This window comes from Labeo rohita, chromosome 14 (assembly GCF_022985175.1).
Source record: "Labeo rohita strain BAU-BD-2019 chromosome 14, IGBB_LRoh.1.0, whole genome shotgun sequence".
In the NCBI taxonomy this organism is placed as follows: Eukaryota; Metazoa; Chordata; class Actinopteri; order Cypriniformes; family Cyprinidae; genus Labeo; species Labeo rohita.
This window is the reverse complement of record NC_066882.1, coordinates 27069283-27213461: the sequence shown is the minus strand read 5'-3', so window position 1 is coordinate 27213461 and position 144179 is coordinate 27069283. Positions and strand designations below refer to the sequence as shown.

General features: G+C 36.1%; 5 protein-coding genes across 11 annotated transcripts in view; all 5 read right to left on the bottom strand.

Moving 5' to 3' along the window:
* The window catches only part of spon2a (spondin 2a, extracellular matrix protein), a 31881-nt gene extending 15286 nt beyond the window's left edge, over window positions 1–16595 (bottom strand). Inside the window, exons 1-3 of the mRNA XM_051128347.1 lie at window positions 16280–16595; window positions 7444–7672; window positions 475–695 (exon numbers count right to left, since the gene is read on the bottom strand). Coding sequence (XP_050984304.1) covers window positions 475–695; window positions 7444–7672 — 450 coding nt within the window. The 5' untranslated portion in view covers window positions 16280–16595. The remainder of the gene's footprint in view (window positions 1–474; window positions 696–7443; window positions 7673–16279) is intronic.
* A 13040-nt stretch (window positions 16596–29635) lies between these two features.
* Window positions 29636–51116, bottom strand: LOC127176130 (C-terminal binding protein 1). Of its 3 annotated transcripts, none has more exons than XM_051127616.1 (11): window positions 50960–51116; window positions 49912–49969; window positions 48345–48504; window positions 41296–41450; window positions 41076–41220; window positions 40789–40995; window positions 38742–38956; window positions 38060–38190; window positions 33173–33300; window positions 32928–33048; window positions 29636–32839 (listed from the first exon to the last, which is right to left on the bottom strand). In XM_051127616.1, the coding sequence occupies exons 3-11, from the start codon at window positions 48400–48402 to the stop codon at window positions 32650–32652; spliced, it is 1350 nt and encodes a 449-aa protein (XP_050983573.1). In that variant the 5' UTR covers window positions 48403–48504; window positions 49912–49969; window positions 50960–51116; the 3' UTR covers window positions 29636–32649. The 3 variants fall into 3 exon arrangements, with proteins under 3 accessions (XP_050983573.1, XP_050983574.1, XP_050983572.1); XM_051127617.1 differs by having other exon boundaries at window positions 50951–51093; XM_051127615.1 differs by lacking the exons at window positions 48345–48504; window positions 49912–49969; window positions 50960–51116 and adding an exon at window positions 45591–45732.
* A 3526-nt stretch (window positions 51117–54642) lies between these two features.
* Window positions 54643–83162, bottom strand: ankrd13d (ankyrin repeat domain 13 family, member D). 2 transcript variants are annotated; one of them, XM_051127360.1, is made up of 17 exons: window positions 77487–83162; window positions 77255–77390; window positions 72769–72893; window positions 72586–72631; window positions 72168–72311; window positions 71906–72095; window positions 70000–70066; window positions 69824–69905; window positions 69649–69710; window positions 67096–67226; window positions 66849–67006; window positions 66627–66740; window positions 66378–66550; window positions 63884–63963; window positions 63560–63784; window positions 55391–55471; window positions 54643–55284 (listed from the first exon to the last, which is right to left on the bottom strand). In XM_051127360.1, exons 1-16 carry the CDS (start codon window positions 77568–77570, stop codon window positions 55408–55410), a joined length of 1881 nt encoding a protein of 626 aa, XP_050983317.1. In that variant the 5' UTR covers window positions 77571–83162; the 3' UTR covers window positions 54643–55284; window positions 55391–55407. The 2 variants fall into 2 exon arrangements, with proteins under 2 accessions (XP_050983317.1, XP_050983316.1); XM_051127359.1 differs by having other exon boundaries at window positions 54646–55471.
* A 123-nt stretch (window positions 83163–83285) lies between these two features.
* On the bottom strand, window positions 83286–102137 carry kdm2ab (lysine (K)-specific demethylase 2Ab). Its single transcript, XM_051127357.1, has 23 exons — window positions 101952–102137; window positions 101075–101113; window positions 99122–99260; window positions 98839–98917; window positions 98707–98753; window positions 98426–98604; window positions 96879–96985; window positions 96681–96774; window positions 94615–94768; window positions 94404–94519; window positions 94198–94324; window positions 93831–94108; window positions 93162–93239; window positions 92821–93084; window positions 91937–92068; window positions 91443–91523; window positions 91029–91292; window positions 89367–89399; window positions 88305–89227; window positions 86183–86346; window positions 85956–86102; window positions 84303–84515; window positions 83286–84206 (listed from the first exon to the last, which is right to left on the bottom strand). The coding sequence occupies exons 2-23, from the start codon at window positions 101108–101110 to the stop codon at window positions 84025–84027; spliced, it is 3837 nt and encodes a 1278-aa protein (XP_050983314.1). The 5' UTR covers window positions 101111–101113; window positions 101952–102137; the 3' UTR covers window positions 83286–84024.
* An 844-nt stretch (window positions 102138–102981) lies between these two features.
* On the bottom strand, window positions 102982–141795 carry stx3b (syntaxin 3b). Of its 4 annotated transcripts, none has more exons than XM_051127644.1 (11): window positions 141419–141795; window positions 129720–129794; window positions 129521–129620; window positions 126574–126648; window positions 126017–126087; window positions 125829–125937; window positions 125578–125651; window positions 122670–122804; window positions 114807–114917; window positions 107537–107616; window positions 102982–103122 (listed from the first exon to the last, which is right to left on the bottom strand). In XM_051127644.1, the coding sequence occupies exons 1-10, from the start codon at window positions 141446–141448 to the stop codon at window positions 107539–107541; spliced, it is 858 nt and encodes a 285-aa protein (XP_050983601.1). In that variant the 5' UTR covers window positions 141449–141795; the 3' UTR covers window positions 102982–103122; window positions 107537–107538. The 4 variants fall into 4 exon arrangements, 3 of the variants coding, with proteins under 3 accessions (XP_050983601.1, XP_050983599.1, XP_050983600.1); XM_051127642.1 differs by lacking the exons at window positions 102982–103122; window positions 107537–107616; window positions 114807–114917 and adding exons at window positions 110772–111123; window positions 111432–111528; window positions 115062–115172; XM_051127643.1 differs by lacking the exons at window positions 102982–103122; window positions 107537–107616; window positions 114807–114917 and adding exons at window positions 110772–111123; window positions 115062–115172.
* Between the last annotated feature and the right edge of the window lie 2384 nt (window positions 141796–144179).

Sequence of the window (144179 nt, the reverse complement as noted above, 5' to 3'; positions counted from 1 at the left end):
GACATGAATTTGCTTTTGATTTTTTTTTTTTAAAGAAAAAACTTTTGATGACTTTGCCTCATTTCAGAACACCAACACACACGCTGGATTAAACATCTGTTTTTCGTCATTTTCACAGCCTCGATGTGTTTATAATGATGAAAACTATTCTAATTCAAACTTTCAGGGAAAATGTTTTTAAGTAAAGACTAAATGATCTGTTGAAGCTTAGTGGTACTGACAATGAAGTCTTGTGACTGTGGTGTTAGGCTTCAAAACTCATAAACGTTGCGCTCATTTGTGAAAATGATGTTGTGAACAAAATGTGTAAAAAACTTTAAAAAAACTTTACTCCAAAATCCAATAGAAAAATCCTATTGGGTTTTTGTTGAGAGAACATGATGCTGACTTCTGAATTGGCCAACAAAAATACGTCATCACTGCAGCACTCTATTTAGGAATAAAACAATGACGTAGTGACTTTGTTCATCTTACCAGTGGGGTCCTGGGTGTCAGAAGCAGCTCTGTGGAGCTGTGGCCGATGCCTGAGGGGATCCCAGCTGTACGGTACATGGACCCCACCACTCGCCTCTTCCTCGCCTCCTTCGCATCCTTCACCAGTTCCACTGTGAGTCCCTGCTCTGCAAAGCTCTTCAAGCCTTCGCTTGCAGACGCCCCCTCCCGCCACAGCTGGTACTGTTCATTATGCGTCACAGCTGCACAGAAGTAAAAGCAGCCAATGAGTAAAGGGTAAATTCAGAGGAAACAAATTTAAACCGCTCATGTTTTCAAGCCTCGTGATTCCTCGGGCAGGTTCTGTAGTGGTCTGTTGAACATTACTACCACTCCATGAATTTTTATTGCTCATCAGATTTCACAAAACACAAATACAGCTCTGCCACCTTCTGTGTGCTCTACACACCTCAAACTGTGCTGTAAAGCCATAAAGAAAGCCAAGTGTATAAACACCTAAAAACAAATCCTTCAGTGAGAAAAACCAGACCTAATAGTGTGCACCTAAAGTTCAGGGGTGACCGAAACCGTTATGTAATATATTAAAGTAGATTTTCATGCCCTGAGGGCAACAACAGTGCTTGCAAGGCCTTGCAACAGAATTAATGTTTTATTGTCATGACATTAAGCGTGCATCACAGATATACAAAGACAGTTCACTCCTAATTACTTATGAGCAGGAGAAACTGCAACACGCAATAGCGGAATAGTAACGCCTTCTGAATGAAAGAGTCACTGCAGACCAATTTGGAGAAGACGTCACAGTTACGTCACTTGCAGCTGCGTGCATAGTGGTGGCAGAAAAACACTGGTAACAAGCGGAGGGAAATGGGTAAAATCCATGGAATAAAAGAAAGAAACAATTATTGTGCCTTTTGATGCCAGAATCGGAATGCAAATAATTTTTATAGAATACTGTCATCAAAGACGCCATTTGAAGTTAAATACATACGTTTCAACAGACAGGCTACAAATGAAAACTGCTATGATTACTCTACTTTTAAAGCATACATTTGATTTAAACAATATGTCTACATAATATTCACATATGCTGTTTGTAGTGGATGCATTGTATTAGCCCTAACGTTACAGTTACAGCATGACATAATATTTAAACCTATTATTATTAACATTTTACATAACATTTATTTATTTTAGCTCACAATTCTGACTTTTTGTCTTGCAAATGCAAGTTTATATCTCCTAGTTCTGAATTTATAAGTTGATTTAACTCAACAATAGTGAGTTGGTCAATTCTCGGGGGAAAAAAACCAGAGCAGAGGGGGGAAAAAGAGAATGATGAGTTGGTTTTACTTATCAGATTATTTAATCTTTGAGAGAAATTGAGAGAATTAAGTCAGAGTTTTGAAATATAAACTCAAGTTTACCTTTTTTTAAATTATTTTATTCCATTGCTCCATAGACCGCTACTTGAAAACTGTCATTTTCTGCAACCAAATAAACCTCGCCCACAAAAAACATCATCACTGTTTGCAAACATTGAATTGGTCTAACCCATAGACTGTAAAAAAAATATGAATGTAGTGTTTCTGAAGAGCATTTTTGAAGCTCTTAGTGGGCGGGAATCGGCCGTCGCCATCTTGGAATCGCGTCACTGCACACCACTCCCGGATAATTGAAAATGGGCAAAGAGGTGGGACGTGGGTGGAGGTGGTTGCTGAAACCACGCCCGCCTAGCGCGACGGTGGTGACAGCAGCGGCAATCCACCTGTTACTCAAGTGGCCACGCCCTAAATTTTGCAGAATTTTAAGGCTTCATATAATTAAAACAGAGTTCTAAAAAAATTCACCCCCCTCACAGCTGACATGAAGGGCAAAATTAGCTATATAGACCAAAACCACTTTTTGTACCAGGCTGTAAACATATTTTTTTCTGCTGTGAGGTTGGGCATTTTAACATGGGGAGTCTATGGGATTGACTCCCTTTTGCAGCCAGCCTCTAGCAGCCACTCGATGAATTGCAGTTTTAGTCACTTCCGTGTTGGCTTCAAGAGGGAGACCGGGAGGTTGCCGCTTGGTCTAACCAGAGACTCGTGCTTTTGACTCCACATGCGCATTGGCTGGTCTACCCTTACCAAAAATAAGTATACTTCAGTAAAGTTCAGGTATATTTTTAAGTATACTTTATGTAGTAAGTATACAAATATCAGTGTACTAGTGGTATACTTTTAAGTGTACTATTTTGGGACTAAATTGGCCCACTTTCTAGTATATAAAAGTATACTTCTAAGTATACTTTAAGTATAACAGTAGTAAACTAGTAGTAGACAGTAGTTTTCAGTTTGTACTGCAAGTACACTAAAAGTGAACTTATAGGTATACCGATAGTTTACTAATTAAATACTTTTTTATGCATTTTAATACACTTTCAAGTATAGTCTCAGTAAACTACTAGTTTAGTAGTTTTATACTGCAAGTTTACTCATACTCACTTTTTGTGAACTTTAAATCATACTGTGAGTACACTACTATGTCCCTATTTAGGTATTAAATTGTATATATTTTGTTTTATGGATATCTGAACATACAAATCATTATAAATAACTTATTCTAATATGTAGGCAATGTTGTTTTTGTTTATAAAGCATTTTACAAATCTAAGACAGAAAATGGATATAAATGGTTGAAAAGAATCTAGGCCTCAAAACTAGATACACAATCCTCAAGAACGGTGGCAATCAGCAAATATTAAAAAGATGAGATCTTTACGTCACAGTACAGCAAATAACTAACAATAATGACAAAACGACAACAAAAAAGTTTAAATGAAGTCAGCAAGCAGCAAAACAATAATCCTATAACAGTAACTGGATAATTTATTTATGCTGCAATGCATGCTGGGAACTTACAAAGCCTTAAAATTTCAACAGCACAGACAACTGTGTTTGACAAGTTGGGGTAATTTTGTTGGTCTGACAAGGGTTTTTATATAGTTTCAAGAAAATAGCATTTTTTAGTATTTGAGACTGTTTTGTAAAATGGAAAATATGTATTTGCATTTTTACAGTGTGGAAGCATCTGTTTTGGTTTCTTCTTCACGTGTTTTGGAAATTCTGTGCAGAAGATGTGTAATAGCGTCTCTCGTGTATAAAAATGACAACACGGATTCTCAGCACAAGTATAGCTCTGATAGTATATTTGTATAGTATATTTAGTATAAGTATAGTATATTTAGACTTTTTCCTAAGTGTAAGTCAAGTATACTTAAATGTCATTTTAAGTATATTTCTGTTAAGTATATAAAGCACATTTCTGAAAAGTACATAAAAGGTACACTGAAAGTATACTTTCCTGTTTTTAGTTTAAAAGAAGTATACTAATAGCACACTTGAATTAACTTCTTTTCCGTAAGGGTAGGCTGAAAAAATAAGATTTTTAATGCTATTCAAACATAAGGAACAAACATCTATAGGGCAGTTTATTACAGATTTTGTTGCTTATTTAAAATATGTAATTTATTTGCAAATTCAGCAAGCAGTTTTCAAGATTTCAGGATTCCCTCGTTCATTTAGGACTTGGTCTTTGATGGCCATAATATGTGCAAATAAACCCAAATCACTGTTCTTAAATCACGGTCATTTGCCATTTTGCTGAACATTTGTGTCAATCATATGAAGCTTTTCAAACTTATTTCTTAAAGCTGCAGTCCATAACTTTTTTGGTTAAAAATTATCCGCAACCAGCCAGTGTTCAAAACTTTCTCCTTACTTTAGCCCAATTCACAGCGGTAAGTTTGTAATAATGTTTTCTAATTTGAGTGGTACTGGTAAGTTTTCATGGGAAATACAAGCATGCCACTGTTCGTCTTTGCGTTATTACGTCACGCCTGTAAACATAAAAAAGGCGTCCCGGCTAGTAGTCTATTATATTGCATGTGAGAATGCTGTAGGTGGAGGATCAGTTATAGCTATTTCTCACAGCAGCTGGAATAATTAAATGTATCATTTTGCAAATGAAACACATATAAGTGACTGAAATTAGATTATATTCCAGTTTTAAATGTGCATCTGATTACAGAAACGTGGGATTACACAAGATTTGTCTTTCAAAGAGAACCAGTTCTGAGGAACATTAATTTGCTTTTTAAGATCAATAATTTAAATAAATAATTAATAAATTAAATAAACAATGTCTTTATTTGAAAATCAAGAGGTAAGACAATTAGAAATTAGACTGTACAGAATTTTTAATTTGCACGGTTTAATGTGATATGAGCTAAGCGATCATTAGATTTAATCACCAATGGTAGCGCAATTTATTGTAATGCTTTTTGACTGACAGCCACACACACACCTCAAAACATTAGATTTCTTCTACTCTTAACAAAAAAGGTAAAACTGCAATATAGGAATATTTTGAAGTTGAGGGAGAACATACTATGGGAGTTTTTCGACATACCCGGGTCCTTATGAACCGGAAAAAAACAGAATTCAGGTAGAGCAAGACAAAATGAGCATTTGACAACAAAAAGGATATAAATTGTATTAAATTTTATGAAAATAACCAATTGTTTTGCTAGATAAGACCCTTCTTCCTCGACTGGGATTGTTTACAAACACATTTGGGATCGTTTAAAGCCACATTTAAACTTCATTTAAACTGAAATGTTTTCCTCAAATATTGCACAACTCTTTTTCAGGTATCTGTTACTTTGAATGTAGATTTCTGTGATCCATAGCAAAAACTATCATCTCTGTCTAATACTGACCACATATTCAAGCACATTAAAAGTGCATCACATTTACTGTTGCTCAGCGAAATTTCAGGGATGAAATCCAGTAGAAATTTTTAGAAATCAGATCAGATTTCCCCATGCAGATTTCACAGCAGGTCTAATTTTTTCACTCTGACCAACAAAAACCTACTTGGTTTGAAAGTGACTTTTGAGTGAGCTGTGCTTCATGCATCGCTACACTATTGACAATAGACAATGGACCTTTTTAAAAACATTTGCCAATATGATCATACCTTTACGACTAAACTACTTTTCCAAAAGTTACGTGCTATTCTTTAATAGGAATCTGTTCAACAGCTCTCAAAAACCAGAAAGACACGTGCAACCAGAGTAGAGTTACATTTTCTGATTTTTACATTTACATGTGACTTTGATATGAGAGTTTGTAAGTAGCAGTTATCAGGATGTTGTTATGCCATTGCAAAGCTGCTCTGATTTGTTGCTATAATGTTAAAAAATTTGATCTGGCCCAAGTTAAAAGACTCCAACACTAAATCTGACTGTAAGTACAAGCAGTAGCTGACACTTTTTTTTAAAACATCCTGTTTAGAGCTCAACAGATGTGGTCTTTGACAAACTGCTTTTGCAAATCTTTGATGCATTGCTTTTCTTCCCTTTTTTAAGTTGCTTTGGATAAAACTGTCTGCTAAATGCATGAATATAAATGTCACCATAAACTGCCTCTGTATTAGGGGCTATTCACACAAAACGTGTTTTTTTTTTGCATTCAAAAATGCAACATGCAGGTCAGGTAAAAAGAAAAAAAAAAGATCTATAGAGACGACACAAAGATGTGCAATGCAAGCTCAATGGTAAAACACATCCATCCAGTGTCTTTAAATAGAAAACCATAAATACATAGTGCAATGGAAAGGAAAAACCTCTTCTGTGTGAAGTTCACCTAATGAAAAACCTCAAGGTCTAGAAACTTCTTTTAACTTGAGAACTATGCTTTTACAACTCTGTGTGCGGGAGATGCTGCAAAAAGACGCAAGTGTAAAGGTCAAACACGTCAAAAAAAAAAAGTCGAAGAATAGCATGTTTGGAACAACATAAGGATGATTAAATTGTATTTTTTTGGGCAAACTATTCTTCCAAAAGACGTGCCTAGTTTGATAATTCACCTATTAGCTATTGATTTCACAAGAGAGGTTTGAAAGAGGAAGGAGCTAAGATGATGTTTCTGAAATTATTTCTTTAACATCCCACTGTGTTCTTCATAACTACAAACCATTTTGGTCTGGCAGACCCTGAGCTAGAAGAGTGCAGGAGACTGAGAGAAAAAGATACAAGTGAGAATGACAAGAAGGCAGGCAGCACGTTTGGCACGCTGACGTGTCTGGTTTCTCCATGCTACACGTCTGGTCCAAAGTGGACAGAAAAACTGAAGAGACCTGACCTCAATCAGCTAAACCACGAACCGCAACCATCTCCATTGCTTTTATCTCTCTATCTCTGTCTTTCCCCTAATAGTCCCATCCTTCATATGTGGAGTTCATGTGTACGGCACAACCTTTTGATTAGATACAAAAATGCGCGGTTTCTGAACCTAATTGCGATACAACGGTGATAAATGGATAAAGAGAGGGTCGGAAAGCCATCCAGGAGGCAGGAGAAACCGCACAGACATCATCTCAGCGCTCCAAAGCCACAGCCTGAACTTTCAGGATCTCTAGGTTGTAAATGTTTTGGCTGAGGCCGTCCACGTCTGCTGCTGGTCTTGGCTCGTGCGTGGTGGCATGTGACGGCTGATATACCGGTGACACCCAAAGAGCACGTCCTCAGAAAAAGCCAGCACACAGTGATCGCATTAAACTCAACGGCCGGTGCATGCGTTGTATATTTATGGAAGGACTATTAAAGGGCAGGGCGAACCTGCAGGGCAGCCCGTGTCATCTGGCAACAGTTATTACTCCTCTACCTCGCTCTCGCTCTGCTTTCCTCATTAGACTGCCCCACTCCCGTGGTGTGGCGGGTAATGTTTGGAGGGTCGTCAGGGCAAATCTCAGGGTTAACAGGCCAGCTGTGAGTACTTAGCGTCTTGGCATATGGTGAGGTGAGGAAGTTTGGACAGCCTCGTCTCTAACGCACGTGGAGCCATCGCCGGCGGTCAACCTCAGAGAACGAGATGTTCAGCTTCTAGCAATCAACGTCTGGCTCGTCAGCCCCACACTTCATATCACAAGGAGTCTTACCCATGAGTTTGGACCACTGCGCAGGTGGTCGGAATAAGGGATACTGCTTGGGGAAGGTCTGCGGACTCCAGTGGCCGGTGAACACCAGGATGTAAGAGGCGGGTCCTCGAGCGCTGCACTCCGTCCCATTGGTCAGGTTCACCGGGGCCGCGCAGGACAGCGACAACCTGAGCAGCACGACCAGCAGCTGCTGCAGCCAACCAGGAACAAAGACCTCTGATGACATCATCTGCGTCAGGGAAAAAAAGAGCAGGAAAAGTCATTAGCCAATACAGTACATTTGAGGGAAAAATCAGCTTTTTATTCTTACTATTAGTGAAGTGGCTATGCAGAAATTAAATAAATTCCCATTTCAGTTTCTCATCCTACAGTTGCTCTGATCCACTCATGCAGCAAATATGTATTGCTAGGGGAAATTACATAACTTCGGTTCCTGACACCTTAATCCTCTGTCAAGGGAAGAATCTGAGATTTGCAGCTTGTACCGACAAGAGTACATTCATTGGATTCAGTCTTCACTCACCAATGGAGATTACAAAGAAACCCTTATGACTTCATGGGAATATTTGGGAATGAAAACAATTTACCCAAAAATGACAATTTTCTGTTCATTTACTCACTCTCAGGGACATCCAAGATGCAGGTGACGTTTTGCTTAAGTAAAACACTAAAGATGATTTTTAGCTGAGCCCATCTTTGGTGATTCATAAAATGCCATGGCCAACGGCCATTGTAATGTCAACAGTCAAAAATAAGAAAATACAAAAACTTAAAATTAATCCCCGTGGCTCCTGATGATATATTGAGGTGTTATAAAGCAAAACCATCAGTCTGTGTAAGAAACTAAACATTATTTGCAAAGCTATTAACTGTAATCCATAGCCTCAAGCTTCTTTCACACAGACTTTACTGGTTAATTACCGGTGAATTACCGTTAAAGGGTTTCTCCACCTCAAAATGAAAATTAATCACTTAACCTCATGTCGTTCCAAACCTGTAAAAGCTTTGTTTGTCTTCGGAACACAATTTAAGATATTTTGGATGAAGACTGGGAGGCTTGTGACTGTCCCATTTACTACCACTGTCAAGACGCAGAACAGTATGAAAGGCATCGTCAAAATAGGCAAAATATAATCTCCCATCAGTGCTTCAATCTGAATTTTATGAAGCGACGAGAATACTCACGCAAAAAAAAAAAAATTAATTAATTATTGTGTCACTTTGAAGAAAATATCCGCTGAACACAAACTGCATACGCTGTTCTGTGTCAGCCGTACCACACAGATACTTTTTCTATATATATTTACGCTTTGATCTGAACGAAAATAGCGTATCCCGCGGTACGCTGACGCGAAGGAGACGAATTGTTTTTGTTTTTGTTTTTTTTTGTACAAAAAGTATTCTTGACGCTTCATAAAATTCTGATTGAACCACTGATGGCAGATGGACTATTTTTACGCTGTCTTTCATACTTTTCTGGGTCTTGACAGAGGCATTTACCTGGTAGTCAATGGGACAGTCACGAACCTCCTGGTTTTCATCTAAAACATCTTAAATTGTGTTTTGAAGACAAACTAAGCTTTTACAGGTTTGGAATGACATGAGGGTAAGTGATTAATGACAAAATTTTCATTTTGGGGTGGAGTAACCCTTTAAAGATAGACTTCTATGGCTTAATATATAATGTAAATGTCTCTTACTAAAATATGTAGTAGAAAACCCATGAAAGATTGACGTTATTTTAAAAATCCACATCGTTTTATACATATTTTGGATAGGGGGTGGTATTATTTTGATTATGTAGAGCTGCATGATCTGTTGCTATTTTTACCACAACACAACTCAGAATACACAACTTGGAAAATAAAAACACTGATATAATGCCACATTGTGCGGCTTTTGGCTGTAATTTTCAGTTGGAGGGCAACAAGAGAAGCAATGCATTACTTCACTGCTTTCATAGCGATAAGAAGGGGTGGAAAAAATGGTAAGATGCCTGTGAACGATAAAACTTTCTAAAGACCCGCGTCTGTGTTCTCTCCACTTTAGCCCTAATGCCTTTGAGGCTTTTAGTAGACCACAGCTACTGAAAGAGCTCACAATCCTGCTGAAAAAAAAACAGCTAAAACCAGCCTAAGCTGTTTGGCTGGTCTTAGCTAGTCAGGCTGGGAGATCAGCTGAAACAACCAGCTTAAACCAGCCTAGGCTGGTTTTAGCTGTTTTTTCAGCAGGGAAACAATGTAAACATGCCTATGCTTGTCATGACACCGCAGCCCATGAAGGAGTTTATAAGCGCGGATTTCACTTGATATCCGAGCGCGTTTTGTGGGGAAAATCAATGGTATGGCATTTGCTTTAAAGGGGTCATTGGATGCTAAGCTCACTTTTACATGTTGTTTAAACATTAATGTGTGTTAGCAGTGTATGTACAAATCTACCCTATAATGATAAAAATCCATGCAATCTGTAAAAATAATACTCCCTTTTTCAAATCGAGCCATTCTCAGATGCCTGTCGTTGTGGCGTCACACCCACAGAGGCCGCTCCCACGATGATTGATTGTTGATTGACATGAGCGTCTTACCTCAGATCAGCTGTAACGGTCCGCCCTCTTTGTTTCGATGCCGAAGCAGGGATGTAAGTTAGACAAGAATATCTCTGATTGAGTGACTGAGGTGTTGCTGGATGTGATAATGAACATAATGGTCATCATTTACTCCCGACATCTGAGCCGCTGAAGATGCAGTGGATTACATTTGTTTGTGAAGGGAATGCGCCTCCCGATCTACATATATCCATCTATGTTTGCGCAAATCATTCATGATCCAGCTTGACTTACAGCAGAAGTGAGTATAAGGGTTTTTTAATGAATCTTTGCGATCGCTTTTCCTAATAAAGTGCTAGTTAGCAAGTTCAGCGGCTAAACGCGGATAAAGTAAACAGGCTTGTCTCTCCACAGAGAGAAGAGAGGGGCGGGGCGAGCAGAGCTCATTAACATTTAAAGCAGCCTCGACCAGAATGGGATGATTTTTGCAGAGCTGATTTTGGCAAGGTAAAAAGGGTGTTGTTTTACACAACCATTGAGAATTTTTAACCAAAGTAAATATAGACTTTTCATGAAGACCCTAAAGAATTATATCAAATTGTGGAAAATGGGCATCCGATGACCCCTTTAAGCCTGCACTTATATCTATCTATCTATCTATCTATCTGTCTATCTATCACCATCTGTAAGCTCTTTCAGTAGCTGTGGTCATCGTATCAGTATTTTATTTTCCTAGTTGTATATTCAGAGTTTTGTTGCAGGAAAATCGCACAGCTCAGTGCCAGTAGCTCACTGAGTGCAACTGTTCAATGCAATCAAAATAATGGCACCCCCCTATAGTCCAAGATATGTATAAAACGATGTGGATTTTTTAAATAACGTAAACCTTGGGATTTGTACTACATATTTAAGTAAGATAGCTACATCATTCACTTATATTAAGGTATACAAAGCCTAATACCTGGGGTTCTCTCTAAGAGATCAAGTGTGAATAGGACATTTTCAAAAATACTGGTAAACAAGTAAATTCCCGGTAATCTCCTCTGTGGGAACGCAGAATGAGATTACCGGTATGAGCACGTAAAACTTAAGAGAGGTCTGACATAAGACGTCTATTCTGTGTCGATCATAACATTCTGACGCAGATGACGCATTTACTCCTGCTGTGTAGTTTGGTTTGAAGTTGTCTAATACGAAGTCTCTGGGCCAGAAGCAGCTGCATGAATGTGAATGTTTGACACAAAAATGAACATAGCAACAAAAACACCCCTCATTATTTACAAACACAACACTAGAAGGTGCAGCCGTTTAGAGGTCCTTTCTGGTTGATGTCCCAGAATTTACTGGTAATTTGAAACGGATGTGTGAATGGTGCTTTACCGGTAAAAAGATGACCGGGTGTCCTAAACGTTTACAAACACAACACCAGGAAGCGCAGCTGTTTATTTTAACCTTCATTTCTGGTTAATGATATAACAGAATTTACCGGCAATTTAAAACCGATGTGTGACTGTTTCTTTACCGACAAAAAGACGGAACATCGTTGCCTGCGCGAACAGCTTACTGTTGTTTTTAGCGGGAAAGTAGTTCCGGTAATTTTTACAGCAATTCACTGGTAAGGGGCTTCAGGCAAACGTGCGCTCATGACGCATGCGCGGCTGTGAACTGACACTGATGTTTACAACAGAGAAGTGGACGCGAGTGCAGATGGTTTTAGAAGTTTTTGTAGATGGTTTTTGCAGGCTTGGTTTTAGAAAGACATTTTACACATGTATTGTTGTTTACTCTGGATGACTGTACTGATGTTCCTGTTGTAAACAACAAAAGCGTCAGTTCGTAGCACGTGTAAAGACAGTTTGTCCGAGGCTGTTTATTACAGCTAATAATGTTGTAAATAATGTTCAGTTTCTTACACAGTTTTCGTTTTGCTAAATATACCATCAGGTGCCTCAGGTATTAATTTTGTGTTTTTGTGCTTTAGTAGCTGTTGACGTGCGATTTGAATGAACAAGGACCACGGTTTCAGTTATTAATCATCTTTACTGAAAAAGTAAACTACATCTTGAATGGCCTGAGGGTGAGTAAATTTAACAGGAAATTTAAAAATTTTTGGGTGCACGTTTTAAAGGACAGGTAATTGTTTGAAACACTTATGAATACAATTCTTTTGTTCAACAACAAAAAATATGTTTTTGATGAATGTACTAAGCACTTCTTTGCATACAGTTAATGTGAAGTGAGACTGGGCTGGTTTTCCATCTCCAAAGAGGCACAAAACCACCATATGGAGGAGCAAGATGTGCCACACCAGGTTTAAAGGTAATGGTGAACTTTTGACATGCATAAACTGGTTGACACTGGATGTCATTGACATGTCTTGACATGCCATTTTAACAGGCGCCCATTATGCCAAGGACATTCCCCCCCGCTGTGAGGAAAAAAAACATTGTGCTTGAGAAGACTCACTGAAACCCAGTTTTGATAAAGGTTGTTACATTTCTGACATTTTATGGTTCTTTTTTGTGACAGCCCAGATCCCTCTTTTATACTCACTGTGTGAAAAAGAGTAGTGTAAACAATCAAGATATCTAATTTATGTTTCTCAAAAGTCACAACATGAGGGTGAACAACATGAGGGTGAGTGCATTTTTGTGTGAACTATCGCTTCAAAGCCGGACTGGCAAAAAGTCTGCAAATCCAAGTCAGTTTAATAAAACTTTAGACTTCAGATGCTTTAAATAAAACATAATTAACAGCTGTTGAAGGCATGTGTGATGAACTCAACATCACCACGGCACAGATTTACCCAGAACCCCACAGCCCTGTCCCAGCTGACCCCGTCTTTTCACAACAACCCTAGGCTTGCCGTTTATTCCCGACTAAATTAAAATAACATAACAGCAAGGACTGTGTGACTGAGTTATTTTCATCCCACACACCCTGTGATTGAGTGTTGAGCGTATTACGCAATTCCAGCTTAGACCTCGGCAGAAGGTTTACAGCGTGACTGCATGAGATACATGGATCTTCACTGTCTGCCACTGTCTCTTAATAAAGAGGCGAAGCGACAAAGGGCAGAAGTTCATCACCGCAGGCTCAGACTATTGCTGTGGCCCCGTCCACTGGATCCCCATAGTTTATAACGAGCCACGATCATATGACAGAGCAGCAGATCAAAGACACAGACTCACCACGTTCCCACTTCTGGTATTTTTATGCTCGCCTGTTAAAGTTTGGAGTCATTAATGTAGGTTTAGGTTGGACCGGTAGTTCATATATATATATATATATATATACATATACATACATATATATAATATAATATTTTATATATTTGAGAGGGTAACTCTAAGGGTAACTCTAATGTAATTGAGGAAAAGCTGGGTTATAATAGTGCTCATGATGAACAGATATAGTAGGATCCGTGAGGAGAGAGATCTTGAGTCACCAGAAATGACCTCATGTCTAATGGACATAGTTCTGGAGTGAGAAAGCAGTTAAACGCTTCTTGTTTTAAAGCCGGCTGGACCGCAGGTTCAATGGGACATGGATAAAATCTTACGAGCGAGGACTGAACTTGCACTCCTTTAGTGGTTTCCTTTCCTTTTCTTCAAACTCAGAGTCTTTTTTTTTATATTTGACAGATCAGGTTTCCGCATCTTTTGGAAAAACTGAAGTGTCACAGTGCTTTTTTGTGCGTTCATCCTTTTCCAACTGCATTTTTCACTTTCAAGCTGAACAGTGTGACTAGAAATGCCAGCAAATGAGCCTTGGCATTTTGCCAGTGTAACATCGCTGGAAAAGTTCCACATTGATGCTATTTGTGAGCAAAAACCATAACATTAATGGTTTGAGCATTTAAGAGGTTGTGGAGCCAATTACAAATTTGTAGAGGTAGAGATGCAATATGTCTTTATGTTAATTATAGATGGTTTTAGAAACTTTTTTAAAGAAAATTTAAACTTCAAACTAAAACATTTTTTTCCATGCACTGGTTTTACAAGCACTGGTCAATTTTCTTTCAAGAAAACATGCAAAATAAACAGTTTTGGTTACAACACATCTTTAAAAGCTGTTTTTTTTTCTCCTGCACTGTGCCAGAAATATCCACTTCAGAAGCACTTGCATACACCAAATTGTACCATTTTATTCCTATATATATTCTGAATATTACAGAGGGGTTTCTTAATATATCATTTGCCTTTTATTTAAAAATACATGATGAAAATTTTCTTTCTGGCTGTTGGCATTTTTTTTCATATTTATGGAGAGATGAAAAGAGATCCTACGTAAAATCCTTATTTCTAATATATCAACAAAATTAAATGAGAAATTTGAAACTGTTGTTTGAAACAATGTTGTGGTTTATGTTCTGGAAATGTTTGCAAATTTGTCAATATTTAATTAGATAATGAAGCTACAAGAATATGTTTTGTGTGCAAAGAAAATAAAAATAACAACTTTATTCAGCAATTTCTTCTCTTCCATGTCAGTCTTTAAAGGGCATTCATGACTCAGCGTGTCAAAGACCGACACGGAAGAGAAGAAATTGTTTAATAAAGTTATTTTTGTTTTCTTTGCATGCAAAAAGTATTCTCATAGAGTCATAACATTACGGCTGAACCACTTTAAACGTGTCAGTTGTGTTGATGTCTATGCAGGGTCAGAAAGTTCTCCGATTTCATTAAAAATATCTTAATTTGTGTTCTGAAAATTGAACAAAGGTCTTATGGGTTTGGAACGACATGAGGTTAAGTAATTAATAACAAAATTTAAATTTTAGGGTGAACTATCCCTTTAAGGACCCTACAAATGCCATGTGGTGTAACCATCAGGTAAAAAAAACATTTGAGCTAAAAATGTTTTTAATTATTTATTTATTCATAAATATGATTGTGTGTTTTGGGGAGTTGCACCACATGACACTTACAGCCTGAACTAATCTTTTTTTCTTATAAAAAAGGTTAAATAATTAGCTATTTTAAGATCTTGGCTCACTCAAAAGGGTGTGCAGGGGTTGTATCCATGACATCATTTCCTATTTTATGTTTTGTTTTTCATGGTTTTGGTCGCACCACATGAAAATCATTATCTTTTCATATTGAACAAACATTGAAACAAAAGAGCTTTTCTCCATATGGGTAGATGGAGGAAGATCAACAGATCTTGGACCAGTTTGAGATTCTAGATTTGTGGCGTAGCTTAAAAGCCATTTCCACCAAATGGCATGACAAAGTTTTAACAGCACTGATGGCGCTGATGTGTAAACGTGACAGAAAAAAAGGCTGTGAACAGCAGATGTGGCGTTTACCAGAAAGGGTAATCTGGCCGTTTTACTGCAGCTTGTCAGGATTCGTGTTTGAAAGTGACTGTAACGTGCTACAATTGCTCAGTAATGTTTGTCCCCAGTACAAACAGATTTGTTTGTTCGTGGGAGACCCAGCAAATCATTGAAGAAACAATGCTTTGTCTTATCTAGCGGAGTTACTGTTCCCAAACATCATCCGCTGACTAATAAACCTTTTTATAAATATTTTGATCTCTCTTCTGGGCTGACATTTTGCATGCGTGCAAAAGGAACATCCCATGTTTTCCCTATTATATCTATCTTGGATTGTCAAATTAAATCAGACCTTTTACAAAGTTCTGGCAGATGCATTTTGTGCTGCCCCGCACTTGCCAGCGGTTGCAGATGCTGCCTGACACTGACCTAAAGCAAACCTCCCTCTGTTTGCCCTCTCCAGCGCAGTGTCAAAATACACACGTTTCTCAAACATCCAACAGACACAGCAAATCTCCGCTCCCAGCACGAACGAGACACAATAAAACCAGGGGAGACGGAAAAGTGCCAAAGAAAAGAGCTTGCGGCTTTTTTGCCACTTAAGCTTAAACTTGCAGGGAGAGCAATTATGAAGCCGCAGTGAGCTTGTACTGCAGGAAGAGGTCAGGAATCTTGCATTTCAGTCGCATGCAGACGCAAAAACCACGCGGGCAGAGTTTAGAGTAAGAAATGAATGAGAAGAGGGAAAAATAGTTAAATAACTGTTAAGGGCAGCACATATGTTAAAATACTCAAGCACCGCAGCATTGTTCGTCAAAGAGACGTCAAACCTGCAGAAGAGGAGTGTGGGAAGGTTGTGGTGTAGAGGCTCAGCAGGAAAGTGGAGAAGCAGAAAAGCAACCCTTGTCTTAACCTTTGCCACAGCAGCCGGCATGAGCGCAGGACACACACACTCACACACACACAGAAACAGACAGTGGATCACATGCTAGTGAACAGCTCACTCTTACCTTGCTGTGATGGTAGACAGCAGGACGGGGTTTGTGGAGATGTGCACTACAGATCAAGACACCTCTCTTTCATGCTCTCTTTCCCCTCCTCTCTTTTTTCTTTCTCTCTCTCCTCCCATTCTTCACCCCCACCTTTCCATGTATGGGTACACACACGCACACACACATTCAGTCTTGCTCTTTTTCCTGTCCTCTCCTTTTATCTCTTTTCTTCTCCTGTGAGATCACAGACTGTATAACTGGAATTTGATGTGTTCATATATAACTTGATCCAGTAACCATTCATCCAATAGTTTATAGCTGTGGGTTTTCTGTTTGTCCCATATTAACTTTGTAATACAAGTAACCCATTTGCAGGTCGCTTATCCTGGAAAATGTAAATATTTCTCTGCGGCTCTATCAAAACATTGGTCTGTTTGTTTGTGCAGCCAGCCTGACACAGCAACAGTGCAGCCAATGGCGTGAGATTGGGACGGGCTCTCTGTTCTACCAATGGAAAAACGGGGAGTGTTTGGGAAACCTGTTTGAAAATAGTCATTGGCTGCATACTTCTCTACAAGTAGGTGAAAAATGATACCTGAAAAGAGCATGTCCAAATTCACAGTATATGAAAAATGGTGAAAAGTATCTGAATGACCTAATATTTCAAGGGATAGTTCACTCAAAAATGAAAATTACCCCATGATTTACTCACCCTCAAGCCATCGTAAGTGTATGTGACTTTCTTCTTCAAGATGAATACAAACTGAGTTATATTAAAAAATGTCATGGCACTTCCAAGCTTTATAATGGCAGTGAATGGCTGTTGAAATTTTGAAGTCTAATAAAAGTGTATCCATCCATCATAAAAGTACTCCACACAGCTCCAGGGGTTTAATAAAGGCCTTCTGAAGTGAATCTATGTTTGAAAATATCCATATTTAAAACTTTATGAACTTTAATCTCCAGCTTTCGCTAACTTTAGTACGTGTGTTCACAAAAGAGTGGCGTTCCAGTGGATGACGTAGGTGTGGTGTAAGCTTTGGTGAGAACCAAGTTTTGTTTACAGCAAAGGAAAACCAGTCTCCGCTTGGCTCATATTAAAATCCCACATTCTTCTTTACAAATCCTCATTTTGTACTTCAAATTCGCAACCAGAGTTTTGCTTTGCTCTCTTATCTGCACTTCCGTGTTTATCACTTCCGCTTATGTCACCACATTCCTATGTCATCCGCTATCTACTGAGATATAGGGATTTCACAGTTCTGCAATTTAAAAAAATCCTTGTTTCATGGGGTAAATCATGGGGTAATTTTCATTTTTGATTGAACTATCCCTTGAAATATTAGGTCATTCAGATGCTTTTCACCATTTTTTATAAATACTGTGAATTTGGACATGCTCTTTTCAGGTATCATTTTTCACCTACTTGTAGAGAAGTATGCAGCCAATGACTATTTTCAAACAGGTTTCCCAAACACTCCCCGTTTTTCCATTGGTAGAACAAACGGAGAGCTGCATCCCAATCTCACGCCATTGGCTGCACTGTTGCTGTGTCAGGCTGGCTGCACAAACAAACAAACAGACCAATGCTTTGATAGAGCCGCAGAGAAATATTTACATTTTCCAGGATAAGCGACCTACAAATGGGTTACTTGTACTTGTACTCGCCCGTGTCGAGTAACTGGCAAAATCCCGCAAGTGACGCATTCCACAGACGAGAATCCATGAATCCAATTTTAGACTGTTTTCCAAAGCCGCATGATATATTAAACCTATTTAAAAATCATCATAAAGCATAGTGCTAAACACTACGATTCAATTACATTATACGCTTTGATTATTTACATGCATGTAGGTTATGTATGTGTGTGTCAAAACGGCTCCGTTCACAGTAAATGCTGCTCCACACAAACTGTTATCATTTACATGTGTGAAGCATCTCAAACTCCATCTCTGCATATTGCTGTGTTTGAGTTTTTTTTATAATGTTTATCTGGGAACGCAACGTGTGCTATTTCATCAGATTTGTAGGTAAAGGTAAATCATTTATAAACCTACAAAGGAGAGTACACGTACATCAAAATCTTTCTCAATATGCTAAATGTTCATTATGATTTAAAAAAAAAGGTTTTAAACACTCACTCTGAGTTTACATGTTTTGATGTCTACATATTCAAGAAATTACAGTAGCTGTAGCATTTATTTAAAGAAATAGCCCAATGTTAAAGATTAAGTGGACATTTGAATTAAATGTTGCTTAATCAATGTTTTAGTGCCACATTAAAAAATGAAGAAAAAAAAATAATAAAAAATGGACAATTACAAAATTAAGGTAAAATAATATTACGAGAATAAAGTTGAAATTATGAAAATAAAGTAGAAATTACAAGAATAAAGTCAAAATATTTTGGCAATAAAGTCATAAATATGAGAATAAAGTCTAAATGTTTTAAGAATAAAGTCAAAATTATAAGATATTCCAATGTCACAGCTTTCAAAATCTTTTTTTTTATATATAGTTTTATAGTGAAATCCAAACTATATGTCTATTACAATAATGTGTATAATAATGTGACGCCACAGACTTTTTTGTGGAGTAGGTGGTGGAATTTTTACAAAGAAAACAGTATAATTTAATGAAACGAACATCCCATTGTAATTGAAAAGACAGCCACATTAAAGTGCGTGAAAAACATATTATTGCAAGACACATATTGTTTGTGTTTCACTATAAAACTGACAGATTTTGAAAGCTGAGACTTTGTTTCATATTAAAAGTACCAAAAGCACAAAGCTTATTGCTATTACTGGGTGGGCTGGTGCTAGGGATGGGCGATATCTTATGGTTTGCGATATACCGGTAAAAATTTTCCCCACGATAATAACGATAAAGTCTAGCTGTTGACATATTTCTGTGTGCGACAGTGCGGAGTGACATGCTGAAGGCGGACGTGAAACTACTATATCACTAAATGAGGAGCTCCAACCTGGAACTGGTTTGGTCAAAACTGTGCGGTGCATCAAAAATCGGTCTGAACTTTGAATAATGTTAACTGTACTAGTAGCAAGTGTGCGATGCAGCTTTGCATGTGTATGAGCCTGTTTACAAACCTGTTGTCTAACAAAGGCATGCTTTTTCTCCAAATTAACTTCATAACATAGTCAAGTGTTTGAAATAACATTTTGTGATCAGCCGTGGTTTCATATCACAGAATGAGACTGAAATCATACTATTTTATAGTATTATAAAAGCTATGTCGATTAACATTGCATTATAAATATACTTTATCCTTATAAAAATACCCAAGATTGCTTGAATAAACCATATATTGTAGCGATCATATGTTTATTGTCTTCAAGTTTCCTCAGTTAAAATCCCTCTGTGTTTATTATTCTACAGCGATTACTGGATTAGAAATTCCTGAAGTGTCGTCAGTACTCCTACTTTTGCTCCTACTAAGGCACACGTGGAGTTTTTGCGCAAGGGCGCCCTTCCGAATCAGAAAGAGCTTTATTGGCCAGGTGTGTTTCACACACAAGGAATTCGTCTTAATGTTAGGAGCTTCCAGTAGAGAAAGTACAAACAAATTAATTCACATTCCAGTGAATTAAACAGTCATTACATTACGTGTGTACTCAGTAATGCTCACACCATATTTTGGGTAAAAATAGGAAAGATAATACTTTTCCCTAAAAAAACACGATTTCCCTGAAATATCATCATTGATATCGTTATCGCAAGAAGTACCAGAAATTATTGTGAGAATTTTTTAAACCCATATCATTCTTCCCTAGCTGGCGCACTACAAATAGGCCTAATGAATGAATCGAAGACGTGAAATATTATTTCCAAGCATACTGTCCCTGCGAATATGACACACGGTATGATTTCTGTTAATAATCCCACATATGTGACCCTGGACCACAAAACCAGTCTTAAATCGCTGGGGTTTATTTGTAGCAATAGCCAAAAATACATTGTATGGGTCAAAATTATAGATTTTCTTTTATGGCAAAAATCATTAGGAAATTAAGTAAAGATCATGTTCCATGAAGATATTTTGTAAAATTACTACTGTAAATGTATGAAAATTTAATTTTTGATTAGTCATATACATTGTTAAGAATATTATTTGAAGAACTTTACAGGCAATTTTCTCAATATTTTGATTTTTTTGCACCCTGAGATTCCTGAATTTTAAATAGTTGTATCTCTGCCAAATATTGTCCTATCCTAACAAACTATACATCAATGAGAAGCTTATTTATTCAGCTTTCTTGTATACATTTTTTGTATAAATCTCAATTTGGAAAAAAATGACCCTTATGACTGCTTTTGTGATCCAGGGTCACATATATTCAAATAAATTCCAGTGGTCTGGCAACTTCTGCTGATGCTCCCAATCTGGGCCATTTGCATACACAGACTATAATCTCAAAATATTAGTACTTTAATTGCTATGATTTAGTTCTTGTAATTTCGACTTCATTCTCAATACATTTAGACTTTATTCTGTAAATATTACGACTTTAATCACGTAATTTTTTTTTATTTTTTAACGTGTAAACAATGATTAGATGGTGTAGTAAAGTGTAAAAACAATCGTCAGTTGGCGCCCTCTGCAGTCATTCGTTATAATGCATAATGTACATTAGCTCTATTGTTTATACCACATTACGTGTTTTACATTTTGTTCAATAAAACCATGATTACTTGCTTTTGATACCTACTCATTGCTATATTTTAAGTAATTGTTAAGGCTATTGTTCACCTAGGTCTACTTTTATTGCCACAAATGAATTGTAATTATCCGATTACTAGATTACCAAAATAATTGTTAGTGACAGCCCTACTGAGGTAACTTAATCCCATTGATTCTTTAATGTAGCAGTGATGTATTTTTCACCCATGATGTCCCACAATCCTGTGAATTAGATTTAATAGTTGAGCTAAAAAAAAATACAAATGAAAGTTTAGAAAGTTGTAGCTCATAGCTTGTGTGAATGTACTTTTAACTAAATATTTCCACTTTTAACGTCATTTCTAGTAGGAAATTATTGTCGTAATTAAATATTTGCTTAGTTGCCATCAAAGCTTGTCCTATTTTGTTCAGATCATTAAACTATTATGCTCTCAGAAGTCTTCAAAATCAGTTTCAGGAGGCACCTTCATGCACAAACTGTCTGCAAAGTCATTGACAGGCCATTGGTTAAGCAATTATTGCTATGTCAGGCTGCATCAGAGTGTGGAAATTGGCGTACAAATTACTTATAATTGATTCCACATTTTAATGCATTACTTTGACTTGCAGTGAATCAAAATATGAAAGCTGACAAATACAAAATCTTGACCTATTACACACAGAAATGCTAAAGTGGCATGGATATTTCTGGTACCCTGGATTTAGAATTTGGCAGTACAGTCGTTGGACAGACGTACCGTATCTAACACCTTCCACTACTTCAGTTTAGAGGTCAGCCCATCCAGCACCATGCAAAACTTACCAAAACAATGCCAGAGCGTTGCAAAGTGTGTCTTTAGCTTGTTGCTATGTGGTTCCCAAGGGTTCCAAATCTCTTTGGTTTCCGTAAACATCCAGTCGCTTAGAAAACAGTCCAAGTTTCCTCTGTGAGCCACATCATTCATATTATATCAGTAGCAGAAACAGTCTAGGACATGATGTCCAATACTTAAGGTTGGATATTCAAAGAATAACAATAGTGTTATAACTGATCTACAGCAGCTCACACACTTGCACAAGAAGCACTGAAAGAATGGTTTTCATAATAACACTAACCGAAGTGAATGACATCTGGGAATTATCTGCTTAGAAAGCAGTCGGTCACTGTAAGAGCACACGTCAGTCCAACATAAGACGTGTCACTGATTGCCCGTCAAAAGAAATGCAACCAAAGCCAGGAGGTTTTACCAGTCACTATTAATCAAGTTTGCCATTTACAAGAAAAGTCAGATGTAAAAGCATCTATTCATCAAATTTGGTAATGTTTACTGCGTCAGGCGAAGGTAGTCATCACTTCATCAGAGGCCAGACTCGACGGCGATTCGTTTGCGCTGACGCAGATGGGATTGAACCTCTTAAACCTAGTGATCGATTTCTCAATGAGTGTTATGTACACTGTTGAACACACTGACCCTAACGTGAACCTCCGTTGGACAAAAGCCTTTAATAAATCTTTCAAAGGACAGGCTGATGAAAAAGAAAAGAGCTGATGAGACCAAGAATGTACAAGAAACTTTAGAGGATGTAGGTTTGTGAGCATTTCCAGCATTCCCAATGTGTTTGCCAATATTTCACTAGTACACTAAGAAATGCTTCACTAGATTTAGTCTTTATTTATTGAGTTTGGGGGAAACAAAAACAGCCAATATAAAGCTTCGTAATCCAAAAATGTGATTGATTCCGGGACATTTGGGGTAAAGAGTGAGGTAAGGTAAATGAGCTCATTCTCAGTCAACTAAGTACAATAAAACAAATTTAGTATCCAAAACGGTCGTTTCTGCTCAGTATTTCAAGCACGGCTGTCTGCTCTCGCAACAGCTCACTTTTTCCCTGCCAACTTGTCAGCGGGACGCATGACGTCACTTTGTGGGACGAAGCGGAGATGCGAAGCCATGTCAAATAAACTGGCAATGAGACGATCATCTGTAGAAAAAACATTTACAAGGGGGCAGAGTGCAGCATAAACAGTCATTCTCCGCTGAGCGACTCCCGTAAACAGTGGAATTTAGTTTTACGTCTTGTCTGAGGGATACAGTTATAGACATAATACACGGTCACCTTCTCATCTGGAGGTGCAGCGCAGACATATGACAGAGTATCTCGTCTGTAATCAGGATCTGGGTCGCCGATGCTCAAACACACACCTACTGCATTGCAGAATAGGAGTGTCCACTTACATAACTCCAGTTATATTAAAAAATGTCCTGGCTTTTGCTAGCTTTACAATGGCAGTGAATGGGTGTTGAGATTTTGAAGTCCAATAAAGTGCATCCATCCATCATAAAAAGTTCTCCACACAGCTCTGGTGGGTTAATAAAGGCCTTCTGAAGTGAATCGATGTGTTTGTGTAAGAAAAATACTCATATTTAAAACATTATGGTGAGAACATACTAGTCTCATGAGAACCAAGTTTTGTTTGCAGCAAAGAAAAACCAGTCTCCTCTGATGGTGCGAGGACTCTATTGGAATTGCTTTAGTTAGTATTTAGTTAGTCATAGCGCCACCAGTTGGCAGCAGGAAGTTTGGCACATATAAATGTTTTTGACATATTTCTCCTATATTGACAACTTTAAATGCATATTGGTGCGAGGGCCCTTTCAGCACTACGATCTTTAATTTTCTACTTCTAATTTGTGATTGGTGTTTTGTTTAGCTCTGTCCTCTGTGCTCCCATGTTCGACACTTTTCACCAGAGCTTACAGTATGCCTACATCTTAAGCAAAGACTACAGAATACCCAAGACTTGTCACTTGTATAGTTTTGAATGGGGAAAGATGCAACGCTTATTACGGCCACAAAGCCCCGCCTTCTTAATGAAAGAGCCAGTCGTTGACTAGTAAAGTCAGCACGTCACTGCAGCTGCCGTTAGAAGTCCCAGTTGCTATCCACCTTATTTTTCAATGCGGATGTAAGCTGTTTTCTGGTAATGTGTCAGACATCTGGCACATTTATAATCCACCATAGGGAAATAACGAGAAGAATATCGAAGTGCAGTAAACGGTAAAACAGTTTGCACTACAAACCAGTGTGTTCATAATTAAGATTATACATTAAAATAATATGGTAAGACACACCAGTTTGCCAATATCAAGCAGCAAAACTAGCTTTTTTGTGCAGCTAAAAATAGCTGCAAGTGGATGAGACCAGAAGCCAGACACAAAAAATTTACAAATGGCTGCACTCACTCTTATGGGAAAAATAAGGTGGATAGAAACAGTCAGCATTCTGAGACATGTGCTTAGTACTGCGCATGCGCACTAGCTGATCTCGCCTGAAAAATAAATACGCTTTTTTTTTTGGATCATAAGGAACTATATTTATGAGGCAGTTTGTTGTCAGATTTCATTGGTGATTTCAAATATGAAATTTAATCGTAAGCTTGGTGGACAGTTCTGGAGAATTTGATGTTTCCCCATTCAGATAGGAGCTGCACTTGTCTGCCTGAGAGGCGTTTCAAAGATGGCCGGCAAGTGAAATGACTTGCCTTAAAGGGACTTTGATCTTACGTCATCCACCTTTTGCTGGAACGCTACTCTCTCGTAAACCTGTGTACAAAAGTTAGCGGAAACTAGAGTTTACGGTTTAAAAAGTTTTAAATATGAATATTTTTCTTAAACAAAACGCATCAATTTACTTCAGAAGGCATTTGTTAACCCTCCAGAGCCACGTGGAGTACTTTCATGAGGGCCGGTTCTAGACATTTAGAGGTCCCCCAACTCCCAATAAAAAGCACTTAAAACAAATATGATTCCCAACCTTTTTATTCATGCAACATTTCATTTTAAAATTTGTATATTATTACTTATATAGTAGTACCGGTCAAAAGTTTGGATACATTTTTAATGTTTTTGAAAGATAATAATCATCAACTCTGCATTTATTTGATCAGAAGTACAGAAAGAACTACATGTATAATATTGTGAAACTTCATTAAAAAATGTACATTCTATTTTACCATACTTTAAAATATCTGTTTTTATGAGTCACAGTTGAATTTTCAGCATAAATTTAACACTTCCTGATGAATAAAAGTATTATTTTCTTTAAAAAAAAAAAAAGACAAAGAAAGAAAGAAAAAAAAAAAGTTTAATGATATTAGAGTTTCTTTTTTTTAGGGCTGTTTAATTAATTCAATTAATCACATCCAAAACAAGTTTTCTGTACATGATGTGATATATAAACACGCACACATGCATGTATATATTTAGGAAAAATATGGTTATATATTAAAAATGTGTGTGTGTATGTATATATATATATATATATATATATATATGTGTGTATATATATTGTATATACTATACAAGTAATAATATACAAATTTTAAAATGAAATGTTAAATAAAAATAAATAAAAAGGTTAAGAATCATATTTGTTTCAAGTGCTTTTTATTGGGAGTTGGGAGACCTCTAAATGTAAATATGTATATGTGTATATATACACACACACACACACACTTTTAATACCAGTTATATGAATATAAACATATACATGTAAATATTTTTAAAATATATACTGTATGTGTGTATTTATATATACATAATAAATAAACACAGTATACACACACATTATGTGTATTTTTGATTAAATAAATGTATAACTTGAGCATAAGAGACTTCTTTCAAAAAAACATTAAAAACCAATGTGTCCAAACCGTTGACCGGTACTGTACGTACATACTAATTTAACTAAGGTAATCTTTTTTTTGGTTGCTGAATATATTATTATAGCGGTTATATTATTATTATTATTATAGGTAGTAGTAGTAGTATAATTAGATATTGTGATATTATTAATATTAAGAAATATGATATGTTTTGTATTTCAGACTAAAATATACACTATATAATTTACACAAATCAAGTGTTAGTGAAAGAGACACTTCTATTTATTTGAAACTGAAAGTGTTACGTTAGAGCAGCAATGAAACCTAATCATCAGAACAATTTAGAAGTTACACACATCTGAGGTATTTTTTTTAAAAACATTGAAAGATTGTCTAGTGTTTGCCTTTTAAATTAGAATAGAAACTTCTTTGCTTTTACATTTCTAGTTATTTTGCTAGTTAGCTCCCAATGTGATGTCCTTCATTGTTCTTGCAAATTCAAAGCGTTGCGTTTGGGTGCGTCAGCTCTCTTTTAAACTCATAATAAACCAGTGAATGATCTGTCCAGAAATGACGCTGATCGACAGAACAAGTTTATATTTAGTATACACTGCGATCACTCCGAGACAAATGATGACATCCGCTTTGAATATGCAACATTGATTGGTTTAAACTGCAGGTGAGTGACAACAAACAAAACAGCTAGTGCCGGCCCTGACTTTCATGATGGATGGATGCACTTTATTGGAAATCTCAACACCCATTCACCGCCATTATAAAGCTTGGAAGAGCCAGAACATTTTTAAATATAACTCTGATTGTATTTGTCTGAAAGAAGAAAGTCATATACACCTAAGGTAGCTTGAGGGTAAGTAAATCATGCAGTAATTAGCATTTTTGTGTGAACTATCCCTTTAAATTCCACTGAAATTAAGGTGGAAAAATTACGGTGGGAAATTAAGATTTAAAAAGGTTAAAATGTAAAAGGTTAACATCACAAGTGAAGAAGCCAGTTTGAAGTTATAAACGTCTTAAATATGGGTTTGTTTAGTACAGACATGCAGCTTTTTACTTCTAATGGTGAGTGAATTTTATGCAAATTTGGGGTGAACTATTCCTTCAACTATGTTTTATGCATTTAAAATAAGGGTTTTGAAATTGAAAAATTGTTTTAGGTAATGGAAAAAACTTGCTAAATGAAATAAACAGCCTTAAATGCTTCAACTGTGCAATCAGCACTGTTGCGCAAACCTTACGGGACTTCAGACATAAAGGTGAATTACTGCAGTAAAACTGCTTTTTCTCTATTTTTTGTTTCAACACGTTTCTGACATCAGCTGAAAGTAGCAACCTTAGTATCCAAACATCATAAAACATACAACACCATTTCACTCAACTATATAGAGGAAGCCATTATTATATACTGTTACTGTTTTTCCAAGATAGCCCATTTAGACGGGAGTTTCCTTCATTTACGAGACATAAAGAATGTTTACTGCCAAACCTTTATGGTTAACCTACACTCCTAAACTTCACCCTTCAACATTAACAAACTGAAATGGCACGAACAACAGGCGCCACACTGAAAAACACAGTAGCGTACTACCCGACTCTATGCACAAAAGGGGTTGTCCTGTCCCAAACGGATGACAACAGGACTTAATATGTGGCAGGAGGAGTTTCTCCGAGACATTTGGTAGCAATTTCAGCTAGCAGAGGTAGGGGGTATATGCCCTGAACACCTCATTAACCTGATTGGCAACACATCAGCACCTGGGGACATTAGCTGATAAACAACCACCAGGACACATTCAGAGGGAGAACCCTGCTAAAAATACACTGCTGAATGCTTTCCTCCCTTTAATCACCTCAAACGGTGCGTTTCTTTTCCCTACAGCCAAAGATGTTGTACGAGCACAAAACCGCTAACACCTGAAGAGCGAGTCTGGAAAACTTGTGTTATGAGCGCTTGGCTAAACTCACATGAACATTTAACAGGAACCTGGCAACAGAAATGACATTGTTAGAGTCTAGCTCAAACTGACATTACATTCATGTTTCTTATTGCAAATATCAATCAATTCATGGATAAATTTGTAAAAAACTGGGTAACACTTTACCATAAGGTACATTAGTTAACATGAACAATACTTCAGCACTTACTAATCTTAGTAAATATTAATTTCACAAGTTCACAAGTTGTGTTTGTTAACATTAGTTAATGCCCTGTGAACTAAAGTGAACAACGAACGACTATTTTAATTACCTGACATTAACAAACATAGTGTAATAAACGTGTTGTTTATTGTTCGTTCATGTTAGTTAATACATTAATACTCATGTCATTAATAAATGACACCTTACTGTAAAGTGTTACCAAAAATAGTCTTGCTTGAAAGTACAAAGTTCATGCTTTTAACTCAAAATTAATTCAAAATTTGGGGGTCTATAAGACTGCAGCGACCCGAATCCCGTCTCGAGGTACTTTGCCGATCCAGTGCCCCTCTCTCCACCAATTACTTTCCTGTCATCTCTCTACTGTCCTATCCATTAAAGGCACAAAAAAACTATTAAAAAAAATAATAATAAAAATTTGGGGTCAATAAGATTTGTTTGTTTTTGAAAAGTTTAAGTATTAACAATAAAACAGCAATGTTGCTAAAAATTACTACATTTTGTAACAACCATTTTCTATTAAAATATATTTTAAAATGTAATTTCTTTCTGTGATGCAAAGCTGAATTTTCAGCATTATTACTCCAGTCTTCATGTCACATGATCCTTCAGAAATCATTCTTATATGCTGATTTGCTGTTCAAGAAATATTTATCAATGTTGAAAAATGAAAACATTTTTTGCAGAATTGTTTGATTAAAGTTCAAGAGGGAGAAAAAAAAAATAGTCTGAAACATTGGTAAATATATTTACTGTTATGAAAGTATAAAAGTATTACTTTACAAACAAAAACAAAAAATCCTCATCCTGACCCCAAACTTGTACATAGTAGGTATGTCACATTACATGTACTGCAAAAAAAATTCATTAAAAATAAATATATAAAAATAAAATGTAAAAAATTCTGACTGACCCCAAACTTGTGCATAGTAGGTGTCACATTAGAAAAATCTTTTAGAAACAGCAAATAAATATAGAAAAATAAGAAAATATTATTATTATTATTATTATTAATCTGACTGACCCCAAACTTGTTCATAGTAAGAATGTCACATTACAGAAACAGCAAATAAATACATAAAAAATAAAATAATAATAATAATAATAATAAAAATATGACTGACCCAAACTTACTTATAGTAGTACGTCACATTACAGAAACGGCAATAAATAAATGAAAAAATAAAATAATACAAAGATATTTTATTAAATAAATTTGTATTAAATTTTATTAAAATAAAATAAATAAATAAAAATCTGGCTGACCCCAAACTTGTGCATAGTAGGTATGTCACGTTACAGAAACGGCAAATAAATAAATACATAATAATAAAATAAAAATAATAAATAAAAAATCTGACTGACCCCAAACTTGTGCATAGCAGTTATGTCACATTACAGAAACTAAAACTAAAAATAAATAATAAATAAATTGTAAAAAATCTGATCGACCCCAAACTTGTGCATAGTTATGTCACATTACAGAAACAGCAAATAAATAAATACTACATAAATATAATATAATAAATAAATAAATAAATAAATAAATAAATAATCTGACTGACCCCGAATTTGTGCATAGTAGGTATGTCACATTACGGAAACTAAATAAATAAAAAACATGATAATAATAATAATAATAATAATAATAATAATAATAATAATAATAATAATAATAATAAATACAAATCAGACTGACCCCAAACTTGTGCATAGTAGGTATGTCACATTACAGAAACTAAAAATATCACTAAAAATAAATAAATAAATAAATCTGACTGTCCTCAAACTCGTGCATAGTGTAAGTTCAGCTTTTCAAAACATGCCAGAAAAAGAGCGAGCGACCCAGGGTTTTAATCTTTAGGATTTTATTAAAATACCTTGTGGAATTTACCATCAGAGGTTACCATCACAAACATGATTGTTTTCTAATAAAAAAGTAAACAAAAACAAAAGTAAAGCTTAAGAGCCTAGTTACAGGATTTTTTTTTTTTCTTTTTCTTTTTTTTGTGGTTTTTACTTTTTTGCAGTCTGGTGATGGGGAGAAAAAAAGAAAAATCAAATCACAACAAAAAGAAGGTAAGAGAAAGGAATAAAAAGTTCACATGTTGTAAAAATACATTTCCCAACTTCAACGTTACACGCAGTTCTATTAAAACATTCATTCTTCTGTTGTTAGGTGTCAGTGCGACAAAAACGAAAGGAGAAGAGAGCGATAGAAAGGAACAAAAAATATCACAGAAGGACACTCACTGTTGAAAGAGAGCTCTGGAGATCTACAACATGATCTTCACCGGGATGGAGGAAGAGTGTAACTGGCGGCTGTAGGATATGTGTGTATTAAAACCCTGAGAGAGAAACCGACTGCTGCGAGTCCATATCTGTCCTCTCCACGCTAGATCGAACCACACCGGCGGCTCCTAAAAAGGGTCTTTCGCAGTGCCCGAGAGCATTTCACACCTCGAAGCTAAGAAATATGCATCAAGAGCAACATATATGGCTAAAGAAAACAGCCTCCTCTCTCTTGCATGTGTGTTTGCGGGTGGGGTTTTGTCGAGGAAAAACTTTCACCACAATCTACGACGTTAAGGCAGCGAGGGGACCGCAGGGCGACGGGATGCTGAGGGCGAAAGAATCGATCTTGAAATGTTTCAATACAACATGTTGAACACTGAATGACACAAACTAGATCAAAACGTCTCACTTCTCGGTTTGAACACATAGTGCACATCTCATATCGAAGCTGGATGATGCTGACGGCAAAGAAACACCACGATAATGCTAGAGGAAACTCCAAAAGTAGTACGGAGAAACTTTACAGAGCAGCTATAAAGTCTTGACGAGAATAAAGGGCATCACTTCAGTCTAGGAAAAGCTGCACGTCACTCAAAACTCAACATCAAAACGTGGCCAATGGGGAAGCCAGGGGGAGGGGCCTGATCTCATTATCATGCGTGAATCTGTGAGGACCATCACGTGACTCCTCCATTCATTTAGCATCTCGACGAAGACGTGAAACTGTGCTCCTTTATACAGAAAATACAAAAATCACAGATCAAGAACGTCCTAAAGCTAAAGCCTGAGATTCAAACTACATCTAATGAAACAATAATAGACATCCTATGCTCAGAAAAAGAAAAAAACAACAAAAAAAAAACAGCTTTTTGTCACTGATGTACTGGATAAGCAGTCACACACGGTCACATACATGCAGACGCATACACACCCCCTCAGAAAAGGAACCTACGATCTAAAAAAAGCTGTACAAAGCGAGAAAGATTTGAGCATACATTCAATATCTGTTACTGAGGTACTAGAAAGGCCTTTCTCTTCAGACCGCTATCCCGCTACCGTCTTTGGAAAGCAACCAGCGTTCCAGTGACCTAGCTTTTACATTCTTTCCACCTTATCTTCTGTGCTCTACAACGCTGAGAAAACCAAGGCTGATATCATAGAAGACGCGCATGAAAATGTCAAGCTCAGGGAGCGGCCTGCTTTAACTCGGAGCCGCCACATCGCCCATCCTGAGCATCTGGAAGCGTCTCGACGATGAGCGGCAGGACCTTCACTGAGCGGGGATGAATTAATCAGCCTGAGGGGGGACGGCGAGTCGTCGCCACCTGCTGGCCTCCAGCGCTACTGCAGCCTCCAGAGCACAGCTCGCCTAAACCGGGACCTTCCTCACAAAATAGGTGGACGAAGCTCCTCAGGCCTGTGTGAAAATGTGTCTGTGAGTGTGTTAAGAGTTTAAGTGCCTTGTGGGAAGGAGGAAGGGCGGGGCGGAGCAGACGCGCTACACAGTGAGTTCATGGGAACTGATGGTGGACGAGCAAAGAGAAGGCCTAATTGGAAAAAAGGAGGCACGAGGAGGAAATACAGCAAGAGATAATCCAGGACAGAGAGGAGATATGGAAAACAAGGCTATGAATGGCTACGGGGATTAAAAAAAACAAAACAAAACAAAAAAAAGGTGCCAATGTTATCAGCTTAGCTACGGTGGATCTCAGTATGAGTCAGGCGGAGGTCAACGTTGCACGCACACATTGTAAAAATCAAAGATATGTCGTTAAATCAGCGATGTTATATGAATATGGCTCTCGCTAAGCAAAGTCGGCCATCGCAAGGCGATGGAATCTCACATATGCGTTTTCATTGACAGACCTCAGGCTTTAGACGCTTGTGACTTAAAGTCGAGCGCGTGATCAAACCCCAGACGGCTCTGGGGGTGAAGCTCTCGCTCTTGAGAGAGAAAGAGAGAGGATGGACAATTCTAGAAGATGCCTTCCACATGAAGAGAGAGCGAGAGGAACGCGAAACATCTGAGCTCTTTCCACGGACTGTTACTCTTAGCCACGGGCCATAGCCTTGATCTCCGTTATTGAACGCCAGCTGCGAAATAATCGCCGATGGATTTAATCGAAGACGTTTTGTTTTGATGATCAAACGTTGCTAAGATGGGACAGGTTGAGAAGGTGTATGCTAGGGGACGAGGGAAAGAAAACAAGGTCCATGCGTTTATTTCCACGCTGTTAAAACATACGAAAAGAACAGAAACGTAAGAAACACTACTGGGAAAACAAACTCCAACTAGTCCGAAGCGAAGGGATTTCGTAGCTTAGAAATAGTGTGTGTATCAACCCAATTATTGAATCCTTGAGAGAAGTTATTGCTTTCTGCCAAAGTGAACAACAGAGGAGACAGCGAGTGGAAATGAGGGGGACGTTCGGGGTTTCACTCCTGGGTTTGTACACGTGCTCTGTTGGACTGGGGTGACCCGAGGTCACGTCGAAAGCTGGGGTGTCAGTCCCCCCCCGGGTGAGGTGAAAGGGCATCGATCAGGGCAAAAGATGGAATGTGCTGGGATGCTATTGGTCGGAAGGGATGTCTCTGTCCGCCTCGGCCTTCGAGGGTTGCCCGGGCGATGGGGTATGAGGCGGGTGTGAGACCGGGGCGATGCCGTGGGCCAGGGGCAGGGATCCAGCCACTATGCCCTCCACTCCTGCCCCGGCTCCAGGCAGCCCGCCCGCCGCTACGCCAATCAGCCCAGCAGGGAACCTGCGAAAGAGAGCGATGTTTTTACTTTCTCAAATGCGCTGAGATAGTGTAAAAGCACTGACGGCAGTCAGGATGAAGGTGTAGGTACCTGTAGGCTGCAGCTCCATTCAGTTCAGAGTGCACGGTGGTGGCCTCCATAGACGGCCACTGAGAGGCTGCCATCAAATACTCCTTATTCACGCAGTTCTTCAGACTGTCTGGGATACGACCTGCACATGTAAAATGTATTACATGACGTTCTTTGCAACATTTCTAGAACGAACAATACGCAAAGAAAATAAATGCTATTCATAGCAGGCACAGCCTGATAATGAACACGTAGGGTTTTCTGACCTGTGATGGCTCTGCGCACCTCCCGTGCCGCCTCCTCTCTGGCCTCAATGGAGGCCTGTTCGCTGTACCAGGATGTGTGTGGGGTACAGATAAGATTTGGAGCATCCTTCAACGGGCCCTGAGAGAAACTGTTGAAGATGGGGCAGTGTTAATTTAGTTGGCAAACAATGTCAACAACATTTCTTTTCACCAACGAAAACGAAATAAAACTCGTTTTGAATGAAAATTTAGTCAATTAATTCAAATGAGACAAATCTTAGAGAAGATTTGGGAAGAGAAACATTCAAAACGAATCTGCTGCGGGTTAGGAGGTTAGATGATCTCTTGATCTATTCGGTGGGACATACGCTAGTATACATTTGCTGCACGTCTCAAAACATTCAAAAAGGTCAATATCTGGGAGTAAGAGAAGGGCAGACATATGAACAAATCTGATGACGGTCCGGTTTTCTGAGGGTGGGGAATTAACAAGGGCTTCAGGCAAAAATGCCACCAACATGATCAAAAATGCCCCTTAAATTCAGCTGCCAGGATTAAAATGAAATTTAAAAATGAATAAGTTCAATTTGCAGAATTACAGTAGATCAAAAAAGGTTCAAAGTTGTCCTAAGACACAAATGTGTATTGCTTTGGTTATAGGACAACTTTGATGAAAGGTTTTGATCCACTTCAAATGTTTACTACTGTACACTTAGATTCACTTCCACTGCATTAGGTTGCCTTTATGTGCCGTTTTGTGCAACGTTAAGTCGTATAACTAGAGATGCACCGATTGCAATTTTCTTGGCCGATACAGATTTCCGATTTCTTGTAAATGTGACCTGCCAATTCTGAGCACAGACACCGAAGCAGCACCTCACACAGCGCACGAGCACTCTTTCGCATCTCATGGACTGAGAAATACACAGAAAATGTTGAATTGTCTGTTTTGACAAATATTACATCTTAGGTGAACGTAAACAGCTGGGAGAATATTGGACGTGTATCAGTATATTGCATCCATGTGTTCGGTTTTAAAGGAACAGCAGCCTTATTTAGTTGCTATCGTCTGTCATTGATGTTATCAAGCAACAACAGAAAGACAGACAATCACTAGCCCTAACAAACATTAATCTAAATATATTTAACTATGTCTGTTTCTTTGAGAAGTTTTATTTGTTTAAATATAGAAGGCATGTTGCATGTCACAGCAGTTAAATCTGTGTCTATCCTAATAAAACCTTGATTTCAAACATATATAATGAGTTTGGAAATAGAGAAATGCATTACACTAACTAAACCCATTCAATTTTAGCTGACTAAATCTACTATGGATTTAGTCGACTAAAACTAGACTAAAAATAAAACAAATCAGTTGACTAAAATGTCTAAAACTAAATGGTATTTTAGTCAAAAGACTAAAATTTAACACTGAGATTGTGTTAGTGTCATGACAGCAGGGTGGGGAATTAACAAGGGCTTGTGGCAAACCACCAAAATGATCAAAAATGCCCCATAAATGAAAGACAAAGGAGCAAAAATGCCACTGCACTAATAAATGTATTACAGCTGCCGGGATTAAAATGAATTTTGAAAATGAATAAAAAGTGTCAACTCACAGGATTACACTTAGATTCACTCACACTGCATTAGATTGCTTTTATATGCTGTTTTGTGCAATGTTGAGCCATATAACTAGAGATGCACTGATTGCAGTTTTCTTGGCCAATACCGATTTCCGATTTTTTTGTAAACGTGACCTGCCAATTCTGATTTGCTTTACATTATTTACATAATTATTACATAAGAATTCCTAAACATTATAATTCCCCCAATCTGGACTAAGATACAGATGTACTCTCACTTAAACAACTCTCAAAATAAAGTGCTCTATAACTGGAAAAAGGTAGAAATAATTAACTGAAAAGGAGTTGCTTTATATAACAAAACTGATGTCATTTACCACCAGGTTTATAAATAGTTATTTTTTTCCCTAACCTTATTAAATGTATCATCTTTCACATCAAATTCCTACATTGTTAATTCAAGTTAAATAAGAAACTGTAGAGTTGTTACCATTCAAATGAAATCACTATAAACAGATGTTTTAAACAGACAGTCTGTTTAAGTTTGAGGTGCCCTAAATGCATTTAAACTGCAAAATTGCAAATGCACAAATAAATTTAAGATTTATGTTTTAAATATTTTTGATCATATAAATAGAAAATGTTGGGAAAAATGCAATAATACTTTTAAATATATAAACAAACCAAGACTGTTTGATTGAGTGAGTCATTTAGTCCTTCATTCAATCGATACACTCATACAGCTGATTCATTCAGAAACAAGGCAACTGTCTTTATAAATATTTTACTGAATCATTGATTTATTTAAAAATGTGGATTTATTCAGTAACAAAACAACACTTTGTGTTGCTCGGAAACAACAGTTCTGCTTTTGATTGGAACTATTTTCGTCAATGAAATTGAGCAAAAACTATCAATATTGTGTCTAAAATGCAAGTCACTTAATTTTAACTTCTTGATTATTGAACTAGTGTTGTATGAAATCAGTGTCACATTGCAATTGTATTGATATTCAGGGAAACGCTGAGCAACGTTGCTTACCTAAATCATATACTGTAAATATCTTTCTTTTTTTTTTCCTATGCATCCAAGCCAGGGATGGGCAACTTCAGTCCTAAACAGTTCCAACTCTAATCAAACACACCTGCCTGTAGCTTTTTTTAGTGCTCTGGAAAATGCCCTCTCAAGTTGCACAAGCCTCATCTGGCACAACAAATACATTATCAGTTGGCATAAGTGTGACATCAAAATGGACCGGCTCGGAATCGGCAGACTGACCGACTCATCGGTCTGGGGCGACCGTGCGAAAAATCAACTAATTCCGATCCCTGGCCGGTCAATCGATGCATCTCTACTTATAACCAATTGGCATTGGCCAATCAGAGGCTCTTAGCTTAGTCAGCACTGAAAAGACGCCAATCAGAGGTACTTGGATTAGTCAGTGCTGAAAACGCCGGAGCTGTGCTGATTGTGAACACTCGCAAATTCCTTCATCACAAACACCACAGTGCAGATGTGTGAATAGCTATAATATTAATACTGTAGATTCAGCAATTATAACAGGAGTTTATGCATAACTTGCACTAGACTAATGTCATGTCTGTGAAGCCAGAATTTGTAATCTGTAAAGCCGTTTTTGTATCGTTTTCTATATCGATAATAATCACTATTACAATATAAAGAGCAATAAATCTACAATGATGATTTCTGTCATAATATTGCAGCCCTATGAGCTCCTGTTTGTGTTACATGCATAATTTAGATAGGATACAATTTTAAACTGTCTATTGTTATTGACAGTGTGGTCTCAGAACATTGGCTAAAAGTCTGATGCATAAGGCACACTTAGCTGGAAACACAGGAGTTTCTAAGTCGTCATCGGACTGGTTAGATTATACAGGATTTCCGGGAGACGAGTGTCGCGTTCTTTAACATTCTGCCTGGAAACAAAAATGCCTTGTTGCCAAACCCCCTAATGAAAGAAAGCTGTCGTGTTTACAACTGTGAAGATGAGCGCCTATTAGGATCAACTAAACGTTGGATTTTCAAAAGCATGTGAAAAATTAAGCCAGCGGCATATATAATCTTAAAAATATGTCAGAGTTTTCAAACTCTCTGTTATTGTGGCAACATTTCTATGCTCCTGAACATAACGCGGCATAAAACGAAACATGATTGGTTGCTTTACCTGTCAGTCATATGGCCTCTTGGGCGGGCCTTGGCCATTCAAAGCGGCCAAAGTTCCCAGACCTTCTGTCGTCAGTCTGAAGGTCTGGCTACGCGAGACTATTGACAGTGTAAAATATTGATTAAATTAATTGTATATAACTTTTTTTTTCAGTTGAATCCAATCAGAGTTACATTAAAAAAAAATTGTCCTAGCTCTTTCAAGCTTTATAAAGTCTAAAAGTCCAATAAAGTGCATCCATCCATAATAAAAAGTGCTCCGCCTCTTGTAGCAAACTTATGTGTTTTTGTAAGAAAAATATCCAGATTTAAAACTTAATAATCACTTTTCTCTAGCTTGTGCTAACTATCATGTGTAAGCTATTCCAGGCGGATGTAGGACTTATGCGTTGCGCATGCGCCGGTGAGTCTCCTGAAAACCAACATTTGTTTACAGGAGCAAAGGAAGCAAAGTTTCCTTACTTTAGCAAAGGAAAATCAGTCTCCTCTAGGTTTATATTAAACTCCTCTGACATTTTTCCTTCACAAATTCTCCTTTTGTACTTCTAATTCGCTCTATCCTCTCCATTTCCACATTAGTCACTTCTCAGCAGCGCATGTGTAGTTCGTACATCCTACATCAATCTGCCCGAAACGGCTTCAGTGTATGACACTTAGCGCAAGCTAGAGAAAAGTGATTATTACGCTTTAAATATGGATTTATAAAAACACATTCACTACAGGAGGCCTTTATTCACTCCCCAGAACTGTGTGAGAGTTTTTATTATGGATGGATGCATTTTATTGGACTTATTTTGGACGGTTGAGGAGAAACACCCACACACTGACATTATAAATCTTGAAAGAGCCAGGACCATTTTTAATGTAATTCCAACTGGATTCATCTGAAAGAAGAAAGTCATATACGCCTAAGATGCCTTGAGGGTGTGTAAATCATGAGCTAATTTTCATTTTTGGGTGAACTAACCCTGTAAGTATTTGACATTAAAGACAACAAAGTGTGGTCATTATAATAATAAGGTGATTATAAAAATTGCCCTTATGAATGTAAAGAAAATGATTGCCCCTTAATGAAAAAAGCTGTACCAGTAATGTGTCAGAATAATGGATCAAACAGCAAACTTGTGTGTCTCACCTGAAGGGCTCTGTCTCATGGACGTCCAGAGCTGCTCCCCGTATTCTGCCTTCTTTCAGAGCCTGGGCCAGAGCTTTCTCATCCACCAGACCACCACGCGCTGTGTTCACCAGGAAGGCGCCCTGGCGCATCTAGAAATAAAAGCATTGACGGATATTAAAAGGAAGCCAAATTCAACCCGTTTACAAGAGTTTTTACACTTTAATCTACTGAAACCACAGGTCTCTTTTTACAGCAAGCCATTTTGCACGCAAATACAGTGCCTTTCTTATATAGCAGCGACTGTGAGTAAAGACACTGTTTGCTTTTTCACTATTTTTGCTCCCTTAACTGTGGTAAAATGTTCTTCTCTCTGTGTTGTAGTATTGAAATGGTTATGAAGAATAAACTTGTATAATTTATCTTGGAAATATATGTGTAATACACATGGCATCAGCTGTTTATTTTTTAAAATTAGGCCAGACTGTCGTCATACCAACTGCGAGCCTCACTGGAGTCCACATGAACCCTAATCCAGTCTTCCATTTTATGCAATGGGTGCGGTGCCCAAGTTCAGAAAACAGCTTCCACATGAAGCACATGAATCAAACTCTGTCGTCAAACAGACCCAGGTTCTGGGCAGTTGGAGAACCGAACAGTGGCATTTAATGAGAAGAGTTTTGCTGGAGAACGGTGTTTGTACCTGTTTGATGGTGAAGTCGTTGATGAGGTGGTGGTTGTGCTCGTTTAGGCTGCAGTGTAGCGACACACAGTCTGAATGGATGAGCAGGTCCTGTAGTGTCGCCATGCGCTGGAGCCCTAGTGATCGCTCCACCCCATCTGGCAGGTACGGGTCATAGAAAATCACTCCAAAACCAAAGGCCTTTGCCCTCAGAGCAACTGCTTGGCCAACACGTCCTAAAAACAGCCATCGTAAGAAATTGTTTTAGTGTCTGTTTAGACCACATTACTAACCTCAAATCAGTTAAACTTTGAGATGAGATTCAAGTCAGTGATGATGATTTATTTTAGAACAAGACACTGCAGAAAAATGGGGTTTAAAAAAAAAAAAAAAAAAAAAAAAAAAAATCTCCTTCAGGTGATTAATTACATTAAAGAGATGAAAATGAAATTTCTTTCATTAATTACTCACCCTCATGTCATTCCAAACCCATAAAACCGTTCATCTTCAGAGCACAAATTAAGATATTTTTAATCTGAGAGCTTCCTGACCCTGCACAGAAAGCAACGCAACCGACACGTTCAAAGCCCAGAAAGATAGTAAGGACATCGATAAAATAGTCCATTTGCGTTGCTGCCTATGCAGGATCAGAAAGCTCTCACATTTCATCAAAAATATCTTAATTTTTGTTCTGAATATGAACAAAGTCTTTTGGGTTTGGAACAACATGAGGGTGAGTAATGACAGGATTTTCATTTTTGGGGGAACTATCCCTTTAAGAACGTCAAACATTTTTTGAATTGGAATTTTTTTTTTTGTTTGTTTGTTTTTTTTACATGTTATGTTTAAATATGAAAATGACACATTATCTAATTAAATATGCACTAATGTGTATACATTTCCAGAAAGGAAATGTGAACACTGGATAAAGCTTCAAAGCTTCACCTGATAAAGGTTTAAATTTCATGTTTCATTTTGTTAACATATTACAGTAATCAGAAAATACTGTCAAATAATACTGTGAATACAAATGTACCATGTTTTTAGGAATAAAATGTTACATAAAATATGGCATATTATATGAAAAAAAAAAAAAAAAAACTATTTGAAAAATATTTAAATATTAAAAAAAAAAAAAAATCAAGTTTGGAGTAAGTGCTACTGAAGTGGAGTGTCACAGGAGGGGAAAAAAAGACTTTTAAAAATAAGCATTTAAAATTAAAATCTACATATGTGAACAAAGTAATTAATTTTTGCATGTTTTTGTCTGAAATTACACATTATGAAATGGCAAAAAGTTCCATCTTCAAAATGTGTCTTGCATTTTTTTTTTTTTTTGGTGAAATATTTTGTTAAAAGCTGCTGTTTGTCATGTTCTATACTTATAATACAATTTATATTCTAGTTATTTTACATGTACAGTTTAAATGTGATGTTAGCTATCATGCTAACCCTAAAGGGATAGTTCACCCAAAAAAGAAAATTCTATCATTAATTGCTCACCCTCACGTCGTTATAAACCCATAAGACCTTCATTCATCTTCAGACCACAAATTAAGATATTTTTGATGAAACCCAAGAGCTTTCTGACCCTCTATAGACAGCAAGAGTCCCACCACAGTCAAGACACAGAAAAGTAGTAAGGACATTGTTAAAATCGTCCATGTGACATCAGTGGTTCACCCTTAATTTCATGAAGCTATGAGATATTTTTTGTGTGCAAAGAAAACAAAAATAACTTCAATTTCTTCTCTTCCGTGTCACAAGAGTACCACGATCCATGTGTCCACTGATGTCACATGGACTACTTTATCGATGTCCTTACAACCTTTCTTGCCTGGGGCCTAAGAACGTGTTAGTCGTGCTGCTGTCTATTACAGGGTCAGAAAGCTCTTGGATTTCATCAAAAATATCTTAATTTGTGTTCCAAAGAGGAATAAAGGTCTTACGGGTTTGGCACAACATAAGGGTGAATAATTAATGACAGAATTTTCATTTTTAGGTGAACTATTCCTTTAATTGAGCTGATTCATTCAAAAAGCCCCGAGTAAATTTTATCAAGACTCACCCAGTCCAATAATGCCAAGCGTCTCGCCTCGAATACGTGCTGCACCTCCAGCCACCTCCCGGATCTGCTCCACACTTGAGGCACGGGTGCCCTCGCGCAGAGCCTGATGCATCCAGGTAACGCGGCGGTACAGATTCAGAATTAGACACATGGCGGTGTCTGCCGTCTCCTCCACAGATGCGGCTGGCACGTTACACACTGCTATACCTGTTTAAGAGACAGAACCAGTGTAAACGGCCAGTCTGACTGAAACTCATTCACTTAAACAATCATTTCACAAAACTCACCCAGCTCTGCTGCAGCTTTTATGTCAACATTGTCAAATCCACTGCCAATCCTCACAATAACCCGAAGACCTTTGAACTTGTCCAGATCGTCTCGCGAGAGCGTGATGGTGTGGTAAAGCAAGGCAGCAACAGCCTCATTTAGGACCTGCAGAAGCATGAAACACACTATGAAGCACACTGTATAAAAAGCCTGAGATGTGTGCAAAATTTGTGATATTACCTTCTCGTGGATCTCCTGGGTGGACTGGGCATCACAGAAGGCCACAGTGGCCACGTCCTTCAGGATGGGCATCTCCACCGTACAGTCCCGCCCATCCAGCAGTGCCACCAGAGGACGAGGGTGCATGGGGCCATTTAGGATGGGTGGTCGAATGCCTGAAGGACATCAAAGATCACATTATATAGTTTCTTACATGTAACAGAAACTCAAGTTGTTCAAATGATCACAATTCTAGTAATCTCACAACACTATATTGTGGTTCTGTATGTATATATGTGACCCTGGACCACAAAACCAGTCATAATTTTTTTAAATTGAGATTTATACATCTAAAAGCTGAATAAATAAGATTTTGGATAGGACAATATTTGTCTGAGATACAAGTGTTTTAAAATTAGGAATCTGAGGGTGCAAAAAATAAATAAATTTAAAAAAAAAAAAATGCAAAATGAAGTTCTTAGCAATGCATATTACTTATGAAAAATTAAGTTGATAAATTTACAGTTGGAAATATACAAAATATGCAACATGGTCTTAATGGAACATGATCTTTAATGTCCTGATGATGTTTGGCATAAAAGAAAAATCTATAAGTTTGACCCATGCAATGTATTGTTGGCTATTGCCACAAACACACCCATGCTACTTAAGACTGGTTTTGTGGTCCAGGGTCACATATAAGCAGACATTTTAAAACCTTGCTTAAAATTGGCTTACGGATGCTAGTCATGTTAATAAACAACAGCAGCATCTGCCATCGTCTGCATCCAAGATTCACTTCAAGGTTCATTAAACCAGATTAGGTGGTACATATGATCGGTTCACTGATTTTAAAGGCCTTTCAGTTTCTTTCTAGCAATGCTGACCGACAGTTAAACTGCGTTCAATAACTCATTATGAGAGACAAAAAGTCCACATCAAAAGCCATAGAGAATTTCATAATATTTTGAATGCTAGTGTCCTCGGACTCCAGGAAACCACTTTATGATCGTTACTATTATAAGGCAAGACAACAGCTCCTAATAACTCCAGGGTCCACCCCAACCCCCCGAACCTGACAAACGAAAGTGTGAGCAGGGGACAGAGGGAGGGAAGGAGACGAGGAAAGGGGGCAGGGAGTCTTCACATGACTCATAATGACCTACATTCAGCAGACCGGAGGCTAAATTATCTTTGTCTCTCTCCCTCCCACTAAACCATCACAGACTACTTCAGGTCTAATACATCAGAAATGGAAAGCTCTAAACAATATTCTGTCCAAGGTATAGTTTACTCAATAATGAGAATCTCCTCATCACTTACTCTTATGTAATTATTCCGGTAACCAAACAGTTTTGGTGACCATTGATTTCCACTGAACGTGGAAAATGCATTTATTAAAATACCTTCCTTAGTGTAAGTCAGTCAGGTTGGAATGAAATGAGAGCGAGTATATTACAATTTCCATTTTTGGTGATCTATCCTTTTATAGTGACATGTAAAGGTCAACATTTGAGAGCCCTGCGTTCTATTACGTTACACTCCATCTAGCGGTAAAATGATTATTTTGCACATCCCTATTTACAGTGATACCAGTACTGTTACAAAAAACCATCAAGGTTTGAAATGACTTCAACAGTCAGCACATTCAGAATAACTACCGCAATATTAACTGTAATACGTGACCCTGGACCACAAAACCAGTTTTGAGTAGCATGGGTATATTTGTTGCAATAGCCAATACTAGTATGGGTCAAAATGATAATTTTTTCTTTCATGCCAAAAATCATTAGGATATTAAGTAAAGATCATGTCCCATGAAGATAGTTTGTAAATTTCTTACCGTAAACTTAATTTCTGATTAGTAATATGCATTGCTAAGAACTTGTTGAATTTGTACAACTTCCTCTATTTTTTGCACCCTCTGATTCCTGATTTTCAAATAGTTGTATCTTGGACAAATATTGTCCTATCCTAACAAACCATACATCAGTGGAAAGCTTATTTATTCAGTTTAATACACTGTAAATATTGACCCTTTTGACTGGTTTTGTGGTCTAGGGTCACATATACACCTTTCAAGCAAGTGTGCTTTAAATTGGCTGTTGCAATAAAATGTTGTGATATGCAGATCTTAATTTTCTTTAGACCATGAAAATGCAATAAAAATTTAGTTTCTGCCTAATTCTTAGCTATCTATCGATTACCCTACTAAAGGTCTTTGCTTACCTTCCATACACCCCTAATAAACATCAATTTTGATTATATGTAAAATTGAACATGTCACACATGCATCTCTTCACATTAAAGCACTGTTGTCTATTGTAAACTCAAATTAAGAGATGCAGACAGGCTACAGAATATAATGGTGAGCAATTTAGCATATGCATCATTACAAGACAGAATGCAAAATTAAATACGATTGGTACTGCAGACCAAAAGATCTCACAAAACAGCAGTGTGTTCACTGCATATTTGGCATGTGACAGGGACTTTACAGAAACAGTCAATATGTGAAAGCATACACGTGACCCTGGACCACAGAGCCAGTCATAATGGTAAATTTTTTTTCAATTGAGATGTATACATGTGAAAGCTGAATAAATAAGCCTTCCATTGATACAACTATTTGAAAAACTGGAATCTGAGGACCCCAAAAAAAAAAAAAATCTAAATATTGAGAAAAATCACATTTAAAGTTGTCCAAATTACATTCTTAGCAATGCATATTAATAATAAAAAAAATTAAGTTTTTTATATATATATATATATATGGTAGGAAATTTACTAAATATCTTCATGGAACATGATCTTTAATGATGTTTGGCATAAAAGAAAAATTGAGAATTTTGACCCATACGGTGTATTGTTGGCTACTGCTACAAGTATATTCGTGCTACTTAAGACTGGTTTTGTGGTTGAGGGTCATATATTTAGTTCACAGCTAACTGCCAAAAAAAAAAAAAAAAAAAAAAGCAGTGATGCTTTTTTTTTTGTTAAGAGCTGCACATTCTTTTAAATCAGCAGGGTAAAAAGCTGACAAGTCAGATGATTAGGAACTTCTGCCTGTTTCAGCCAAACCCAGAACAACTACAGGAAGGACACTTCTGAGCAAATTTAGCCTGGGACAAATTTCCGAAACCTACGGCGAACAGGATTCGCAGGATGAGCGAGACACCAAAGCGTGCAATAGGAGAACTTAATTGATCCGTGTCATCAGATTCCCATCATGCATTAGGACGTTCTGTGCACACCACGATCATTAAACTGCATTGCATAACACAGGGCTACAAATGCCGAAATTCACTGAAACTGGCCATTTTGAGACATGCAATACAGAGGCGGCACGCACCAGAAATATCATAACGAGGTGCGAGATTTAGCTCGTCATATAATTATGATCTAATTATCACACACGTCTAAGAATAGCAGTGTGGAAAAGGGTGTTAAACCATCCATCCAAGAATTCACAAATCCCAAAACCCATTTCTGCTAAACGGCATTCGGTTTTACACGAGCCTATGATTTTAAGACCCAACGCCCCCCTTCCATCACTGACAGGTGTTGCTGCACTGGCGGCAGAGATGGGGGTGGGGTAAGACGCCTCCGTGACGTTCACTAACATGCACGCTCCTGCTATCACGGCGAATGATTAAGGAGCGAGGTCCTAAAGACAAATATTTGCACTCTTTCGCTACAAATCAGTGCTTGTGTGGAAAAGCACACACAAGCTGTGCGATGGCGGTAGAAGGCATTGGAATAAACACATAAGAGGCTAGAGGAGGAAAAATAAAATGGCTGAGCGGTGGTGCTCTCGCAAGGAACAATGCAAACACTTATTGCTGTAGGGTCACGGCGAGAGCGGCGCTGAGAGCGCAGATGCCGTGCGTTGAGTCCGCGCCAGGCTGCATGAGAAAGAGAGAGGGCCGCAACACAAGCATGGCCATGCAAACAATGCCATTCATTCAGCACTCGTTTCTCCTCCACTTCACCCCCCTCCCAAACCTTCTCTCGCTCTCCCTCCCTCGCCATTTCACCCCCCACATGGTCCTCACACGCACACACGGTCTCAAGGAGAGGGGGGGAAGGGTGGGTGGATGATAATACAGCTGCACCACACCCTGCCTCCTGCTTGGCCAACACACACACACGCCAAACACACACACACTCTTGCTCAAGCTGCAAGGACACGCACTAGACGCTGCAAAAAAGGAAAATTGCGCCTGCTTCTGCCACCACACCCATGTGAATTACTGCATCTTCGAGGCAACACACACACACGCACACGTAACAAACAGGTACATGTAAGTCCAAACCTTGCATCATGAAATCCACGCGCCTGTCTTCTCTCCCCTCCTCTCCTTCTATCGCTCTCTCTCCACCCTTTACAATCAGTGTCAGGCTGTTTCTGCCTGGCAGACACCCATCTCCCATGTCATCCATACTGGCCCCTCCCCCACCGGGATGGACCAATCAGAAGCCTGGGGTTTGATAGCCGGCCAACCAGTACGAACCTCCACGGCATTGACAAGCAGCACTAGAGGCAGTTAGGCAGTTGTTGTTTTTTAAAGAGACAGACTCTCATTCTGCTCGCATCTACATCTGAAGAAACACCTCCGTTATCTTCCTCACCCGCCCCCTCTTTTGCTGTCACTTGGATAAATATCACTGCCATCTGCAGCTGTAGCTATTAAAACTGGGTTTAAATATCAGAAATTTTTTATTTTTTTTATTGTTTTTTCTAGACAAGCACAAAAATCGTACTCCCTTGGCCAATGACACACTAAACACTCTCATAGGATTTTATCTGCATACAAAATGACTTGCTATGCTTAATAGAAAAAGGTTTAACCGGAGGCAACTGCTGATGAGACTTGCAACAGACAGCGAAGCTGCCGCTTACAATCTCTATGTAAATTGCTTAACGGCACAAGACATTCTCCCTATTTACATTAGCATTTAAAACACCACAATTAAGCAATAAGATACAAGAGGCTGTGCCATATGGCTAACACTGTCATCGAAAAATACAACACGAGCTAAGGTTTGAAATTGAGAACCATTTTCATTTTTTCTTTTACAGAGGAATGCAATTCTTGCATTCAATAAATGCTTAATTCTTTTAATACAGCACAACCTTTTAGGTCTTTAGGCTTTTATAAAATGGTTAACAACAAAAAATTAGGGAAACAAATTAAACATTGCACCAAGCAAATTTATTAAGCATCATCAGATGGCACACAGCCGATCGCAGTGTAACAGAAGCAGAAGATCTTTTCTTCTGCATTTTGATGCATATCCAAGGGAAAGATTATCAAAAAGAAAAATATTTAAAAAATAAAAAAGTATTTTGACTTTAACAGGCAATTTTATGACATGACCATGGACCACAAAACCAGTCATAAGGGTCAATTTTTTTTTTAATTGAGATGATATACTTCATCTGAAAGATGAATAAGTTTTCCAGTGATGTATGGATAGGAAAATGAGATACAGCTATTTGAAAATCTGCAATCTGAGGGCGCGAAAAAAGAAAAAAAAAAAAAAGAAAAAATAGTTTTCTAAGTTGTTTAAACAAAGGTCTTAGCAATGCATATTATTAATCCAAAATTAAGTTATGATATATTTATTGTGGAAAATTTACAGAATATGTTCATGGAACATGATCTATACTTAATACCCTAATTATTTCGTCATAAAAGAAAAAAAAAATTTTGACCCATTTAATGTATTTTTGGCTACAAAATGTATATTTTGCTACAAATATACCTGTGCTACTAACCACCGACTTTGTGGACCTGGGACAAATATCAACTGCAAAGTTCAAATCATGCATACAAAAACCGGCCAAATTCTGGTAATCAATCAATAAATAAATAATAATGACATGCTGTGTATTTCCAAAACTGACTAGTCAAATTGCAAGTTGATGCAGATTTACATACAGTGTTCATCTAAAATTCAGTCTTGATGTAATCTCAAATAAATACTGCACATTTCACTGATCTGATCACAACTACTTCCCATCAAACACTGGGGCTATCTATTTACATTTTAGCAAGCAAGTCTATAATCAACATCATCTACATCTGTAGCGTCAGAGTTCCTCTTTGATGATAAGCAGTTACACCTGCCAAAAACATAAAAGGGGCAGCAATATACAGCCTGTTCCCTTTGTGTTCATTACCAGAACACTGTAGCATCGAGATGTGACTACATTTGCCAAATCTAAAGAGAACTAGCTTTCCCTAGATTGTATTAAAGTGTCAAAAGGACAGGAGTTCAGGTTATGAACTAATAAAGAACACACAGGCACTGGTTTTTAATAACAGCAGTGTGAGTGTTTAAGCTGCCGGTGTCACTGCACACAGACAGGAAGAAGAAAAGATAAGAAAACAGAGAACAGTCTCGCAACCCCTGTACCTGCCAGACAAACATGCCAGATATTCAAGAAACAACCATATCACCCATCCATCACTCAGTGTTTGTCAGTTCACATAGTACACTGACAGTATTGACAGTGCCAGATGATTCACTCAAGGTTTACATACACATAACACATAAAAAAATAATATGTATAAAACTCATAATACATAAAAAATACAAAATAATTCATTACTGCTCCAGAAACATGTGTAAGAATATATTCAGGGCAATACATGTGTTAAATAAAGTAAATCTGACTAACTACAGTGGCAAATGCAAATTAGAAAGCAAAAATTCACATCACTTTTGTGATAATGTAATGCGTTTCATGTCTGTGCATCTGAATGTTAACGTGAAATCAAAATGGTGTTATTGTGAAAGTTTCATTAGAAACATATCGACCTAAATTATAACCAACAGGTGTCTGCAGTTAACTGATAACTATGCAACGCCCACGTTCCACAACCCAATCAATTACCAGATAAAATCAAGTCCCACCCTGAAATTTGCTATTGCGTATCTCTTTTCACATGCCACATTATGGACGCAAATTGGTGCAAATGTAATTTAATGTTGACTTTGAAGAGACGTGGGTTATCTATTTTTATCCACCTCATCTGGTTGCAGTAGTCTTATCTTCTCACCTTCACAGATGCGGTCCAGTCTCTGCCGCTTCACTTTGTGTTTGTCCATCAGAGCCATCGACTGGCAGTTCTTCAGTAAGACCAGCTACGGCCACAACACGACGAAAGACCGGGCACAGCACAGAGCTCAGTCCAGAAACCGCCCAAATCCTTAAAACACCTGCAAAGATCAATTTCACATGTTAAAGGAGACGTTCACCTCAAGAATAAAAACTTGATCATTTAATCATCCCCATGTCAGCCAAAATGGTCATGAATTTCTTTCTGTAGTCTAAACGAAAAAAGGTTTTCAAGGAAAACATTCCCGGATTTTTCTCCTTATAGTGGACTACAGTGGTGGCCAATGGGTTGAAGGTCCAAATTGCAGTTTCAACGCAGCTCGAGGAATAAGGGTCTTACCTAGTGAAACGATCCGTCTTTTTCTAAAATAATAAAAACGTATACACATTTTAACCACAAATGCTCATCCTGCACTAGCTCTGCGACATGCACGCATGCATGGTTAGATCTTTGCTTGTGTACTTTGGTAGGATTGGGTGTTCATATTTTCTCCAAAATCATCCGTTATTTTACCTTATTTTGTAAAGGGTGCTTAACCTTCCTTGCCTGTTCGCTTTGTAAACACCGGGTTGGTACTACTGCCTGCATCATATGTGGCCCATTCCAATGTGATTACATAATGAGTGAAGTTGAGCTAGTGCAAGACAAACATTTATGACCCTGGACCACAAAACCAGTCTTAAGTCTCTGGGGTATATTTGTAGCAATAGCCAAAAATACATTGTATGGGTCAAAATTATAGATTTTTCTTTTATGCCAAAAATCATTAGGAAATTAAGTAAAGATCATGTTCCATGAAGATATTTTGTAAATTTCCTACTGTAAATATATCAACTTAATTTTTGATTAGTAATATGCACTGCAAAGAACTTAATTTGGAAAACTTTAAAGGCCATTTTTTGCACCCTCAAATTCCATATACTAAAATAGTTTTATCTCAGCCAAATATTGTCCCATCCTAACAAACCATACATCGATGGAAAGCTTATTTATTCAGCTTTCATATGATGTATAAATCTCAATTTTGAAAAATTGACACTTATGACTGGTTTTGTGGTCCAGGGTCACATTTGTGGTTAAAAAGTGTATTTTCAGAAAATGGCCATTTTACTATACAAGACCCCTACTCTTCGGCTGAGATCGTGTAGAGCCCTTTGAAGCTGCACTGAAACCTGGACCTTCAACCCGTTGATCCCCACTGAAGTCCACTATATGGAGAAAAATCCTGGAAGGTTTTCTTCAAAAAAAACTTCATTTCTCAGCAAACGAGGACAGAAAGACATGAACATCTTGGAAGACACGGGCTTGAGTAAACAATCAAGAAATTTGTATCCTAGAAGTGAAGTTTCAAACTAAAAGCGTTCTGACTTACAAAATAAACATTAACCGTTTCACCTAAAGTAAAAAAAAAAAACAACTTATTCTGGAAAAGGTTACCCTTTGCCCACATAAATGAGTGACACATAAAAATAGTGCTGGGAAAATGTCAAATGATGAAACTACCCACCTGATGACGTCAAAGCCAATCAACTCCTCCGCTGACGTCACGGACTTCACAATGGCAGCTAAAGAAGAAAATCAAACCTTAACGTTAAACAAGCATGAGTTATGAACAAGAGCTAAGTGTCAAAACAGTGTTTCATAAAAGTAATAAAAATATAAAGCCACGAGGCTTTTGAAAGAGGAAAAAACGCCCATTGCTTTACTAGCATTAATGTTGTAGCGCCTCAAAGAGGCTTTATCTAGTTTTAAACTCACTTATTTAAGACCATATTTAATACGTGAAGTCTAAACTTTAAAATGAACGAGTGAATAAATAAACGAAGGTGTTTTCGGAAACTACACATTCAACCGGTATGTTTTGGGCGCTCAGTTGAGAAAAAACGCGGCTTTGGATGATCACTTCGTGACTGTTAACTTAAGTCTTATTTCTTTAGTTATTTCTCTCTGTTGTTGTTCATTAGGCAAGTCTGTGTGAAGCAGTTCACGGCAGAAAAAAAAACTACAGAAGAGCACATAAATGACTTGAAATGTTTATAAATCCTGCGAGGCGTCGTATCGCCGCGTCGCGAACGGCTAACGACTCAAACAGTCACGTTAAACCGAGTAAACTAACAGTTTTGTTGATTTTAACGGGGGCGTTTTAGTTTTGTCGCGTCGCTCGCTCGTCGCAAGTTCTTCAGTTAGCGCTGCGCTAGCTAATTAGCACATGCAGCAAGACACAATACAACTGACTACACAGTTAACCCTCAAAATCAGTCTACAGAATACTTTGAACAAAACCTACGAGCTTATTTGTGGTTTTTAATCGCTCTTGTGACTATATTGGTCTCTTGTTGCGTTGCTCCTCTGACTGTGAATGCACACATTGAGAAAGGCGCTTAGAGTGGTTGCTAACTGAGCTACCAAACATTAAACACACACACACACTCACACAGAGTGTGAGGTACACAGTCATAATAACACACGGCAGTCTCGCAGCACACACAATCGAGAGCCTGTTGTGAGTAATGGGTCAAAGCTAATCCAGAAGCAGGGTAACGCACCCCACTCACCCGAAAAAAGCGTCTCTGGAGCTTGATGTACGGGTCAGTATGGTCACGGTAGGTGAATCAACTCTTCCCCGCTATCACTCGCCATGAAATCTGCACAGAAAAGGAAGTCGAGGCCGCACAGACAACGTGCTGTGGAAAGAGCGAGCATTCAGAGCAGAGACGTGAGCTCGACACGGACGCGCGCCTCCTACAGGTCAGTATGTGACATTGCGGGGTCTCAAGCGCGGGATGCGCTTTGGCTCATTTTAATTCCTTGATACATCCGGTTTATTTGGAGATTGCTATGTAGGGGATACACGGGGTTAGATGTGTCTCTAGGCGAGTCATCTCACCTCCTAAATTTGCATTACGTGTCACGTGATTATACATTTTGAGGGAGCTCTCATAAACAACTAGTGGTTAAATTTAGTTTTATGCAGTCCACATCCATTTATGCTGGTGAACTGCCAATATATAATACCATGTGAATTAATTTGACCATGAATTATTGAATAAAGCATTTCCCCACAATGGTAGCTGTGGGGTTAAGTGTATCAGATGCTTGAGGTAAAGTGTGTCAGTGATTCAGCTAATAGTAATAGCAAGCGTTCTAATATTAGAATATCTGTGTAAAATGTTGAAAAAATACATAAAGACAACTGTATTTTTTATGGCTATTTTACAGAATTGGTGCAAACTGTTGTCCCACTACCAAAAAACACATTTAAAGCATTTAAGTATTCAAATCTTAGATGCTTAACAACATCCTTTTATTATCTGTTGAAACCCACAAAAAGATTTAAAATATCAAAAGGCTTAATATATATAAAATCATCATTTGGTGGGTACATTCAACTGGGAGGTGGCTCTCCCAAACCCTAATCAATAAATTTCAACCTATGAAAATGATATTAAAATAATATTTGCATCTTATTCTGTTCTTGTTTTTAAAAATATCTTTTCAAAAGTTGAAAAATGTATATATTTTTTGTGCAAATCATTAAACTTTTGTAAAAAAAAAAAATGCGTCCTGCATTTTCATGTCACTACTGAAACAGTGTATGTTTTAGTCTATTGGCTGAGACTGATTTGAACTACACCCCTATTTATGATCAGGAAATATTTATGTGTCACTCTCTCTCATAGCTACATGGTGAGTAGATAAGCCCCATCATTTTGATGTAAATGTGTTCAAAAGTATGAAGAATCTGTGTGCAACTTTAAAAAATGTCATCACCGAACACCATTTTTCTATAATTAAACACTTTTTTTGGGAGTTATTCCATAACATTTAGGTTTTACATGTGTACAACTGTTCAGAACTGTGCTAGCTAACCATGTGCTGATGAGCATCTTTGAGCTAGGCTCAAAAGTATCTAAAATTGTCACTACCGAAACAGTCACAGAATGTTTCGGTCGTGACATCTTTTTTTTTTTTTGGGCATTATCCCATAAAATTGTCCCTACCAAAACAATCACGACCAAAATATTTAGTGAAGTTTCGGTAGTGACAGCTTCGGGTTTTTTTGGGTCTTATCCCATAAAATTGTCACTACCATAATGTTTGGTTAAGTTTCGGTAGAGACATCTTTGTTCTGATGACAATTTTATGGGATAACACCCAAAAAAAAAAAAAAAATCACGACCGAACATTTGGTGAAGTTTCGGTAGTGACATATTTGGTTTTTTTTTTGGGTGTTATCCCATAAAATTGTCCCTACCAAAACAGTCATTACCGTAACATTTGGTGAAGTTTCGGTATGGAAAAACTTTTGTTTTTTGGGTGTTATCTCATAAAATTGTCACAGCCGTAACATTTTGTGAAGTTTCGGTAGAGACATCTTTTTGTTTTTTTTTGAGTGCTATCCCATAAAATTGTCCCTACCAAAACAATCACGACCGAAATATTTGTTGAAGTTTCGGTAGTGACATATTTGTTTTGGTAGTGATCATTTTATGGGATAACACCCAAAAAAACAATCATGACCGAAACATTTGGTGAAGTTTCGGTAGTGACATATTTGGGTTTTTTTTGGGTGTTATCCCATAAAATTGTCACTACCAAAACAGTCATTACCGTAACATTTGGTGAAGTTTCGGTATGGAAAAACTTTTGTTTTTTGGGTGTTATCTCATAAAATTGTCACTACTGTAATATTTGGTTAAGTTTCAGTAGAGACATCTTTGTTTTTTTTGGAGTGCTATCCCATAAAATTGTCCCTACCAAAACAATCACGACCGAAATATTTGTTGAAGTTTCGGTAGTGACATATTTGTTCTGGTAGTGATAATTTACGGGATAACACCCAAAAAAACAATCATGACCGAAACATTTGGTGAAGTTTCGGTAGAGACATCTTTGTTTTTTTTGGAGTGCTATCCCATAAAATTGTCACTACCACAACAGTCATTACCGTAACATTTGGTGAAGTTTCGGTATGGAAAAACTTTTGTTTTTTGGGTGTTATCTCATAAAATTGTCACAGCCGTAACATTTTGTGAAGTTTTGGTAGAGGCATCTTTGTTTTTTTTTGAGTGCTATCCCATAAAATTGTCCCTACCAAAACAATCACGACCGAAATATTTGTTGAAGTTTCGGTAGTGACGTATTTGTTCTGGTAGTGATAATTTATGGGATAACACCCAAAAAAACAATCATGACCGAAACATTTGGTGAAGTTTCGGTAGTGACATATTTGGTTTTTTTTTTGGGTGTTATCTCATAAAATTGTCACTACCAAAACAGCCATTACCGTAACATTTGGTGAAGTTTCGGTATGGAAAAACGTTTGTTTTTTGGGTGTTACCTCATAAAATTGTCCCTACCAAAACAATCACGACCGAAATATTTGTTGAAGTTTCGGTAGTGACATATTTGTTTTGGTAGTGATAATTTTATGGGATAACACCCAAAAAAACAATCATGACCGAAACATTTGGTGAAGTTTCGGTAGAGACATCTTTGTTTTTTTTGGAGTGCTATCCCATAAAATTGTCCCTAGCAAAACAGTCATTACCGTAACATTTGGTGAAGTTTCGGTGTGGAAAAACGTTTGTTTTTTGGGTGTTACCTCATAAAATTGTCCCTACCAAAACAATCACGACCGAAATATTTGTTGAAGTTTCGGTAGTGACATATTTGTTTTGGTAGTGATCATTTTATGGGATAACACCCAAAAAAACAATCATGACCGAAACATTTGGTGAAGTTTCGGTAGTGACATATTTGGTTTTTTTATTGGGTGTTATCCCATAAAATTGTCACTACCAAAACAGCCATTACCGTAATATTTGGTGAAGTTTCGGTATAGAAAAACTTTTGTTTTTTGGGTGTTATCTCATAAAATTGTCCCTACTGTAATATTTGGTTAAGTTTCGGTAGAGACATCTGTTTTTTTGGGTGTTATCCCATCCCATCCCATACAGCTATGCAAATTTTTTGTATTTTAGTATGCTTTAGTACGTGGGTTAAAATTTCGTAATGTGATGTGGTCACTACCAAAACATTACTGTCAATACTGAAAATGTGCTGTCGTGACTGAAACATCCTCATAATGTTTAAATCTCCACACATGCACACACACAAAGTTAGGAGGATTTTAACATTTTTTACTGAATTTAAAGAAGAAATTAAGAATAATAATTTAATTAAGTTCAAATAATTTTAATCCACCCTGTGGCACCTTGAAAGTTTGCTAAAGGGACCTCGAGTGGGCCCTGGCCCCTTGATTGTGAACCACTGAGCTAATGGAGAGTACCTTTTGATTTGTTGCAGATGTAATGGATGATTCAGCTGTCTTATATAACAAAATGACAGCGGTATACAAGAATAATAATAGAAACACTGCATTACAGAGGAACTCTGCAGCTAAACCACACTGCACATATGCATGGTTGGTCTGTGTGAAATCCCATTTGCATCAGTGATGCTAACATATTTTATGTGTTTCGGTCCATTTCTTCGCCTGTTAGATGGTCGCTTCCTCATGCACACAAAAAACGTCATAACAGAGATCATTGTTGTGAAAGTGTTTGAGCAACATTTAATACTTATACTTTCATGTTATTATCATCCACCATAAGTAAACTCATTATTTTATGCAATAGTATTTTCAGTACTTTACCTTTAGGCATTATCATAGTCATCAATGTTCATAATTTATATTCACATTTTCATCTGTATAATTATACAATGAAGTTGAAGTTGACCTTTTATCACTCAAAAGACAGTGGAACTGAGGAGGATATCATTCACATTTTCATGCCGTGCTCTTTGATTTATCTTCTCTTATGAATTGTTTCAGTCTTGGCACACACACTCTCTCTGATTCCGCTTTCTATTCCATCTTTATTATTTTGGAAAAGAAATAAAGAGCGATGAATCTAGAAGAAGAATAATTTAACATTGCAGAAAAAAAAAACACAACCAATAAATTACTCTGGTAAACCCACATCAAGCACTGCTACAGTTACTTCTCTGTGAGAGACAGCTGTAGTATCCTCTCCAGCTCTTCCTCCTCTTCCCTCCTCTTCCTTTAGGGAACAAAAAAAAGGAGTGTTATCGGCTGATACAAATGAGGAAGCGTAAACTCTGTTCCACATATTCTGTATGAATTTAAGAACCCATGTGGTATGTAGAAAACAGTGTTGGGAAGGTTACTTTACTGTAAAAGGTTAGAGATTGCAAGTTATCCTATTTAAAAAGTGTAAAAATGAGTAGTGTAACTATTTCAATTTTTTATTTGGATATAAAAATGTGTAATAAATGTGCTTGTCAGGTTTTGTATAGAGCAACAAAACAACAATAATAAAAACTAGATGAGAAAAATTTGAGAACAAACTTTAAAGTTGGCTTGAGAAAGCCTAGCCTGAAAGTTTGAAGCAGCTTTAAAAGTATGAAATCAGCTAGCATGATTTAACACATTGCTTACATGATTTAACATGTTGTTAACATGTTTTAGCATGATTAGCTTGTTGCTTGTATTTTTATAGGCTGATTACAATGTTGTTAGCATGATTAGCAAGTTACTAGCATGTTTCTTGCCTGATTAACATGTTGATAGTATGTTTCACGCATGATTAGCATGTTACTAGCATGTTTCTAACATGGCTAACATGTTACTAGCTTGTTGCTAACATGTTCTAGCATGATTAGCATATTACTAACATTTTGGTAGCATGATTGGCATGTTGCTAGCATGATTAGCATGTTACTAGCATGTTGCTAGCATGATTAGCATGCAGTGGTGGGCAGTAACGAAGTAGTTACTGTACTTAAGTACATTTTTCAAGTATCTGTACTATTTTGAGTAACTTTCACTTTTACTTCACTACATTCCAAAGCGTAAGATCGTACTTTTTACTTCACTACATTTCATAAAACATATCGTTACTCCTTATAATATATCACATGCTCTGAGACGCACAAGCAGTCTCTGATTCATGAACAAACTGATTTTTTTCAATGAACCTGTTAAACTGATTCGCCAGTCGCACCAAACGATTCATTCACGAATTGGAATGATCCGATTGCAGCTGTTCTCGACAACTCATTGATTCAAATGATCCGTTTAGAGCGAGTCTCCAGTCAACTGAATTCACAAGTAAGTACCGGGAGATCTTGTGCACGCGCGACTGATGCTGCGAAAAGTAAGTTACTAATGTCGAATTTTATGATTAATTATTATAACTGAAAATTATATTAGGTCAAAGCTGTTGTTTGTGAATTACATCTGTTGTAAAAGGTGATCTGTTTAAGCGCAATTAAATGCTTGAATTCAGACACATCAAAAACTTAAAAAAAAATTTAAATAACAGCTTAAATAAAATAACTCATGCATAGGATGTCATGCTCAGAACATGGTAACTACAGTAATTATCAAAGTGGGAAGTGATGCCCTCTGGGGGCATTTGGCCAGGGGTGTTTTTAAACAGACAATATTTGAAAGGAAAAAATTCATTATGTAAATATAATTATATTTTCCTTAAAATGTTCTTGCTAACTTCAGGCCTTATTCTCATGTCATATATACAGTGGGTACGGAAAGTATTCAGACCCCCTTAAATTTTTCACTCTTTGTTATATTGCAGCCATTTGCTAAAATCATTTAAGTTCATTTTTTTCCCTCATTAATGTACACACAGCACCCCATATTGACAGAAAAACACAGAATTGTTGACATTTTTGCAGATTTATTAAAAAAAGAAAAACTGAAATATCACATGGTCCTAAGTATTCAGACCCTTTGCTGTGACACTCATATATTTAACTCAGGTACTGTCCATTTCTTCTGATCATTCTTGAGATGGTTCTACACCTTCATTTGAGTCCAGCTGTGTTTGATTATACTGACTGGACTTGATTAGGAAAGCCACACACCTGTCTATATAAGACCCTACAGCTCACAGTGCATGTCAGAGCAAATGAGAATCATGAGGTCAAAGGAACTGCCTGAAGAGCTCAGAGACAGAATTGTGGCAAGGCACAGATCTGGCCAAGGTTACAAAAATTTCTGCTGCACTTAAGGTTCCTAAGAGCACAGTGGCCTCCATAATCCTTAAATGGAAGACGTTTGGGACGACCAGAACCCTTCCTAGAGCTGGCCGTCCGGCCAAACTGAGCTATCGGGGGAGAAGAGCCTTGGTGAGAGAGGTAAAGAAGAACCCAAAGATCACTGTGGCTGAGCTCCAGAGATGCTGTCGGGAGACGGGAGAAAGTTGTAGAAAGTCAACCATCACTGCAGCCCTCCACCAGTCTGGGCTTTATGGCAGAGTGGCCCGACGGAAGCCTCTCCTCAGTGCAAGACACACGAAAGCCCGCATGAAGGACTCCAAGATGGTGAGAAATAAGATTCTCTGGTCTGATGAGACCAAGATAGAACTTTTTGGCCTTAATTCTAAGCGGTATGTGTGGAGAAAACCAGGCACTGCTCATCACCTGTCCAATACAGTCCCAACAGTGAAGCATGGTGGTGGCAGCATCATGCTGTGGGGGTGTTTTTCAGCTGCAGGGACAGGACGACTGGTTGCAATCGAGGGAAAGATGAATGCGGCCAAGTACAGGGATATCCTGGACGAAAACCTTCTCCAGAGTTCTCAGGACCTCAGACTGGGCCGAAGGTTTACCTTCCAACAAGACAATGACCCTAAGCACACAGCTAAAATAACGAAGGAGTGGCTTCACAACAACTCCGTGACTGTTCTTGAATGGCCCAACCAGAGCCCTGACTTAAACCCAATTGAGCATCTCTGGAGAGACCTAAAAATGGCTGTCCACCAATGTTTACCATCCAACCTGACAGAACTGGAGAGGATCTGCAAGGAGGAATGGCAGAGGATCCCCAAATCTAGGTGTGAAAAACTTGTTGCATCTTTCCCAAAAAGACTCATGGCTGTATTAGATCAAAAGGGTGCTTCTACTAAATACTGAGCAAAGGGTCTGAATACTTAGGACCATGTGATATTTCAGTTTTTCTTTTTTAATAAATCTGCAAAAATGTCAACAATTCTGTGTTTTTCTGTCAATATGGGGTGCTGTGTGTACATTAATGAGGAAAAAAAATGAACTTAAATGATTTTAGCAAATGGCTGCAATATAACAAAGAATGAAAAATTTAAGGGGGTCTGAATACTTTCCGTACCCACTGTAACTGTGACGTTATGCAAAACAAGCTTTAAAACACTTTTTTCTTACTGGTGAAAATATGATGGTCAAATCTGTTTTCTCTCAGGTACACGGCAGTGTAAGCTTCACATTGAATATTACTACATCACTCTTGTCAACATAGTCCATATCAACAACAAAAATGTATTTTTTAGGAAAATCCCAGGTATTTTGAGCAGTAGGATTATAAAAAAATATGTGCTAATATAAAATTCAATTAAGTAGCCTATATAAAATTGCGAAATAAATCTATCAGTACTTTTTTACTTAAGTACATAAAAAATCAGGTACTTTTGTACTTTCGTACTTTTGTACTTTCTCACTCGAGTAAAATTGAAAGAGGAGCACTTTTACTTTTACTGGAGTAATATTTTATTATACGTATCTGTACTTTTACTCAAGTACTCAACTTGTGTACTTCGTCCACCACTGTTAGCATGTTGCTAACATGTTTCTAACATGATTAGCATTTTACTAGCATGTTGTTAGCATGTTTTCAGTATGATTAGCATGTAACTAGCATGTTGCTAGCACGATTAACATGTTACTAGCATGTTGTTAGCATGTTTCTAACATGATTAGCATGCTGCTCGCATTATTAGCAAGTTACTAGCATTTTGCTACCATAAATAGCATGTTTCTAGTATGATTAGCATGTAACTAGCACGTTGTTAACATGATAACCAAGTTACTAGCATGTTGTTAGCATGATTAGCATGTTGCTAGCACGTTGCTAACATTTTTCTATCATGATTAACATGTTACTAACATGTGGTTAACATGATTAGCAAGTTAGTAGTATGTTTGTAACATGATAAGCATGTTACTAACAAGTTTCTAACATGATTAGTATGTTACTAACATGTTGCTAGCATTATGATTAGCATGCTGCTAGCATGTTGCTAACATGTTTCTATCATGATTAGCATGTTACTAGCACGTTGCTAACATGTTTCTAACATGATTAGCATGCTGCTCGCATTATTAGCAAGTTGCTAGCATTTTGCTACCATAAATAGCATGTTACTAACATGTTTCTAGTATGATTAGCATGTAACTAGCACGTTGTTAGCATTATAACCAAGTTACTACCATGTTGTTAGCATGATTAGCATGTTGCTAGCATGTTGCTAGCATGATTAGCATGTTACTAGCACGTTGCTAATATTATTAGCATGCTGCTTGCATTATTAGCAAGTTACTAGCATTTTGCTACCACAAATAGCATGTTACTAGCATGTTGTTAACATGTTTCTAGTATGATTAGCATGTAACTAGCACGTTGTTGGCATGATAACCATGTTACTAGCATGTTGTTAGCATGTTTCTAGTATGATTAGCATGTAACAAGCACGTTGTTAGCATGATTAGCATGTTGCTAGCACGTTGTTAGCATGTTTCTAGTATGATTAGCATGTAACAAGCATGTTGTTAGCATGATAACGAAGTTACTAGCATGTTGTTAGCATGTTGCTAGCATGATTAGCATGTTACTAGCACGTTGCTAACATGTTTCTAACATGATTAGCATGCTGCTTGCATTAAGTTACTAGCATTTTGCTACCACAAATAGCATGTTACTAGCATGTTGTTAGCATGTTTCTAGTATGATTAGCATGTAACTAGCACGTTGCTAGCATGTTTCTAACATGATTAGCATGCTGCTCGCATTATTAGCAAGTTACTAGCATTTTGCTACCACAAATAGCATGTTACTAGCATGTTGTTAGCATTTTTCTAGTATGATTAGCATGTAACTAGCACGTTGTTGGCATGATAACCATGTTACTAGCATGTTGTTAGAATGTTTCTAGTATGATTAGCATGTTACTAGCACGTTGCTAATATTATTAGCATGCTGCTCGCATTATTAGCAAGTTACTAGCATTTTGCTACCACAAATAGCATGTTACTAGCATGTTGTTAGCATGTTTCTAGTATGATTAGCATGTAACTAGCACGTTGTTAGCATGATAACCATGTTACTAGCATGTTGTTAGCATGTTTCTAGTATGATTAGCATGTAACTAGCACGTTGTTAGCATGATTAGCATGTTGCTAGCACGTTGCTAGCATGTTTCTATCATGATTAGCAAGTTACTAGTATGTTCGTAGCATGCTTAGCATGTTATTAACAAGCTGCTAGCATGGTTTAGATATCTAGATAGATTAGAAGTATTAGAAATATTAGTGGAAATTTAAATGAGTCTAAATTGATTAGAAATAGCACATAGAAGGGAAGCTTGATTGAGCCTCAAGGGATTCTGGGAGTTTAGATTTGAATTTTGTCAGCTGGAGTTTGAATAGTGTTGCTCATTTGAACAGTCCGTCAATGTAAGTCTATGGGATTTTTGGTGGTTTTGATCGTCTGGTTTATGAAAACTGTAAACCGAATCAGTCTAAAAATATATAGCACACCGAGTCAGTCCAGTCTGAAGGTCTGGGCCAAGTTTGGTGTTTCTAGCTTGAAAGCTCTAGGAGGAGACAGATACCGAAATTTGGCTCAGAAGAAGAAGAATAACTCAGAGCCAATAAAATGGCTTTCTCAAGCCAACTTAACAATAAACATTTTTTTTCCCTGGATAAAAAAAATGTGCAAGTAAATGTGCTTGTCAGGTTGTTTATAGCACAACAAAACAAAACAAAAAACAACACAATGTTCTCTTCAATAAAAATGTATAGTAAATGTTCTTGGCAGGTTGTATGTAGTGCAACAACAAAAAAACAAACAAAAAATGAAACAAACAAACAAAACATACCTGGAAGAAAAAATGTATAATAAATGTGCTTGTCAGCTTGTGTATAGTGCAATAAAGCAAAACAAAAACTAAACCAAAAAACAAAAAAATCTCTCTTGGACTAAATGTGTAGTGAATGCGCTTGTCAGGTTGTATATAGCACAACAAAACATGAAACAAAAAAACAAAACAAAAAAAATTCTCTTTGATAAAAAATGTATATTAAATTGTGTGTGTCAGGATGTATATAGTGCAACAAAACAAAACAGAAAAAGAAACAAATGGATGAAAAATGTGCAGGAAATGTGCTTATCAGGTTGTTTATAGCACAAAAAATGAAACAAACAAACAAACAAATTTCTTTCATTAAAAATGTATAGTAAATGTGCTTGTCAGGTTGTAAACAGTGCAACAAAAAGGGAAAAAAAGCAACACAACAAAACAGAAAAACAAAAGAAAACAAAATTTTCTCTGATGAAAAATGTGTAGTAAATGTACTTGTGAGGGTGTTCACATGTCACAAATCTTGTCAATGGTCTTCGGTCTGTCTGCCACCAGAGGCCGCCTTCCTATTACATTGATTCTCACACTACACTGACTGTTACATGCCACCATGGACTACATTTCCCATGCTCCCCTTCACTGATTACGCACAACAGCTGCAGCCAATCACACACAGTATAAATACGAGGCCCCAACCATCATTCAGGGCCAAGTATTGTCTAGTCTTATCACTTTCCTAGTGGTAGCTACATTACAGTTTAGTCTTGCCTGTCTACCCAATGCTTGTATCCTGTTTATCTCGTCTTGTCAGTCTGCTGCCTTCCCTGGAATTATCGTGTGTCTTGGATTTACCTTTTGTCTTGCCGTTTCGGACTCTGTTCGCCCCTCGTTTGGACTATTGTCTGTTTCGATTACCCGTTTTCCTTGACCCCTGGATTACATTTACCACCGATCGACCCTCGCCTGTTTACCGGACTGCTCTTGGGTCTTGCACATGCTATATCTGTTCGCTGGTGTTCGACCTTGCCTGTTTTTGACCATGTCTTTAAATAAAGCTCTGCATATGGATCTGCCTGCTTCACATCTCTATCTCTCCGTATGTATAGGATATATAATATAGTGCAACAAAACAAAACAAAAACTGAAACAAACAAAAAAAAACAATACAAAATTTCCTTGCATAAAAAAGTGCAGTAAATGTGCTTGTCCGGTTGTATTTAGAACAACAAACTGAGAAAAAAATACATATATCTTGGATGAAAAATCAGTAATAAACGTGCTTGTCTTGGGGTTTATAGTGCAACAAAGTAAAACGAAAACTCAAAAAATAAATCTTGAAAGAAAAATGTGCAGTAAATTTGCTTGTCAGGTTGTTTATAGTGCAACAAAATAAACAAAAAATTAAAATTTCTCTTTGATGAAAAATATGTAGTAAATTTGATTATCAGGTTATATATAGTGCAACAATACAAAACAAAAAATGAAACAAAATTTTTTTTATTTTTTTTTAAATGTAAAAAACGTATAGTAAATGTGCTTTTTTGTAGTTTATAGTACAACAAAGCAAAACAAAAAGCAACAAAGTTTTCTCTTGGATGAAAAATGTGTAGTAAATGTGCTTGTCAGGTTGCAGGTTGTGCAACAAAAAAATGAAACGGACAAAAAAAATTCTCATATAAAAATGTGCTGCTCAGGTTCTTTATAGAACAACAAATTGAAACAAATGAAAAAAAAAAAGTGTGCAGATATAGCACAACAAAATAAAACAAATCTTCAGTCTGTTTGTATAAAGTGCAACAAAGCAAAACAAAACCTGAAACAAATTTGATGAAGAATGTGGAGTAAATGTGATTTTCAGGTTTATAGCACAAAAACAAAAACAAAAAAAAACCGAAGAAACAAAAGAAAACAAAATTTTCTCTGATGAAAAATGTGTAGTAAATATGTCTGTCGAGTTGTATATAGTGCAACAAAAATAAAATTCTCTTTGATGAAAAATGTGTAAATGTGCTTGTCAGTTTGTATATAGTGCAAAAAAACAAAACTAAACAAAACATTTTCTCTTAAATGCATGCAACACGGTCTTTAGCCATTAAGATATTTAAGGCAGCATAAATTTGCAGCCAGCTGTTTGCTACAGGCTTTGTGTCAGGAACCAATGATGCCTTGAAATCCTGTCTAGATTTCTTTCACTTTTTGCTCCTGTGTCATTCGTACCTATCTAACTCCTCCTGCTCTCTGCATGAAAGCTCCATGGCGATGCGTAGCTGTTCATCAAAACTGGTGGCCACAGCAAACGCCCCCGGCGCCCGAGGCTCGGTCAGTGAGCTGTAACACGGAGGTGAGATGAGTGCGGGATCAGACGGGGATAACGGCTGGCCACCATCTGACTCGCCACTGTCCCCTCCAGCCAGTGACAAAGACAGAGATTCCTGAATTGCCCTGTTGGAGACACAATCACATTTCAAACTGCTGAACAATTGATATGCACATCCTCACATTCAACACTCAATCCACACACACACACACACACACACACACCTCTCAAGCTGAGAGTCCTCCTCATAAAGCGGAGGCTGAGAAACTGGACGAGTGTTAGTGAGAGCCTCCCATATGGTCACCTACAGAAACGCACAGGAAAAGAAAGAGAGATGAGGGAGTGGGTGGAAAGCTGTGGAGAGAATGATGAAAAGTTGATGTCTGCTAATTGTTTAGTATTGACTAGAGCTAAACAATTACTCATAATAATAATAAAGACTATGAGTATTGCTTGCATATATTGTATACTGTATCCTGTTTTATAAAGATAGCCATTATGTTAAGACTGTGTCTTAATAACTAGTATGAATAACAAAAAAATAGATGACTAACTTAGACAAGGCCCCTTTATCTGCTGCATTGTCAACAAATGTTTTAACAACATTTTTTGTGGCATTGAGCACTGACACTAATCACACCCGACCACTGTGCACAGTAATGATTTTTAAAATTAAATTAAATGCATTTTTGGTATTTATCCTGAACAGGTTGAACATGTGGTTGCATTCTTAGTTATAGCACAAAAAAGCAAAAGGTGACTGAATAAATGATTCACAAGCTCATTATAATATTTTAGTGGTTGGCAAGTTTATGGTAACAGCTTATTCCTGTTAAAAAGTTACTACATGCACAGATAAAGACTGTCAGGATATCTAAACTGACAGTTTGTTTTGTTTTTGCATGACAAAAAAAAAATCATGTTAAATGGACAAAAATCTATTTTTAATAAAATGTCACATCTGTCTAAATATTAATAAAATAAAACTGGGAACACAGCTTATGTCTTTGGATTCTGCAATCTTCATGCCATATATTACAGGTGAGTGATATGACAAAAAAATCTTGTATCACAATATGAGTAATTTTATTTCACAGTAATGATATGTATCACAATGTTGTTATTTTTGCTTTCAATAAAGTCTTTATGATATCAAAAAAATTTTGATACCATAGAAATATCATAATTATTTGTCAACAGTGTCAATATCACAAAAAAAATAATATTAACCTAATTACAAAAAAGGAAACAGTCCGCAAATAAATAAGAATAAGAAACTAATTAAAAGCAATAGGGGAAAAAACTATAGTAGAACAAATAAATAAAAAATGCTACATACATAGTATAAAGTAATCAAATATACACTTGCTGTTCAATAGTTTGAGATATTTTTTAAGTCTCTTATGCTCATTAAAGTTTTATTTATTCGATCAAAAATACAGAAGTAAAAGTAATATTATAAAATATTACAATTTAAAATAACAGTTGTCTATTTTAACATACTTAAAAATGTAATTTATTTCTGTGATGCAAGCTGAAATTTCATCAGCCATTACTTTAGAAATCATTTTAATATGCTAATTATCAATGTTGGAAACAGTTGTACTGCTGCTTAAAAAAAAAGGAAAAACTATGCATTAAGCCGGGGAGTGAAAACGTTTTGAATTTGAAGAACTTATGAACTTATTTTGTCTTCTGTGGAACATGTATCCTCTGTAGCTTCTGAAGAGCAGTACTAAATGAAAAAAAAAAGAGAAAAATTTACAAATCTTCACTCCGTTCAAAAGTTTTCACCCCCCGGCTCTTAATGCATCATTTTTTCCTTCTGGAACATCAGTGAGTGTTTCAATCTTCTGTAATAGTTGCATATGAGTCCCTCAGTTGTCCTCAGGGTGAAAAGATGGATCTCAAAATCATACAGTCATTGTTGGAAATGGTTCAAATACACAAAAATGCTGAGAGACCAAATAATTTGTGGGACCTGAAGGACAGCAGGCAATTTAAACTTTTTAGGACAAACAAGGGACTCGTGAACAACTATCACTAAACAAAAAACACAGCTGTGGATCATTCAGGTAACAACACAGTATTAAGAATCAAGTGTATGTGAAGTTTTGACTGGGGTCATTTTTAAAAACTCAACTATTATTTTCTCTTGTGCACTATATTTAAACATCTTTTATGTGAAATATCTTATTCAGGTCAGTGCTAAATAAAAAACAACATGCATGTTGTATGATCCCTCTTATTTTGGTAAAATATTCAACATTTAGCAGATTCTGCAAGGTGTATGTAAACTTTTGACCTCAACTGTATATTTCAATAATGTAATAATCACAGGGCAGTGTCAGTTTATGAGTGGCTTTACAGAAAAAAACCCCAAAAATAACATGTCTTGATTATTTCACAGTCATAAAGGGGAAAATACAGTTCTTGGATAGGAATCTAATTTATCTGGTGGTTTGTGCCTGAATATAAACTCTAAATCTCATTGAATATCCTTGAAAAATAAATATATATATTAAAAAAAATCTAGTGATTCGTTCTCTCTCAAATCAGTCAAATCTACTACCATGGACAACAAATAAGTTTCCAGGCAAACTAATAAAAATATGCAGCCAGCCAATCAGAACAGAGCTTCCCAGAACGAGAAAGTTCATGGAATATTTAGTGTTTAATAAGCAATAGAATGCCGATCCATGTGATAGATGCCATTACCTGGTCACTCTCTGTTCCCGCATCCAGCAGGCTCTGCTGTATGGCGAACTGGAGTAGATTATCATCTTCATCCCTCATTGGTTCACTGCGGCCTGGTCCAAGTGTGGTGTATTCTGGGGGAGGCTCAAACACAGACGGGTCGACTTCACACTGCAGAGGGGGAGGTGTCTGACCTAAAAGCATTGAGGTGAGGATAAATACCTAGCATGGTCACAGTCAGAGCAACTTTAGACTTAAAAAGATGCTTACCGGCCTCTGTGGCTCCTTGAGGAGATTGTACAATAACAGAACTGACCGGTTCATCGCAGCCACAGAGATTGCTGAACGTCACTCGAGCATTCAACACGTGGAAGAGAGGAATTTCTAAAAGGACAATGACAATTTTTGGGTGGACTATCCCTTTAAGAAAATAAATGGCAAGATTTTGATCGCGTAAGGGTATAAAATGATCGATGTGACACTTCTTCCCACCTATCTTTACTGGAAAGCCAGGTGGTAGGCGTAGGGTGATAAAGTCACGCAGCTTGGCAAAGTGGGCGTTAGATATGGCCATGAGGTCAATGATAGGCGTCACCTGTTCAGCCAGCGAGAGAGGGTGAGCTTCACTCAACCACAGCGTGGCCTTAAACCTGAGAGAGAGAGAAATACCACATGTTCTCAATTCACATGCAAACACGGTTCAAATCATGGCACTTTGGAGTTGCTATAGAGACGGTACCTCTGCACTTTGCTGGTGAGCTCAATGGGCCGCCCAATATCTCTGCCGTTCAGATTAAACTCTGCATCGAAGTACTCCTCCGCTGTGATAGCTGTTGGGTTGTGGGGACTAGCGCACTGAGAAACCTGACTCTAGAAACACAGTAAACAAATGAATCAGTAACAACAGACTCTTTAAACAAAATGTTTATGTAGTCTCTTATCCACCTTTTTCTTCCCGTAAGAGCGGGTGCGACCATTTGTAAATTTTATGGGTGTGGCTTCCGGTCACATTTGCATCCAGCTATTTTTAGCTGTACAAAACAGCTAGTTTTGCTGTTTGATATTGCAAATTGGTCTGTCTTACAATATTATTTTAATGTATTATCTTAATTATAAGCATGCTGGTTTGTAGTGCAAACAGTTTTACCATTTACTGCATGTTGTTATTCTTCTCGTTATTTCCCAATAGCGGCTAATGAACCAGAAGTCTCACCCATAAGCTTACTTGTGCGTTGAAGAATAAGGTGAATACTCACCAAGGCTGCATTTTTGACCAAAAATACAGTAAAAACAGTAATACTGTGATATTACAATTTAAAATAAATATTTTCTATTTGAATATATTTTATAATGTAATTTATTTCTGTGATGCAAAGATGAATTTTCAGCATCTGTACTCCAGTCTTCAGTGTCACATGATCATTTCTGATTAATATTAATATTATAATGTTGTGCTGCATAATATTTTTTTGTGTAAACCATAATACATTTTCCTTTAATTAATAAAAAGTTTAAAAGAACAGCATCTGAAATAGAAATATTATGTGAGGTTATAAATTTATTTAATGTAATTTTTTGAAACATTTAATGCATCCATGCTCAATTAAAAAAAAAATTCAATAACAAAAAAAAAAAAAACTTTCGAACGGTTTATTTTTTAATATATAAGTTAATCATTAACATTTTTATTTAAATATTTTTTTTATTTATTTCCTAAATATATTTTTATTGTGAAATTTTGTGATTTGTTTTATTTTGTTCATTTGTTTTATCACTGCTTTATCTTAACTTACTTGCCAGTTTAGCACTTTGTTTGGATCTGTTGTTATTAAATGTGCTATAGTGTTGGCTGATATGCTCAATTTTCATATCATCTTATCGTCAGCCTGTGAGATCGCTGATACACAATATTATTGTGCTAATTTATTTCATTATTTACTTACACTGCCCTCCAAAAGTTTGGAAACGCCCTAGAAAAGTGCGGTTTTGGACAATATTGGCATGAATCCTTTTTAATTTGTTATAATTTTGCACTGATAAGGGACAACACAAACTACAAAAACAAATTTTATTACATAAACAGTTTATACATAGAAAAAAACTTTTCTTTCTTTTTCGATTCATCAAAATATCCACCATTAGCAGCTATTGCAGCTCTGCATAATCTGGGCCTAAATTCATTGTATTCTAAACTTAATTGGCAATCAATAAGTTGAAGCTATTAAGGTGTGCTGACCCAAAAATCCAAGTTTAAACCAGTAACCAGGCATCACAGCTGGCAAAGGGGCATGTCTGACTTTGACATGTATATATTGCCATTATTATGTAATCAAAATAAAAATTATTATTGCTGGTCTTCAATGATAATGTCAAGTTACTTTAATGTATTTGCACCAAAAAATGATAAGGATTTACACTACCGTTCAAAAGTTTGGGGTCAGTAAGACTTGTAATAGTCTTTAAAGAAGTCTCTTATGCTCATCAACGCTGCATTTATTTGATTAAAAATATAGAAAAAAAACAGTAATATTGCAAAATGTTTTTACAATATAAAATAATGTTTTTTATTTGAACATACTTTAAAATAGAATTTATTCCTGTGATGAAATGCTGAATTTTTATCAGCTGCTACTCCAGTCTTAAGTGTCACATGATCCTTCAGAAATCATTCTAATATGCGGATTTATTATTAGAATGATCAATGTTGGATAATATCAACAGTTGTGCTGCCAAATATTTTTTGGAACCTGTGATTTTTTTTTCAGGATTCTTTCATGAATAACAAGTTTAAAAAGTACAGTGTTTATTCAAAATATAAATATTTTATAACAATGTAAATTATTTATTATTAACTTTTAATAAACTTTTAATTATTAACTTAATACATCCTTGGTGAATAAAAATATTAATTTCTTAAAAAAAAAAAAAAAAAAAAAAGAAACAATAAAAATGTACTGACCCCAAACTTTTGAACGGTAGTGTATGCTGATATTGTCCAAAACTACACTTTGCAAGGGGTGCCTTTTGTGCCTTTGTGTTTATACCAGCCACCTCATGGCAAGTTTCTAAAGCGACCCAAAGCGGCTCTCTACACTGCATCACTAAAGTTAGGCGCCTGGTCTATTTTTGACGGATAATAATAATAATCATCTTGCTATCATCAAAGGCATCAGCAACAGGTGATATCTCTGACTATCATCATATTTTTTACTTTAAAATAATTGTTTAAAAACCCTAAATATACTGAAATTCTAAATTAAAAATACAATTACATGCAACTGACCACACTTACCCCAGTACTAGAGATGTGCTGCTCAGCAATACCAAGAAATGACTGTAGAGGAGTTCTAGATCCTGAAAGCACAGAGGAGGCCAGCAGTGAGTAGAAGGGAAATGCACTTCAAAAACTGTCTCAGATTGTATATTTATTAGTTAAATTGAGCGTCAGCATGTATGGGTTTACATACCTTTACTTCTAGACTTGTCCTGATCAGAAAGGTGTTCAGTCCGAGAACGTGTCACTAACTCCACATTACTGGCACTGTAAACCTACAATTATGTAGTTATAAGAATTTAAAGAACATCTTGTGCACAGATGTTTTCAGCAAGGCTCAGAGCGGATTGCCTCTTAAAGTGAACTCACCTTTGCTTCATATCCACTGACAACCTCTGTCTTCTCAGAGCGCCATCCCCAAATCCCAGACTTATTTCTAAAGTCAGGCAGAACAGGGAATTAGATGTACAACAGTTGGTTCCCATAGTAAAAACTCATAAAACTCTAGAGAACTGATTTTTAACAATAAATCTTTACAGACATACCAACCGAGCTCTGAGGTTGTTAAACTGATGATAGTGTATGCTTCTGTTGTAGCCATTTTACAGTAATCATGTTTAATTAGCAATTAAACTCCGCACACCTGACGGCAATTGGTAGGTGCGTAAGAATCAAGACCAAAATGTTAAAACTGAATAACAAAAAACAAATCCTGCACACTGCCAAAATGTAAAAAGTATCAAAAAGTTTATTAACAATGTTTCGGTCGCATGACCTTCATCAGATATCTTCAAACATATCATTACAAACTCAACCACATTTATAAAATGGTCACAATGTTTTTTAAATGTGGTTGAGTTTGTAATGATATGCACCTGAAATGTCGTTAATAAACTTTTTGATACTTTTTGCATTTTGGTAGTGTTAGACATGTTAACAGTTGAATTTATGGTGGAAAACTACATTACCCATGATGCTGAACAGAAAATTCCACCAAGAGCTTCCAGGGAACACCAGCTCCCATGAAAGCATCACAAATTATGTAATATGTCTCCCTATGCTGTCAAAATAATGAAATATTTGTATATATATGCATATTTTGCAATAACCTTTAAATACACTACCAGTCAAAAGTTTCTGATGTTTTTAAAGAAATCTCTTCTGCTCACCAAGCCTGCATTTATTTGATCCAAAATACAGCAAAAGCAGTAATATCAAAACCAAATTTTCAGCATCATTACTCCAGTCTTCAGTGTCACATGATCATTCAGAAATCATTCTAATATGCTAATTTGCTGTTCAAGAAACATTTATTATTATTATTATTATTATTAATATTTAAAACAGTTGAGTACATTTTTTTTTCAAATGAATAGAAAGATCCAAGGATCAGCATTTATCTGAAATAAAAAGCTTTAATTTTTTTTAATTTTATTTTTAACATTTACACTATACCATTCAAAAGCTTGAAGTCAGAATTTTTTATTTATTTTGGGTTGAAACATTTATAATGTCACAAAAGATTTTTATTTCAGATAAATGCTGATCTTCTGAACCTTCTATTCATCAAAGAAACCTGAAAAAATTCTATTCAGCTGTTTTCAACATAATAATAATAATTATTATTATTATAAATGTTTTTTGAGCAGCAACTCAGAATATTAGAATGATTTCTGAAGGATCATGTGACTGGAGTAACGATGCTAAAAGTCTATCTTTGAAATCACATGAATGAATTACATTTTAAAATATATTCAAAGAGAAAACAGTTATTTTAAATAGTAAAAATATTTCAAAATGTTATCATTTTTGCTGTACTTTGGATAAAACAAATGCAGGCTTGGTGAGCTGAAGAGACTTCTTTAAAAAACATTAAAAATCTTTAAAAAAAACTGTTCAAAACTTTTGATTGTTAGTGTATATACCAATTTAAATGAATAGTTGTATATTTCTCCATCATTTTTAATTTGATTATGTCATTTACAATCCTTGATGGGGCTGTAGTTTTTTCCCACATTAAAGCTGATAAGTACCTTTGTGTATTTTCAAATACTTTTTTGCTTCAAATGAACATTTGTAATGTTGTGAATCTCCCCGTAGCTGGTTTGTTTTGTGCATAGCATATAATGCTTTAACAAAGACTTTTAAAATCCCTATGAGAAAAATATATGAAAAAACACTTCCGAAACCAACGGCACTGAAAAAGCAGCCATGCACTAATGCACTCCATACAGACCCAGACTAATTAAATCTTTGGCAAAGCCTCTTCCTGTACCTCTCGAAGGCAATGTTGCGTGTGTTGAGATGAGTGGACACTATAGGAGAGGTGAGTCTCTGGGCCGTGTTCTCCTGTGAGGGCAGCATGGCGGCGAGCAGAGAGGGAGCGTCCCGCGGAGACAGGGACAGTGGTTCTGTATACACCACCTGCTTCTCGTGGTCCACCTCCATCACCATGGCCCCACTCTCTGCAAAACACTGAACTCCTCAAAGCACTGAACTCCATGTAAATCCTGCACTAGTGTGTGCTGAAGACTCACCTCCACCTTTAAAGATGTAGCTGCGTCGACCCTTAAGCCAAGTCATGTGCTCAAAGCCCAATAAAGTGGTGTCAACCCTCAAACACGAACCGCTTTTCCATACACGATACACGTCGCTTGGACAAACTTTCGACACTAGAGGAACTAAATAATTGAGACAGAACGACAACTGACTGTCAGGAGTAATTGATCAGAGGAGCTGTCCACATCTATGGTGCTGAAATGGTTAAAGCGGCCATCTAGGTTGCCAATGGTGGTTGGTTGGTTGGTTGGTTTTATTCAAATTCATTAGCTTCACAGGTTATTAAATGGCACATACAGATTCAACATTTAATAATCAATAAATAAATAAAATAAAATTCACCAATGGTGAGACAGAAGTGAAAGCGAAAGAGTTTGTGGGATTTCTTGAACTCACCCCAGCTAGTAAATTCCCATTTCATCTCCACATAGAAATCACGTGCCTGCAAGAAAGACATCTTGTTGGAATACTTTCTGAGAGCATGACAAATCAAACCAATACTGTACCTGGCTTATGGATTCACCCACTGAATGTACACCAAATGCATCTTCAATCAGGGTATGTGTGCATATGAATCACCTGTCTCAGTTTGCTCAGTAGCTCAGGAATACCAGCCAGTCTCTCTGTGGCTCTTCTGAAGTCTCTGTACTGAAGGACCAGCTGCACCAGCTCAGGGTCTCCAGTGCTCACTGCCTCTTGCAAAACTGCACACAGAATTGGATATTCTGAAGATGCACATGTTGGAGAACCAGGAAAAGCTCTTCTCTTTGTTGAAAAAAAAAAATCTGAGTATATACAGGTGCATCTCAATAAATTAGAATGTCGTGGAAAAGTTCATTTATTTCAGTAATTCAACTCAAATTGTGAAACTCATGTATTAAATAAATTCAGTGCACACAGACTGGAGTAGTTTAAGTCTTTGGTTTTTTTAATTGTGATGATTTTGGCTCACATTTAACAAAAACCCACCAATTCACTATCTCAACAAATTAGAATATGGTGACATGCCAATCAGCTGATCAACTGAAAAAACACGTGCAAAGGTTTCCTGAGCCTTCAAAATGGTCTCTCAGTTTGGTTCACTAGGCTACACAATCATGGGGAAGACTGCTGATCTGACAGTTGTCCAGAAGACAATCATTGACACCCTTCACAAGGAGGGTAAGCCACAAACATTCATTGCCAAAGAAAGTGGCTGTTCACAGAGTGCTGCATCCAAGCATGTTAACAGAAAGTTGAGTGGAAGGAAAAAGTGTGGAAGAAAAAGACGCACAACCAACCGAGAGAACCAGAGCCTTGAGAGGCTTGTCAAGCAAAATCGATTCAAGAATTTGGGTGAACTTCATTGGAATGGACTGAGGCTGGGGTCAAGGCATCAAGAGCCACCACTCACAGATGTGTCAAGGAATTTGGCTACAGTTGTCGTATTCCTCTTGTTAAGCCACTCCTGACCCACAGACAACATCAGAGGCGTCTTACCTGGGCTAAAGAGAAGAAGAAACGGACTGTTGCCCAGTGGTCCAAAGTCGTCTTTTCAGATGAGAGCAAGTTTTGTATTTCATTTGGAAACCAAGGTCCTAGAGTCTGGAGGAAGGGTGGAGAAGCTCATAGCCCAAGTTGCTTGAAGTCCAGTGTTAAGTTTCCACAGTCTGTGATGATTTGGGGTGCAATGTCATCTGCTGGTGTTGGTCCACTGTGTTTTTTGAAAACCAAAGTCACTGCCCCATTTACTAAGAAATTTTAGAGCACTTCATGCTTCCTTCTGCTGACCAGCTTTTTAAAGATGCTGATTTCATTTTCCAGCAGGATTTGGCACCTGCCCACACTGCCAAAAGCACCAAAAATTGGTTAAATGACCATGGTGTTGGTGTGCTTGACTGGCCAGCAAACTCACCAGACCTGAACCCCATAGAGAATCTGTGGGGTACTGTCAAGAGGAAAATGAGAAACAAGAGATCGAAAAATGCAGATGAGCTGAAGGCCACTGTCAAAGAAACCTGGGCTTCCATAGCACCTCAGCAGTGCCACAGACTGATCACCTCCAAGCCATGCTGAATTGAGGCAGTAATTAAAGCAAAAGGAGCCCCTACAAAGTATTGCGTACATAGAGTAAATGAACATACTTTCCAGAAGGCCAACAATTCACTAAAAATGTTTTTTTTATTGGTCTTATGAAGTATTCTAATTTGTTGAGATAGTGAATTGGTGGGTTTTTGTTAAATGTGAGACAAAATCATCACAACTTAAACTACTTCAGTCTGTGTGCATTGAATTTATTTAACACACAAGTTTCACAATTTGAGTTGAATTACTGAAATAAATTAATTTTAACAACATTTGTGTTTGTTCTTATAATTTCCGGTTCTAGCAAAGAGATTGATTCTTCAGAGGTGGAAACTTGACATAGTCCCGACATTCGATGTGTTGCTGAGTGAGCTAGCAGGCATTAAGGTTACTTTCCTATAAAACAGGTCTATACCTTGTTCTTTTATTAAACAAACTAAATAGTCTTATGTCATTTATCTTATTTACACAACGGCATGTCATTTCTGTCTTTATGTGATTGCGCGTCTACAATTTCTCCTCCGCAAAAACGCGGACGGGATCGCGGAGTCCATTCATAAAAACAGAATTTAATCTATAGTGCGGAATGCCACGGAATTCATCAATTTTTGGATGAATAAATCAAAAGTAGGTCTCTCCCTTAATTTCAGTCGCGATATGGACTAATGTCTGTGAATATTAAAACACAAAAAGACGGTTTAAATATGAATCCTGCATGTTCTGGAAAAACAAATGTCATATTAAAAACTAAAAGTAAAAAATAAATGAATAAAAATATTGCATCCCTTCCTGCTTGCTCAGTCCTTCTCTATGATTTAGAGAACGTATTCAGTAGTACATTTACCGTGCAATCCATGCTGTTGTTGATGTTTACATCCAATTATTGCTAATATGGCTGTGCATTCGAGTAACTGACCAAATTGTGATGTAAGTGCAAACCCTCTATAATGGTGTTAATGGGAAGACTCATTTAAAAAGGAAGTAAACAACTCACACACTTGGATATAACCACTTTGTTGTGTCAAAATAAGACTTGAAACATGATCTGTGTGAGTTTTTAGTGAGTAATCAGCTTGGTGAAATTTAAAGTAAATCCCCATGTCTCTGACCAATAACTCTCTCTCTCCCCTTCAGCTTGCTCCCTTTATCTGGGGTTGCCACAGCGGAGTGATCCGCAAAGCCGATCTGGCACGTTTTACACCGGATGCCCTTCCTGCCACAACCCAGCCCTTAGAGTGCACTAACTTGTGCATCTGTGTGACTATTTATAAAAAAGAATAGATGGGTCATTCTATAATTGTGGGTACATCTCATGTCCGTGAAGTATATTTCTAATATATTTTCATCAATATAAAGCCCCGATGCTTCATTTTCCAGTACACAATTATATTTTTCACAAACACACTACTATATGTGACCATGGACCACAAAACCAGTCATAAAGGTCAATTTTTCGAAATTGAGATTTACACATCATCTGAAAGCTGAATAAATAAGCTTTCCATCGATGTATGGTTTGTTATGACATGATAATATTTGGCCGAGATTTAACTATTTGAAAATCTGGAATTTGAGGGTGCAAAAAAACCTAAATATTTAGAAAATCACCTTTAAAGTTGTCCAAATGAAGTTCTCAGCAATGCATATTACTAATCAAAAATTAAGTTTTGATATATTTACAGTAGGAAATTTACAAAATATCTTCATGGAACATGATCTTTACTTAATATCCTAATGATTTTTGGCATAAAATAAAAATCAATAATTTTGACTCATACAATGAATTTTTGGCTATTGCTACAAATAAACCCCAGCGACTTAAGACTGGTTTTGTGGTCCAGGGTCACATATGTTGAAAAAGCCATAGCGTTTTGTTTCAGAAATTATGTTCATATCACATACAACCCTGGTTATTCAGATGTCAGATTTTGTAAAGTTGCTTATTCTTCTCTGCATTTAAGCATGAAAATTACCTCAAATATAAATTAATTTCATAGTTGTTTGCCTTCAGTTAGATTAGATTATCAAGACATTAGGGTGTGCGCTTCAAAAATAATAAGTGTTTATTGTGATATAACTTGTTTGTGTCCAAAAAACCATGGCCAACGAAGTTACCCACTAGAAACCCCCCTCAAAAAGGACTGGTTTGTCCCACTCTCGCATAATTTGCACAGCGTGATGATATTTCCTCTAGAAGCACATGGATGAAACATTATGTTCTCTCTCTTTCCCCTAATATTGGTTAAACTAGCAAACCTGTATCAACAGTATTACACAAGTATTATTGCTGCAAATTTACAAGACAATTTACCTAAAACTTAAGTTTTGTCTATAAAAATATATTTCCAAACATACCACATGCTCAGTATTTCTAGGCTTCCATGTTGAGTACAGGCCCAAAAATGTCAACTAAGTTACCTGTCAGCTGTGTTACCCAGTAAAGGTAACATGGTGGACGGTAGCAAACATAGATGGTATTTTATGCACATATTCCTACAGATCACCTTTATTTATACAGCGCTTTATACAATATAGATCATTTCAAAGCAGCTATGCAAGGTCATGTTTGAGTTTTTGGGAAACAGGAAAAGTTTTTCGTCACATTGTTAAAATCTAAATGTACCCCTAATTATAAAATGACCCAGCTGAACATACGCTCACGAATCAAATATATTGTTTAAATTGTTACTGCATTGAGTTATTATTTTGGAATAAATGTAAAATGCTTAAAAACACTAACTTGATCAGATTCGTGCTTGGCTTGACTTGTGTGTTTTGTTGTTTTATGGAAATCTTTATATATAGTCATGTTTATTTGTTTGCTTGTTTATTTGTTTTATTTTGGCTTAATGTATGGAATCCGTCTAGCTTTTGGACCTTTACGGTCATGCCTTTTGTTTTCCACTGAGTAAAGTAATACAGGTTTTGGAAATGCACGAGTAAATGATTGCAAAACTGCTTTGTGGGTGAAGCAGGCTATTCCTTTAAATGATTGATGTACCTGTCCATCCCTGTGTGTTGCTGTGTGTCGGATCAGCGTTGTGTCTCAGTAAGACTCGTGTGGACTCCAGGTGCCCGAGACACACTGACAGCTCGAGCGGCGAGCGCCCGCGCGGATCCAGCCGCTCCATGTCATGCTGCAATACACACATTAAAATACAAACCACACGGCTTTATTGAGAAAGAACCTATTAGTATTTAAGATACCAGAGCGTTTAAACTATCCCATGTACCTCATTTTTCTGTAGCTCTCGGTCCAGTTCTAGATATTGATTGTTCCACACAAGATAATGTAAAGGAAACGCCTCTTCAGCCATTTCAGTGATGTTGGATTGAAGTTTTCAGCTGTTTAGTTATATTTACGTGGCCGAGGTTTATTTTTGGTCGCCGAATAGGTTTGTTGGGCAGCAGCCACCTTTGCATCTAAACAGATACACAACCGTTTATTTACGGACCGTTCATTTCATTTGACAAAACGTGTCATTTAATCTGCTCAGTGAATTCATTCCCTCAGGACTCCAGATGTCTCATTTACACTCTTGTTATTTTGCTGTAAATCCCTCCGTTTTGCTGAAAATATCCACTGACAGTCAAGCCAACAGCTGCTTAGCTAGCGAAGCTAAGTCAAAAAAATTCTGCAAGTCTTTATAAAATAGCCTCTTGAACGCCAAAATGATTGAAAATGGATCGGTTTAAAACGGCCGACGTTCCGTTAAATGAGGTAAAATCGAGAGCGTGGATGAGTTAGAGGTTTATTTGCAGTAAAGCATCCTTGCGTTAGCAGATAGCTTCCCAACATCCTCATCATCGGGCTAGTGCTGCTGGAGCTCGCTGACACATGATGTTCTCACTATCCCCTGATAGGGAAAAGGACTCCTTTCCATTATATTCCGACCGGGCTGTAACGAAGCGGTGGGAAACTGCAGATAACCCACCGCAGAAAGCGAGCGGAGGCCTAATTTCCATCCATGTTCAAGTGAAAAATGCATCGGATGCAGGCTTGGCTGTGCGGATACTCTCCTCATGCGCCTTCAGTATGGAGGCTGAATGTAACTCATCTGACATCAGACAGCAGCATGTACAGAATATATAAACTCAACTGAGATCAGACAACAGCACATGCTGAATTTAATAACTGAAGACTGCATCATAATTACAATTCTTAAATGCAGCTGAGATGCTTAATTTTTAGAATTATTATTAGAAATATTATATTTGGACAATTTATAAACTACACTTATCTGAAATTGAGTGCATAAGACCTCAATTTATAAACTCGTCTGAGATCAGAGCATCGTGCAGAATTTTTAAACTTATCTGAGGTCAGACAGCATCAGAAACAGGTATTTATCTGACATTAAATTAAATCAGGGATGTTGTGAATTCATAAATCCCTCTGAGATCAGACAGGATCATGTGCTGAATTTATAGATCTCATCTGAGATCAGACAGCATTGGGTTGTGGATGTAAGATCAGACAGAATCATTGACATGTTGGCGAATTTACAAACTCATTTAACTTCAGACTGCATGATGTACTTAACTTGAGATCAGACAGCATATACAGAATTTATAAACTCTTGTGAGATCATATAGAAACATGTTCTGAAATCCAACTGCATTATGACCACAGCATCCGAAACAAAAAAACAAGACGGTTGTGAATTCACAAACCTTTGAGATCAGACAGCATTGTATTCTAGTTATGTGAACCCAGACGGCATCATTTGAGATCAGACAGCATCTTGAGCTGAATTTATAAACTCATCTGAGATGAGCCAACGTCATCAATGAGAATTTGTAAATTGATCTGAGATCAGATAACACCAGAAACAGAACTGAGATTAAATAACATAAGACAGATGTGGGAAAACCTTGATATCAGACAAGATCATGCGCTAAATTTATAAACTCATTTGAGATCAGACAGCATCTTGAGCTGAATTTATACATTCGTCTGAGATGTGTCAGCATCATGCACTAGAATTGTAAATTGATGTGAGATCAGATAGTTTCAGAAACAGAAATGATCTGAGATTAAATAACATAAGACAGATGTGGGAAAACCTTGAGATCAGACAAGATCATGCGCCAAATTTATAAACTCATTTGAGATCAGACAGCATCTTGAGCTGAATTTATAAACTCATCTGAGATGAGCCAACATCATCTATGAGAATTTGTAAATTGATCTGAGATCAGATAACACCAGAAACAATACTGAGCTCAAATAACATAAGACAGACGTGGGAAAACCTTGAGATCAGACAAGATCACGTGCTAAATTTGTAAACTCATCTAAGATCAGAGCATCATCCAGAATTTTTAAACTTAACTGAGGTCAGACAGCATCAGAAACAGGTATTTATCTGACATTAAATTAAATCAGGGATGTTGTGAATTCATAAATCCCTCTGAGATCAGACAGGATCATGTGCTGAATTTATAGATCTCATCTGAGATCAGACAGCATTGGGTTGTGGATGTAAGATCAGACAGAATCATTGACATGTTGGCGAATTTATAAACTCATTTAACTTTAGACTGCATGATGTACTTAACTTGAGATCAGACAGCATATACAGAATTTATAAACTCTTGTGAGATCATATAGAAACATGTTCTGAAATCCAACAGCATTATGACCACAGCATCCGAAACAAAAAACAAGACGGTTGTGAATTCACAAACCTTTGAGATCAGACAGCATTGTATTCTAGTTATGTGAACCCAGACGGCATCATTTGAGATCAGACAGCATCTTGAGCTGAATTTATAAACTCCATCATCTATGAGAATTTGTAAATTAGATAACACCAGAAACAGAACTGAGGTCAAATAACCTAAGACAGACGTGGGAAAACCTTGATATCAGACAAGATCATGCACCAAATTTATAAACTCATTTGAGATCAGACAGCATCTTGAGCTGAATTTATACATTCGTCTGAGATGTGTCAGCATCATGCACTAGAATTGTAAATTGATGTGAGATCAGATAGTATCAGAAACAGAAATGATCTGAGATTAAATAACATAAGACAGATGTGGGAAAACCTTGAGATCAGACAAGATCACGCGCTGAATTTGTAAACTCATCTGAGATCAGACAGCATTGGGTTGTGGATGTAAGATCAGACAGAGTCAGCATGATGTGTTGGCGAATTTATAAACTCATTTAACTTTAGACTGCATGATGTACTTAACTTGAGATCAGACAGCATATACAGAATTTATAAACTCTTGTGAGATCATATAGAAACATGTTCTGAAATCCAACTGCATTATGACCACAGCATCCGAAACAAAAAACAAGACTGTTGTGAATTCATAAACCTTTGAGATCAGACAGCATTGTATTCTAGTTATGTGAACCCAGACGGCATCATTTGAGATCAGACAGCATCTTGAGCTGAATTTATAAACTCATCTGAGATGAGCCAACGTCATCAATGAGAATTTGTAAATTGATCTGAGATCAGATAACACCAGAAACAGAACTGAGATCAAATAACATAAGACAGACGTGGGAAAACCTTGAGATCAGACAAGATCATGCGCTAAATTTATAAACTCATTTGAGATCAGACAGCATCTTGAGCTGAATTTATACATTCGTCTGAGATGTGTCAGCATCATGCACTAGAATTGTAAATTGACGTGAGATCAGATAGTATCAGAAACAGAATTGATCTGAGATCAAATAACATAAGACAGATGTGGAAAACCCTTATAAACTCAGACAGGATTACACGCTAAATTTAAAACTCATTTGAGATCAAACATCTTGAGCTGAATTTATAAACTCGTCTGAGATGTGCCAGCATCGTGCACTAGAATTTGTAAATTGATATGAGATCAGATAGTGTCAGAAACAGAATAGATCTGAGATCAAATAACTTATGACAGGGGAAACCCTTATGAGATCAGACAGGATCATGCCCTAAATTTGCAAACTCACCTGAGATCAGACAGCACTGTATTAGTTATTTGAAACTAGGTGGCATCACAACCACAATCAAATAACATAAGACAGATGTGGGAAACCCTTATGAGCTCAGACAGGATCACACGCTAAATTTAAAACTTATTTGAGATCAGACAGCATCTTGAGCTGAATTTATAAACTCATCTGAGATGAGCCAGCGTCATCTGAGAATTTGTAAATTGATCTGAGATCAGATAACACCAGAAACAGAACTGAGATCAAATAACATAAGAACGATGTGGGAAAACCTTGAGATCAGACAAGATCATGCGCTAAATTTGTAAACTCATTTGAGATCAGACAGCATCTTGAGCTGAATTTATACATTCGTCTGAGATGTGCCAGCATCATGCACTAGAATTTCTAAATTGATCTGAGATCAGACAGCATCAGAAACAGAGCTGAGCTGGGATCAAATAACGTAGGACAGATGTTGGAAACCCTTATGAGATCTCACTCACTAAATTTATAAACTCATCTGAGATCAGACAGCATCTTGAGCTGAATTTATAAACTCATCTGAGATGAGCCAGCGGCATGCACTAAAATTTGTAAAATGATTTGAGATCAGATAGTATCAGAAACAGAATTGATCTGAGGTCAGACAGCATTGTGTTCAAGTTATTTGAAACCAGATGGCATCATGACCACAATTTTTAAACTCATTTGAGATCAGACAGCATCTTAAACTGAATTTCTAAACTCATCTGAGATGAGCCAGCATCGTGCACTACAATTTGTAAATCAATCCGAGATCAGACAGCATCAGAAACAGAACTGATCTGAGAATAAGAATAATGAAAATAAGACAGATGTGGGAAAACCATATGAGATCAGACGTGATCTTGCGCTAAATGTATACATTCATCTGAGATTAAACAGCTTTGTTTTTCTAGTTATTTAAAACAAGGTGGCATCAGAACCAAAATTTATAAACTAATTTATGATCAGACAGCATCTTGAGCTGAATTTATAAACTCTTTTGAGATGAGCCAGGATCATGTGCTAGAATCTGTAAACTGATCCAAGATCAGAGTTATGTGAGATAATTTTAGTTATCTGAAACCAGGCTGCATCATGAATGCAGTTTATAAACATTTGAGATCAGACAGCATCTTGAACTGAATTTATAAACTTGTCTGAAATGAGCCAGTGTCATCCACGAAAATTTGTAAACTTATCTGAGATCAGACAGCACCAGAAAGAGAACTGATCTTAGAATGGATCTTGCACTAAATTTATAAACTCATTTGAGATCAAATGGCATTGTCTTGAATGTATGAAATCTTTTAAGACCAGATAGAATCAGAACAGCATGGTCGCTGAATTTAAAAACATCTGAGATCAGACTGAAGCAGACTGGAATGTTTTGAATTTATAATATAAAGCCACCTTAGAACAGACCAGTTGCACTAATGAACTCAGGCTGAGCTGAGTTTATACACCCTTCTGAGATCAGACAGCATATACAGGTTGTAGTGCAACAGTTGAACTTATAGAAGCAGATATTTATCAGACAGGGATTTCTTAGATCAGACAGGAGCATGTGCTGAATTTAAGCACTCATCTGAGATCAGACAGCATTGTGTCCTCAAATGTAAAAGCTCATTTTAAACCAGACACAATCAAAATAGCATATTGCTGAATTTATAAACTATTTTGAGATCAGACTATATCAGACTGGGATGTGCCGAGTTTAGAAACCCACCTGAGAACAGAGAGGATGTACTGAGAACTCAGCGTCAAAACAGATGAGCTGAATTTAACACCTGAAATTTAACACCTAGTTTTCTGAAATCTGACAGATTTTAACAATAGGCAGGAATAATGAAAACTGTAATCTTTTTTTCCTGTTGATGGTTAAATGAAGACTGAAGGACCGGTCAAATTTTATGTGAATAAATTAATTATCATGTGCATTATATGACTATCCACCACACTAACACAGGTCAGCTTGGTCTTAATGGCCATAGCTAATCAGTTAACCAAGAACATACTGCAGAAGTTTTCAATAAAACAACTTCAGCACTGAATTCAACTCAGATCAAGCTCACATTTGTATCATTATTTTTATTTTCTTGAAAAAGAAAAAAAAAAAAAGTGAAAAAGCTGAAAATAATTATAATGCTACAGATTTCTTTCTGTCTTACTACAGGAGAGGAATACATTTACACAAGGGTGTTTATATATTTATATAGCTCTATACTCTCAGGTATTAAGGAGGGAGAGGAATTAAGAACAAAAAGGTATTCCTCAAGTAAAATGACATTTAAAGTAAGGGGATGAGTCGTGGGGAAAAAAGAAATGAAACGCAATGCAAAACCTCCACGCTACCGAGTCTAGATGACAGGATCTGGACAATGGATTAGAGTATCGGACAACAGCGAAGGTTTTGAAAGGCAGACAGAAAGCTGCTCTGAAATAGAAATCAAACTGTAAAGGAATAGCACCTGTTGATCTCTTTAATAGAAGAGCCCATGGCATGACAGGCCTGAGAACCGATCTGATTGCCAATTGCAGTGTTTGTGTGTACACAGAACAAAAAGGAAATAGTTAACTACAAAAGGATACTCATCACCCAGACCTATTTATACATGTCCTGCCCTGGATGCTTTGAGCTCCTCCCTCCTAAGCCGCTATACAAGAAACCCAGTCCTCTGTCAAACAGAGAGCCTCTCTACAGACTACAGAAGCCATCACTCACACACACGTACGGACTCGGCGTTCCTTTCTCAGTCACACAAATATTCACAAAGTCTCTCTCTCCCTGAGGAGGGCGGGTTTTACGATATCCTCTGGATGAGCTTGTCATCTGATAGGCAGTAAAGGGCAGTGACAGACAGCTCGGAGATAAAGCTTTCGCACGCCTGCCGCGAGACCCCTTTGCAGCCGCGCAGGTCCAGTACGGAGAGACAGGACAGGCGCCGCAGGTACACCAGACACCGATCTGTCAGGCGGCTGCAACCTGATGAGGACATCAAACAGAAGAATGTTTCATTCATGTTTAATGCGTCGACTCCTTATTTGGGAGCTGTGAACAGTTTGGTGTGCGTTTGCGTACCTGCTAAGTTGAGGTGTGTGAGTGTGTTGCGTGTGGAGGAGCCCACAGCGCTGAGGAGGTTGAGAGCACCATCTGTGATGGGACAATGCGAGAGCTCCAGACGAGTAAGCAGAGGCATGTGTCTGATGATCAGCCTCAGCGTGGCTTCGGTCACCTCCAGACCACACAGCCACAAGCACTGCATGTTCTTCATCTGGGAACGGTTGTCACTGCCTACAGACACACAGAAATGGGATTCAAGTAAAAGTTTGCATCATTAAAAATGACAGTATTAGGAAAATTTGTATGTTTTTGAGTCTTGTTTTGCATCCCATAGCAGTGCTTCATAAGTAAATAAATCTGCATTTTAAATTAATCAATTTAATGAATGATTCAATAGCCAAATAAATTGCAAAATAAAGTCATTATTTTTGTTTTCTTTGCACACAAAAAGTATTCTCATAGTTTCATAAAATTCCGGTTGAACCAATGTCCTCGCTACTTCTATTTTAATGAACAGAGCATTGTAGCGCATCTTGCATCCAATGTCGCAATAAGCTTTGTGCTTTGTTACAACAGATATGAAACAGTCTCACATTACAAATCCTGTCCATTTTATTATAGCATTCAAATAATAAATGCTGTTTTCTCCTGTTTTAATACAAGTTTCAGCATGACATCCAAAGGCGTGTTAAAACAAAGAGTACAACTTACTGAAATCCGTATCCTGTCTCATGTAATTGCTCAATTAGGGTTTTAACCGTGCAAAGAGATCAGTATCACAGTTTGTGAACAATGTCATGTAACGTCACATTTACTTTAGAAAAAACATATTTGGTGACTATAAACTAGTTAGTCAGAAAAAGGAAATCTAGAAAGGAGCATTTTTGCTAAATATATGTGCCACATAACATATTTATTTTAATTTCTGTTCTTTAATGTTTAATTGTTGTTTGAATAAATGTGTCACATTTTTTAATGACAGTCACCACTTAAATGTTTAGATTTCAAAAATGAATTAGAGTAGAAATATAATTATGTAATTGTAACTTAGGCATTATAAAAACTTCATTGTGTGTAAAAATAAACATTTGTATATAAATTACTTCAATATTACAGCAATGTAATACCAACTGAATCTCATGTATATTTTACAGCATTAGTTAAGGGACTTTTTTTTTTTTTTTTTTTAACTGCAGGTACTGTACCTGATATTTATTTATTTATTTATTTATTTATTTACACACACACACACACAATATATTTTGATTGAATAAGATATTGAATTAAATCAAATTGAAAATTGAACTAAATCACAAACTTGTGAATCTAATCGAATGCTTGTCAAACCCAGCCTAATACATGCAATAAAGTAACAATAAAAAAATAAAGGGGTAAAAATGTACTTAAAATTAGTTTAAGGGCATGAATATTGCCCTGTAGTGGAAATTTGAAATAGCTACTGCTGTGAACTGACCACTGCACAGAATATGACAGGCTATAGCAGTCAGATGTCTATGACAGGCCTTAACGAGCCAAGGCACCAACACAAAAAAAACACTCAGCTAAATACTGTCTAATCATCATTACTGCCAAAATCCCAGAATTTGTCAATACAGCACACCCCTACTTTCATGTAATACAGGAAATAGCAACAATGAAGAGCTGATTTACCTGGTGGGTTCAGCAGCTCCCTGATTTGTGCATCTTTGACGCCATCGGCCCAGCTCAGGTCTAAAGAGCGTAGTAAAGGACAGCTTGGAGAGCTCAGTGCTGAGACTGACGCCCAATTACACCCTGATAGCACCAGATCTTTAAGGCCTGTAAGAGAGCAGCCCGTGAGTCAGTGTGAAATGTACAGTGTATGAAAACAGATGCAGTGGTGATGTGAGAACAGGCACCTGGCAGGCGGTTGATGAGCCAGCCGAGCTGCTTCTTGGAGATGTTGGCCCATGAGAGGTCCAATGTGACAGGCTGCCGTTTGATGATGCCCGTGAGGGCCTGAGGACTTATAGAGCGGCAGCGGCTCAGACTGATCCGCGTCCACAAGCGCTTGTCACAGCCCCTGTAAATCACACCACTGTATTATAAGAAACAAACACACACACACACCTTTGCTGTTGTAAAGCCCAGAAAGGTAGTAAGGACTTCGTTAAAATAGTCCATGTGACATCAGTGGTTCAACAGTGAGCTACGAGAATAATGGAACGACATGAGGGCGAGTAATGACAGAATTTTCATTTTTGAGTGAACTATCCCTTTAAGGCCTGAATTTTTGCAGAGAGGTATTTGTGGGACTGCACAATTAATAAAGATCAAATACCCTAATTATCAAATCGCTAGGGTTGTGATTTAATGAAAACAATTCATTTGATGCATGTGTCAGAGTGAAGCATGGCACTGTTTATTTACATGTGAGCAGCCAGTGTTTTTAGCATCTCATAGCGGCTCAGTTCACAGTAAATGTTGCTCTACACATACTCCAGCTCGGCATCAATTGTAATGAAAATGCCAGTTGTCAACATAAAGAGAAGCTTTAAGGGCTCCCTGCCAAAATAAAAGCTTGATTGTATAATGTTAAAAATAAAGAAAGCCATATGGGTCATTTCACGAAATCGGTGCCTCTTCCACTTGGAAAAATTGAAAAATAAAAAGTTTAATCAAAAGACAGTAAATTGTATTGTGCCATCTCAGGCTATGTAATTTATTATTTCATGACCATTTTCCTACCTCATGTTTTGGTATTTCTGTCAACGCTGTTACCGACACAAGCATTTAATTAGAACTCATATGCCACTAAATGATATAGGCATTAGCTCAATAATATACCAAGGGTGACCTTTAAAATGTTTGAATATTACAGAGACAATCTATAAAAAACCTAATCAATGTCATCCCTGTTACTCACATGTCAAAACCTGTTACTCTAAAAAGTAACAGGTTTGACCATTTCAAACTAATTTAATAATTGCTAGCTAATAGTCAAGCTCACAAAAGCACGTTGTACACTTTATAAGGGTGTTACTTGTAGATGTTGATTATATTAAACGTAAGAAATATTCGTTTAAATTTACATTTTAAAAATGGTAACAGGATTGACACTGCATGATGGCCCCCGCCTCAGTCAAGCCTCATAAATCATCAAAAATAGAACATTATAGAGAAGTGAGAGAAACATGGTTGTGTTTTAAGTGTTGGAAGCCTGGTTGAAAGATGATGTAACGTCCTAGAAATATGTCACTTGAATATACATTTTACAAGGGTTTTCGATGAGAGTAACAGGGCTGACATGAAATCAGGGGACACCAATAATTTATATATTTTATAGAAAATGCATACTTATGCCAAAAACATTGCTTAATAATGAGGCTATATTTACAACAATATGCAAATGTGATTATGTAATTTTGCAAATTAAAAATCCTGCTCAAAAAGAAAAATGATAGTGAGGGACAGGCCGAAAACCTTACCAGCATAAATGCTGTTTAAATGATTTAAAATCTGTTTGGTTATTTCTTATGGATGCAAAAGGTACTTTTGCAGGATATATATATATATATATATATATATATATGTGTGTATATATGTGTGTGTGTGTGTGTGTGTATATATATATATATATATATATATATATATATATATATATAAACTGGTTGCTGTGAAGACCAGGTTCTGTTTATATATGACGATAGTTTTCCGCAAAAAATGGTAAAATGCTCATGAAGTGACTCTCAGAGATTATGTTCATGTGTTCATGTACTTATATATTGAGGCGGCAGAGGCTGAAAACACAGCGAGCGTCACGCGTATGTGTGTAGTAAACAAAACTGCACATCTGCGCCATTCACCAACACAGACACTCAGAAATACGGGTCTTATTAAAATGCATTCTTAAAATACCGGTACTAGTAAAAACGTACTGTTTTTAAAAGCAGGGTATCAGAATTCTTTTTAAGTAATGGTATATCATGCAAAACTACAACACAGTAGCTCACAACAGATGCGTGTTAATCGTGTACTCACCATTTGTACCAGCTCTTGCAAACAGCCATGCAAACGCACAGCTCTGCTCGAGTCAAGTAGCGGAACACGGACACCCAAACCTCTCTCTCCCAGCCCGGCTCGCTCCCTCCGTTTTGCTCCGCCGAGGGCCGCAAGGTGGAACTGGGACGAGAGTCGGAGGACTTCGCCCTTTCCAATCGAGTCTTTTTCCCAATTCTTTCTCGAGTTAGGCGGTGAGGCGAATCTTTGAAGTTTGATCTGAGACTCCGCACCATGTGTGAGTGTTTGGACGCGCTTCGGGTCAGAGTGTGTGGTGATGATGAAGAAAGAGCATGTGATTTGTTTACGTGCAATCTGTCCGCAGGTGAATGAGCACCGTCTGTGCGAGGGGCGCCGTTTCGCAGCGGAGGACGGAGCAGGGCTTTGTGGTTTTGCGGAAGGCTTCTAGAAGACAAGTTGGCTTCCAGTTTGGGAACGATTGCGCTTGGGTCGCGCCTACCCCTCGATGGCTGTAACGTCACCGTGACGCAGGACCCCTGGCCTCTGACGTCGTCATTTAGCACCACAGAAGTGTCAGACGGAGTGGGCTCTCCTCCCTCGCTGCTCCCCTCGCTCTCTCCGTTTCGATGACTTTCTCCGTTCTCATCTTCACTAGCTTTAACCCCTCGTCTCTGCGGACGGTTCTCTTTACCATTATACTGTCCGTTCTCTTTCCTCTCCTCCTGTTCTTCCTCCACAGAGTCCTCTCTTTCACCTTCCGTCTCCATTCTTTCTCTCAGACCTCCTCCTCGGCCACCGCCTCTGAGTCGTACCCCTCTTCCGCGACAGGAGGACGTCCCTCGGCCACGAGAAATGCTCCGTCCGGGTCCTGCTCTGACTACACCCCCTCTCTCCAGACTCCGCTGACGCAGGAGCTTTGGAGAAAGAGAGACAGACGAACGGGTCTGAGAGACAGACAGAAATAGAGAGAACGAAAGCACAGCCGAGCGACAGAGAGAGAGAGCGCGCGTGAGAATGGCAAGAGCAGGATTACAGATGCGCTGCGATGAGGGAAGCAGATGTTATAGGCTCAAAAAAACTCACCGACTGGAGGATTTTGTTCCTTTCTAATTTTATCTGCAAAAGAAAATAGGAAATCAGACATGCAGCATTACGTTAGTTTGACAATCACTATAACTCCTGATCGCACATAACTCCCTCGCACTCTGACTATTTTAAATGTCCTTACTACCCTTCTGCGACTTGAACGTGTCAGTTGTGTTGCTGTCTATGCAGGGTCAGAGAGCTCTTGGATTTCATTAAAAATATCTTAATTTGTGTTCTGAAGATGAATGAAGGTCTTACAGGTTTGGAACAACATGATGGTGAGTAATTAATGATAGAATTTTCATTTTTGTGTAAACTATCCCTTTAAGACAGGAAGGGAGCATCAGACCAACTGGATAAATGCATAAGAGACTCCTTTCAAACACCTTAGTGTCCTTCGAAGGTTTGGGGTCAGTAACTTCAACTTCTGAGTTTAAAGGTTGTCAAACATGCTGTCCAACAAATGTAGACGTATTGAATGGAAAGCAACATTATACCTGTAAAACACGGGCACCTGTGTGCCTATTAGTGATGTCACAATAGCAAAATTACTGAAATTCTCGATACTACAACAAAACATAGAACAACAGGAAAAGTTTTATCTTTGTTATTAATAGTAAGAACACAGATGAAGGTAACAAAATAAAGGACAAATACAATAAAACGGACACAAAAGATATAAATAGGGCCCTATGAAATCCATTTTATTTCATTTTTTAATTTTTCTGGATTGCCCCCCCTGCCCCTTTTTAATTTTTTTAGACTATCTGGTTACATAAAAAAAATTATAATCAAAAAGCATGTCTAATTAATTAAAATCTCAAAACTTTAACAGCAATTTATTAAAAGTTTAACAAATAATTACATTTTAAGGCCCTATGAAATGCGTTTAATTATTTTATTTTATATATATGTTGTTGTTTTTTTTTTTTTGTCAAATTCAGTTTTACTTTTATCAAATTCTGTGAATCTGTTCTCCATTTATTTTCTGGATTATATTTTAATAGTTTCATTTAATTTTATTAATCAATAGCATTTCTGATTATTTACAATTTTCTGGTAAATAAATTCTAGCAAATAATTTTCTGATAAATATTCCTTAAACATTGTTTTAATAATATTTTTATTAGTAGCAGTAGCACTATCATTACATGAAGTAAAATTTCAGTCAAGTTAAACTGAACTTTTATTTTGACGGGTTGCTGTAAAGACCTTTACGTTTCTGTTTGTATATGACATAACGATGATTTTTCTCAAAAGCAATGGTAAAATGCTCATGAAGTGACTCTTAGAGCAGTTCTAGAGATCAGGTTCATGTATTCATGTATTGAGGCGGAAGCTGAAAACACAGCGAGTGTCACACGTATTTCAGTATGAGCGTAGTAAATGAAACCGTGCGTCTGCACCATTCATTCACACAGAGATGCGCAGAACATGCAGGATTCATCTTTACATTGCCAAATTCCGTGATATTCTGTCTTATACAATAAATTCCATTTTTTATGATTGGATCCTGTGTTTCCGTCTGTTTTTACTCAGGAATTTCGTCTCTTAACAAAATGCATTCTTACAGTGCTGATACTAGTGAAATGAGGAATCGTACCATTTTTAAAAGCAGGGTATCGTGATACCTTTTTAGTAACACTAGTGCACACTTACCCTTTTCCTGAGCTGTAACTCCAGTGCTCCTGCTCTCCTCCTGTTCTGCTGATGCTGCAGCAGGAGTCTCTGGGAAGGGGGCGGCTGCCGTCTGGAGCGGGTCAGAGGCAGAGAGGAGGGGGAGAGGGGTGGGCGACCTCTGCGCCCTATACGCAAACCCCCCACCCCAATCCCCTCTCTGTATGCCCGCTTAGCTGGAGGACCAGACAAACGACTGCCGTTGGACACGCTGCTGTCTGTCTCCTCCTCACTACTACTGGAAGACTTCAGGAAATAAAAACGTTACACAATCATTATCAAGTTAGTCTTCAAATCGAATTATCATCTGAGGAGTGAGTCAAGCATATGCCCGTTTAAACATGACTTGTTGCGTTTAAAAAAATAATAAAATAAAATAAAAATTTTCAAAAATACCTCTGTTTTCTTGCCCTGGACACATTTTGGACATTCCCAACAACTAGGAAGATCCTTATTAATAATACCCTCACCGGGCACCTGCAATACACACATTTGGCATTAACATAACAGTACATATGTGACCCTGGACCATGAAACCAGTCATAAGCAGCATAGGTATATTTGTAGCAATAGCCAACAATACATTGGGTCAAAAATTATTGATTTTTCTTTTATGCCAAAAATCATTAATCATACCATAAATATATCAAAACTTAATTTTTGATCAGTAATATGCATTGCTAAGAACTTCATTTGGACAACTTTAAAGGCTATTTTCGCAGTATTTAGATTTTTTTGCACCTTCATATTCCAGATTTTCAAATAGTCCAACCCTAATAAACCATACATCAATGGAAAGCTTATTTATCCAGCTTTCAGATGATGTATAAATCTCAATTTCAAAAATTGACCCTTATCAAACAAGATGTGGGAAAGACACATGCATGTACCTTTATACATTCTGGATGAACGATCTGAGCACATTCAGAGCACTCCATGAGCGTTTGGACGGATTCTAAGTCTTCAGAGTCTTGATAGCCTTCCTTACATATGGCACATACTGCAGTAAGAGGTAGCGCCGGCTAGAAACAACAAGCGTGAGATACAACATTCAAACCACTGTCCACTAAACGGTGTAAAAATGTACTATTTTTAGTTTTTCTTAACAATGCTTTCCTTGAAACAACTTTTGTAAACTTGTATTCATTCTTTTAAGGATTAATTAGTTCACTCCAGAATTGAAAGTTCCTGATAATTTACTCTCCCCATGTCATCATATATATTCATGTCTGTCTTTCTTCAGTTGACAAGAAATTAAGGTTTTTGAGGAAAACATTCCAGGATTTTCTCCATATAGTGGATTTCAATGGGGATCAACAGGTTGAAGGTCCAAACTGCAGTTTCAATGCAGCTTCAAAGGGCTCTACACGATCCCAGCCGAAGAATATGGGTCTTATCTAGTGAAACGATTGGTCATTTTCTAAAAAAAAAAAATTCAAATGTATATACTTTTTAACCACAAATGCTCATCTTAATGCATTACATAGTCACGTTGGAAAAGTCATGTGTGATGTAGGCAGAAGTACCAACCCAGTGTTTACAAAGCATTTGTGGGTAAAAATTTTTTTTTATTAATTCAACGACTCCCATTAAAGTCCACTACATGGTGAAAAATCCTGAAATGCTTTCCTCAAAAACCTTAATTTCTTCTCACTGAAGAAAAAAAAAAAAATACATGTTTTGGATGAGATGGGGGTGGCTAAATTATCAGGAATTTTTAATTTTGGAAAGGTATGTAATAGACAAAACTATGACCAAAGTAACAAATACTCACTGCAAGACACTGACGGAGAACACAGCTCTTCTTAAGTCTGCCTGGTCCTCCAAACTTCCTCATGTCTCTACAGTAGTTGCAGTCGCCGCACTCTTTGCGCAGACAGGCCTCACAGCGTTTGCAGCGCACCCGTCTGCGTCTCAGAGCCGAGATGGAAGACGACGGCTTCACGGGCCGAGGAACTGGCGGCAAAATAGGGGCTGAGCCGGGAGCACGCGGGCGGTACAGCAGAGACAGAGGAGGTGGCGGCTGATACCACGAGGGCTAGACAGAAGCAGACATATTTTTACTTGAACTCATTGAACATGTGCTGTGAAGATGGTGATAAGTGTATGACCTACCCTTTTGGGCCATTTAACGATTGGTTTTCCAGTGTAAGACAATTTGGGGTTATCATTAGCATGTTCCTCTAGCAGCTTCTGTTGGGACAAAAAGAAAAACCTTTTCACACTTAGGACAATTGAGGGACTCATATGTAATTATTACAGGAAGTTCAAATGCTCACTGATGCTTCAGAAAGAAAAAATGTATTAAGAGCCAGGGGTGAAAACTTTTGCACAGAATGTGTACAGTTTTCTTATTTTGCCTAAATATCATATTTTTTTTCCATTTAGTACTGCCTTTCAGGGCTATAGAAGATAGTTACATGTTTCCCAGAAGACAAAATGAGTCAAATTTACCCATATCCTCAAATTCCAAAAGTTTTCACCCCAGCTCTTAATGCATTGTGTTTCCTTCTGAAGCATCAGTGAGTGTTTGAACCTTCTGTAATAGTTGCATATGTGTGACAGCGTGACAAGACGGATCTCAAAATCATACAGTCATTGTTGGAAAGGGCTCAATTATACAAAAATGCTGGAAAACCAAAGAATTGGTGGGACCTAAAGGATTTTTCAATAACATGCATTTTGTACGATCCCTTTCATTTTGCTGATTCCGAAAGGGGGATGTAAACTTTTGACCTCAACTGTAACTATATTTCTATGGCCACATAGTATTTATGTTCATACCCGTATGTCGCTGAGCAGTGCTGGGGCGTTTCTGATGCCTGCTGGAACACATTTCTTGTGTGCTGGCAGCTCCTCCAACTTGTGGAGTAATGCCCAAAGCCCTTCCAGCTCAAAGGGTGTCAGGTGAACTTTCACCCCAGGACGAGTAGGCGATGCTGCCTCTTCCTCCGGCTCCTCCTTCACCATCATCTCCTCCTCCTCCTCCTCCTCCTCTTTCTCTACCTTCCCTGCGTGATCATTAAGTCCTCCTTGTTTAATCACATCCTCCTTCTTCAGCCCTGTAAAGCACAAAACAGACATGTCAATATAATTACAGTGATATTAATGAGATAATTTAATAAATGTATTAAAAAGGTGGTGCACTGACCAATGCCCAGTGAGTGCTTCTGGAACTCAGGTGTGAGGTGAGACACGTTGGTCAGACAGTACAAGTAACGCTCCAAAACATACCAGCACATCTCGAAGTAGAAAGGGTAGCGGAACTTAGCAGGGACCTGCATGGATGAACCACAGAGAGAGACAGTCAGAAAAAGCTCAGCATTAACTGAAATAATCAAGTGTTTGATTGCTCACCCGTGTGCGGTCCTCGATGTTGTAAATGTTGAGCTGCATGGGAATGTTAAAGCTGTGCAGAAAGTTTCCCCCGAACACCAGCGTATCCATTGGAGTGTAAACTGCATGGATCCACCCTACACACACACAGACAGACAGACACAGTGGTTTGGTCCGAGAAAGCCAGTGAGATTCCTACCTGAAGTGTTTTATGCATGGTAAGCATGTGTACCTGAGGGGATCATGAATGTGTAGCCTTGCTTCAGTTCAATTCGTTGGCACATGGTGGCTTTATCACCCAGAAAGATGTCACCCTGTTTCCCTGACAACACCCAGTTCTCATAGAGCTCCAGGTTCTGAGGTGTGGGCGGGATTAGCCAGAACACCTGAGATCATTCAGCACAACAAGGTCAGTTATGAAACACCAGGCGGGTTGACTAACACTGAGGTTCAGAAAGTTTATAAATGCCGCAATTATGGAGAATAAGAGGATTTGAGAAGGAGAGGCTGATCTGACAGCAATTAGAGCTGAAAAAGATGATGATTTTTTCATATTTAATGGCTTAAAGTACTAAGAAAGTACACATGTCTAACTATGCTACTAGTCAAAAGTTTGGGGTCAATATGGATTTTTTTTTTTTTATTAAAGAAAGGAACAATTATTTAGCAAGGACACATTAAACTGATCAAGTGACAGAAAATAAATTTTTAATGTTACAAAGATTTGTTACAAAAATTCTGTTCTTTTGAACTTTCCACACATTAAAGAATTATGAAAAAAATGTGTCACTGCTTCTACAAAAATATGGAGCAGCACAACTGCTTTCAACATTGATAATCAGAAAGCAGCAGATCAGAATATTAAAATGATTATTTTTGAAGGATCATTTGCCATTGAAGACTGGAGTAATGATGCTGAACATGCAACCATTTTTAATTACATCAAAAAAATACACTCACATAGGAAAGTTATTTTAAATTGTACAAATAAATACAGCCTTGCTGCGCAGAAGAAACTTAAAAACATTTTTTTAAATAAATGCCCCAACACAAAGCTTCTGAATAGTAGTGTATGTTTGGAATAGCTTGCTACCATACAAGAATTACTATTTCTGCAGTATATACTTCCAGTCAAAAGTTTTTGAACAGTAAGATTTTTAATGTTTTTTTAAAGAAGGTCTCTTCTGCTCACCAAGCCTGCATTTATTTGTTCCAAAGCACAGCAAAAACAGTAAAATTTTACAAGTATTTTACTACTTAAAATAACTTTTCTATTTGAATATTTGAATATTTTAAAATGTAATTTATTCCTGTGATTTAAAAGCTGACTTTTTAGCATCATTACTCCAGTCACATGATCCTTCAGAAATCATTATAATATTCTAATTTGCTGCTCAGGAAACATTGTTGAAAACAGATTTTTTTCAGGTTTCTTAGATGATTAGAAAGTTCAGAAAAATAGCATTTATCTAAAATAGAAATATTCTGTAACATCAAATGTCTTTATCATCACTTTATTGATTTAATGTATCCTTGACAAATAAAAGTATTCATTTCTATAACTTTTCAGATAAATGCTTAGCTTTGGATCTTTCTAATCAAAGAATCCTGAAAAAATAATTTAAAAATATTGATAATATTAAGAAATTATCAATATTTAAGAATAGCGCATCAGCATATTAGAATGATTTCTGGAGGATTATGTGACACTGAAGACTTTGATCTCATTAATAAATTACATTTTAAAATATATTCAAATAGAAAATTCTTTTAAACAGTAAAATATTTCAAAATGTTACTGTTTTTGCTGTACTTTGGATCAAATAAATGCAGGCTTGGACTGCAGAAGAGACTTTGTCTGTATGTACCCGGATAGCCTACTATACTGCCAAAATATTCAATACACACTGAATGCAATATAATATCCTACAGTGAAATGTGGCTGACCTGACCTTTCATTTGGAGCACGACCTATAAACTTGAAGTAATTACAGTCATAATATCTTTCATGACTTATTCAACTAGACTAGACAATGGAAAGACATTTTTAGAATAAACTGGAATAATTTTACCCGATATTTCCCACAGCACTCTATGAATTAGCACTGAATTAAACATGCAACATGTTGAGGTCACACTGAAGCATAACACTATTTGAAGTATTTAGTACTGCATTATGCATTTTGTTTCACATACTATTCCTGTTACAGTACACAGCATATACCATATAAGCTAGTATTTCATTCTGAACTCAGCCTCTTTGTCAACACACTACATAGAGTCTAAGACAGCACTCACCTTCCTTCCCCTGTGGATGTGATACCAGACTGATGTGCCTCCGAAGTCTATGTGGAAATCTGTGAAGCATCCCTCGACACTCATCAGACAATACCTGAAAAACACGCACGGCTGATATAAACAACCTTCATAAAACAAGTGTTGCCCTAATGTTCAAACAAAAAAAAAAGTTTAAATTGAAAAGGAAACACAACTTACTTCTGTACTTTAGGGTACTGCATGTCTATAATGGCATTGGTGGAGTCTCTCTGTCTTTCTTTAAGATGCCGTGGCCACATGTTGTCCACCCAGTCAATCATATCAACCTAATGAACACACAAGCCAACACAAAAAGGTATGAATGCTTGTGTTGATGTCAACCGAAATTGTATTTTGGTGACAAAACAACTATCAACAATGTTAATTAAAATTAGCTTTAAAAATGACAAACATCTGTTTTTATTGCATGATTTGATATTTTAATCATATATGATTTTTAATAATTTAATTGCATTTGATTTAATTATCATTATACAATAATAGAATAGCAATTATTTTTATTATTGTATTAGTATTATTATTATTTGATATCACATTCAATTTTGTCAACAGCACAGGTACTTCACAAAAACAAAGTAAATAAATAAATAAAAAACAAAACAAAACAAAACAAAAAAAAACACACAACCAGTCAAAAGTTTTTGAACAGTAAAATTCTTTAGGTTTTTTTTAAGTCTCTTCTGCTCACCAAGCCTGCATTTATTTGATCTAAAAGTGAAAGCAGTAATATTGAGAAATGTTTACTATTTAAAATAACTGCTTTCTATTTGAATATATTTTAAAATGTAATTTATTCCTTTAAAAAAAACTACATTTTCAGCATCATTACTCAAGACTTCAATGTCACATAATCCTTCAGAAATCATTCTAATATGCTGATTTGCTGCTCAGAAAACATTATTATTAAAAAACAGATGAGTACATTTCTTTCAGGATTCTGATGACTAGAAAGATCCAAAGATCAGCACATATCTGACATAAAAAGCTTTTGTAACATACACTATACACACTTTTTTTAATATAGAAATTAATATTTTTATTTTGCAAGGATGCTTTAAATTGGATCAAAAGTGTTGATAAAGACATTTATAATGTTACAAAAGATTTCTGTTTCAGATAAATGCTGTTCTTCTGAACTTTCAAATCAAAGAAGCCTGAAAAAAAATTCTACTAAGCTGTTTTAAGCATAATAATAATAATAATAATAATAATAAATGTTCTTTGAGCAGCAAATGAAAATATTAGAATGATTTCTGAAGGACCATGTGGCACTGTAGATGAGTAATGATGTCAAAAATTCTGCGTTAATCACAGGAATAAATTACATTTTGAAAATATACTGAAATAGAAAACAGTTCTTTTAAATACTAAAAATATTTTTAAAAATGACTGATTTTGTTATACTTTAGATTAAATAAATGCAGGCTTGTTGAGCAGACGAGACTTCTTTTAAAAAAAATAAAATAAAAAATTAAAATAAAAATAAAAATTATATATATATATATATACACACACACATCTTTTGACTGGTAGTGTATAATAGCAGTACAACAGTATTGTTTTATTATTGTATTATTATTATTATTATTATTATTATTATTAGTAGATGTCACATTAATTTTCTTTTCAATACCCAATAGCGCCACCAGCTCAGGTATTTCACAAAAAATAGATATTAGTGGACTGATAATTGTGTTCACACATACCGAGGTAGGTCTCTTGACTAGATGCTCTAGTTTTGTGTGACTGAACTCCAGGCTGATCACATTGTACAGCTTTTCACGTTCAGATGCCGGCGTCTCGTAGTATCTCCTCCACTGCCCCATTGACATCTCAATGCCTTTTTGAGTGTTCACATCCATCACGTCAACCATCCTGCGACTGCCTATTAGAGTAAAGGTAGGGGAGGAAAAGTTAGCAGACGTCACTGATAATAAAAATGCCCAAACATGAGAGTGAGAGAGGAACAAAAAGCTTCTGTTCTTACCCACAAACAATTTCACATCACTAACACTGAAGTCTGGGTCAGGCATTCTACAAAAGACAGATAATGACAGAGCTGATAAGTTTCAAATGAGTTCAACGACCACAAACACTGGCATGATGAAATAAAACATACTTTAGGCCAAGACCATCTGCTTTCTTGAAGATAATGGGGTCCCGAAGTCCCTCCCTTTGGATGTACTCCAAGGTGAAGTCTAAAGAAACACCACACACAGTTAACTGTGCAAATACGCAAACCAGCTTTACAGAAAATGTTGCTTCATAAACAAATCAAAGGTGGTAGAGGCAAAGAAAACTCTCAATGTGGTTAGCTAGGATAAGAGGAACAGAAACTCAGCACATGGAGCTCACCATAAGTCAGTACAGTAACTAAACAACATGCAAGATTCATCACGCACCTTTCCCATCCATAATTTTGACCAGATCTGAGTTGTATCGGTCACTTTGGAGTTTCTCATCAAGATCAAAAGACCTCTTCCCTTCAATTTCATCATCTGAAATGCCGTCATCTTGGTAACGCCGCCGTGTGCCAGTCCGCTGAAAACAATACAAAATAAGAGTGAGGAAACAATACTCAAGAATAATATAAAAAAAAAAAAAAATGCAACAGCCATTTCTGCTGAATTTGCATTTATATAACTGGGCAACCAGGCATTGATAAAATATAATATTTTACTACAACACACTTTGACTTAAACATTAACAGAGCAATGATAAACTTAACCAGATTCAGTCAAATTTTCATAAAACCAATTTCAGCTCAATTTTAAACTCAATTTCAAATCCAAGGGGCGACCATACACAACCAGTCAAAAGTTAAGTTTTTAAATGTTTTTTCTTAAAGACGTCTCTTCTGCTCACCAAGCCTGCATTTATTTGATCCAAATTACAGCAAAACCAGTAAAACTTTGAAACATTTTTACTATTTAAAATAACTGCTTACTATTTGAATATATTTTAAAATGCAATTTATTCCTGTGATTCAAAAGCTAATTTTTTAGCATCATTACTACAGTCAAATGATCCTTCAGAAATTATTCTAATATTCAGATTTGCTGCTCAAAAAAAAAAAAAACAATTAATAAATAAATAAGATTAAAATAAATAAATAAAAATAAATGTAAATATGAATAAAAATAAATAAATAAAAATATAAATAAACATAAATAAAATAAATAAATAAATAAAAACAAATAGAAATATATATATAGAATTATGTTGAAAACAGCTAAGTTTTTTTTTCAGGTTTCTGATAAATAGAAAGTTAAAAAGAACAGCATTTAACATTATAAATCTCTTTATCACTTTTGATCCATTTAAAGCATCTTTAAAAATATATATTTATTTATATATTTATTTATATTATATATATATATATATATATATATATATATATATATATATATATATATATATATATATATAAAAAAAAAATACAGATACCAAGCTTTTGAATGGTATAGTGTATAATGTTACAAAAGCTTCTTCTTTTTTTTTTTTTTTTTTTTTTAAGGTAAATGCTGATCTTTCTATTCATCAAAGAGTCCTGAAACAAAAAAAAAAAAAAAAGTACTCAACTGTTTTAAATATTGATGATGATGATGATAATAATAATAATAATAATAACAACAATAATAAATGTTTCTGAGCAGCAACTCAGAATATTAGAATGATTTCTGAAGTATCGTGACTGGAGTGATAATGCTAAAATTTCAGCTTTGAAATCACAGAAATAAATAACATTTTAAAATATATTCAAATAGAAAACAGCTACTTTAAATAGTAAAACTATTTCACATTTTTACTGTTTTTGCTGTATTTTGGATCAAATAAATACAGGCTTTTTTTTGATCCCCATTAAAAATCTTACTGTTCAAAAACTTTTGGCTGGTGGTAGACATCCTCTTTTTCCAAACATTTTAAGCAACTTAGAACTTTAGAAATCCCATCCGGGACATGTACAGGAAAAAGAGGATGTATGTTCATTCTAACATTCCCTATCTTTGGTATCAAATCTTAATCCACCCTTAGCTTTATGAGCCACGTGACCATCAGAAAGGGAGGATCCCCATTTAAAGTAAATATTAAAGCAGTCAATTTATTATTTTACTGCTGCTGTGACACAACACATGTGATAAGGCAGTGTAAACCCAGGAGGATGAGGTTTTGACAGTTTTTTCCTTTGGGCGTGTGTACTGTAATATCAACAAAACCCTCGGGTGTGACGTCAGGCCTAGAGCGCCAGCTGTCGACGGTATAACGCCGTTACAGCTCGGTTAAAACTACATTCAAATGTTCCCCAGACAGCAGTTTCGCTCACATAATAGCTGTTGAGTAAATTAGAAACTTACCAGGCGTTTGCTATAACGGGAAGTCTCCTCTTCCATGCTCTGAAAAACGAAGGGAAAATTACTAGGACGTTTCTTGCAGACGCCTAATAAATGACATCAGGTGCAGCGAGTGTAAGTGCCTCAATGAATCAATACAGCTGAAACACGACTTAATCTTTCATACTCACACGTCAAATAAAAAAAAAACAATACTCCAGATGTAAAAAAAAAAAAAAAAAAAAAAAGTAGTTATTTATAGCTATATTAAAAGTCATAGAAACCTAACGAGATATTACTGAAATCGACTGCAACGGGTTAATGCATTGAGATGTCTACCTAACAGCAATGTGAGCATTAAGATGGAATTAAATGCAGGCTAGATAGGAAGCTCACTAGGCTTTAAAACACTCATTATATAAACCAAAGGTAGGATCAGACAACAGAGTCTTAAATGCTCCCAACTTCCCATTTCTCAGATAATGAATCAGAACAAAACCACACATTTCAAACCCCAGGCAATCGATTATCATTCATCTGCTACTTATGAAGTAAATAAGCAGGGCAGAGCTGTGACAGATAACTGACATTTATTGCAGTTAAGCCCACTCTAGTTCTGAAGCTGTTAGCCTGAGCGAACGCTCCACTAATTTTGACCGAGAACTAGTAACGGAAATATAATTTAATTTAAAAATAAGCTTATTTTCATCTCAAGGCTCGGTTGTAACTGCTCTATTACTGTAACGCATATAATATGTTTAAAGTAGCAAAGTCAAGCCTCTAACAGTGGAGGCTAACTAGCTAATCCACTAGCATTGCCATTGACAATCCGCGCTAGCCCGTTAGCCTGCTAGAAACAAAACAAAAAAGACCTTTAAACAATACGTAGCCTTCAACTTACGCTTTCTGCCGATAGTGTTGAGTCGCTCCGTGGAAACAGGACTAAAAATTCCCGTTGGACTGCAAATTCATCCTGTGTAACTGTGTCGTTCTTCACTTGATATTCTTATTTTTGTACGATAAAGTTAAATCTATCCGCTTTCATCCGCCATTTTCAGATTGTCATGATACACACACACCACTACTATCTACTCATGCGACACGCCCCTGACATCAGCAGCCAATGAGATAGCCGTAATGCAAATTAGACGAAAGATGATTGGGCGAGACTGATGTCAATCATAAGGGAGCTTTCGATTGTTAACGCCCCCCGTTCGTTCATTATATTTCGGGAGCCAATAAATGTTGGGATTGTTGCTCATAACGGGCAGTTTATTGGCTGCGGAGTGAAAATCGGGTCATTATGGCAGCCTATTACTGGCAGGAATATTTTTGTTGAAATATAAAACCTATCAACGGACGTGTGTAATGTCCGAAAACTTCATTGGTTGATTTTCGGCCACCAACCGCATGTCGTAAGTAGCGGATTAAACCGAAGGCATTATAATAGTTATTGTCTTGCAAAACAGCTAAGTCAAAAGCCACCTGCCGTCATTCAAAAACATCCAAGGGTGTCTGTTCTCTGATTGGTCACTGTTAGAGATTAAATCCACGTCAAACGAAGGTTTTAAAAACCTTTCAGATATTAGAACTTGACTATGACAACAAAACCAGGTTTGTTACGTTTCATTTTATTAGATAGTTATATAACACATGAGATACAACCATCCCTTATATTTAAAATGTTTAAAAGACGTGGTTTACTACAGTTAAAAACAATATAAACAGCAACACCAAAACACACAATCAAACAATATAGTGGAACATAAGATGACATGTTATGAGACATATGGAAACACCAAGAAACAGAAAAAGAAATGTATTTCTCATGCTGCTTTCTTTTAATAGCTGTCCTTGTTTGAGAAACTGCCACACGGATGTGTCGGTGTGCAGCTGCGGTTGTGCGGCAGGGGGCGCTGGGCTTCATTCACTCGTGTGCTCTGTGTGAGGGGTTTTTCTGTCTGCATGAAGCACTACACATGCATCTCTGAAACATGAATCTAACCGAGAAGCTGCAAGGGCAGGAGATACGAGAGGAGCAGGCTAAGTTGTGGTCTTGAGGTCACTCCAGCCTGAAAGATAGTAAAAGTGAAATTTTATATTTAATATTAGTTCACTTCCAGAAATTATATTTACAGATAATTTACTCATCCCCTTGTCTTCCATGATGTTCGTGTCTTTCTTTCTTCAGTCATAATGAAATTAGGTTTTTTGAGAAAAACATTTCAGGAATTTTCTGCATATAGTGGACTTCAATGGTGCACGCATGTTTGAGCTTCCAAAATGCCGTTTAAATGCGGCTTTAAAGAGCTCTAAATGATCCCAGCCAAGGAAAAAGGGTCTTATCTAGTGAAACTATTGGTTAATTCCTAAGAAAATTACAATTCATCTTGTCTAGCTCTGTCTAAACTGTTATTTTGGTTCAAGACAGTTAGGGTATATTGAAAAACTCCCAACTTATTTTCTCCTCCATCTTCAAAATCGTCCTACATCGCTGTTTTAACTTTTTTGTAAAGGGCGTGTGATCATCTTTGCATGTTCACTTTGTAAACACTGGGTCGGTACTTCTGCAGCGGTGTCGGACAATTTTTGAATGCACAGAGTTCATGTAGAGCTAGACAAGACCAGCATTTGAGGTTAAAAGTATATAAATTGTAATTTTTTTTTTTTTTAGAAAATAACCAATCGTTTTGCTAGATGAGACCCTTTTTCCTCAGCTTGGATGGTTTGGAGCCCTTTAAACTGCATTTTGGAAGTTCAAATTCGCAGGCACCGTTGAAGTCCACTACACTGTAAAAAATAGCAAACACAATTTGTTGAGTCAGCTTAAAATAATTTGTTACCCTGCTGCCTTAAAATTTTAAGTTCAGTCAACTAAAATAAGTTTAGTCAACTTGAAAAGTTAAGTTGTACTAAGTAACAACTTAGATATTTGTGTTTGCTAAACTTAACAGATGGATAAGTAATCCAGCTGCCTTAAAATGTTAAGTTGATTCAACTCAAATATCTAAGTTGTCACTTAGTATAATTTAACATTTCAAGTTGAATCATTTTTTTTTTGAGTTGACTGAACTTAACTCAACAAATTGTTTTTTACAGTGTATATGGAGAAAACTCCAGAAATGTTTTCCTCAAAAAAACTAGTTTCATTATGACTGAAGAAAGAAAGACATGAACATCTTGGAAGACAAGGGGATGAGTAAAATTATCTGTAAATTTTTGTTCTGGAAGTGAACTTCTCATTTAACACTGGCATTTATTATTATTTTTTGTAAATAAATGAATGCTTCTATTCAGCAAATACACATTAAATTGATCAAAAATGATTAAATATTTTACTTTTTTTTCTATTCAACAAATAATTGTGAAAAAAGTATTACAGTTTCTATAAAAATATTAAGCATCACAAATGTTTTCAATATTGATAATCAGAAAAGTTTCTTGTGCAGTGAATCAGCAAGTTAGAATAATTTCTGTAGAATCATGTGACATTTAAGACTGGAGTGATGATTTATCAAAGGAATAAATTGCATTTTAAAACATTAAAACAAAAACAAAAAAACAGCTATTTTTAATTATAATAATATATCTCAATTTTTACTGTATTTTAGATCAAATAAATACATTTACTCTTAAAAATAAAGGTTCCAAAGGTGAGCGTTTACTGATGCCATTGAAGAACCATTAGTTTGATGAACATTCAAAACAAATCCACTATAAAGAACTTTTTGTGAAATACAAAGTTTCCATGGACAAGAAAGAACCATTTTAAAAGTGTTGATGAGCACAAGCCACTTCTATATGAAGACAACTTGCCCAAAATGTGAAGCACACAACACTTTTTGTCCAGAAAACACTAATCACTTTCGTTTTATAGTTGTGAACGCATGTCAGTGTGGTTTTAATGTGTTTGTTTGTTATTTAAATGATTTAATGATTTAAATGATTTTCCATGGACTTTTAGTTTGGAGGACAGAAATCAATGCACAATATTGCTGGAGATAAACACAGGTATATAGGCCTAATTGGGCTGTTAACTCAACATACATGTGACAACTTATATAACAACTTACATCTCCCTAAGTCTCCCTAATATGTGCCAATTTACAGAATTGGTTCAAAGTCAAGTTGGAAACATAAAAAATTGTCTTTTTCCACAAATGTGTGTTTAAACTGTATAATATCCAAGGTATATCCCCAAGGATATATATATATATATATATATATATATATAGTTTTGTTAAAAAGTTTTCAGAGATAAATTAATAACAATTCAATTTTTAACAGTATTTCAAGTGTGATTTATGAGATTTGTTGTATTCTGAGTCCAGGTTTTCCTTTTAAAAGTTGATCATACTGATTTCAAAGTTAAGTATTCATTAGTTTGAATATACACTGAACCAAACACTATCATAACTATCATAGTTAATATTTCAGTGTACTTTATTTTTGACAATACATCCCATGTTTTAGTCGTGACAGCACATTTTCGGTATTGACAGTAGTGTTTTGGTAAAGGTGTTTAATTACAGAAAAATGGTGTTCGGTAGTGACATTCTTTAAAGTTATACACAGATATTTCAAACTTTTGAACACATTTATCTCAAAATGATGGGGCTTATCTACTCACCATGTAGCTATGAGAGAGAGCGACAGAAATATTTCTGAAAATGCAGGACACATTTTTTTTAAACTTTACTTTACATTAATATATATATATATACAGGGGTTGGACAGTGAAACTGAAACACCTGGGTTTAGACCACAATTAGTATGCCGTTTGGCCTCCTTTTGCAGCCAATACAGCATTATTTCATCTTGGGAATGACAAATACAAGTCCTGCACAGTAGCCAGAAGGATTTTGAGCCATTCCTTTCGCAGAACAGTGGCCAGGTCACTATGTGATGTTGGTGTATGAAAACATTTCCTGACTCGCTCCTCCAAAACACCCCAAAGTGGCTCAATAATATTCAGATCTGGTGACTGTGCAGGCCATGGGAGATGTTTAACTTTACTTTCATGTTCATCAAATCACTCTTGTCACCAGTCTTGCTGTGTGTATTGGTGCATTATCATCCTAATACACGGCACCACCTTCAGGGTACAATGTTTGAGCTATTGGGTGCACAAAGTCAACCTTCACACTCTGCTCTTATTGGTGGAATGTGCGATCAGTAAAGACTGGCCACCAGGCTGCATAAAAATAGCCATGAAACCTCCAACACTATATTGGCCAGTGTTTCAGTTTCATTGTCCAACCCCTGTATATATATATATATATATATATATATATAATTAAACAACAATGGAATAAAATGCTAAAAATTATTTCAATATTTTCAGAAGTACCCACTAAATAATGATTTTATATATTAAGCTTACTGATATTTTAAATATTATTGTTGGTTTCAATAGATAATAAAAGTAAACTTAGTAAAGTAAATCTTAGTAAACTTCTAAGCTTTTAATACTTAAATGCTTTTTAAAGGAGAAGTCCACTTCCAGAACAACAATTTACAAATAATGTACTCACCCACTTGTCATCCACGATGTTCATGTCTTTCTTTCTTCAGTTGTAAAGAAATTATGATTTTTGAGGAAAACATTTCAGCATTTTTCTCTGTATAATGGACTGATATGGTGCCCCAACTTTGAACTTCCAAAATGCAGTTTAAATGCGGTTTGAAACGATCCCAGCCGAAGAAGAAGGGTCTTATCTAAGGTAACGATCGGTTATTTTATTAAAAATAATACAATTTATATACTTTTTAATGCCAAACGCTCGTCTTGTCTTACTCTGCCTGGACTGTTTTTGTTCCGGGTCGTGACACTGTGACGGTATGTCAAAAAACTCCCATCTCATGTTCTATCTCAACTTCAAAATCATCCTATATCGCTGTTTTACCTTTTTTGCTAAGGGTGTTTGATCTTCTTTGCATGTTCACTTTGCAAAACTGGGTCGGTACTTCTGCAGCGATGTAGGATGATTTTTAAATGATATTTGTAGTTGAGGGAGAAAATACGATTGGAGTTTTTCGACATACCCTAACTGTCACAGAGCTCAGGGAAAGAAAGGCAAGACGAGCATTTGAGATTAAAAAGTATTTAAACTGTATTTTTAAAATTAAAATAACCAATCGTTTCGCTAGATAAGACCCTTCTTCCTCAGCTGGGGTCATTTACAACCGCATTGGGGATCATTTGAAGCTGTATATAAACTGCATCTTGGAAGTTCAAAATTGTGGCATTATATGGAGAAAAACGCTGAAATGTTTTCTTCAAAAAACGTAATTTCTTTATGACTTAGGAAAGAAAGACATAAACATCTTGGATGACAAGGGGGTGAGTACATTATATGTGAATTTTTGTTTTGGAAGTGGACTTCTTTAAATGTGTTGTTTGGTTGTGGGACAGCAGTTTGCACCAATACTGTAGAATGGCCCATATGTGAATGAATGATCTTTATATTTAACTTGAATGCTTACCATTAAGAAAAGAAGCTGTAAAGGTAAGAAAAGACAACAATCCCCAGAATCACACAGCAAAGCATGATCATCATTTTCTTCTACAGAGAGAAAGATGGATATGTATGAGAAGCAAAAACAAACAATAGAGAACAGGAAAAAGTTAGAAAAAGCACGAAAGGGAGAAAGAGGAATAAAACAAAGGAAAGGTTCAGGTCTATGTGTTTGTAGGCCTGTGTGTGTGCGTAAGAAAGCAAGCACTCACTTACCATCAAGGGTAGAGCACATCCATAATACAAACCAAACAAGAAGTTCTCCTGTGCTTCCTAATTACATGATTCTGCTTTTTGCGTCAACAACATACATACAGATCACAAACCTGCTGAAATCAGCTCACTGTGTTTTATTTGAGCCTAAACCTGTCCTGCCAGTTGATGTTACAGAGGCTTTTTAACTTCCTGTGTCCGTCAGTATAGGAGAGTTGAAGGCCAAACAAATTATGAATGCTTATATTGTCAACAATATAACAAGTTTACTGTCATGAAATGACCAAACAGTTTCTGTGTGTGGAATATTACTGATAACGCACATCCAGGATAATTGCACTTGAAAAAAAACAACAATGCGTCACATGGTATCACTATAAAATTTTAAAGTCCCTATGAAATCAAAATTAAAGTTTTTTGGCTTTTAGTATAAATACGTTAGTCTTACGGTTATATGTAAGGTAGTGCTCCAAAACAATGAGAAAATTCACGTTTACAAGATATAAGCATTCAAAACATACAGTCTCTCACTTCCGTCAATATGGATCAGCGATTTTGATGACATCACCCTGCACTTCAGCTTCTCATCAACCTCTCTGTCCAATCAAATGCGCTCTAGAATCCAAAACGTCCCGCCCCCCTACACTATTAATACACGTTGAAGCTGCAGCTGTGATCAGTCACTTGTTCACAGTGTTAGTATTTTCTGTACTGTGAATGGCACGTAGTGCTCAATGTAGGCGATAAATATGCTTTCGATTGTGTCAAGCGAACCGCAGCAGCGCGCACAGTCTACTCCTCTGGCTCAGGTCCAGAGACGCTATCGCTGGGAGCGGATGATATGCGCGAGTTGGCATATATTAAACACTCAAAACTACACAGCCACAGCATGATTATGATCACTGTTTTGTTTTAGTAAGAGTTTAATAGTGAATCTAGAGGGTAATCTATTAGACTGTGGCTGTCATAAGCTGTCAAATGTGGCTTTACCGAGTGGCCAAGCAGATATAAATGAAACGCTATTGGCTATTTTTAAAAAAGGGGGCGTGGCTGATTGATATGTCCCACCCTATTTTCCTGTTTCAGTTGAAATTATGTCACCACATAGAATAATAGCGTGTTTCAAGCCAATTCAGTGGACTTTTAAGTTATTGAGAACACATTATAGATGAAAAAAGCTATATAAGCTGCATTTTAAGACGGGATACTTCTTAAACTCAATTCAAAGTCTCCTTCAATGCATCCTTCATTTCCCGGTCAATGTAGGATACAAATAATGAATGCTTCGTGGCCTAGGCTATCCCAACTTTCAATTCAATGTCTAATGTTACAAAAAGCAGTTTAAATATTGACATATGTTTCTAAGATGTGATTTTGTAGATAGTTTATACTTTTTATTATGTACATAAATGAACCAGGGTAAACATATTTAGACAGGCTGTGAATCATGCAGTCTTCTGTAGGCCACACCATCTCATTTACATAACCATACAACCCATATTCTTTCACAATGTATTGTATTGTTTTGGTTTTTTTAAATATTAAATGCATTTTGTTAGAATGCTGAATGTCCCTGCATTGCACTTTTCCCAACACTGTTACACTGACATTCCTCTCCTTATAAACAAACCCTAAAATCCTAAAATAAAAGACCTAAAAGACACCTAAAATCTGATATATTTAAGGCAATGAAATTACGTTGTTTGAATCACATGGTTCAAACTAAGGTAAATTTCTAAATAAATCTTCATGATTCATGGTTAAAAATCATAGTACTTCACTGTTTGACAGAAAAAATATCCTTCTTGGCACAAGAGAGTTCGGAAAGTGCTGTGGTGCAATGATATTTGCTAGTTAAAGACACTGTTAGATATTTTTGCACAGATCTTTAACCACATAATATTTAATTGCAAAACATTTTAATGTAAAAGGATTTCCAAAGAAATGCACATATTTTGTTTTCATTAATAATGATTAAGTGATACTACATATAATTTGACTAAAGAACTAACTAGTAAATTTAGGTACATAATAAAGCAATAATCCTCAAGAAGCCATGGTTTACAGTGAATTTTAGGCATTCTGCTTCTGTGCTGTTATAAACTGTAAACCATGGCTTCATGGGGGTTATTGCGTTTATAAAACAGTTATTCCATATATATGTAGTAAGGTTTTACAAAATAAAACTGAGCAAATAAAGTGTAATGATATTAATAAAAACAATATTCTTCCGCCAAACAATGTAGTTCCTCATAAACAGTTGTGGTTGCAACAAAGTGGTTGCTGAGCAACAGACAAATGTAAACAAAGGTGTGTATTTGTAGAATAATTTACAACAGTTTTGAATGAGGCTCAACCAATCAGAAGCAAGGACCGGAACTATCTGTTTTATAAATTCTAAACTTACTGTGATTTAGAACTTTTTAAAAGTAAATAACGTTTTTGCAACTGTAACCACATATTTATGATTGGGATTAACAGTTTATGTAATAGTCTTAACTATTAAACCCATACACATGCATATAAATCTATTAAAACCCATATTTGTTGGCTGCTAAATATTAATTTATATATTAATATTATTTATTAATATACAAACAAATGACAGTTTTCGTACAATGATCTCCATAAATCCATCTATACAGTTCTCAAATATTAACAAAATACTTAGAAAATATATAATGTAATTTATTCCTTAGGTTAATTCCCATACAGACGTTCATCACATTAAAAGTATACACGTGGGTTTCGTCCATTCTGATTGACCCATCAATGCTTAGCTTATTGTGTTCATTTCACACGGATCCAAAATAGACACTAAAATCACATCTCTGAGCCCTTTTGATCATAAAAATTTCAGTAGCTCATCCAGCAGATGTAGCCATTGATGTGTCATATGAACACACAATACAATAAAAACATTAAGGCGTGAAATAGAAATTACCTTTCCTTGTAAGTCTCATAAAAATCCCTTATTTTGTGCTCATGGATTTAAAATGTGCTTCCTTCAAATGCCATTCCTGGCATGTAGTTGACGCTCCTTAAACATTTCCCATCATGTCCTTACAAAAACAAAAACAATCTGTTTCCTTGACCATCACTCAGATCCAGCAGAGTAGATTCCCTTTGGTTTGTGCTGATGAAGGGAGGGGCCACAGGTACAGGGGGCGGAGCATGTCTTCCAAGGAAAAACAGGAAGGAGGAAAAGGAGTGGAGGAAATGATCATCTAATAATGGAGAGTTTGTGAGCAGCCACAGAGGTTATCATAGAACCTGTGTGAGGATGACGATGAGGATGATGACGAGCACCACAGCAACAATCACACCCAGAATGATCATCTTCTACAAGAAACAAAACAAGACATGATCCATTAATCCAACAGCAAACATCTAAAGACTTCAACCCTTCACCAGCACAACAAACAACAGAGCCCAACAGAACCAAAACACACAGAGAACACAAAACTGAACTTCACAACCATGCCAAAGGATGCACAGGAGATCCCAAAGCGCCAACAAAGCATGCTTATTTACATCCATTAGGAAGACTTGAGAAAACCCAGACACCAGCTCCATATCTGCATCATATCAAACACCCACACCATTCTCAGTTCCCAAACCTTACACACGTTCCTCTGAAATTTACTCACCATAGACTTCTCAGCGATTCAGACCTACAGATAAACCCACTATCAAAGCAATAATTGCCAAAATCACCAAAACCACAGATACTATAATAATTGTTTTCTGTGAAGAAACAGACATATAAAAACAACTGTTAGCATCTGCTTTAACATTTGAGTAGCAAGTAAATATCTCACTCAGATATAAACAACATCCATGGCCCAAATACATGATCTTTGATGGAAAATCTGTCTTTTAGAAAAAAGGTACAAAAGCTGTCACTGAGGCTTTTTTTACAGCTACAATTATACCGTTTACTTATAATTTTGTACATTTGAGGTACTTACACTACCAGTCAAAAGTTTTTGAACAGTACGATTTTTAATGTTTTTTAAAGAAGTCTCTTCTGCTCACCAGGCCTGTGTTTATTTGATTTAAAGTACAGCAAAAACAGTAACATTTTTAAATATTTTTACTATTTAAAATAACTGTTTTCTATGAATATATTTTAAAATGTAATTTATTCCTGTGATTTCAAAGCTGAATTTTTAGCATCATTACTCCAGTCACATGATCCTTCAGAAATCATTCTAATATTCTGATTTGCTGCTCAAAAACATTTATTATTATGTTGAAAACAGCTGAGTAGAATTTTTTCAAGTTTCTCTGATGAATAGAAAGTTCAGAAGAACAGCATTTATCTGAAATAGAAATCTTTTGTAACATTATAAATGCCTTTATCACCAATTTAAAGCATTCTTGTTAAATAAAAGTATTGATAAAGTTATAAAAAATTATATTTAAGCTTTTGTATGGTATAGTGTATAATGTTACAAAAGCTGATCTTTGGATCTTTCTATTCATCAAAGAATCCTGTACTCAACAGTTTTAAATATTGACAATAATAATAAAAATGTTTCTTGAGCAGCAAATCAGCATATTAGAATGATTTCTAAAGGATCATGTGACACTGAAGACTGGAGTAATGATGCTGCACATTTAGCTTTGATCATAGGAATGAATTACATTTTAAAATATATTCAAATAGAAAACAGTTATTTTAATTAGTAAACATATTTCAAATTTTTGCTGTACTTTGTAGCAAATAAATGCAGGCTTGATGAGCCTGCATTTATTTGCTACAAATAATGCTGTTCAAAACATCATTCAGTGTATATTATGATTATCACAATATACACTGAATGATGTTTTGAACAGCATTATAATATTGTCTGAAGCAACTGCATGCCACATTTTTATATGAAAATAAGCTGAAAACACTCCTTCTGAAAAACTTGTATTGCTTTTCTTGCTTTTCTTCATTAAGCCTCAAACTATACATTGATTTTGATTTCTTCTTTAAATAAAATAAGTAAAAGAATGCATGACATAATGTTATACAAAACTAAAATTAAAACAATGGAAAAATTCCTTACGATAACCTGTAGAAAAAAAAAAAAAAAAAAAAAAACAGACATCTTAAGCACGCACAGTAATGTAAGTGGAATTTTTTGTTGTTGTTGTTGTTGTAATTACGCCTTTAAACAATTAGGTAATTGTGGCATCTGTAATTATAATCATGACCAGAAATTAGATTAATTGCGCAGCCCTACTAATATGTACATTAAGCTACTTTTAACCCTTTAACTGTCACTCCCTATCTTGAACATAGACATGAAAATGCACTATCCAAAGTTACATTTTTATAATTCATGAACGAAAACATTTTGTGATATGACTTTGATGGATAATTTCCATGGTAATGCAATGTCTGATTTTAAAATGGTTTTCAAAGGATGAATTTTTAGATTTTAAGTTAATTTTTTCAGTTCTCTTAAGATTTCTATTGCGTGAAAGGGAAAAAGGCAACGAAGAAAGTCTTTTTGTGACAAAGATCAGAACTCCTATTATGATGTAGATTTTTGAGGTGCACTCTTGTCATAAATTAATCTATTACTTTTCCTACATAATTTGTAACACAAAAGAGTGGTAAAATATCTATTTAGGAGTCTTAGACCTTCCCAACAATGTTTGTCATGATTAGATTAGGATTTATTCGTAATATGTTGAAGTAAACTTAGGCGTCCCACAGAGCGGACGGTGACAGTTAAAGGGTTAAGTATCTTTAGGGGTAAATAAGGTACAAAAGTACCACCCCAGTGACAGTTTTCATACCATTTTTTTTTCTGAGAGTGTTGAATATTTAAAAAAAAAACTATTTTATGGTAAACATTTACAGTCAAAAAGAGCCACAAAAAAGAAAGGAAGAAAGAAAGAAAGAAAAAGAAAGAAAGAAAGAAAGGAGAAAGAAAGCTTGTTCTTCACCATGGCATGCTTATCATTTTCATCTTTTGCATCCCAGATTATTTCTTAACATATTTCCGGATGAACCTTTTGGAATCTCAGAATTTGTCTCTCTGATACACAGTTTACTACACATATTCAGTCTCACTAATTTGCACTGCCTTAGTCAATTTATTCCATGTACAATAAGTCTTCACTGTAATCATTACTTGCTGCAGTTTTGACTAATTCTGTTACTTTTGAATATTTTTATTACTTTTAAGAATTTAATATAAAAATCTAAATCTAAAAATGTACACAATTCACCCCAGAATAAAAGTCATCATTTACTTCCTGTATGACTTTATTTCTTCTTAAAAAAGATATTTGCGAATTTAAGATTTGTCATTTTGCCCATACAATGAAAGTCAATAGATCCAGTGCTGTTCGTTTCCCAACATTCTTCACAATATATTACACTGTGTTCCATAAAAGAAAAGAAGTAATACAGGTTTGTAATGACATCAGGATGAGTAAATAATGACAGTTTCCGTTTTTGGGTGGAGTGTTCCTTTAATTTTAATATGAAAATCTTGTTATACCTGAACAATAACTATAAAGAGAAGTAGTTTCAGAGGTGAAGCAAGTTCTTATATGTTTATACATATGTACATACACTGTTTCTATGATTTTATCTGTATAAATAAAAGTTGGAAAAAGACCAAAATTGTTACAAACCCCTTGCTTTATGAATGGTGGTGACAGATCAACCAATGTAAGCTCTCACTTGCACCAAAATGGTAGTTTTTCCTCACATTTTAACACCAAGTCTGTTAAAATGTGTCTTTCTCAGCTGTGTGAGTGTAATGTGTCAAACATTTTGCTGCTATTATTATGTCATGAAAAGTGAACACATGTGGCTTAACATTGTTTTTTCATTACCCGAGATACACTGAAATCCCATAATAGGAAGTTTCAGGGCGTATCAGGATTAGTAATAATCACTGGGTTTGTTTGTGTGTGTGCATGTGACTGTATGACGTCAGCAGGTTTGGACACGGTAAGGAGAGGCAGGGTGGGATTGAAAGGGCGGGGCCTGATATTGATCATGAACTCACACGTCGAGCCTCCTGCTGAAATTTAGCGGCTTTTTTAGTGTCAGCAACCGCCCGCTCGACAAAACCCACTGACTGGTCCATGTTGCTTTCAATCCTGTCAATCATACCACCCTACAGTGGATTTTGGGTGAAGAGGAAAGAAGGAAAAACAAAGAGAAAGAAAACAGAGAGAGAAAGAGAGAGGGGTGGGGGGCAAAAAAAAAGAAAAGAAACAGCAGAAGAACAGCACATGGACTGTTAAAGTGAGGTTCGTACCTTCCGGGCTTTACTCTGATACCTGACTGCCTTCTTGGTTTCAACCTTTGCTGCTTCAACGTGATCGACTGCTTTACCTACATTCACCTCGATGTTATCAACCATGTTGCCCTGAAACATGAAAAAAAGAAAAACAATTAAAACACATACAGAGTGTCTTTATCTCTAAACAAAAATACAGTTGAGGTCAAAAATTTACATACACCTAGCAGAATCTGCAAAATGTTAATTATTTGACCAAAATAAGAGGGATCATACAAAATACATGTTATTTTTTTTAATTAGTACTGACCTGAATAAGATTTTTCACATAAAGGATGTTTACATATAGTCCACATGAGAAAATAATAGTTGAATTTATAAAAAAGACCCTGTTCAAAAGTTTACATACACTTGATTCCTAATACTGTGTTGTTACCTGAATGATCCACAGCTGGTTTTTTTTTGTTTAGTGAGTTGTTCATCCCTTTTTTATCCTGAACAGTTAAACTGCCTGCTGTTTTTCATAAAAATCCTTCTGGTCCCACAAATTCTTTGGTTTTTTAGCACTTTTGTGTATTTGAACCCTTTCCAACAATGACTGTATGATTTTGAGATCCATCTTTTCACACTGAGGGACTTATATGCAACTATTACAAAAGATTCAAACGCTCACTGATGCTCCAGAAGGAAAAACCATGCATTAAGGGTGAAAACTTGCCGGGGGGTGAAAACTTTTCGAATTTGAAGATCAGGGTAAATTTAACTTAGTTCGTCTTCTGGGAGACATGTATGTATCTTCTGTAGCTTCTGAAAGGCAGTGCTAAATGAAAAAGAAATGCTATTTAGGCAAAAGAAGAAAAATGTACACATCTCCATTCTGTTCAAAAGTTTTCACCCCCCAGCTCTTAATGTGCATCGTTTTCCTTCTGAAGCATCAGTGAGTGTTTGAACCAGTGGCGATTTCTTTAAGACTGCAAGGGAAGCTCAGCTTCCCCTATAATGTCACAAAATTAATGGTCAAATTATGTACTATTGTATTAACATTTTATTGACTAAAAATGCGTTAGAAAACGTTCATCTCAAAGACGAGTTCGTTCAGAATCAGTTAGATATAGCAGGTCGTCTGACTTGATTTTCTTCTCATACATTCCCGTAGCGTCACAGTGCATTTCCCCGTTGAAGCCCAGCGTCCATTGACTTCAATGCGGCTGCTTTGAACGTTTTTTTTCAGTGCTTTGAAACTAGACGGTCATTGGATAAACGCTGCGATTATGTCCCGCCCACGGACGCTCAGCGTCTCTGGGGGTGAATGAGGAGCAAATGAGGAGTGGGCTGGCCTGGACTCCGAGCTTCTGCGTGATGATTGGAGGGTCTGTCGAAAGATTGCATCTCCTTTTGACTGACAGCGATTTTGTACTATAAGGAATCGCTGAAGCTATTCGCGCTCAGTCCCATCGCGGATTTCTCAAGTTCAGTCGAAATAAAAACTGCTGCAACCTATTTCTTTATATTTGCTTGGCGAAATTGCTTGATTTTCATCATACATTTCACACAATTATACACCACATTCCTTGTTTCACTTTTACAGAGTTTAATATTTTTTTTAGATCGTTCATTCATTCATTCATTCATGTTAATATTTAATGTAGTAATCAATATATATATATAGATTACTACATTAAATATTAACATGGAGGATGACTATAAATTAAATATATATATATATATATATATATATATATATATATATATAGTAATCTTGAAAAATTTTAACATAACATAATGAAACCTTATATTTCTATTAAAATACTTTATAAATAAATAAATAAATCTCCATAATAACCTTATTTAAATTGCAAAATATTTATACTATATAGTAGCATCTGACTAAAAGAAAAAATACATCATATTTTGCATAATAAAACTAAAGCTTTTTTTTTACGATTGTTTGCATTGTAAAATTTGCATTGACTTACTTATGACAATAAGGCACATTCTTGTGAATAAATAAATAGACAATTTTATGATGTAGGCCGAAAATGAGCTTCCCCTATTTGACAGACCAGTAGCCGCCACTGGTTTGAACCTTCTGTAATAGTTGCATATGAGTCCCTCAGTTGTCCTTAGTGTGAAAAGATGGATCTCAAAATCATACAGTCATTGTTGGAAAGGGTTCAAATACACAAAAATGCTGAAAAAAAAAAGACTTTGTGAAAGCTGAAGGATTTTTCTGAAGAACAGCTTCCAGTTTAACTGTTCAGGACGAACAAGGGACTCACGAACAACTATCACTAAACAAAAACACAGCTATGGATCATTCAGGGAACAACAGTATTAAGATTCAAGTGTTTGTAAACTTTTGAACAGGGTTATTTTATAAATTCAACTATTATTTTCTCTTGTGGACTTTATGTAATTGTCTTTTATGTGAAACATCTTATTCAGGTCAGTACTAAATAAAAAAAATAACATGCATTTTGTATGATCCCTCTTATTTTGCTAAAATAATTCTGCAAGGTGTATGTAAACTTTAGACCTCAACTGTGTGCCCCATGCACACACACAGATGGGGAGGCCGGGGCTAGTTGTCACACAGGGAAGTTATTCTAAAATTGGACTTGAAGAACAATAATGGTAAACATGTTCAATATTTCTGTCTAGTCAGTACTTTGGCTACGTAGAGATATGGTTTTAAAACCAAACCCACCCTGATTCACTGAAGTAAAAGGTGTGAGAACTAGCCCCGGTCTGCCTTGTTTAATGTTCACGCTCTGTAGAACAGGGACTTGAATAAAATGAAATACCAAAAGCTTACCTTTCAGTTTTTCTCCATAGCAAGCAATTAATAAACAAAATAATGGTTGATTGGTCAATAATTTATCAGAGCTTTTTATAGATTGTGCTGAATTAGCACTGCTCCAAAACCTAGTGAACTGCCTCACTGCCTACAGTCTACATAGACAGAAACCAAACTGAAATGGAAATAATAAGCGATTGATCTGAAACACACCTGATGGGCAGCAACTCAACAGTTAAATGCCGCTCATACACAAAATATACACCACTTTTTTTTGTTTATAATAATGCATTAAATTGATCAAAAGAGATTTACAAACAATTTATGCGTTAAATGAGTGCTGTTATTTTGAACGTTATATTCATGAATGAATCATGAACTGTTTTCAACACTAATAAATGTGTTTTGAGCAGCAAATCAGCATATTAGAATGATTTCTGAATGATCATGTGACACTGAAGACTGAAAATTCAGCTTTGCATAAAATTAATAAATTACATTCTATATATGTCAAACTGACATTGTACTATTATATTATATATTAGTATATCAATATATTAGTAAAGCTGTTTATTTAAATTTAAGTAATTTTAAATTGTAATAATATTTCACAATACTTCTGTTTCTACTGTTTTTGTTTTTTAAATCAAATTCAGATATCTTATAAAAAAGCTAAATTTTACTTAAGTTGGCTTGAGAAAGCCAAATAGAAAAATAGAAAAATGCTAGCAACGTGCTAGTAACATGCTAAGCATGCTAACAACATGTTAGTAACTTGGTAATCATGCTAGCAACATGCTAGTTACATGCTAATCATACTAGAAACAAATGCTAAGAATATGCTACTAACAAGCCAATCATGATAGCAACATGCTAGTAACTTGCTAATCATGTTAGAATGTGCTAACAACATACTAGTAACACGCTAATCGTGCTAGCAACATGCTAATCATCTTAGAATGTGCTAACAACATGCTAGTAACATGCTCATCATGCTAACAACATGCTAGCAATCATGACAGCAACATGCTAGTAACTTGCTAATCATGTTAGCAACATGCTAATCATGTTAGAATGTGCTAACAACATGCTAGTAACATGTTCATCATGCTAACAACATGCTAGCAATCATGACAGTAACATGCTAGTAACTTGCTAATCATGCTAACAACATGCTAATCATGTTAGAATGTGCTAACAACATGCTAGTAACATGCTCATCATGCTAACAACATGCTAGCAATCATGACAGCAACATGCTAGTAACTTGCTAATCATGCTAGCAACATGCTAATCATGTTAGAATGTGCTAACAACATGCTAGTAACATGCTCATCATGCTAACAACATGCTAGCAATCATGACAGCAACATGCTAGTAACTTGCTAATCATGCTAGCAACATGCTAATCATGTTAGAATGTGCTAACGACATGCTAGTAACATGCTAATCGTGCTAGCAACATGCTAGTAACATGCTAATCATGTTAGAAACATGCTAACAACATGCTAATCATGCTAACAACATGTTAGTAACTTGGTAATCATGCTAACAACATGCTAGTTACATGCTGATCATACTAAAAACATGCTAACAACATGCTACTAACAAGCCAATCATGATAGCAACATGCTAGTAACTTGCTAATCATGCTAGCAAAATGCTAATCATGTTAGAATGTGCTAATGACATGCTAGTAACTTGCTAATCATGCTAGCAACATACTAATCATGTTAGAATGTGCTAACTACATGTTAGTAACATGCTAATTGTGCTAGCAAAATGCTAATCATGTTAAAAAACATGCTAGCAACAAGCTAGTTACATGCTAATTATACTAGAAACATGCTAACAACATGCTACTAACAAGCCAATCATGATAGCAACATGCTAGTAACTTGCTAATCATGCTAACAACATGCTAATCATGTTAGAATGTGCTAATGACATGCTAGTAACATGCTAATCGTGCTAGCAACATGCTAGTAACATGCTAATCATGTTAGAAGCATGCTAGCAAACATGCTAGTTACATGCTAATCATACTAGAAACATGCTAACAACATGCTACTAACAAGCCAATCATGATAGCAACATGCTAGTAACTTGCTAATCATGTTAGAATGTGCTAACGACATGCTAGTAACATGCTAACCGTGCTAGAAACATGCTAGTAACATGCTAATCATGTTAGAAACATGCTAGCAACATGCTAGTTACATGCTAATAATACTAGAAACATGCTAACAACATGCTACTAACAAGCCAATCATGATAGCAACATGCTAGTAACTTGCTAATCATGCTAGCAACATGCTAATCATGTTAGAATGTGCTAACGACATGCTAGTAACATGCTAATCGTGCTAGCAACATGCTAGTAACATGCTAATCATGTTAGAAACATGCTAGCAACATGCTAGTTACATGCTAATCATACTAAAAACATGCTAACAACATGTTAGTAACGTGCTAATCATGCTAGCAACATGCTAGTTACATGCTAATCATAATAAAAACATGCTAACAACATGTTAGTAACGTGCTAATCATGCTAGCAACATGCTAGTAACATGCTAATCATGCTAACAACATGCCAATCATGTTAACAACTAGTGTTGTTTTTGGCAGCCTGTTTTAATTTTAGTTTAGTCTAGTCTTTATATGAAGCTGTCATTTTAGTTTTTATTAGTTTTAGTCACGTTCATACTCTTTTTAGTCTAGTCAAGTTTTAGTCAACTAAAAGTCTGAGCATTTTAGTCTTATTTCAGTCATAATTATCCATGACTATTTTCGTCTAGTTTTAGTCGACAAAAACTGATGACATTTAGTCTAGTTTTAGTCAATGAAAATTGTATTTTAGTCTCTTTTCAGTAATGCAATTCTATTTAACCCAGTCAATATAGTATAAGTACCTAGTAGTATAGTCAAGATACAAATATGCACATGTGATTGGTGTGAGTGAAACGGTGAACACAAAACCCTTGAGTCTGCCATTGGACCGGCAAAGTAATTTCCCTGAAGCATTGGCTCTGATCTGTCATATAGCCAATTAGGGCTTAAACGGATCGCAGTCGATCCGTGATATGTACGGACCAGGTCAAAACCCCACCGTTCGGCATGTGATTTCGCAGATTAATTTTCCAATTTACACGTTCAAGCTATTTAAAACCACAAGAAGAAGAAACGAAACAGAACTCGATTCATTACTTGCACGCTGTTTTCACATACACCCGAAGCACGCACAAACATAAAGACGTGTTTCAGACAAAGCGGCATACCGAGTTGGTTCCTCTTTCACCTCTCCCTGCGTTTAAGATGCATACGCATGGGGGTTTGTGGTTACGTCACAATAGTGGAAGTACTTCTGTTTTAAACCATGAAGGCGAGCCACTGGGTATCAAACTTTGCGCAATAGTTATGCGGGTGAACGTCTTAACTTCAGTTTTAACTTTACAATTCACTATATAGAAAGTGAAAGTAAAATATAACTGTTTTCTAAGGCTGCAATACGGCGCATATTCTCTATTTACTTAAACGTGCTGATAACGGTATATAACTGTCTAATAGTCCTAATAATTGTAATTTCAGGCCTATAATTCCCCCGGTCCGCGAGTGGGGCTTGAGGAAGTGACGTTGCCTGCGTCTGCGCAGTGCGACCTGATGCAGCCCACTTCAGAAATACTGCGAAATAATAATAATAACGCGACTAAACAAAACGAAATAACGTTATAACATTTCGTTTCGTCTTGTTTTGGTCAACGAAAATGAAGAGACATTTTAGCATAGTTTTTATTTTGTAAACCACATTTAGTCTCGTTTTTATTCGTCAACAATATCGCATTATACATTTAATTATAGTCATCGTCACACGACCAGCATTTACGTTGCGTCTCGTCTCGTTTTCGTCACGTGATAAAGGTTCGCTGACGACGATATTTAGTCATAATTTTCATTGACGAAAGCAACACTATTAACAACATGATAGTAATATGCTAATCATGCTAGAAACATGTTAACAACAAGCTAGTAACAAGCTAATCATGTCAAAACACGTTAACAACATGTTAAATCATGTAAGCAATGTGTTAAATCACGCCAGCTGATTTCATACTTTTACAGCTGCTTCAAACTTTCAGGCTAGGCTTTCTCAAGACACTTTAAAGTTTGTTCTCAAACTTTACTCATCTAGTTTAAAATGTCATCTATATGGGCAGGTCACTAGGTTTTTGGAAAAGAGCAAGTGACTTACTACCTCTAGGGCAATCAAATTGATTAATCGTGATTAACGTGTGTTTACGCAATATGTGTGTGTACATTTATATGTATATATTTATATAAATATAAATATAAGTACACACACATACATGTGTATATTTAAGAAATATATGTAATATATATTTATATGTAATAAAAATCATTATTTTGGATGCGATAAATCATGATTAATCGTTTTGACAGCCCTAATTTCTTCTAAACAAGGTGTAGGTGTACTGGGTGTATAAAGTTTGTGACCACATGTAAATGAATGAAAAAAAACAGTCAGTAAGGGAAATAAAAAGGTCATGTGAACAAAGAGGACAGTTAGAGAGCACTCACATGTGAGAGAAGGGGCTGATGGGAAGTCAGTCCAACCAGCTGTATACAGCTTAGCAACCAACAGAATGAGTTTGAACAAAGAGGAAGAGAGACAAGGATGCTACAGACAACAGAGAGAGAGGCAGAAAGAAAGAAACAGAAGGAAATGCATGACAATGAGGGGGAAGTCAGAAAACACTGACAGAATGAAAGGATGGAGAAAATGATAGACAAACAAGGGAGGAGTGTACCTGGCTCTCCACCAGCATGGCGATGTCCACAAACATGTCGTGCAGTTCCTTTATGCTGCTCTCCAGACGCACAATGTCTTTGTGACGTGCTTCAATCTCACTCAGCGCTTGTTTGGAGATCCCCGAATCCACAATCTACGACACAAACAACAGATTTATCAGGGTGTAGAATGAAATACTCATATTCAACAGAGATTTCAAAAGTGTGGGGAGATCAGAGGATCTAGTACTCTAGAGATAGAGTCTGGATCTTGTGGTTTTGAGACATTAATGTGGCCTGAGTCTTATTATTTGAGTCTGAGTATGGTTTAAGACAAACGTCTCATTCAAATTACCACTAGCCATGTTATAACAAATCCCTCAGAGGAAAAAGAGGTTAAAAGCAACACGTTACATCATTACATTGTTATTTCTAATAAAAAGTAACTATTTGCATTATATTTGACCTCATATGAAAAATAACATGTTATTTGCATTACATTTGCATTATAAAGAGTGTAGGTGGGCTGCTTCTCTACTGCTGTGAAGTCGCCACAGAGGCTGCTTTCAAGTATCATTCATGCTATGAGATAGGAGTGTGTTTACACAACAACCACAATTACAGGAAACAATGAATCACTCAAATGTTACATTTAATACAAAATATTGCTTGCTGTGCTGATTCATATGCCAGCCAGTCAATATATGTTCAGCTTATATGTTGCATTAGAAATGGGAAATGTGAACAAAATCTTATTTTGTGCCATTTTAAATCTGTAGGGTCAAGGTTTTGAAAATAATTATAATTAAATTACATTTTTAGTTCTAACTTCAATTTAATTACAAATGCTATTAAAATTAAAACAATACAATTTCAGGATTCCAGACATTTTAAAAGCTGAATGTTATTCACGCATTCCCATTCTTGTAAACAATAAATTTTAGTGACTTTTCAGCCATTTGTGATTTACTGGATATTTTTTACTTACAGTTTCTACCCAAAAATATTTAAAATCTTGGCATCATTTAAAAATAAATGTATTTCTTATTTAAAATATGATTCTGTTTAAAGATTCTAAGATTCTGTTTAAATATTCTATTAATTTTTTAACTTTAATTATAATATTATAAAAATTAAAACAATAAAATTTCAGGATTCCAGAAGTTTAAAAAGCTGAATGTTATTCAGGCATCCCATTCTTGTTAACAATACATTTCACCAACTTTTCAGTCATTTGTGATTCACTGGACATTTTTTACTCACAGTTTCTACCCAATAACCTTTTTTTAAATCTTGGCATTACTAAAAAAAAAACAAATATATTTGTTATTTTAAAAAAATGATTCTGCTTTAGGATTCTAAGATTCTATTTTAAGGTTCTATTAATTTTTTATTTAATTATAAATATTATTAAAATTAAAACAACAAAATTTCAGGATTCCAGAAATGTTAAAAGCTGAATGTTATTCAAGCATCCCGTTCTTGTAAACAATACATTTCAGTGACTTTTCAGTCATTTGTGATTTACTGGGTATTTTTTACTCACAGTTTATACCTAATAAAATATTTTGTCTTAACATAATTTAAAAATAAATATATTTGTTATTTTAAAAAAAAGATTCTGTTTTAAGATTCTATTAATTTTTTAACTTTAATTATAATATTATTAAAATTAAAACAATAACATTTCAGGATTGCAGAAATGTAAAAGCTGAATGTTATTCAGGCATCCCATTCTTGTAAAAAACAGATTTCAGTGACTTTTCAGTCATTTGTGATTTACTGGAAATTTTTACTCACAGTTTCTACCTAATAAAATATTTTAAGTGTTGGCATAATTTTTAAAATATATATTTGTTTAAAAAAAAAAAAAAAAAAAAAAAAAAAAGATTCTGTTTTAAGGTTCTATTATTTTTTTTTTTTATTTAATTATAAATATTATGAAAATTAAAACAATAACATTTTTGGATTGCAAAAAAATTTAAAAGCTGAATGTTCATGCTTCCCAATAAATTTCAGTGACTTTTCAGTCATTTGTAATTTACTGGACATTTTTTACTTACAGTTTCTACCCAATAAAATATTTTAAATCTTGGCATAATTTAAAAAATGCATATTTGTTATTTAAAAAAAATTCTGAGAGTCTGATTCTTAAGAGTCTGTTTTAAGATTCTTTTCATTTTAACTGTAATTCTAAATACTATTAAAATTAAAACAATAACAATTTCAGGATTCTAAAAAAATGTAAAAGCTAAATGTTATTCAGACATTCTTGTAAACAATACATTTCAGCGACTTTTCAGTCATTTGGGATTTACTGGAAATTTTTTACATAATTAAAAAAAATGAATATTTATTTAATTTTAATAATATTTTTTTTTTTAATTTCAAGGTTCTGTTTTAATATTCCATTAATTTACTTATTTTTTCATTTCTATCACTCCTTCAAAATTGAGCTACATAATATAGCTACGCTTTCCAAGACCTTGGGACCCTGGTTCTTTAAAACAAACAAACAGTTGCTGACAGAGAAAATAAGAAACATGCTGATTTGTAGTTGTTTTTGCTTATTTCAAACCATTTTAAGCCATCTTGGGGCTTCATGGTTGAGAACCAATAACTCTGAGAGAAAAAAGGGTACAAAGCTGTCACTGGGGAGGTACAAAAACTAAAGGGTACATCTGATTTTTTTTTACATTATTTACCATTAACAGTCCATATTAGTACTTTAAAGATACATATTTATACTTCAAAAGTATACCGCCAAGCTACCGCCACATTGACAGCTTTCTACCTGTTTTCAGAGAGTATTCCTTTAGACTATGGATCTCATGCACTGCCTATGGGAGCATGTTATAAGGAAGGGAAAGGGGTCTGAATTGTTGGTCTTGAGTCCAGCTCTGCCACACACATGCACGCATGTATTACCCCCGCTGTGAAAACGGCTGCGTTTCCTCCCTCCAGCATCTCCTCCAGCTCCTCGTCAGTTGTGGCTTTACCAGCTAGAGCAATAAGCAGAACAAAAGCAAGTCAGAGACAGAAAAGGGGAATAGCACAATGTCAGTTTAACACGCTTCAACCACAAGCTTGAGAAACGTGTTGTACGCTGCACTCTGTCTCATAAGTGCGGTCTCATGCGCTGCTGTTTAGTGAGGAGTGAGTGTGCGGGCCACACTTACTGATCTCTAATTGTCTCTGAATGCGACCTTTGCTTTTCTCTCTGAAGTCCACCTGAGCTTCATTGTATTTGGTCATCACATCAACAAACTTCCTGGAAAGTACGGCATGCTGGCGGGGCAACATAAGGGCAGAGTTAATAGAGCGTGTGTATTTGTGTGTGTGTTACGTGAGCGGGATGTTGACTCACCTGTGATTTGCGTATTCTCACGTCGGCCGATACTCTTTCTACTTCTTCTGTTTCGAGATTCCTTTCAATGGCTGTACGGACACACACACACACACACACACACGGGGTAGTTTTAACTAAAACTAAAATAAAATATTTAAAAAAACTTATTTTATTTAACTGATGTACTAAAATAACTAATCCTGCCTAAAAAAAAAAAAATTATATATATATATATATATTTTTTTTTATTATTATTATTATTGTTAATAAATGAATAAAAATTAACTTGATGACAAAAAGACATAGAAGTTACTAAAACTTTAAATAAAATTAAAACAAATACAAAAGGTATAAAAATCTAATTATATTCTAAATAAATAAATAAAGCAATAATATCATGTTGAAACTAAAATAACACTGACAGGGTAAACACTGCTTTTCTAAAGGTGGATAAATGGCTCATATTATTCTGGGTCAGACGTGTTTGTAAAGCCAAACCTTGTTTTTTGTGGCCTATTTCTTTTACCTATTGAGAACAGCATGAAGCTTGCCTGTATGCGTGTAAAGATACTTACTTTTCAGTTTGTTACGAGCATTGTTTGCCATTTTCTTGATATCGTTAGTAATCGCCTCCAAATCATCCTGCGTTTCTGTTCACAGAAAAGAAACACAAGTTAAGCTGATATAGAAGAATAGAGACCTTAAAGGAGACTGATGGCTGGTTTGTGTGTGTTTTGTCATTGTTAAACACTCCCAGAGGAATATTTTATTTCTCAGAGGTTGTTCTTTCAAAGCTCAGGAGACTAAATGGAGTTGGGTTTCATGTACACTACTGTTCAAAAGTTTGGGCTCTGGAATTTCTGGAAGAAGTCTCTAATGATAGAAACAGTACAGCTTCCTCTAATGTATCATGTTTTATGTAATCAACATCAGTAAAAACAGTTTGCAAACAATATGTTATATAACATTTACCTCAGGAAAGTCGATCAATCTCCATAACTCGTTAGTCAACTAAAAAAATGTCTCTAGAGAGGAGCACTTTACTAAATATATGCAGTATGTTACATTTTTATTATAGTTTTACTTATTGGATAGTTAATGAAATTGAAAATTCTGTCATTAATTACTCACCCCCATGTTGTTCCAAATCTGTAAGACCTTCGTTCATCTTTAGAACACAAATTAAGGTATTTTTCAAGAAATTCGAGAGCTTTCTGACCCTGCCTAGACAGCAACACAACTGACACATTCAAGGCCCAGAAAGGTAGTAGGACATTGTTAAAATAGTCCATGTGAAATCAGTAGTTTAACCGTAATGTTATGAAGCTACTAGAAACATTTTTGTGCACAAAGAAAACAAAAGTAATGATTTATTCAACAATTTCTTCTTTTCTGTGTCAGTCTTCGATGCACAGCGCACCCGGGCTCAATGTCAGAACGTCGGCTCCTGCATCAGCAACACCATGCACATGCACCGTGGTATGTGGAAGAGAAGAAATTGTTGAATAAAATTGTTATTTTTGTTTTCCTTGTGCACAAAAAGTATTCTTGTAGCTTTATAAAATTAAGGTTAAATCACTGATGTCACATGGACTATTTTAAAGGAGAAGTTCACTTCCAGAACTACAATTTACAAATAATGTACGCACCCCCTTGTCATCCAAGATGTTCATGTCTTTCTGTCTTCAGTCGTAAGGAAATTATGTTTTTTGAGAAAAGCATTTCAGGATTTTTCTCCATATAATGGACTTTGGTGCCCCAAATTTGAACTTCCAAAATGTAGTTTAAATGCAGCTTCAAAGGACTCTAAACAATCCCAGCCAAGATTTTGTTTACTTAAAAATTTGTTTACTTTTTAAGCATAAAAGCTTGTGTAGCACAGGCTCTGGGATGCGCGTCCATGATGCTACGTATTAGTGATGGGTCGTTCTTGAACGATTCTTTCATTTTGAACAAATCTTTAATGTGACTCGGGAAGAATGAGTCGTCTCAGGGAGTGATTCGTTCAGTCGCACATGCGCAACATCCTATTGAGTTTTGTACATTTAAACTACATTTTGGAAGTTCAAAATCAGGGCACCAATAAAGTCCATTATATGGAGAAAAATCCTGAAATGTTTTCCTCAAAAAACATAATTTCTTCACGACTGAAGACAGAAAGACATGAACATCTTGGATGACAAGGGGGTGAGTACATTATCTGTGAATTGTTGTTCTGGAATTGAACTTCTCCTTTAAAAATGTCCTTACTACCTTTCTGGGCCTTAAATGTGTCAGTTGTGTTGCTGTCTATGCAGGGTCAGAATATCAAAAATTTATCAAAAATATCTAAATTTGTGTTCTGAAGATGAACGAAAGTCTTATGGGTTTGGAACAACATGAGTGTGAGTAATTAATGACAGAATTTTAATTTTTGGATGAACTATCCCTTTAACCTGTTAACGTGTCTTATTTTATGTTTAAATAAATCTGCCATGAGTTTCATTTGTAATGAGTTTCATTAAGCATCTTGAATTAACAATTAAAAACATATGACATTTTTAAGTATTCAATTGCTAATTTTTGCTCACAATTTAACTAATATTAACTTATACAGCTTGATGTTAAAATGTATTAGCACAAGTGCAGTGTAAAAAATCATTTTAAATTTAAGGTATAAAAAGGACACTGTGGTTGCCACAACTGAAAAACATGTGACGTTTAGCCGCGGAACTTGCTAACTAGCACCTTATTAGGAAAGGTGATTGCAGAGATTCACAAAAAACCCTTTATACTCACTTCTGCTGTAAGTGAAGCTGGATCATGAATGATTTGCGTGAACATAGACGGATATATGTAGACCGGGTGGCGCATTCCCTTCACAAACAAACTTAATCCACTGCATCTTCAGCGGCTCAGATGTCGGGAGTAAATGACAACCACTATGTTCATTATTACATCCAGCAACACAACACCTCAATCGCTCAATCGGAGATATTCCTGTCTAACTTACATCCCTGCTCCGGCATCAAAACAATGGCGGTCGGACCATTTGAAAAAGGGGATATTATTTTTACAGATTAATTAAAAACCACTGCATTGATTTTTATAGGGTAGATTTGTACATACACTGCCATACAGTTTCAATCTTTTTAAAAATTCTGCATTAAATTGTGCCATGTTTGTTAAAAAATCCACAGTTAAATGAAGTAACAAAGGACTGAGTTCTTACTGACATGGTCTGGCACAACCTGTCGTTTTAGCAGTCTGGTTTCAATATGAGCTGTTTTTAGACTAACAAGAAAGGTCTAAAACTTACAGGATGTTTTTATAGCACAATGACGTCTTATACATCGAAACATCAAGTGAATTATGGTTTCTCAGTTCATTTAATGAATAGAACTTTATAGTAAAGTGTTACACTGATGACTCATGTTCAGAGTCTATTTCACCTGTTACTTAGCTGTTATTACCAGCCAGTGGAAAACAATGCTGAACTGGGTCAAAATGCCCACAATGAGTGCACATGTGAATGTGTCTTACTTTGGTCTGATGTTGGTGCAGAGAGAATAACTGAGTATAGTTTCTTCACTTCGGCCACATTCTCATCGATCTTATCAATGCTGTTCCTGATGTCTTCAATCTGAAACAAGCAGTAAAGGTCACCATGCAACACGTTCAGACAAAGCACATCAAAAGTATTTTCACAAACACTCACTGTAAAATACACAGAGGAACATACCTGAGTGAAGAACTCATCCATAAAGGCAGCATTGTCCACGGCGATCTCAACATCCTCATCATCATGATCGCATGTCTGAAACATACAAAATAAGAAGTGCATTACATTTCATGTACACACACACACACACACACATATATATATATATTAGTATCTTAAATGCGTTAGGGAAAGTTAGCCTAAGTAGGACGGAACGGGCCATAAACACTGGCTGTGTGATGTCATTTGTTGACAATACTTGTAAGGAGATAAGAAAATATCATGTAAAGAAATAAGGAAATATAATTTGTGTTTTTAATGATCTCATACTGTCTTTCTGCACATTGTTATGACTGGTAAGTGATTTGCTTTCTATGCACAATTTAATACACATTCAGAAAGATATTTTACGACATAGTCCACCTCAAAAAATGTAAATTCTGTCATCAATTACACACTTTTTTTAAAGTTGTTCCAAACCTGAATTAATTTCTTTCTTCTGTTGAGCACAGAAGAAGATATTTTGAAGAATATGTGTGACCAAACAGTTGCTGGTAGACTTTCATACTATTTTTTTTACCATAAAAGTCAATAGGGACCATCAACTTTTTGTTTACAGACATTTTTCAAAATATCTTCTTTTAACAAAATTATAATTTTGGGTGAACTATTCCTTTAAACTACTTCAATTAGATGCTAAAATTGAGTAACTCCCATAAAAAACAGGTAATTTCCATGATGGGGCATTTCTAAGAAAACAGCAATAACTGACGATCAAGATCTTGTGGTGGATAACCACTAATTTTACTTCTTGCATTTTCAAACCCTTTTTTCAGATAGTTAATAAGCTAATTTATTCAAACCCACACATAGCCAATAATAAACTCTTAAACTATACTGTGTAATTTGCTATCAAATCAGAAGTGAACCATTTCATATTATATATATGAATCAGTAAAACACATCATGGTAATTAGACAGCCATGTGTCAAATTGTTGGAAAATGCCCAACTGCTAAAATACAAGAACCCTGCCTATTTATCAGCACCAAATAGTAAGCATTTATCAGTACCTGTCATTTTCAAAATAAAAATAATTCAAATAATTTAAAGAAAGTTTTTTGTCAGAGCCCTTGTTATTCTTAATACAAGAAGCCTAACCGGCAACAATAGTACACTCTCAGAAAAAAAGGTACAGTTCTGTCGCTGGGGCAGTACCCTAAGTTACAAAAGTGAAAAGATACATATATGTACTTTTAAAGTACTAATATGTGCCTTTAAGGTACCAATATGTATTTTTAAAATGCTAAAATGTACCTTTAAGGGACTAATATGTACTGTTTAGGGGTAGGTAAGGTACAAACATGTACCTTTTTTACTTTTGTACCTTAGGGTATTGATCCAGTGACAGAACTGTACCTTTTTTCTGATAGTGTAAGCATTTTTATGGTCATTGGTATCAGTCATTTTCAAAACTGATTTGCCGATAAAATAATATAAAGCACTTAAAGATGGTTTTTAGAGCCCTTGTTATTCTTAATACAAGAAGCCCGGCTGATTATTGGCACCAATTGTAAGCATTTTTAAGGTTATCGGTATCAGTCATTTTCAAAACCGATTTGCCGATAAAATCATTTAAAGCACTTAAAGATATTTTTTAAGAGCCCTTGTTATTCTTAATACAAGAAGCCCGGCCTATTATCGGTGTTATTAGTAAGTATTTTTATGGTTATCGGTATCGGTCATTTTCAAAACCGATTTGCCCATAAAATAATTTAAAGCATTTCAAGATGGTTTCTTTTAGAGCCCTTGTATCCATTATGTCCACCAAATTTATGAGTTTTTCATAGATATTGACATGGTTTATAAGAAAAATCAACTGTTAAAATGCTAAATTTCTCTCTCATTTGAAAATGTATTAATTAGTTGATGTACAAATTGATGTAAAAAGACACACCAGTCTCTTAGATCAGCTCACCTCACATTTTTCCTTCCTTCATTTTACACTTATCCTATATTACACGATCTAGCTTCTTGTTTACAGTCTACTTGAAGACAATCTACAATCGCTCTCTACCGCTAAAGGTCTCCCATCCCTTCTGAAAAGATTTTCTGTCCACTGCAAACTGTTTTGCTAGAACAGACATTTTATTTTACTTTTTACAGGCTAATTTTTTTTGCTGTCATGGTAAAGGCAACATGCCTCTACGATTGTTGACACCCACTATATAATGGTGCTACACAGTGTTTAATTTGTGCCCTAAATATCTAAATATAATTGTAATTAAGGCAGTAAGTAAGGTAAGGTGAAATATTAGTAAAGTAAAAGCACACAAAGAACTTATCATTAAACACTTTCACTCAAAAAATTGATCAAAGTTTGTAAGAAGGAATCCTCATCGAAACACATAAGGTGGGCTTAAATGGTTCCACAGTGAGTAATGATGAAAAATGAAAATGGTGAAAATGTTTTCCTTTAAAAACTCAGATAACTTTATAAAGACATGCATGAAGCATAAATATATTGTGAACTAAGCTTCGTAGTAATTTTCATTTAGCTTGTGTTTCAAGGTTAGCTTGTGTTGACTGTAGTTTGCATGTGTTTTGTGGTTAAAAAAATTAATTTATGAAAATGCTCTGCAAAACAATTTATGATGTATTTATTTGCAAATTCATGTAAAATGAATCCCAAAACATTTAGTGTTTGTAGTTCACATGCTTAATTCTTTATCTTTCAGTAAAGCTAATGGTTTGATCTTCACATTAGCTTTGTGTGCAAGTCATTTAAAGAAAAATGATATAAAATTATATGATAAAATGATAAAGTAATATTTGTTCATACACAAAAAACTCTCAGACGCATGAGGGTGTTCATAAAGGATGCATTCTTGTGTTAAAAAAAACAAAATGAATGAAATGCAACAAACTGAAGCAAAATGGACAGGTCTGGCCTTCTGTATTTATCAACTTAAAACATGAAATGTGCCCTAGTTGCCAACAGACAAACCTTTAAAAAAAATAGCACAGATGGAAAGCAAAAAGAATGTACCTTAAAGGATAACTCCACTTCCACAACAACAGTTTACAAATAATTTACTCACCCCCTCGTCATCCAAGATGCACATGTCTTTGTCTTCAGTCGTAAAGAAATTATGGTTTTTGAGGAAAGCTTTTCAGGATTTTTCTTAATATAATGAACTTCATTGGTGTCCCGATTTTGAACTTCCAAAATGTAGTTTAAATGCAGCTTCAAAGGGCTCTAAACGATCCCAGCCGAGGAATAAGGGTCTAGCGAAACAATCTGTCATATTTTTCGAAAAATAAAAATGTGTATGCTTTTTAAGCACAAAAGCTTGTGCAGCACAGGTTCTGGCATGCACGTTCACGACGTACTATTGAATCATGTTGAAAGGTCACGCGGAACATAGGCAGAACTACAGACCCAGTGTTTACAAAGTGAACGTGCAAAGACTAAGAAAGTGCAAGTTAGTCAAACGCTGTTTACAAACAAAAAGGTACATGTCGGACGATTCTGAAGTTGTAGGAGAAAATAAGATGGAGTTTTTTGCCATACTCTACCTTTTTTAGCTGGAGTACACAGACGATGAACTTGATTCGTAGTAGTGATGGGAAGTTCGGATCATTTTACCGACTCAGACCTTTGAGTCTCGTTCAGCAGAAAAATGAACAAATCTTTTTTCGAGTCATTTCATTCATTTTAGCAAAACAGCATCACCTGACAGCCCCATAAGATGAACGAACGACTCGAAAAACCTGAAGACTCGAAACAGGTGAACTAATTCCAGTACAGAACCTAATAGGACGTTGCGCATGCACAACTAAATGAATCACTCCCCGAGACTAGTTCTTCGCGAGTCACATTAAAGATCCGTTCAAAATGAACAAATCGTTCAAGAACGACTCGTGGACGCGGATCCGAGAGCCTGTGCTACGCGAGCGTTTGGGCTTAAAAAGTATTAAACAAATATATTTTTTGAAAAAAATACTGATTGTTTCGCTAGAAAAGACCCTTCTTCTTGGCTGGGATCGTTTAGAGCCCTTTGAAGCTGCATTTAAACTACATTTTGGAAGTTCGAAATCGGGGGCACAATTGAAGCCCATTATATGAAGAAAAATGCTGAAATGTTTTCCTCAAAAACCATAATTTCTTTACAACTGTAAACAGAAAGACATGAACATCTTGGATGACAAGAGGGTGAGTAAATTATTTGTAAATTGTTGATCTGAAAGTGGACTTCTCCTTTAAGCCAGTTTCTAGTTTATTATTGTGCTTATTACTTACTAAAACATGAACAGAATATGGCATAAACTGCCATATTGTTACTTACAGCAGATGATCTGATTAAAACAACCCAAAGCACAACACAACATGGTACACAGATTTTAAATAAATCCTCACAAAATGACAAGACAAGCCAAAATGGCTAAAACACAAGATATTTCCAGGTCACACTTACACATTGTGCGTGCATATGGTACCTGTATTAATAATAGCTGAATATGTTATCAGAGAATGACATAACAGTCACTGTTATACTGTTCATCTCTTGTAAGTCAAAAGTTTACAGTCTTGGGTTTTTTATGTTTAGTTAATGGGTTTTGTTATTAAACCCTAAGAATATGGTTCTTACAATTATCATGTCACATGAACATCCGGTGTCAAAGGCCTCTGCTGACAAGACATATTGTAAGCTGCCCTGAAACAGCAGAAGGACTGCTGTATTAGCAAACTGTCAAACCTACATTTTATTGCATGTAAAGCCGGCTTAAACATAAAACATGCCTGAAGTAGAATGAACTACATGCATGAAGTAGGTTAAATTGTGATTTCATGTGGACTTTAGAAATGGGACACCTGCCAATGTGTCTTGCACTGCACTTTTATATGCCAAGCACATAAAGGTGTGTTTTGTGACGTTTGATAAAGAGCATGTGGAGACCAGCACTGTGTTCCACTTAATGATAGCTTTACAGTCAACAGCAGTTGAACGCGCTGACGCCATCACAGAACAGAGATTGTTGCGTGATAACATTATAACTCAAATGCAGTCAGAAGACATGTGGGTTAAAGTCCGAGTGAAATCACACCTTCTTTATGACACCACTCGAGGATTTCTCTACAGTCATCAAACTTTCAGCTCTGTCACTCCACCACAGAGGAGTCAAACACACACACACTGTGAAACCCTATATGAACACCAAGCACTTTTAGTCATTCAGCATTTCTGACGGCTCAAATTACACTTTCAAAAACATTCCATGGTAACCACGGTTTCTTTATCAGCTATATTTAGTTTTTTAGGGACGTAAACTACTATTTAAAAGCTTGGCAACTAAACGTCAGTAGCGTGAAAATAATCTGTTCTCTATATTGTGATTATTTTATATACAGAAAGAGATCTTTATGATTGCTGAAGCAGTCAATTCAAGATGAGAGCAATTCTATCAGTAATTTGATTTCTGCATTTTTACCAAAACTCATGTTTTGATTACTGACACAGTTTACACTGCTCAACCAGTCGCTTATGCATCACATTTTCACTGTTAGATGTGACGAAATTATTCATGAGATTGCAGAAATTATGTTGCAATAAAGAGATCATTGTGATGTGACTGCATTAGGCTACACTGTCAGTTAATCTTGACAGCTGTTGCAGTAAAAATGCAGTAAACGTTTTCTAACGAGCTCCAGTTGTAACATTCATTTCCTATGCAAAGATGTTAGCCAATCATCGCAGCCGTTTAGACTGAAGTCTCAAAGCAGACACACCCCTTCCTATCAGAAGACTGAAATCATGGTAGAAAATTACTGAAAAATTGATGAAAAAGATACTAAGATCATAAACACACCTCAGCAAATATTATGAAGTAATTTTTAAAAATGCTTTTAATGAGAATAATGAGGGAATAAATTATTGTATTTAACACACATTTTACTTAAAACAAGGGCACAAATTATTTTGTGTGCAGGATTTACTTAAAAAAGAAGGAATGAGTTATTATATTGAGCGCTCAATTTACTTACAACAAGTGCGCAAATTATTTTGTGCGCACAATTTGCTTCAAACAAGGCAACGGATTAGTAAATCATGCGCATGATTTAGTAAAACGAGGAAATGAATTATTATATTGAGCGCATGATTTAGTTCTTATTAAAAGTAGTTTTTGTTAAAAGGGTCATTGGATGCAAAGTTCACTTTTACATGTTGTTTGAACATTAAAGGGGTCATCGGATGCCCATTTTCCACAAGTTGATATGATTCTTTAGGGTCTTAATGAAAAGTCTATAATATACTTTGGTTAAAAATTCTCAATGGTTGTGTAAAACAACACCCTTTTTACCTTGTCAGAATGAGCTTGGCAAAAATCAACACATTCTGATGGATTGGTCCTTTAAATGCAAATGAGTCATGCTCGCCCCGCTCCTCTCTTCTCTCTGTGGAGTGACGAGCCTGTTTATTTCAGCCACGTTTAGCCGCAAAACTTGCTAACTAGCACGTATTAGAAAAAGTGATTGCAGAGATTCATAAAAAAAACCCTTATACTCACCTCTGCTGTAGGTAAAGCTGGATCATGAATGATTTGCATGAACATAGCATTTATATTTATGCATTTGCGCATATTTGCGCATTTATGTAGACTGGGAGGCGCATTCCCTTCACAAACAAACGTAATCCACTGCATCTTCAGCGGCTCAGATGTCGGGAGTAAATGACGATCACTATGTTCATTATCACATCCAGCAACACAACACCTCAATCACTCAATCTGAGATATTCTTGTCTAACTTACATCCCTGCTCTGGCATCGAAACAATGGAGGTCGGACTGTTACAGCTGATTTAAGGCGGGTCTGAGGTAAGACGCTCATGTCAATCAGCTATCGTGGGAGCGGCCTCTGTCGGTGTGTGCCAACACACATTAATGTTTAAACAACATGTAAAAGTGACCTTTGCATCCGATGACCCTTTTAATTTGTGTTGCAGTGTATGTACAAATCTACCCTATAATGATAAAAATCCATGCAGTGGTTTTTAATTAATCTGTAAAAATAACATTCCCTATTTCAAATCGAGCAATTGTGGCATCACACCGACAAAGGCCGCTCCCATGATAGTTTATTGACAAGAGCGACTTACCTCAGACCCCTAAATCAGCTGTAACAGTCCGACCTCCACTGTTTCGATGCCGGAGCAGGGATGCAAGTTAGACAAGAATATCTCCAATTGAGTCTCCGAACACTGTTGCTGGATGTAATAATGAACATAGTGGTCGTCATTTACCCTCGACATCTGAGCCGCTGAAGATGCAGTGGATTACGTTTGTTTGTGAAGGGAATGCACCTCCCGATCTACATATATCTGTCTATGTTCGCGCAAATCATTCGTGATCCAGCTTCACTTACAGCAGAAGTGAGTATAAGCGGTTTTTTTAAAAAATCTCTGCAATCACCTTTTCTAATAACGTGCTAGTTAGCAAGTTTCACGGCTAAACACGCTAAATGTGGCTCAAGTAAACAATCTCCGAGCACAGCTCGTCACTCCACAGAGAGAAGAGAGGGGCGGGGCGAGCAGAGCTCATTTGCATTTAAAGGACCAATCCCTCAGAATCTGTTGATTTGCTGAGCTCATTTTGACAAGGCAAAAAGGGTGTTGTTTTAAACTACCATTGAGATTTTTTAACCAAAGTATATTTTCATAAAGAATCATATAAACTTGTGGAAAATGGGCATCCGATGACCCCTTTCAATTAAGGCCACAATGAATTCATTAATTGTTTTGATTTAATTAAACATATTTTTAAATGCATTTTTATGCATGTCCTGTGTGTGGCTCTGTAAATACCTGTACTAATCATAAATTTGGTGGGAACCGGTTATTTACTATAGTACGTTTTTTGTAAAAGACCATCAGCTAAGGTCTAACAAAAATATTCTAAAACAAGCACTTATTGAGATTATACTAGAGAATTTCAGCTGAACTATTCCTGTGACAAAATGTAATTTTACCCATCCTGCTGACAAAGACTTCAGCTCTCTTTTCAAGTTTATTTGTAGTATTAACAATGTGTTGCCAACCCAACTGGTTTTCGTGAAGGTCGGAGACATTCACTTACACACACACACACACACGAATGCAGCGTGCTGGAAAAGCTGTGAACTGAGGTAAAGAGATAAGACCACAAGAGACTTCCTGCTGAGGGAAAATGAGAGAAAATGAGAGAGAGCGTCTTACTATGTTAAAGTATGGTGAGTTTAAGTCAACAGTGTCCTTTAAGAGTAAAGTTTATAACACCAGAGCAATACATTAAGTGTGTTTTTTTCACTCTTCATCCTCCGAACACTACAGAAGAAGGCCGACTGGAGTTCCCGGAAGGACTCAAAAACAAATTGTCACCCTCACACAGTGTTCCCGCTCAGCTGTTTAATGTCCCACAGTTCCTTTAGTGCTACAAGAAGTGCACCAGTGTATGTGTGTGTGTGAATACTGAGCCTATAAAACTCATATACACACAAAGAATAGGAAAACAGTGGCCACACCAAGTTAAACATTACAGACAGACACAGACAGAAAAACCCATGTATTAGGAGGTTAGAACGGAAGATCTCTTTCTCTCAACAGGATTTCCTACAGCACAGAGGGTTACATGCAGACATCGCCCAGCTGATTTTAGCACTGTCCACTAAGACAGGTATGACTAATACTATTGCAGTATTGCTCATACTTGAGGTTAAGGATTTAAATAAACATGCAAGCAAAAAAACTATTGTCATTGTAAAGAATAATAAACTTAATAAGTGGCTGTTTTATTTTAGCTACTATGTTTGTATTTTAGCAGCATTTTAAAAACACCTAAAACACTCTGTATAGCAACACCCTGGCAACCACACACCTTAGCATTGTATTGGCGAGTTTTGCATGGGCAAACAGCAGAAAGTGTACAAATATTATTTCTGTTATTATTGTACCTTAACCACTAGCAGGAGCGTACAAAAAAGAAACTGAGCAAGTGAGATTTTCTCTATGCAAAACAGCACAGAAACACAACTATGACTAATGTAAATAAGGTTCGGCCATAAACACATACGCACACACACTAGTTCCTCTTGCCTGCTAGGCAGCTTCAGGTAACAAAGTCAACAAAGGAAATATTTGACTGAGGCAGAGTCACCACAGAAACAAATCCTCACCTCTAACCCTGCCCTTAATATCTGACACCCTCTACAAAACGTCAGAATAAACTCAGCCCTACCAAACCAATTGCCAACAATACTATGGTTTAATATCTTATACTGTACAGTACCGTCATCAGATGGTAATAGCATAGTACTATGATATACCATATTCATGTATCACAGAATTTTGAAACTTCAATTTGCCTGAAAAAATACCGTCATACTACCATGATGCCCAAAAAAACTGTTGTTTCATGGAACATGTCTAAAAACATGATATACGTCCAATATATCGTTGTACCATATGTAAAAAACATGGTACATATAAAAACCATGGTAGTACCATGATACGTGCTTAAAAATGTGGTTGTATTGGGTTATATGCCTAAAAACCATGGTACATACCAAAGACCATGGTAGTACCATGATACGTGCCCACAAATGTGGCAAACCTGTTGAAAAAAAAACAGCATATGCTGTTTTGATGCTGGTTTAAGCTGGTCCTTTGCTGGTTTATGCTGGTCCTTGATCAGCAACATGACCAGCTAAGGAACTTTGCATATTTTTTCACCATGGAATATTGGGTTATATGTCTGAAAAACATGGAACATAATCAAAAAACATAATCATGAAAAAAATGGTATTATGTCAGAAAAACATGGTACATAATCAAAAAACATGGTATTCCTGTGATACATGCCCAAAAATGTGATTGTATTGGGTTATATGTCTGAAAAACATTGTACATCTCAAAAACCATAGTAGTACCATGAAACAAGTCCCAAAAACATGGATGTATTGGGTTATATGTCTGAAAAACATGTTAAAAATAGTATAAAAAAAAACATGGTATTACCATGATACATGCCCAAAAATATGCTTATATTGTGTTATATGTTTGGAAAACATGGCACATGATTAAAAAACATGGTAGTACCATGATACATGCCCAAAATATCATTGTATTGGGTTATATGTCTGAGAAACATGGTAAATAATAAAAAAAACATGGTATTACCACGATACATGCCCAAATATATGGTTGTATTGGCTTATATGTCTGAGAAACATGGTAAATAATCAAAAAAACATGGTAGTACCATGATACAGGTCCCAAAAATGTGGCTGTATTTGTATATATGACTGACAAACATGGCAAATATTAAAAACCATGGTAGCACCAGGATACATGCCCAAAAATATGGTTGTATTGGGTTATATGTCTGAGAAACATGGTAAATAATAAAAAGAACATGGTATTACCATGATACATGCCCAAATATATGCTTGTATTGGGTTATATGTCTGAGAAACATGGTAAATAATCAAAAAAACATGGTATTACCATGATACATGCCCAAATATATGGTTGTATTGGGTTATATGTCTGAGAAACATGGTAAATAATCAAAAAAAACATGGTAGTACCATGATACAGGTCCCAAAAATGTGGCTGTATTTGTATATATGACTGACAAACATGGCAAATATTAAAAACCATGGTAGCACAAGGATACATGCCCAAAAATATGGTTGTAATGGGTTATATGTCTGAAAAACATGGTACATAATAAAAAAACGACTGAAGTACCAAGATACATGCACAAAAATGTGGCTGTATTGGAGTGCATGTCTAAAAAACATGGTAGTACCATGATGCATGTCCAAAAATGTGATAGTAATGGGTTATATGTCTGAAAAACATTGTACATATTAAAAACCACAGTAGTACCATGATGCATGCCTAAAAATATGGTTATATTGGGTTATATGTCTGTAAAACATAGTACATAATCAAAACGATGGTAGTACCATAATACATGCTCACAAAAACAGCAATACCATAATGACACATGGCCAAAAACCATTATAGTTTTGCATAGTACCATGATACATATACATAAAAACATGGTAGCATTAGGGTATGTATCTAAAATAAAAATTATACAAACAAAGTACCATAGTACCACAACAAAAACAATGTACCACAGTAGTACAAACATCAAGGTAACTGTCCTAAAAGCAACAAACATGTCAAAACTACAGTCCTAATATGGTATTTTTTAATTAGTGTAGCTACAGAATGGATGGCAAACTCTATTGTTATCTTTTTTTTTTTTTCAATAAGCATTTTAAGATCATCCTCATCTCTCTCACCCCCATCCCCCATCTATCCAGAGACCCGTGACCCCCTCCATGAGTCAGGTGACCACATCAGTCTACTCTATTCACTCCTTACACCATATCTACTATGACTTACAGTATGCTGACTTTATTGAGCACTTGTTGGACATTTATAAACAGACTCCATTTCAGACGCTTATAACTTCTGTATAATTTCTCTTTGATGCAACAGCCACAAATGTACATAAAAGTTTCAAAATGTTCCTCATTCATACAATAACCATTGTCTAACAGTATCCGAGGTGGTTTTAGACAAACTTCATTACGTAATGTCATTCCCATACACTTGCGCGCTCACCTCTGTCGCGTTTACTAAACAAGAAATAAAAAACAGACGCTTACCGCTTTTAGTTGCTCCAGTCGGTCCTTCATCTTTCAATCAATTGGTTAACACTATCTTAAAAATAAAATAAATAAATAATAAATAGGAGAAAGTCAGATTAAACGGAAAAGTGTGCTGAAAAAGTAGCGTCAGCCGGGCTGCTGAACGGATCGTGAAGTCGGGATGTTTGCTCCTGAACTCCGCGTATTCCTGCTCCTCTGAGTCTTGTTATTCCACCAAAGGTCCATGCAATATGGCTGCTCTTCTCCAAACCAGTAGTTTTTTTCCTCTAAATCTATCCGCTCAGGGGATTAAAACAACAGTTGTGTTCAGTCTGCTTAATCTGTCTTCCTCCCTCTCCCTCTCTTCTCTCGTTATAATCGGTCTGAAAGAGCTGTTCTCTCTCACGCATGCTCGCTCTCTCTCTCTCTCTCTCTCTCTCTCTCTCACCTACTCCCATTGCACTGGCCACGGTCACACCTGTGTGTGCGACTCAGTCCACATTTATTCCTCCAAACTATTTTAATGTGCCATTTTTTATTTGCTAGCAAATATGCTACTTGCTGGTAACAAAACATATTGCACATTAGATAAATTCAGATAGTTTCATATTGACTGGTAGTGGTCAGTGGTCAAGTTTTACTGGTAAATATATTCTGATTAAAATCCATTTCAGTTTTACTGACTCTATTGCATGGGACATTTCATGCATACACTGTGGCATGACCTTTTTAGACATCAAAGGACAGGATTTCATGTGTTAGATGTTTAGAAATAAGGTAAAACCAACCTAGCAGGAAAAGGAAGTGATTATATATATCAGATGTCTGTAATTCCCCAACAAAAAGGCAATTAAATTAAAAAAAGGCCTATTTCGTCTTGCAATCGTGACCTTCTTTGCTATACCTAATGTCAGACTGTTAATATTTATTAAATGTCTATATTAAAATATATATTTGTTCATTTTAGTGCTGCCAAATTGATTGTGATTAATTGCTTTCAAACAACGTTTGTTTACAGAATATATGTGTGAGTACTGTTTATATACTTTAGCATTTAAATTAGCATCTATACTTACACATAATAAATAAATATATATGACTTATATTTAATATAAATATATATTATATATTATAATAAATATATATACATATTTAAACATATAAATATACACAATATATATTACATATATAATCACGATTAATCAATGCTAACTTTAATGAAAATATTTGTGATAATTAACTTATTTTTATTGCATTATTTTGTGCACTGCAAATGTAAAACCAATAAATAAATAAATAAATAAAAATAAAAAAGAATTTTTTATATTTCTTTCAGTAGCTTATTTGCCCATAATACCTACTAACTTTTCCAATACTAAGTACTCACTTAAATAATAGTAACTATTATATTACTAACTAATATATATTTATATAGGTTTACTTATACTAGTACTTATTCTTTAGTACTACTAATTATTATATATTATATATTATAATCTACTAATTATTCTTAACTTAAGAAAACGGGGAAGAAATGTAAATTTCAATACTGTGATTCAGATATCAACTGTGTGTTATACCAGTAACTATTTATTAGATGGGCTACTAGTAGCTACTTACTGTAAGGAGGTGCCAAGACTGCGGTATGTGAGATATTTTTTCACACACACACACACACACACACACACACACACACACACACACACACACACACAGCGGATGGAGTTAAAGATCAATGAGTATAGCCCACTTCACCGCAGATGAAGCACGAGAGCTGACATTCATTAACCCTCTCTGCTCTATCAGCACTAAGCGGATAAGGAAGTGCAGTCAAACCCATCATCATGGCAATCATTCTCATCATCAATCTTATCATCTGTGAAATGCAGGAAACGTGAGCTTGAATCCAAACGTGACAGAAGGTGTGTTTGCACAGCACTGGTGTTCTGTTTCACTAAAACCCTTCCTTCTGGAAGTTTGTGAACCCAAATACTTTGACATGATTGCAATAAATGATTGTTTTCTGCCCTCTGGTGCCCACATTGTAGTATCACGTAGTACGAAGGAATTGCTCTACGTCACCACTATTAAGTAAAGTGCCAAGGTATCTGCAATTACTGACTATTTTACTACACCATTGTTATTAAAAACAAAACAACAAACTTCATACACTGTTGAAAGAGAATCTCATATTACTTTACAGTAGTAACTGATTATTGGACTACTGTATTTTGAAAGTCAATAGCCTAGACACCATGCAGCTTTTGATAGGCCTTCTTTTAGATATATTTAAATAAAAATCATTACAGTAAATATAGTATATTACATAAAGTTGCTTATATAAAGTCTTGACTCTATAATGAATCTTTATTTTGGGATATACAAATTTCATGCTAAACAAAACTTAAAAAAATAAAAAAAAAAAAAAATACATTGTTGCATTTGCCCTTATAATGCTTAACTGTAACCACTTAAATTTAACTTCATAATTTTAACATTACTAAGTGCAAATATTTAAATCAAGGCTGTCAAATCGATTAATCACAATTAATCGCATCCCAAATTCCCAAATAAAAGTTTACATAATATGTGTGTACTGTGTATATGTATACATAAATAAACACACACATACATGTACATATTTAAAAAATATATATGCAATATATATTTACACTGTCAAAAGTTTTTGAAAAGTAAGATTTTTAATGTTTATTTTAAACTCACTTCTGCTCAGTAAGCCTGTATTTATTTGATACAGTGTACAGCAAAAACAGTAAAA

Bases quoted from the DNA above. Each gene is read 5' to 3' on its own strand.
- LOC127176130 (XM_051127615.1), bottom strand. From the start codon at position 45,717: ATGGATGACATGGGAGATGGGTGTCTGCCAGGCAGAAACAGCCTGACA. The intron at 38,957-40,788 runs GTGAGTCTTGAT...GGCTGTTTTTAG, and splicing joins GCTTGGCATTATTGGACTGG to GACGTGTTGGCCAAGCAGTT. The intron at 32,840-32,927 runs GTACCTACACCT...TCTCTTTCGCAG, and splicing joins AATGGAGCTGCAGCCTACAG to GTTCCCTGCTGGGCTGATTG.
- ankrd13d (XM_051127360.1), bottom strand. From the start codon at position 77,570: ATGGCTGAAGAGGCGTTTCCTTTACATTATCTTGTGTGGAACAATCAA. The intron at 77,391-77,486 runs GTACATGGGATA...TGTGTATTGCAG, and splicing joins GAGAGCTACAGAAAAATGAG to CATGACATGGAGCGGCTGGA. The intron at 66,551-66,626 runs GTAAGCATCTTT...CAATGCTTTTAG, and splicing joins TCAAGGAGCCACAGAGGCCG to GTCAGACACCTCCCCCTCTG.
- kdm2ab (XM_051127357.1), bottom strand. From the start codon at position 101,110: ATGGAAGAGGAGACTTCCCGTTATAGCAAACGCCTG. The intron at 94,769-96,680 runs GTGAGTGCTGTC...GAATGATCTCAG, and splicing joins ACATCCACAGGGGAAGGAAG to GTGTTCTGGCTAATCCCGCC. The intron at 92,069-92,820 runs GTGAGTATTTGT...TGTTGTTTCTAG, and splicing joins TTCTCCGTCAGTGTCTTGCA to CCGGCGCTACCTCTTACTGC.
- stx3b (XM_051127642.1), bottom strand. From the start codon at position 141,448: ATGAAGGACCGACTGGAGCAACTAAAAGCG. The intron at 125,938-126,016 runs GTGAGTCAACAT...TTGCCCCGCCAG, and splicing joins TGAGAATACGCAAATCACAG to CATGCCGTACTTTCCAGGAA. The intron at 122,805-125,577 runs GTAATACATGCG...TTTGTGTCGTAG, and splicing joins CAGCCGTTTTCACAGCGGGG to ATTGTGGATTCGGGGATCTC.